This window comes from Wyeomyia smithii, chromosome 3, assembly GCF_029784165.1.
Source record: "Wyeomyia smithii strain HCP4-BCI-WySm-NY-G18 chromosome 3, ASM2978416v1, whole genome shotgun sequence".
In the NCBI taxonomy this organism is placed as follows: domain Eukaryota; kingdom Metazoa; phylum Arthropoda; class Insecta; order Diptera; family Culicidae; genus Wyeomyia; species Wyeomyia smithii.
This window is the reverse complement of record NC_073696.1, coordinates 171,220,595-171,364,773: the sequence shown is the minus strand read 5'-3', so window position 1 is coordinate 171,364,773 and position 144,179 is coordinate 171,220,595. Positions and strand designations below refer to the sequence as shown.

At 39.3% G+C, this 144,179-nt stretch overlaps 5 protein-coding genes and 1 long non-coding RNA gene across 14 annotated transcripts in view; 5 read left to right on the top strand and 1 right to left on the bottom strand.

Annotated features, from left to right (window-relative positions):
• LOC129732968 (ATP-binding cassette sub-family F member 2) overlaps positions 1 to 4,907 on the top strand; it is a 5,332-nt gene extending 425 nt beyond the window's left edge. Inside the window, exons 1-4 of one of the 2 annotated variants that reach the window (XM_055694458.1) lie at positions 1 to 23; positions 499 to 634; positions 690 to 2,269; positions 2,325 to 4,907. The exon at positions 1 to 23 is cut by the window's left edge and continues 197 nt beyond it. In XM_055694458.1, coding sequence (XP_055550433.1) covers positions 511 to 634; positions 690 to 2,269; positions 2,325 to 2,447 — 1,827 coding nt within the window. In that variant the 5' untranslated portion in view covers positions 1 to 23; positions 499 to 510 and the 3' untranslated portion in view covers positions 2,448 to 4,907. The remainder of the gene's footprint in view (positions 24 to 498; positions 635 to 689; positions 2,270 to 2,324) is intronic. The other variant, XM_055694459.1, reaches the window with a different exon arrangement.
• Positions 4,908 to 5,542: 635 nt separating this feature from the next.
• On the top strand, positions 5,543 to 7,039 carry LOC129728844 (uncharacterized protein K02A2.6-like). The gene has a single exon (XM_055687310.1). The coding sequence runs from the start codon at positions 5,543 to 5,545 to the stop codon at positions 7,037 to 7,039; it is 1,497 nt and encodes a 498-aa protein (XP_055543285.1).
• A 92-nt stretch (positions 7,040 to 7,131) lies between these two features.
• On the top strand, positions 7,132 to 8,865 carry LOC129728843 (uncharacterized protein K02A2.6-like). Its single transcript, XM_055687309.1, has one exon. It carries the CDS (start codon positions 7,132 to 7,134, stop codon positions 8,863 to 8,865), a length of 1,734 nt encoding a protein of 577 aa, XP_055543284.1.
• A 17,163-nt stretch (positions 8,866 to 26,028) lies between these two features.
• Positions 26,029 to 109,423, bottom strand: LOC129732965 (protein ELYS). 5 transcript variants are annotated; one of them, XR_008729398.1, is made up of 12 exons: positions 109,152 to 109,423; positions 108,979 to 109,099; positions 108,623 to 108,921; positions 106,112 to 106,918; positions 105,532 to 106,059; positions 105,014 to 105,479; positions 101,660 to 101,771; positions 99,649 to 101,600; positions 75,670 to 77,720; positions 28,609 to 28,715; positions 28,473 to 28,555; positions 26,029 to 28,414 (listed from the first exon to the last, which is right to left on the bottom strand). XR_008729398.1 is itself a non-coding variant. In XM_055694456.1 (10 exons), the coding sequence occupies exons 1-10, from the start codon at positions 109,258 to 109,260 to the stop codon at positions 28,666 to 28,668; spliced, it is 6,495 nt and encodes a 2,164-aa protein (XP_055550431.1). In that variant the 5' UTR covers positions 109,261 to 109,423; the 3' UTR covers positions 26,029 to 28,665. The 5 variants fall into 5 exon arrangements, 2 of the variants coding, with proteins under 2 accessions (XP_055550431.1, XP_055550432.1); XR_008729396.1 differs by having other exon boundaries at positions 28,473 to 28,715; XR_008729397.1 differs by having other exon boundaries at positions 26,029 to 28,555.
• On the top strand, positions 31,969 to 78,863 carry LOC129732966 (uncharacterized). Its single transcript, XR_008729399.1, has 3 exons — positions 31,969 to 32,167; positions 32,382 to 32,444; positions 78,763 to 78,863. It is a non-coding gene; the product is annotated as an uncharacterized LOC129732966 (long non-coding RNA).
• Positions 109,424 to 135,447: 26,024 nt separating the features above from the next.
• Positions 135,448 to 144,179, top strand: part of LOC129732184 (arrestin domain-containing protein 4) — an 81,006-nt gene continuing 72,274 nt past the window's right edge. Inside the window, exons 1-2 of one of the 4 annotated variants that reach the window (XM_055692773.1) lie at positions 135,687 to 135,800; positions 135,865 to 136,065. In XM_055692773.1, coding sequence (XP_055548748.1) covers positions 135,945 to 136,065 — 121 coding nt within the window. In that variant the 5' untranslated portion in view covers positions 135,687 to 135,800; positions 135,865 to 135,944. The other 3 variants (XM_055692776.1, XM_055692777.1, XM_055692772.1) reach the window with 3 other exon arrangements.

Sequence of the window (144,179 nt, the reverse complement as noted above, 5' to 3'; positions counted from 1 at the left end):
AACAGCTGCTTGAACATCCATTGGTATGGGTTTTATTTTTCCTAAGAGCATTTGTTAGCTGTCAGATTTTAAAGAACATTTGAGAAGACTTCCGGTAACTTTTTTATAAACATGCTTTTCAACATATTCGGTTAAATTCACCATGAGAAATTATCGCTCTTTATGATAAAACCTTGAATTCCCATATTTATGATTGCGGAGCGTGAATACAGTACGCTATCAAGGTCAATTAGCACAGAAATATGACAATACCCAAATTTTTAAATAATATGCAAAAATACCGTTTGTTTATTCAGTTTCACATTAGTTCAGTGTATCACATCAATAAAAAAATATATCAATACATTTGAATACATTCGGTCGTTAAATAAAGAATATTTCTTTGATATTAATAAAGTGCATATTTGAACATTGCATCTTGAATAAATTTGCTATTTGGTCCAGAACAAAAATTACATATTACGTCCAGCAAACATGTAATTTGTTGATTATTTTCAGCATCCATCAACTATGGCACCCGATAAAAAACAAAAAGGACGCAACAAGAAAATTACCTTGATTCAAAGTTCCAAGAAAGATGAAAAATTTTCGGCAAATGGAACCACCAATGGATCGGCAGAAATGACCGAAGAAGGTATATTAAAAATTGTTTGAAATTTCGTGTTTTAATTTATCATGGGTGCTTTTAGAGGCACTTTGTGCCAAACTAGATGAAGAGGCAAGAATCAACGCAGAAGCAAGAGCTTGCACCGGATCACTTGCTGTGCATCCACGCTCAAGAGATATCAAATTTGCAAACTTTTCTATTACGTTCTTTGGTTCGGAGATGCTTCAGGATACAATGTTGGAGCTGAACTGTGGCCGTCGCTACGGTTTATTAGGCTCAAATGGATGCGGTAAATCATCTCTTCTAGCAGTGCTAGGCAACCGTGAAGTTCCCATTCCAGAGCACATCGATATTTTCCATCTTACCCGTGAGATTCCAGCCAGTTCTAAAAGTGCCCTTCAGTGCGTTATGGAAGTGGATGAAGAACGTATCAAGTTGGAGAAAATGGCAGACGAACTTGTAGAACTAGAAGACGATGAGTCCCAGGAGAGATTAATGGATATTTATGACCGTCTAGACGAGATATCAGCGGATGTAGCCGAAGCTAAAGCTTCACGTATCCTCCACGGTCTGGGTTTTACAAAAGAAATGCAGCAAAAAGCTGCCAAAGATTTTTCTGGAGGATGGCGTATGCGAATTGCTCTTGCTAGAGCTTTATTTGTGAAACCTCATCTGCTTTTACTAGATGAACCAACAAATCATCTCGACCTGGACGCATGTGTATGGCTAGAAGAAGAGTTGAAAACATACAAACGCATTCTTGTTATCATTTCACATTCGCAGGATTTTTTGAACGGTGTTTGCACGAATATCATCCATATGACCCAAAAACGCCTAAAATATTACACTGGAAATTATGAACAGTTTGTTAAAACTCGAATGGAACTGTTGGAAAATCAAATGAAGCAATATAATTGGGAACAGGATCAGATCGCACATATGAAAAATTATATTGCGCGATTTGGTCACGGTTCTGCAAAATTAGCTCGTCAAGCGCAGTCAAAAGAAAAAACTCTTGCTAAAATGGTAGCCCAAGGTCTAACCGAAAAAGCTATTGATGAAAAACAATTGAACTTCTATTTTCCTTCATGCGGTACAATTCCTCCTCCGGTGATTATGGTACAAAACGTTAGCTTCCGATATAACGATAAAACACCATACATTTACAAAAATCTGGAGTTTGGAATCGATCTAGATACTAGACTTGCATTAGTTGGGCCAAACGGTGCAGGAAAAAGTACATTATTGAAGCTATTATATGGAGACCTAGTGCCTACTTCAGGAATGATTCGTAAAAATTCTCATCTCCGCATTGCTCGCTATCACCAGCACTTACACGAATTACTTGATATGGATATGAGCCCTTTGGATTACATGTTAAAATCGTTTCCAGAAGTTGTTGAACGAGAGGAAATGCGCAAAATTATAGGTCGGTATGGTTTAACCGGAAGACAGCAAGTTTGTCCAATTCGACAGCTTTCCGACGGTCAAAGGTGTCGTGTTGTTTTTGCTTATCTAGCCTGGAAAAAACCTCATTTGTTGCTTCTGGATGAACCTACAAATCATTTGGATATGGAAACAATCGATGCTCTAGCTGACGCTATTAACGACTTTGAAGGAGGATTAGTACTTGTCAGTCACGATTTCCGACTGATAAATCAGGTTCGTCATATAGGTAGTAAATTGTTTCATTCTTTTCATAACTTGCTTTCCTCAGGTGGCGAATGAAATTTGGATCTGTGAAAATGGAACTGTCACTAAATGGAATGGCAACATCCTAGATTACAAGGAGCATCTGAAGAATAATATAGCAAGAGAGGCGAAGAACTCAGAAAAATAGGAAAAATTTACAATAATCGAATACCAACCAAATTAATTCAATTAAACAGTATAACAAAGTCCCATATAACATAGCGCCTTTCTACAAACAGAAATTATATAGACAAAATAATAACAACACATAAGCATCATGCTACAACATGAACTTTCAACGCCGTTTCAATTCTTAGTTCAGAAGGATTTGAATTGTTTTTTTCTTCTGATTCGCTGGCAAATGTTCAGTTTTCTAATAATAGAATATATTTTTGATAAGACAGACAAATTTTAGAGTGGTAAAGAAGAAAATACAGCTGAAACAACAGGATGCGCTTGAAAAGGAAAATTCACGTACACTAGCTCGAATCTAATCTCGGCCACGTGCAACAGTAGATTAGCACAAGCACGCGCAGCAAGTTCTACGAACTTCAACTTTTGTCGGGAATATATCAGAATAAAATTATACATAAAATATTCTTGTTCTTGAATACAAAAAAAATATCGCCTTTCGATTTAGTAAAGTTAGTATTTCAACATATGGCAACCGAATCAAAAAAACGAGAATATCGTATCGAACTGCAGCAGGAAGTATTTATTTAGATACGCCCAATCGCAGTCACCCACATTATAGTTATGATTAATTTGAAGGCAAACAACTTAAACGGTTGAAAGTAATTCGATATGAATAAAATTGCATTAAACATGAGTGCATACAAGCTTTGAATTTTATTGAAAGTTCGATGCCAAATTTTTACAAGCGGTAAAATTAATTTGATATTGAATTCTCCTAATGGCATCATTGACAAATTTTTGTAGATCTGTTCTGTTGTATATAATTCACCACAACGATCAGTATTTTAATTTTTTGCTACACTCCCACTCAGAATCCATTAAAATAAAACCAGTTACACAAATTGAAAATCTCAGAATTATTGGAAGAAAAATATTCAATGTTTTAATAGCTTATATGTTCTGTTCAGGAAATCAAGTTTCGTCTACTACAATAAAAATAATTACTAGAATAATCTTCGTTATATGGAAAATTTTAAACTTTGTTAGGGATTACGAAGCTGCTATTTGTTTAGTTTTTTTGCATGAGAGAACAAAGGAAAGAAATATTTTTGCTTTTGTCAACACGCATATTCTGATATTCTTCGTGAGTGTGAGCATAAAACGTGCCTAACAACTAGTTTAGGATATAGTCTCGACTAGATGGGTTACCGTTAAACCATATGGATTAACATCAGTTTATGGTTATTGATTATGCGGGAAGCCTTTACCGCAGGTTTAAATTTCTATTGGAAGACATGTCTTCTAATCTGGCAGCGATGCTCTCTGCTTACACACCTAAATATCTCTTCATGGTTCAGTAAAATACTTTGCTGAAAGCATATCAGCAAACCGCTCGTTTGCTGGTTAACAGCATTCTTTCCAAAATGTTGCTGTAATTCAGTTCCAAAATTTGCTGAATTACAAACAGCAATTTTATTTCTACTGTAAACCAGTATTAAATTGATTGATTTACTGAAAACCAGTAACCAATTTAATGATTCACGAAAATACAGCAAAACTATTTGCTGAACACAAAGCAATAAATGAATGTCTGCTGGAAATCAGCGAGGAAATCGACGCGTCAAAAATTTTTACGTCACGCTGTCATTAGTAAAATCCGCCAAACTGCTGCGAAACTCATACGAGATTACTGCTAAGTTACTGATGGCCGGTACGGGACCATAGCTAAATTACTGTTGAGCCAGTTTAAACGTGAAAGTAAATATGAAAAATACACATGTATAGTTCAACAGTAATTTGGTTATGATGCTGTGGCTGTGGGTGGGTAAAAGGTGGCGGTTGAGGCTGAGGGAAACATGGTTCCTTTACTCTAACTGGTTCACCAGCGGAATATACTTTGCTTTGCTGAATATACAGCAAAATTACCTTGCTGATTATTCAGTAAATTGAATTCAAGTTTGCTGAAGTTACAGTTAAGTGTTGTTAGTTGAATGAAATTCTGTATTAAAAAAAAATCTGTATTAAAAATCTGCATCGAACATGGAAAAATTCATTTCATTAATCTTTAAAATTGAGATTATTAGCTAAGGGGCATGCAATTTCTGGTTTCTACTATGTATTAAAAGTATGCGTTCTAAACAAGCAGGAGAGTGTGGATTTATTTGAAAAATGATCGAATGATCTGTAATGGAAAATTGAAATTACCATCTCGCCTTATGGTGTTCAACAGCTCAGACCAAGTTAAGTCATTTGTTTCTGTTGGAGACGACTGTAGCTGTCGGAGTGCCCCCCATTTGTGAGTGCACTCCCCACGACGCTGAGCTCTCGAAAGACAGTTTCTGTCACTACGACGATGCTGGTAGGCGCGTATATGAGGAGAAGAACAATGGTCATTGTTAGTTGTTGGCTTCCGTTTTAAGCAGTCGTCGAGTCACGATATTTTAGTAATAAATGTTGATTTTAATTTGTTTAATCCGCGTTTGACATACCGTATTGTGAAGGCCCCAACGGAGGACTCCAAAGTGGCGACGATCGTGTCGGTTTTGTTAACGGTTTTCGCGAGATAACTTGGTTTCTTGAAAGATAACCAACAATTCCGTCACCCACGCGTGAAAGACGGAGAGTATGGAAGACGACCAACCGCATTACCACGATGCGGACCACCAACGGACCCAGCAGCAGCAGAGCGGTCCTGCGGGACATTTTGATCAGTCGGCTTCCCATCAACAGCAAGCACCACTTTCGTCAGATAACCTCCTCGCACAGATGATGCACATGATGCAGCAGCAACAGTTGCAGTACCAGCAGCAGTTGAATCAGCTTCTTCTCCGACAATAGCAGAATGAACAGCGGTCAGAAGAACGATTCCTTCAGAGCGAAGAACGACAACAAGCATTATTCCATAATATAGCGTCATCAATCAACGTGCCAGTTCCACCTAACCCCGAACAAATTTTGGATTCTCTTGCGGGAATTATTAAAGAGTTCCACTATGAGGCAGAAAGTAATTTAACATTCGCAGGTTGGTATTCGCGGTATGACGACCTATTTGAAAAGGATGCTTCTCGTTTAGATGACGAGGCCAAGGTACGTCTACTTTTACGGAAAATGGGTGCCATTGAACACGAGAGGTATGTCAGCTTCATACTTCCGAAGCTACCAAAAGATTTTAGTTTCGGCCAAACGGTAGAAAAACTAAAGGGACTTTTTGGCGCCAAAGAATCTGTTATCAGCCGACGGTATAGATGTCTCCAAGTTTCCAAAAACCCAACGGAGGACCACATTGCCTTCGCTTGCCGGGTGAATAAATCCTGTGTCCAATTCGAACTAGGAAAGCTCACCGAAGAAGAGTTTAAGTGCCTGATATATGTGTGTGGGCTTAAATCTGAAAGTGATGCCGAATTACGAACCAGACTTCTTTCCAAAATCGAAGAACGAGACAACGTTACTCTCGAGCAGTTATCGGAGGAAAGTCAAAGATTGGTCAACTTGCGACATGATAATGCAATGATTGAGTGTACTTCTAATTTCGGTCATGTGAATGCAGTGAAGCAATTCAATGGGCGACGTTTTAGGAAATCAGGATATGTAGCAGCCAAAACCGATGCAAGTGAAAACAAAAACAAGCCAAAATCGCCGTGTTGGTTTTGTGGTTCGTTACATTATGCTCGAGATTGTACCTTCAGAAGCCATAAGTGTTCCGATTGTGGTCAAATGGGACACCGAGAGTATTGTTCTAGTGCCAAGAAGTCGCGAGGAGCAGCAAGAAAGCGAGGGAAATATTCGGTGACCAGCAAAGTGGTTACAGTAAATTTATGCAGTGTGGAAAGTCGAAGAAGATTTGTTTCTGTTTCATTCCCTGGAGGTGAAATACAATTGCAGCTTGATACAGCGTCCGACATAACAGTGATCAGCCAGAAGATTTGGCAGAAGATTGGAAGTCCAGTGTTGGTTCCAGCTACAGTGAAAGCAAAGACAGCTTCGGGAAGTGTTTTGACACTCATAGGTGAATTTTGTTGTGACATTAGCATTCCGAAGAAAACAAAACAAGCAGTGATTCGAGTAACTGATAAACAATTACAACTCCTCGGATCTGATTTAGTAGACAGTTTTGATTTATGGTCCATACCGATGGACACATTTTGCAGTCAGGTATCTCGTGTGTCTGTGTCTACTGACTCCCTCAAGAAAACATTCCCGAAGGTGTTCAGTGATGAACTTGGCTTGTGTAATAAAACTAAAATAAAATTGGAACTAAAAGACCAGTGCAAACCAGTTTTCTGCCCAAAACGCCCAGTGGCGTATGCGATACAAGATGCCGTAAATCAGGAACTCGATCGTTTAGAGCGACTGAAAATTATTACGCCGGTGGATTATTCAGAATGGGCCGCACCGATAGTTGTAGTACGTAAAGCGAACGGATCGATTAGAATTTTCGGAGATTATTCGACGGGTTTAAATTGCTCCTTGCAGCCTCATCAGTACCCGCTTCCTCTCCCGGAGGATATTTTTGCCAAACTTGCTAACTGTACAGTATTCAGTCAGATTGATCTCTCCGATGCGTTTCTGCAAGTGGAGGTTGATGAGCAAGCCGTGGGTTATTAACTGTGAATACCTACCGTGGATTGTACCACTACAATCGTCTTCCGCCGGAGGTAAAAATCGCTCCAGGAGCTTTCCAGCAACTCATCGACACAATGCTCGGCGGACTCAAGGGAACATCCTGTTACATGGACGATGTCGTAGTTGGTGGTGCAACCGAACAAGAGTACGACCGTAACCTGGAAGCGGTTTTACGGCGCATCGAAGATTTTGGTTTTACATTAAGAGCGGAAAAATGTTCATTGCGCCAACGTCAGATTTCGTATTTGGGCCATGTCATCGACCATCAAGGGTTGCGCCCAGATCCAGCGAAGATCGAAGCGATCACAAAGCTTTCGCCTCCCACTGACGTCACAGAAGTTCGCGCTTTCCTTGGCGCCATCAATTATTATGGCAAGTTTGTACCGAGAATGCGCATGTTGCGCTTTCCGCTTGATAATCTGCTCAAGTCAGAATCAAAGTTTGAGTGGAACAAGAAGTGTCAGCAAGCATTTGACAGTTTTAAGTGTATACTCTCATCAGACTTGCTGCTTACCCACTACAATCCGAAGTTAGACATCATTGTAGCAGCTGACGCTTCATCAATTGGTCTCGGAGCAACCATCAGTCATCGATTTCCGGATGGCTCAATAAAAGTGGTCCAGCATGCATCAAGAGCACTCACCAAAGCTGAACAAAACTACAGTCAGCCGGATCGTGAGGGTCTGGCCATAATCTTTGCTGTCACCAAATTTCACAAAATGCTGTTCGGTCGGCGCTTTCGTCTACAAACTGACCACGCTCCACTGCTTCGAATCTTTGGCTCTAAAAAAGGAATTCCCGTTTACACCGCTAACCGACTGCAACGATTCGCTCTGACCCTACTACTGTATGAGTTCGACATTGAGTACGTGGCGACCGAAAAGTTCGGCAATGCTGATATCTTGTCGCGTCTCATCAATCACCATGTAAAACCAGAGGAAGATTATGTGATAGCCAGCATCTGTCTCGAGGACGATATTAGGTCTGTAGCTTCATGTTCAGTTAACGTTCTTCCTCTCAGTTTCAGAGTCGTCGCGCAGGGTACGCAATCCGATCCACTTCTTCGCAAGGTTTTTCGGTATGTTAGAGATGGTTGGCCACAAACGCAATCCATCGAGCCGGAACTCAAGCGATTCCAAGCTAGACAAGACTCGCTCACTTTAGTGGATGGTTGTATCCTGTTCGGAGAACGACTCGTAATCCCAATGCAATACCGGAAACGATGTTTGAAACAGTTACATTATGGTCACCCTGGAATTCAAAGGATGAAAGCACTCTCCAGAAGCTATGTGTACTGGCCTTCGCTCGACGAAGAAGTAAGCGCCTTCGTCAAGACTTGTCAGCATTGTGCGTCAGTCGCACGGTCTCCTCCTCGCGCAGAACCGGTTCCTTGGCCTAAAGCAACTGGACCATGGCGACGTGTGCATGTTGATTTTGCTGGTCCAGTCGATGGTGAATACTATCTTATCGCCGTCGACAGTTTCTCTAAATGGCCTGAGGTGGTACAAACTCGGCGTATCACTTCTCACGCAACAATTAGTATTCTGCGAGGAATATTTGCTCGCTTGGGAATGCCCGAAATCTTAGTGTCAGATAACGGAACTCAGTTCTCCAGCGCTGAATTTGCTAACTTTTGCATGGCAAACGGAATCAAACACATAACAACAGCCCCATTTCATCCACAGTCAAATGGGCAAGCTGAGTTTTGTGGATACGTTCAAACGCACCGTCAAAAAAATTCAAGAGGGAAGAGGAACCATCGAAGAAGCCTTGGACATTTTCTTGCTTACGTACCGAAGTACGCCTAGCCGCTCCTTGCCAGAAAATAAATCCCCGTCTGAGGTTATGTTTGGTCGGCAAATCAGAACGTGTCTCGAGTTACTCCGTCCGCCAGCTATTCATGAGCCAGATTCTGTGCAGAGCCAGGCAAACAAACAAGGTTTTTTAGCAAAGACGATCTAGTTTATGCCAAAGTATACACACGAAACAGTTGGAAATGGGCTCCTGGTATTGTATTACAACGCCTGGGTGATGTTATGTACAATGTGTGGGTGGAAGACCGTCGAATGCTGCGTTCACACATTAATCAGTTGCGAAGTCGAACCGCAGCTGATTTAGTCTCAAATCAGTCGGCTAATATTTTGAACAAGAAACTACCGTTGGAGATACTGCTTGAAGCCTAGACTTTGCCTAAACCTAGTCCAACTCCCCAAGGTTCGCTTCCAACTCCGGCAATGCCATCACCATCTGAAACATTGCCATCGTCATCTGAAATATTGCAAGCCTCTACACCAAAACAGTCATCATCCACTCCACGGCGTGAAGAGCCGCACAGTCATGTATTAACACCATTGTCACCTGTTCAGTCCCCAACAATGTCAACGTCTACATCATCCGCTTCAACCGAATTCGAATCAGCAGTTGAGGCAGATCCAGTGGTACCAATTCCTCGGCGATCTTCTAGGGATCGAAGGCCGCCGAAATGGTTTGATCCGTACCACCTTTATTAAGAGGAGAGATGTTGGAGACGACTGTAGTTGTCGGAGTGCCCCCCATTTGTGAGTGCACTCCCCACGACGCTGAGCTCTCGAAAGACAGTTTCTGTCACTACGACGATGCTGGTAGGCGCGTATATGAGGAGAAGAACAATGGTCATTGTTAGTTGTTGGCTTCCGTTTTAAGCAGTCGTCGAGTCACGATATTTTAGTAATAAATGTTGATTTTAATTTGTTAAATCCGCGTTTGACATACCGTATTGTGAAGGCCCCAACGGAGGACTCCAAAGTTTCAATGAATCTTCCGGTCAAAAAGTTTTTTTTCAAGCGTGCGAAACTCGTTTGACAGCCCTTGTCAGTCAGTTACTGTTACGAATTTGGGAAATTGTCGCATCAAATCGTTTAAATTTTCGAATTTCGCAATTTGTTTAACGAATTTTGAAAAACCAAATGAACTTATACTGGGTTCCTGGTCATTGTGGAATCGCAGGAAACGAGAAGGCCGACTTACTAGCCAGACAAGGGTCATCTACTAACTTTGTTGGCCCAGAACCTTTCTGTGGAGTCTCCCCGAGCGCTCTAAAAGCTGAACTCGATGAATGGGAGAAAGCGACCATCAAAGCAAACTGCTGCTAATGCTGCTTGGAAATGAATAAGTGGGTTGGATGCCACCTCCGCTGCTGTTCCAGAGACCCGCTGTTTGAAACAGATTTGCTTGAGAAATGAATGGGTGGGTTGGGATGCCACAGCCGCTGCTGTTCCAGAGAGACCCGTCTGCTTTGCCGTTCGAAACACGAATGAGCAAATTTCGTCTGTGTTCGCTTTTCTAAGCGAATAAGACTTGCTACTGCTGCCGCTTGAGAAGTGAATGGGTGGGTTGGATGCCTAGCGCCGCTGCTGTTCCAGAGAGACCCGTCTGCTTTGCCGTTCGAAACACGAATGAGCAAATTGCGTCTGTGTTCGCTTTTATGAGCGAATAAGACTTGCACTTGCTGCCGCTTGAGAAGTGAATGGGTGGGTTGGATGCCACCGCCGCTGCTGTTCCAGAGAGACCCGTCTGCTTTGCCGTTCGAAACACGAATGAGCAAATTGCGTCTGTGTTCGCTTTTATAAGCGAATAAGACTTGCTACTGCTGCCGCTTGAGAAGTGAATGGGTGGGTTGGATGCCACCGCCGCTGCTGTTCCAGAGAGACCCGTCTGCTTTGCCGTTCGAAATAGCAATGGGCGATATTGTATCAGTATCGGAAGTATCGATACTTTCAGCACGATTTCTCGATTTTTTGGATCGATACACAAGCGTCCGATACTCGACCGTATCGATACAGAAAACCGCGATATTCTTTTATGCATACGGACCAGCTAGCTGACATCGCGCCATGTTACAAGGGCTAACATCTCAATGTGTACACGAGATCACCGCCACTTTTCATACGCTATGTTATGCTGTCTGTCAGTGTCAGTGGAGCCCACACATTGTAGAACCGCTGCGATGTTAGCTGCGATAAACAAAGCAAATCGGATAGAGATGCCAGCTAGTTGATACGAAGCTGGAACCACTAAAAAGCTGCCACTGTCAGTATAAATATCGCACAAGTCTATTTGCACTAGCAAAACTTAGATGGAGAAATAGATAGAGAGAATGTTGTGAGCCGAACGAACTGTCAAAATCTGAGCCAAACGCAGCATAGGGCCAAATTCGAAATTTGTTTTACTTAAGCCACATATTTAAAACCAAAAAGGAGTGCTCAATAATAACGTGTTCTCAAATACTTTCAAAAATAGGCATAGCTCTACGTTGCATTATTAAGCCACAAAACTTATATTGTTTCTCTGACAATTGATTAAAATATTGTTTGTTTACATTTATACTCAGCTTCATTTGTTTTTATTTGAATTAATTCTACTTTCTGCGTTAAAATACATCCACAAACCCCTCAAACGAAATTCAACGTTATCAGAAATGATGTTTGGCTTCGATTTAGTTGGGTTATAACCCAACGAGCGGGAGCCCAACTAAAACGTAGCCCAACTAAACATAGCCCAACGAGCGAAATTTGACTGTATTTTAAAAACAAATATAAGTTTTCTGGTTACACTGTTCAGATCGAATATTGGCAAGCGGAAACTAACTCATGCTTTCCGTCGACACAAGTTAGAGTAAGTGAAAAATAAAATGGCAATATTTATTAGTTAGAAAAATTCAGCGGTAGACTTCACTATCTTATTTTCGCTGACATATCTAACTTTTTTATGTCATCAACTTCCTCATCAATTAATATGGAAGTGTGTCAATAATTTATACAAATAAGACAGGAGCTTCACAGCCCATTGGGCCAGTGAATACAAATCTTGAAGATATAAGTTGTTTAATTCATTTGTTTGCCAAAGCTCAGAATTTCTGCATTACCTGTTTGTATTTGTTTGTGAAGTCATTTGATTCATGCTGCTCTAGAGAATGCGGATAGATACCAGAAAAACAACAAAAAGTCGGCACATCAAATTTTCATTGCAGGAAACCACCAAAATTTTGCTGATTTTTGGTGTGCTGTGCTTCCAGCAATCTGTTTAGCAAAATGATATTCGCTAATTATTCATTAATGCTCGATTGCATAAAAGTGACAGGTCATTTGCTGCATGTTCAGTAAAACAAAATACAACTTGCTGGTTGTCAGCTATGACAATTTGCTGTTCATTCAGCAAAGCATAAATCAATTTGCTGGTTAACCAGTTAGTTCAAGGGAACCATGTTTCCGTCAGTCACCAGATTCCATCCGCCCATCGGATCATAGGCAAATTACTGTTGAACTAGAGATGTATGATTATCATTTCAACTTTTAAGTTCATCTAGCCCAACAAGGACTTAGCTATGGTCCCATGTTCGCTATCAGGAGCTTAGCGATGATCCCGTACCAGCTGTACAGTGATTTGGCGCGTTTTACTAATGACAGCTTGACGTAAATTTTTTGACATATCAATTCTTTTGCTGGATTCCAGCAAACATTCATTCACTGTTTTCTGTTCAGCAAATAGTTTTGCTGTATTTTCGCGAATCACTGAATCGATTACTGGTTTTCAGTAAATGTATTATTGTTTCAGTTGAAAACCGAAATAATGACTCCTTTTAACCTTATACACAATGCCCAACAAAAGCGCTGTATAGCGCATCTTACGCGCAATACAGCGCACTAGATGCACATCCCTGTCACGAACGTCATCCCCATACATTTTCCTTGAAACCGTTTTTCTCTGGCTCTCTGGCTCGATTATCCGTCAAAAGGCTGTCAGTGCTTGCGAAACAGCCGAATAAGCTCCGTCCATGCGAGATCAACTGTTGCTGCAAGCGGTGTGTAGGAATGCAAAAAGCGAAGAACGACTGTTTTGTTTTGAACGTTCTATGCATTTTGTGCGGGACACAAATGGTCATGTTCAAACATGTTTCAACACGTTCTGAATAGCCCTAAATTCAATATAGTTAGAAGCACGAAAAAAATCCGTACAGTAACACATGCGGCACAGTGAACGGAGTTTATGATCATATTTTCAACACTAGCGTCATCATCATCGGCGGCAGCTTCAGGAAACAGTTGCCATGACATCGGTCTGACTAGATGCGACACTATGCGCATTGTGCATAAGGTAAAAAAATCGAAAGTCGCGAGTCGATATTTCGATTTTCAACTGGAACAATATCAAAAATTCAAAAAAATGAGGCGAACTGACTGAAAACCTTAAAAATACAGACAAAAAAAAATTCAAAAAATGATCTCAGCTATGGTATCGATACTTCTGGTATCGATACTTTTTGACCGATATTTTGGACATCTCGATACTTTTGGTTTTTTGGGTATCGATACTGTAGTATCGATACTCTCCGTCGTATCGCCCAATGCTAGTTCGAAACACGAATGAGCAAATTGCATCTGTGTTCGCTTTTATAAGCGAATAAGACTTGCTACTGCTGCCGCTCGAGAAGTGAATGGGTGGGTTGGATGCCACCGCCGCTGCTGTTCCAGATAGACCCGTCTGCTTTGCCGTTCGAATACAGAATGAGTGAATTGAAATGACGAACGTACTTATATAGCTACTGCAAACACAGCGTCAATGCTGCTGTTCGAAAGAGGGGATGGATTATTGTTAGGAATATTTCTTTCTCATGGATAATCAACCTATATTTTTTAATTGAATTTATTTATCATACATTTCTCGCTCCCAGTGTTTTTCTCTACACTGCTCAGATTAAATAAGAAAGACTTGAGGACATTCACAGGTCTTATTACAGGGCACTGTCCGAGTAAGTATCATCTCAAGAAGATAGGCAAACTTGATGATGATAAATGTTGCCTGTGTGGCATCGAAAGCGAAACTTCAGAACATCTACTCTGCGAATGCCGAGTATTAATACAACGCAGATTGCGTATCTTCGGTAAGGGACACGTAGAACCTACCGAAATTTGGAGGGAAAGTCCTGGTGGGGTAATAAACTTCATACGAAGTGCGTTTCCCAACTGGGATAAATGTGCAATGTAGCAAGGACATTAACTCGCCAAATAGTGATGTACATGCTCATACGCACTTAGAGTAAGGTGAAGCATACCACAATAGATCAAACAATGGTCGCAGTGGTTTAGTCTTCTACAAGGGAAATGAAAAAGAAAAAACGAATTTTGAATAGAAATTCTGACAAATATTTCGAAACGTTCATTTTCGCGCTTCGTTCAAGTCACATTTCACTTCTTCTCCATCGATACCTACATCATCTTGATGTTGTTTTTTTACAAAACGTTGAAAATCGTATAATCGAATTCTACCTTTGTAATTAATTGCAGTTCGTCGGTATAACAAAAAAATTCTGTAAAATCTGTATTGTTGGCAATATTCTGTAATTCTTTAATACAGATTCTGTATTGCTTTTTCTGTTCAAAAATCTGTAAAATACAGAAAAATCTGTATATGTGGCATCTCTCAACGGTGCGCTTCTATACTTCATTTGGAAGCGCTCTATCATTACTTCATAGCGTACCGGTCGCTACTAAGGGGCCGTTCAATAATTATGTAAGCATATTTTCCACTTTTTCAAATCGTTCAATACATCGTATTTTTTTTTCGGGTCCTTTATTCGAGTAATTTCGTAATTTCCTTTTCATGAATTTTACCGTCCACGCTGTCATGAACATGGTTATTTGAACAGCTGCATTAACAATGTTTTTCTTACGTAAGAAAATCAATTCACCCCCCTCCCTCCCTTGTAAGATAGCATAAGAAAATTGCACACCACCCCTCCCCCCCTATTTGCTTACGTAATTATTGAACGGCCCCTAAAACGCGCTACAAAAATAGTAGCCATATTTGGCAATCCAACAACAGCGCTGCACAAAAGGTTTTCGCTCGATGAAACGCCAAATCATGACGTTAGCAACAACCGGTATGAGAACGGGTAGGTGAGCAAAATAGCCGCGCTGTGCGAAGTCATCAAAACAACTTAAATAGTAGTGCATCGTTGAGGATGCCTGGAGGGTGCTGTTGTTGGGTTGCCAAATTTGGGAGCGGGATACTTACTGAAAGCCATACATGAACATGAATAAAATGAATGCATATAATATATAAAAATAAATAAGAAATGATTTTACATGTTGAATCTTTTGATATGTGACTTGCTTTGGATATGTAGGTATATGGTTTTGTTGTATCACAGACAAACAGACGTACCAAGAGATTTATTTCCGTGGATCAAAATAACGGTCATTTTAAATGAGTTTCAGTAATGCGGAATATTCCCGCCGCAGCGGTGGTGGCGCTGATTTGCCTTTTCCTTTGAATCTAGTTGACAGTATTCGAGCACCGTGCTGCCAAAATCAGCACAAGTTAGTCGGAACCACAATTTCCTTAGAATTTTGTCTGCAGTGGTACGTCTTTTTGTCTGTGGTTGTATCATGAACTATGTTTTTCGAGTCGAATCAAAACCAATGGGACACCGCCATCTATCAAAAAATTGTTGAAACTATCGTTTTTTCCAATCCACGCCAATGGCATCGCGCCATGTTTCGAGGGCGAACATCTCAACGTATGTGTAAACGAGATAGCATATCATCGCCACTTTTCATGCACCTTTATCTAATAGCTGACAGTGGGCACAAATGAGTTCATTGTCATTCACTGTTACTCGGTATAGGGATGCCAATGGCTCGATCCAATCACATCTGAACTAGATGTCGTTGCTTGGCTATGAGTATTAGAGTGGTTTATTGTCATATGGAAATGTTAAAACTTGATAGTAAAGAGCCAAAACAAAATTTTATTGATTCCATTTGAGTTCTCTAAAACCCTTGTAATTTTCTGAGCAAAACGTGATTTAAAAAAAAAGGTATATCGTTGTCCTTCAATTTACCGTACATGGGCGAATTGGGTTGTTTAGCTATATCAGTTTTTTATATCATCTGAAAGATCTGCATTTTCTGAGTAAAACGTGATTTAAAAAAAATTCTATCGTTGCCCTTCGCTTTTTAAATCAAGATTTAAAACTGCTCGAAATCGCTACAATGACAGTTTGCCCATATACCAACTGTCATTGTAGCGATTTGGAGCGAATTTTAATTCTTCATTTAAAAATCGAAGGATAATGATATAAAGTTTTAAAAAATCACGTTTTGCTCAGAAAACTACACTCTTTCAGATGATATATAGAAATCGGAAATCCGTGAATAGCTTAACAACCCAATTGTCATTTAACCCCTTTCGAGCAGTTCTTTATTCTTCATTTCAAAATCGAAGAACAGCGCCAAACGTTTTTTAAAAATCACGTTTTGTTAAGGAACGCAGAAATGATGTATAAAAACTGCTTCAGCTCTCTTCCATCGTCTTGCTCGATGGTGTGAATTTGTTGTGTTTGATTGTTGGCTGTCAACATGTTAGGTGTCATTAATTATGTGAGCACTTTTTTCGAAATTTTCGACCCCCCCTCCACCCATAAGGCTCAGTAAGATTTCCCCCCCCCCCCCCCACGAATCTTGCGTAAGATTGTCTTTTTAGGGAAAAAAATTATTTCCAAAGGTAAAACATTTATTTTACACATAGCATATTCGTAGAGGATTAAACAAAACAAGTTAATACAGTCACAGATAACAGACATCCAAGCTAGTTTCGCTTCATGTGTTAAAAGATTCAACGGTTTTTTAGCATGTCGCAATACGCAGTATGGTGACGCTAAGAACACTTAGTAGTCAACGATTTAATAAAATCCTAAGACAAGACGTGACAGCTGGTCACCGTTACATTCAACCAATTTGAACCGGCTGCTGATTGGCTGAATTCGATAACGCAATCGTCACGTAGAAGAGACAACGAGGTTACTTTTCACTGTAAAGCAGTGATGCTGGAGAGTCATAATTTAGCTATTATAATTGTTCATAAATAATGATGCAAAAGTATGCAAGGTACATGATATTACGAGTAATGTATTTCACTGTTATAACTTTAAAAATGCATTGATTAATCGTTTATTACTATTTCGGTTGAAGTCCAAGAAACATAGAAAGAAAAATTTGGGTACCAAGAAACTTAGGAAGAAAAAATTTTATAATAGAAGTATGCTTTATTGAACATAAAATAATAAATAAGAATTGAGTATTATTCGCCTATGTATTGCAATTTTAATTTGTTTCATTTTCATTGACCTGCAGAAGTTGTTAAAAATAATCATTCTGGCATCAACGGTATGGAACGTTCAAAAAAATTCCGACGGGGATGACGGCCGTTACGAAAAGAAAAATAAAAAGCCAGCTGTCACGTCTTGTCTTAGATAAAATCGATAGTTTTACAGCTTTTATCGATATTATCGCAATAAGAAGGGTTGCGGTTTTTAATGTAGAAATTTCGAGCAGTCGTAATTTGTACACAATCGACAATTTTATTCCTTCCCAGCTTATATTTACGATAAATATGTTTGTTTTAATGTTGATTTGAAAAAAAAAACACCCACCTTAAAAAATCAGTGTTATATCATTGCAAAAACAGCGACTCTATAACCTGTGTTAATGTTCCTGCGTCTGGCAGCTTTGACTGTAATCCAGCGCTGCCATCACTAAAGTGGTTAGAGTCGCAAGTTGCAGAAAGATGTCGTTAGCATTCCAAACGAGTAAAAGTTTGAAATCTTACACACGATTTCTGGAGTTTTTTTGTTCTAGCTTGGATGTCTGTTATCTGTGATACAGTTGATACTATGTTAAAGTAAACAAAATTCAAAATTAAGTAGAAATGAAGTAAAGCACGCAATCACCCAGCGACGGCGAATTCACTGCTTTCCCAAGGTTCAACTGTTAAGGGGTTATATCTACCAAAAAAAATTTTTTTTCGCCATTTATTTTTATTGGCCTAAATCATGCTAAAACTATCCAAGCATCAAAATCTACATCGTCCAAATAAGAGTTAATATCGTAGTACACTTCGCGAAATCAGTACATTCCGAAATCAAGATCAATGGGGTTATTTTAAGTTGGTCTGACAAGGTTAAGTACCTGGGACTAATTTACAATAAAAAACTTTTAATTTTTAAAGAGCACATTGAAAGTATACAAGCAAAGTGTATCAAATACACGAGATGTTTATATCCTCTCATTATTAGAAATTCCAAACTTTGTTTAAAGAATACCGATCTGGTCAAGTTGTTGTTTAACAAGGGGTTGTTGTTTAACAAGGAAGAAAACGCTTAAAAAAATTCTGAAAATGATTTTGAAGCGTCCTCCTTGGTTTGGCACACTCGAATTACATAGACTTACTGGTGTTGAAACATTAGAAGCTAGCATATTCGTCAAATAAAATTATTAACAATTTTCGACAAAAAACGTTGCAATCCTCAATTGCAACGATAAGCTCTCTTTATTGCCAAGAAATTAACAATTAAGTTGGTTGCAAGCTGGGCTGGAATTCACCTTAGTGCAGACAGAACCACACAAATTTGTACACAACACATTTGCCATCAAACCGTGCGTGCCACTCCCGATGTTTTCTTTGTGTTCTCTTCTCCCCATTCGCTCTTTTGTATTTCTTTCGCACCAAAAAATGCGACTGAGTACACTTTGTGTATTTACCAAAATGTGCGACACCACACATTGTGTCTTACTTTGTGTGTTGCTTGGGGCAATGACTATCGGATTTGACAAAAGAACGATTATAGTATTAATTTTTTTTTGGTTTTTGCACTTCATTTGACTCCTACTGAAATAATTTAGGAGCTAATTTTCAGTGCTGCTTAATGGGTTTTGTTTCAAAACAAATAATGGTTTCTACCCGGATATAGCCGCAATATGTCTCGTGCATGAACAGTAGGGTGGCAATAGAAATCAACTTTTTGGAATTCGTTTAGAAGTAGGGCTAGTTTCGTCTTCGAAAAAAGTTCCCATACTAAACTTCAGCTTAATCTGACTTCGGGAACACGAAAGCATCATTTTGTGACCAATGTAAAAAATGCACAGGTAGTTCATAAATTTCCGAATATCAAAAAATTCTGAAGCCAAATGTCTTAAAAATGCATGAAACATCGAGATCTGATGTTATCCAAAAACAAAAAATTAAAAAATCGATCGGTTAAAGTTTCACTTTTCGACTGAACGAACTTCTAAATGCGACGTTTTTCCATACAAGTCATTACCACCCTAATGAACGGTATCAGTAGTGAATGCATGTAGCGATTGTATATGAAGACCGGGACAGAAACATGTCTGGACGTGCGTAATATTAGGGATACCATCCGTCCTGATTTAGCAGGACATGTCCTGATTTTGAGATATGTTTGGAGCGTCCCACAGTGGGGCAAATTGGTCCGTTGGCGCGACAAAAGCTCATAACTCCTTAACCGTTGTTTCCACAGTGTTCATATCTTCGGCAATGTTGTTCACCATAAAAACATCTTATTGAAAAATGTATTCAGGTAGCTTAAATTTTTTTCTACAGATGGCGCTGACATCTATCTTCTGAATAAATGGTGCTAGCCATTTTGTTTCTTCGGGAAAGTTGTTTATATCTTCAATTGACATAAAGTTGTCGAACATATTACAACTGTAGGACTGACCGTTAACGAGATAAAATTATTTTCATTATTCATATACCCAAAAAGTCAGTAACGAATTTTAACTGGGACTTAAGTACATATGTTACTATTTCAGATATATTCGAACTTTCGAGTCATCATGAAATGAATTAGCGACAGTTTGTAGTTGACTTTGTACAGTTTTAGTCAACCTATGATGTGTCATCATGTTTGAGAATAAATATAAAATTTAATTTCAATGTTGTCGTCTGTGACAAAATATTTTAAATAGGAACATTGTTCAATTGAAAATTAGTTGGCCATGTTCCCTTTCTAAGAGCTCCTCTTGTTTAATTTTATATCATTTAACATGAATACTAAACGCTTACTTTTGTTTAAAACACTGTTCACCCAATAACAAACTGTTTCCTAGTACTAATAGTTATTACCGAGGGGTCTTAATACTACTGGACGTCAGTTTCGAAAGACCCCCGAACACAATCACGGTTGTGTTGCATACACCGGCATTCAGCAAATCCTCTTGTAGGAAAAACATCGATACGGACACTGCTGATTGACGATTTTTTACATGAATTGACATGAAAACAATCGTTGCGAAAACTTGAATTACTCAGTAAGTCGCAACTAGTAGCAGCTGATTTTTGGTTTAGTACTAGCCAATACCATGTATTTTAGTACAATAATAGTGTCATAGCAGAACAACGTAGAACTTTATGTTTTTCATATTGCCGAAAATGAGGAAAAATTACAAAAAAAACTTGTTCTACACACTATGCCTGCTACGAACCTATTTTCAACAAAACTGTCATAATATCACATTACCTATTAGTTTATACTCTGTTTTATGAGGATCATATGAGTTATCTAATTAATTTCTATGTATTTGTATGCCCTATTGGAAAATATCTGTGAAAATTTTTTCTTCCATTTCACAAGCCTTGTAAATCCTCACTTTCACGATATTATAGCACATTTTCTAAATTATTTTTCAAAGTGAAATATCATGATTTCCAGTCGATAACATGTCTACTGCAAGCAGAAAATAAAATGAGGCATGAAAAGTGAATTTAATTTTTTTTAGTTTTGTCGCGACTTTTCTGGGTTCTGCCCCACAGTGCATCCTGATTTATTTTTCATATTTTAGCATTTGTCCTGATTTTTCTGGATGATGCCGGATGTTCAGAAATGTTGAAGATTGTTCAGTACTGTTACTTCGACTCCGGAACGGAACGGACTCATTTTGAACCTTTTTTTTTGGTTGAATTTTGTCGAGAGAAATTGTCTAGTTCATGCAACCCTCAACTATCTGACTTTTGGGTCCTAAAGTTATCCAGCTTTTTTCGCACCGTGATGGCGGTCGCTATGATGCGTGTTCGTAATATGCGAACCTCTCTGCTTACGTAAGTTTTGGGGATTTCTGAGGAATTGGCAACACAAATGTTGCCAGATTTATTTCTATTTTGATAAAATACGTGAAGACTTCAAATTGACATGAGCAGAGTTGTCGAAAGGGCGGATGATTGAATTTCGAACTTTGCATTTTAGCCTCCGCCATTATGGCGCGTAAAAAGCTGGATATCAGTTTTTAAATATCATTTGAAAAAGCCGCGTTTTCTGAGCAAACCATGATTTTTAAAAAAATGTTTATCGTTTTTTTCGATTTTAAAATGAAAAATAAAAAACTGCTTGAAATGTCTTAAATGACATTTCGCAAACGTACGGTATATGGGGTAATTGGCATTTAAGGTATTTCGAGAAGTTTGTTATTCCTCATTTAAAAATCGAAGGACAACGATAAACATTTTTTAAAAATCACGTTTTGTTCAGAAAATTGCGCTCTTTCAACTGATATAGAAAAATCAAAAAACCGTGTGAATCTTTAGAACCCAATTTTGAACAGTTTACGTTACTGCATTTTTTAGGTATCTACTAACGCCTAATGAATCAAAGTTGCAAAATTGTATCGTCCGAGAAATACTTTGAATAAATAAATGAGTGGCGTATTTTGAAGTGTAAATCTCAAGTTATGTGTTTTATTTAATGATACCTCAAAAAAAGAAAACACCTCATATCAAATTTGTACCGGAAAAAGTTGTTCTGGTTTTTAACCCCGACCAAATGGTAACCCTACGTAATATGTCCTAAGAAACACGTCCACGCCATTGAGAATCGTGTTTAAATGAATTCTCGAAAATGTATATGGTCCTTTCTTGGTTCTTTTTCTCTGTTATTTTTTCTACCCGCAACGCAAACTGCTCAAACTGAAGTTCTTTGTTCTCACGCAATGTGTCACAAAAAGCAGCACAAAGTGTTGTCCGTTCTCCCTCTCTTGAAATATTTCTCACTTGGTGATATCTTTCATATAATGAATTTCCTTATTCCACCAGCTCACCTCGTTTTGACCTGGGAACGCACTAACTGCTGTAAAACCCTTCTTTATTCGCTCGATTTTGACCCAGTTTTGACCTGGCGTGCTACCCGAAGCGCACTGTAAAATTTGTCAGCTTCAACCCACCACCGCACGTGCTTAGATCGTGCCATTTTTTATTGCTCGGCAGATTTGCCCTGACGCAGTTGAATAAAGAAATTCGCTAATAGTCATTTCGTTTTCGCTCTTCCTCTTTGTGCCTGTTGGTTGTCAAAATGTGTAGGTACCGTTCTCGTTTTTTTTTTTTTTTGTTTTTCGCTTGTTTGGCGCAGACCAAGAGGTCCATATCAACCATACCGTTCTCGTTGCGCCTTGATGTAAAATTAACACACTGAGCGCAATGAGTGTGCGAATGACAGCCCTGGTTGTAAGTTCACTTCCCTTTCTTGACAAGTAGGTTTAAATCCCTACGAATGACTTATTGACTGATTCCTAATTGCGAAAGCAAACAAATCCTAACAATTAAAATTACATTTTTTTAACTGTGTTGAGAAGTCACCATTTGTGATTGGACACACATACTCATTATTTACTAATATTTATCATAAATACTTAAACTACTAACCACCCCCCCTCCCCTTATTAAAATAAAAACTACATTCCGAAAACTCTCAGATAAGCAAAACCAGCAAAACTTACGCACGATCGCTTTATTTCCTTCTACCGACAAAACGTAGGGACACAGCGTTTTGCACCGGTTCTCGCTTACTTGTCGACTGAATAAACTAAGACACCCATTGAATATAAAACTGGCAAAGTTCCATGCATTCATAGCTTAAAAACTATTTGTCATGAACTATTGTCATACCGACCATCAAGATTTAAACATTATTGAATAAAAATTGTTTATTGAATAAAAATTGTTTAATTGTTGGAAATCATAAAATAAGACCATACACCGGAAAAAATTAACATGCTTCTATGACGTGTTCTACACATGATTCCTCACTTGTTGTCAAACATGTAAGGGTATGTGAGTTACACGTTACTTCAACATAAGCCTCCAATTAGGGATACCATCCGTCCTGATTTTGAAGTCCTATTTGGGCGTCCTGATTTATTTTTTATATTTTAGCATTTGTCCTGATTTCCTTGAGATATCTAACTTTGTTGTGTGGCAATAAGCAGAATTGCTCAATAAGTGTTTTCGATTCCAGGTCGCAACGCTCACTGCGATCGAAATTTTTCATTGGTTGAATCTCACTAGAGTAATAAGACGAATCTCTCACGCGTTGACCGTTACCATTAAACATCTGGCATTTGTTAGGTTAAAGTTGAAACAGTTTACGTGTGTTGAATTTTTAAGTATCTACTAATGCGTAATAATTCAAAGTGGTTTGATGAAAGCGGATCGTACTTTTGTTTAAAACACTGTTCACCCAATAACAAACTGTTTCCTAGTACTAATAGTTATTACCGAGGGGTCTTAATACTACTGGACGTCAGTTTCGAAAGACCCCCGAACACAATCACGGTTGTGTTGCATACACCGGCATTCAGCAAAGCCTATTGTAGGAAAAACATCGATACGGACACTGCTGATTGACGATTTTTTACATGAATTGACATGAAAACAATCGTTGTGAAAACTTGAATTACTCAGTAAGTCGCAACTAGTAGCAGCTGATTTTTGGTTTAGTACTAGCCAATACCATGTATTTTAGTACAATAATAGTGGCATAGCAGAACAACGTAGAACTTTATGTTTTTCATATTGCCGAAAATGAGGAAAAATTACAAAAAAAAACTTGTTCTACACACTATGCCTGCTACGAACCTATTTTCAACAAAACTGTCATAATATCACATTACCTATTAGTTTATACTCTGTTTTATGAGGATCATATGAGTTAGCTAATTAATTTCTATGTATTTGTATGCCCTATTGGAAAATATCTGTGAAAATTTTTTCTTCCATTTCACAAGCCTTGTAAATCCTCACTTTCACGATATTATAGCACATTTTCTAAATTATTTTTCAAAGTGAATTATCATGATTTCCAGTCGATAACATGTCTACTGCAAGCAGAAAATAAAATGAGGCATGAAAATTGAATTTATTTTTTTTTTAGTTTTGTCGCGACTTTTCTGGGTTCTGCCCCACAGTGCATCCTGATTTATTTTTCATATTTTAGCATTTGTCCTGATTTTTCTGGGTGATGCCGGATGTTCAGAAATGTTGAAGATTGTTCAGTACTTTTACTTCGACTCCGAAACGGAACGGACTCATTTTGAACCTTTTTTTTTTTTGGTTGAATTTTGTCGAGAGAAATTGTCTAGTTCATGCAACCCTCAACTATCTGACTTTTGGGTCCTAAAGTTATCCAGCTTTTTTCGCACCATAATGGCGGTCGCTATGATGCGTGTTCGTAATATGCGAACCTCTCTGCTTACGTCAGTTTTGGGGATTTCTGATGTTGCCAGATTTATTTCTATTTTGATAAAATACGTGAAGACTTCAAATTGACATGAGCAGAGTTGTCAAAAGGGCGGATGATTGAATACGAACTTTGCATTTTAGCCTCCGCCATTATGGCGCGTAAAAAGCTGGATATCAGTTTCTAAATATCATTTGAAAAAGCCGCGTTTTCTGAGCAAACCATGATTTTTAAAAAAATGTTTATCGTTTTTTTCGATTTTAAAATGAAAAATAAAAAACTGCTTGAAATGTCTTAAATGACATTTCGCAAACGTACGGTATATGGGAGAGTTGGCATTTAAGGTATTTCGAGAAGTTTGTTATTCCTCATTTAAAAATCGAAGGACAACGATAAACATTTTTTTAAAAATCACGTTTTGTTCAGAAAATTGCGCTCTTTCAACTGATATAGAAAAATCAAAAAACCGTGTGAATCTTGAGAACCCAATTTTGAACAGTTTACGTTACTGCATTTTTTAGGTATCTACTAACGCCTAATGAATCAAAGTTGCAAAATTGTATCGTCCGAGAAATACTTTGAATAAATAAATGAGTAGCGTATTTTGAAGTGTAAATCTCAAGTTATGTGTATTTTTTAATGATACCTCAAAAAAAGAAAACACCTCATATCAAATTTGTACCGGAAAAAGTTGTTCTGGTTTTTAACCCCGACCAAATGGTAACCCTACGTAATATGTCCTAAGAAACACGTCCACGCCATTGAGAATCGTGTTTAAATGAATTCTCGAAAATGTATATGGTCCGTTCTTGGTTCCTTTTCTCTGTTATTTTTTCCACCCGCAACGCAAACTGCTCAAACTGAAGCTCTTTGTTCTCACTCAATGTGTCACAAAAAGCAGCACAAAGTGTTGTCCGTTCTCCCTCTCTTGAAATATTTCTCACTTGGTGGTATCTTTCATATAGCGAATTTCTTTATTCCACCAGCTCACCTCGTTTTGACCTGGGAGCGCACTAACTGCTGTCAAAACCCTTCTTTATTCGCTCGATTTTGACCCAGTTTTGACCTGGCGTGCTACCCGAAGCGCACTGTAAAATTTGTCAGCTTCAACCCACCACCGCACGTGCTTAGTTCGTGCCGTTTTTTTATTGCTCGGCAGATTTGCCCTGACGCAGTTGAATAAAGAAATTCGCTAATAGTCATTTCGTTTTCGCTCTTCCTCTTTGTGCCTGTTGGTTGTCAAAATGTGTAGGTACCGTTCTCGTTTTTTTTGTTTTTCGCTTGTTTGGCGCAGACCAAGGGATCCATATCAGCCATACCGTTCTCGTTGTGCCTTGATGTAAAATTAACACACTGAGCGCAATGAGTGTGCGAATGACAGCCCTGGTTGTAAGTTTACTTCCCTTTCTTGACAAGTAGTTTTAAATCCCTACGAATGACTTATTGACTGATTCCTAATTGCGAAAGCAAACAAATCCTAACAATTAAAATTACATTTTTTTAACTATGTTCAGAAGTCACCATTTGTGATTGGACACACATACTCATTATTTACTAATATTTATCATAAATACTTAAACTACTAACCAACCCCCCCCCCCCCCCTCCCCTTATTAAAATAAAAACTACATTCCGAAAACTCTCAGATAAGCAAAACCAGCAAAACTTACGCACGATCGCTCTATTTCCTTCTACCGACAAAACGTAGGGACACAGCGTTTCGCACTGGTTCTCGCTTACTTGTCGACTGAATAAACTAAGACACCCATTGAATATAAAACTGGCAAAGTTCCATGCATTCATAGCTTAAAAACTATTTGTCATGAACTATTGTCATACTGACCATCAAGATTTAAACATTATTGAATAAAAATTGTTTATTGAATAAAAATTGTTTGATTGTTGGAAAATCATAAAATAAGACCATACACCGGAAAAAAATAACATGCTTCTATGACATGTTCTACACATGATTCCTCACTTATTGTCAAACATGCAAGTGTATGTGAGTTACACGTTACTTCAACATAAGCCTCCAATTAGGGATACCATCCGTCCTGATTTAGAAGGACATGTCCTGATTTTGAAGTCCTATTTGGGCGTCCTGATTTATTTTTTATATTTTAGCATTTGTCCTGATTTCCTTGAGATATTTAACTTTGTTGTGTGGCAATAAGCAGAATTTTTCAGAATTGCTCAATAAGTGTTTTCGATTCCAGGTCGCAACGCTCACTGCGATCGAAATTTTTCATTGGTTGAAAATAAGACGAATCTCTCACGCGTTGACCGTTACCATTAAACATCTGGCATTTGTTAGGTTAAAGTTGAAACAGTTTACGTGTGTTGAATTTTAAAAGTATCTACTAATGCGTAATAATTCAAAGTGGTTTGATGAAAGCGGATCGTCAGAGATACACTCAGATTTTTTTACTAGGTATTTTTCTACACGGATTTTCGAATTAACGTTTTTTTCACGCGGATTTTTAAATCGAAGGATTTTCCAACTACGCGTTTTTATACGCGGATTTTTTTTATTAACTCGTTTTTTTCCGCGAGATGCGTATCCCCACGTAAAAAAGAACTGAGTAAATCATATATTACGTGTTATATTTGCTCATACTTCGAAGAATAGAATAACTTAGTCAAATTTGTGCCCAGAAAAGGTGTCCTGATTTCTAACTTCGACCAGATGGTATCCCTACCTCCAATGCTATTTTCGTGTGTGGTTTACTATAACATCATGTGTATTATACATTAGTTTCACTGAAACTTCGATGAATTTTATTCTTTTCGTTACACTACACTACCGAGAGAAAAACTACAAGGCGGAGAGATCCCACTCGATTGTAAGAATAGTGTCGCGTACCAAACCGAACGACAAAGATTTTGGGTATGACAAGCGGCAAAACGATGTGATCGAATTTAATTGCTTTATTAGACTGATTGACTTCTATGATTTGAGCGAGAGTAAGAGTGTGCCGTCGAGCCTGAGTGCCGCCGGGATCAAGGTAATGTTATGTGTAAGATAGACTTAATTTAAGTTGATTGTATTTGAATATATTCAATTAAGGGTTGAATTTATCATGAACAGTAACTGTGTTCCTAAAAACCCTCTTATTACACTCTTTAGTCCTACGTGACCATTTGATACAACCTGTTGGGCTGTTTACCTTGTAGTAAATTTTTCATGTCCTTTTCTATCGTATTGTTTTTTTTTTATTTGGGCTTGCAGATTTGGTTTTGTCGTCCAACATTTTCCTGATTGCGGAAATGGAATGCACCCAGAAATATCGACTCGACTGAACCTGGGTTGTATTTTTTTTTTGTTTTAATGGTTTTCAGCCATAACCGAGATCACAAATTTACGCCCGAATAAGCCGCCTGTTGAAAAATCGGGTAAAAAATCTGATAATATCTTAATAGCTGATATTTCGTGTCTCAAGAATAAGCATATCAACATAGATATACATTTGTTGTGTTCAAAATAAAATAATTCGCTACTGATTTTATTATGCTCTGCATTCATACACATGTTTTATAAGATTTTCATTTCGCTTTGGAATGATTGCATCGGTCTTATTTTGAACCATCTTAAAAACAATTCACAATCAATGCCAAATCTCGCCAACAAGCGAGACAAGCCACAATTTCACGTTTTTTCAATGAATACAAGCTTAACCTACCTGTACAAATAAGATTGTTTGAATAAAAGTAAATTCTTTCATCAACAAATCTTCTTGGTAAGGCAGATTTCGCTTGTGTTAATCAAAAAACGAGAAAATTTGGCTTGTTTACATATGGCCCTTTTCACATGTTTGGCGAAAAATCACTTAAATTCGATGTGTGGCCAGATAGACTGCAAGTCGAGTACAAAAACCTTTGACATAGAAATTACAATTTATACCAACAAATTTTCAACAAAAATACCAAAAACAAATTTACAAATTAATTCGACTCCTTTACAATACAATCAGTTGATACTTTAGATTCTCTGATCATGTTATATGAAGACTCTGAAAAAAAACAATTGTTGATGAATAAGCCTGGCTGCACCAAACTTAGCCATGTCACCTTTGAATAGAAGTGCAAAATGTACCCAACCAAAATTCAAAATTTAAGACATAACAAAATGACCGTTTTCTCATCTATCTCATCTAGAACACTATTGATATTATGAGAACTATACACATAGATATGGAGAACAAACCAGTTTATTATCAGCAAAATAAGACGAACGAGCTGTTGAAGTCGTGCACTGTCCAATCTAGTTCTTTCTTGGTCTGCCGCGACGTCGACTTTTCAAGATTGTTTTATCTGAAAAGAGGCATAGAATCACAAAACTATCACACATTTACTGTTTGAATGACGCATTTAATATACATTATATATTTTGAATTTATTCCTCTATAAGGAATGAATCATTTCAAATCTGTGAGTAATATACAGTGGCGGTGATCGATTTTGAAGAAGTTATCAATATATAAATAAATATGGCGAAAAATAAAAAAACGAACTAGCGACTGAACAAATTCCCAATTATATTATCTGTCTCTTTTAAAACAAAACGCGCCGAATTTGTTGCAGCAATCGTCGCCATACACAGTTTGTTTTACGACGAATTCGGCGCGTTTTGTTCTTAAAAGAAACAGGTAATACCTATAATATCCATTAAATGAGCTTTCGATTTCATATGAGCAAAATCATACCAATCGTCTAATATCGACCATTTTTGATATAAATGAAATTTTACACTCGTACTTTGTTCAGCAAAGTGAGTATGTATCTTCTGCGGGTGGGGGAATTTTCAGTCCCAAAAGTAGTTTTCTAAGGGTTGTATGCATTTTGGTATAGGCTTTATTCACTGCACTGTAGCTCAAAAACCTTCAGTTGTATAGAAGAACTATCTGGAACTTATGAAATTGGGAGCTATAACAAAACTTTTGTTGAAATTCAGGATGGAGAAAAAAAGACAAGTTGTTGCAATATATTTTGCAAGTTATTTTGAATTGAAGTTTAGAAAATCAGAAAATAAATACGAAATTTTACAGTATACATAAAAGGAGTTCAATTTGCCATGAAAAAAATTTTGTTCTGTTTTGTTTCTCGAGTCTGGCCAAATTGATTTACTAATTGGAGATTAAGTGTGCCATAAATTATTTAGTCAAGGAAAGATAGAATGTCCATCAATCTACTTTTTCTACAAGAAACAGCCTTGCAGAACTTGTCGACAGATAGCAAAAGCTTCATTCAAAATGGAATACAAAAACTTAGTTGGTCCTTAACTGGCGATTTTGTAGAGCGCACTGGATTTTTCTTGTGGCTCCATTATGTATTGAAACTAGCATGCATGCCAGCAGTATATGACAAAATAGCGAGTTGTATTTGAGATGTTTTCAAATTGAATTTACTCAAATTTGAAAAACAACATATTTTAAAAAATTTCTCGATTTATAGAGTCAAATGTGCCCTTTAAATTGAGATTAAGAGATATTTTGTATGTTTGCCCCAAACAGAATGACAAACAAATGTAAAACGCATTTTTTGTGATAAAAAACGTTAGTAACTTTAAGTAGAATAGAGATATTCACGATGTCAGCATTGCAAATTGCTTCTCTTAAAAAGCCCTGAATGTCGTTCAAAGACAATTTTAAAGTAAAAATTAAAATAAAAAAGTTAGAGCGCAAATTGTGTTTTTTTTTTAATATAAATCCGTTGTTTTCAAAGATAGAGAAAAACTTTTTTACAAAGTTACTTAAAATTAATGGAGCTACAACATTGTAGAACAACTTTTTCTTCTATCTACAAAGATAAAAAAGTTAGATACTTGATTTCATAGAAAATTTGGGTCAACCTAATTTTTGATAATTTTTCAATAAGCGCTCTATCATATGTAACAACTTTGTAGAAGAAAGTTTTTTTTCTAAAATATTTCTATAGAGATCCCTACCCAAATTTCCCCCTAAATATGGTTTCTGGGCCATTGTGCAGTGGTTGTCAAAAGCTGAAAACAAACTGAAATCAGCTGATCGAAACTGTCTCATGGATTGCCTTACTGAACTGCCCGCAAATTCGCTTTTGCGGTGTAGCTACACCAGAAGTACACTTTTGCCATGTAACTATTCTGACGTAGGACTACGTCTTACCGCAGTATATCAATAATCAAGAATCAAGATACATTCTGCGGAAAACTAAAACCAAGCTGTGACGTTGATATGAAAAATTTCAAACGGTAATACTGATGTAGCCACATGACGGATCACAATAACCAATATATCGTTGGAATGATTAAATGATGGACAATTTTGTGATTCTTCATGTATCATACTACTTCATTGACAAACACATACGAGCACGTCTGATACTTCATGAGGAGCCACCAACTGCCCGCTATAACAACCTCTATATCAGCGACAAAAAAAAAATAGAAAGAATCTCCCCGTCCTAATAGATCAACTAATATTTGCTTCTATGAGCCTCGACTATTTTGATGTCTTGAAAGTGAAGCTTTCTCGGAAAGTTCGTAACAACCTCCTCTATCAGACAATTAAAAGATCAGCTGTTTGAATGTTATTGAAACTGTTGTCTTGTAGGAAAACATTGCGAAACATTGTAATGTAATAATTAAAATATCTTTTCAACAAAAGTTGTGTTAAAAATCGTGCACATTCATGTCGGTTCGGTTTTCATGTCGTTGTTTATTTTTGAATTCTACACTCTGTTTTTCTCAGATTTATTTAAATTATCAAATACAGGCTATCTAACAGACAATCGCAAACCAAAATGCTCCGTACAGATCTTTGAACAGTTATACTTTTCCAGCTAAATATTTTTCCAGTTAAATGTTCTCAATTCAATATGACAACCCTACCTAAGTAACAAAACTGGTTTTATGAAAGTTTTATAGCGCTGTTTTGGCTGTATTAGGCGCTATAAAACTTTGATACAATCAATATTGTTACTAGGGTAGTTTCATCCCGCAGTTGTGGTATAGAGAAAACCAAATTTATTGCATCTTGACGTTAGGGTTTTAACATTTATATTCGTATTTTTCAATTAAAAAAATACATCAGCAATCTGCAAGACAATATTTAGATATCCCCTCACAATTATGAATCACTTAAGAATATGTTTAAATTTCATTTTTTATAAGTAATCTGTAAATGTTTTTAGTCAGAGAAATATGTAAACTTTCACTTTCATGAGTTTTTATTTCCATGTTTTGTGGATATTGTAGTAGAGAAAATGAATAAACCGAATGAACATATAAATTCTATATCAATCATATTTGACTACCCGCATAATCAATAACCATAACAACATGCTTAGCAGCCTATTCGGGGTTTAGTCCGAACTGTCTGGGTTATCGTTAAACCATATAGATTATTGTCCGTTTATGGTTCCTATTTATTAGGGTTTTCAAACAGCTCAGTTTTACTATATATCACATCGTCGCTAGAATAGGAGGGGAAAATTTTCCCTGACAGTATTTGCCATACGTTCTTCCTTTGTTGTGGCGCGTAGCTATAAAACAGTGCGACGCTTGGCAGCTTCTCATTCTGTTGGCGACTATTGGATCGAGCGGAACGGAACAGCTAAAAGAGCGAGAGGTCTCTTAACCTGCTGCAACTAGGAAGCTCATACTACTTTGGACTTGCGTGCCTGCGAAGGAGGATTAATCGAGTTGAGTGTCGTTCGACAGACCGTTTGCGGTGATCATACGGATCGCTCATGTCGGATTACTTCATTGGGTACCATGGCAATGTCAGGTTACGACAAATATTTCTCAAAAATCATATTCATTTTATAACTCATCAAATACAAAATTGTGGATCATATTTGGGAGCGGTCCCAATTATGAACCGATATACATCACATTATGGATCATCATAATAAAAACAGTTTTTGGCAACGAATTTATTCGATGAACCTTATTAAAATTATGTAATATGAAGAAATAACATGTTTCAAATCGTATTACAGATCTCGCATGCTCTGACCACATTTTATGGGGCTTTTGAGGTTGCAGTAACATCGAGAGTCCAGGTATGTCGCTCCCGTAGGTAACCAGCGATGAACCGTTGTATACGGTACATCGTAATGTTTTGCAGCTTTACGTAGCTTTCCTGTCCCGCATGCTTTGAAATCAGTATTTTTCAAAGACTCAGCACTGTTTAGCTTCCGTTTAAAGCTTAATAGAAGGTAAGAGTAATATTTTAATTGGTGAAAATCACATTTGAATCGAAGTGATTCATAATTGTGAAAAACTACGTTGTCTCGCTCCCTATTTTGGAACACTTAGAAAATTACTTATTTTCACAGAAAAATCGTTATCAAACATCAAAAGAATTGTGAAGAATTTACCTTGATCTTTATGTACGAGCTATTTTTTGCACGAGAATTAGCGATTATATAAACCTTATGAATGAGGAGCGTGCTACTAACGCTGAATGAGAAAAACGACAAATGTTTTGATAGATTCCCGATGACGATTTTTTACGCTTATAAAAAACGCATCAATCTAGAGATAAAAACGATGTTCACTGTGTTCAAAGCTAGCAAACATGGCATATTTTACTGCAAAAATGTTACATTCCTTCAAACAGTTTTTGTAACTGAGTTAAATACCATGAAATACAAAAGTGATCCGTAATTGTGGGAGATCCTTTTCTGTGGGGGAGTGTACTAAACACAGTGCCGGATTTTGGGGCTCCCACAAATCGAGAGAATGTTTTTTTTCTATCAAAAATGAGATTCAATCAAAAGTTTGATTTACAGCAAGAAGATTTGAACAGACCATTCCAGTCTGAAACTTTCCTCCAGTTTCATTTTTTCGCGAGCGCCAATATCACAACTACATCCATAAGAGTTCACCATTGGTTCTCTTGGAATGACACACATTAACACACCATTTGAATCGAACCAGCGTTGTCTGAATCAGTCTTTCTCAAATTGTGTGCAAATTTTTGCCTGTGGATCGCATTTTTTCAGATATCAAGAAAAATGTCCGGTTTTCGAGTAGCTGCATACATCTTTCAAAAAAATCTGGCTCGCTAAATTTGAGTTGCGGATTTATTTGAGTCTAATGATTTTAAATGCAACTGAGGAAAGGTCTTTTCCGAAGATGAAACTGATTAAAAATAGGTTGCGTACCACTATGAAGAATGAAAGGCTGTTAAACTTAGCATTGTTAAGTTGCGAATACGATATACTGAAGGAGTTGAATGTTGAATAATTAATTCTTAAGTTTTTTTTCTCGTAAGAAAAAATCTAACAAATTTTTGGTAAATTTTCAATAACAAATAAATGTTTTTAACTCGTACGATAAAAAAACGGTTTTGTTTTATTTCGGGCCTTCCACTTAAAACTAGGCCCCGGGCTCCCACAATCGTAAATCCGGCTCTGACTAAACATACGAACACAACCTTCCATTGCCATACTTGTAATTGAACAACATTATGCAAACATCAGTTGGTGAGGTTGTTTATCAATCTGGACTAGATTTATGTTGTTGTTTTTTGGTATCTTGAACTAATTATTTATTTCTGGTTCTGCTTACTGAATAAATGTTTAAATTGGCCTAAATTTAAAGAATTGAATGTTAACATGTTCATAAATTTCAATGTAAATTTCAAAATTTTTGTATATCTAGATTTTCCACTAAAAACTGCAACTCTTTATCGTTGCTTTTCCCACGAACTTGTAAATACAGGATTTTTTTATGTGATATCTTTGCAAAACAGTTGTAAGAAACTGACAATGATGCTGCTTTGAAATCGGGGAGTGAACTATCTTTCACAAGCGCAATTGAATATAAAAGGAAGTTTACTTTCTACTAAATCGTTCTCTATTTAGAAAATTACCTTTCCGCTTGTTGAACAAAATTGTGGAACTATAAAATATAATTAAACATCGTCGCTCGTTTTTGGCTCATGTGTGCCTGAATCGAACCGTGCCAAAATTGAACCGTGCCGAGAGTGAAACGTGGTCAAATCGAACAGAGTCTGTAGTCTCAAAATGATATATAAAACTATCGTGGTCCTACGTCAACCATGCCGTCGTGTCTTGGATACCACCCTCTCTCTTTTTTCCACTTTCCAGACTACAAAACTAAACTTTTTCTTTTCCGTACTACGTCCGCAAGAATCAAGAATCTTAGTACAACATCTTTTAAACTATTCTAAAACAAAATTGTTTCTAAAGGCCAGCAAAAGTGTTTTATGAATGAATTCAGTAAAACCAAACAAACGCTTTCTCATTAAGAGCTTGAAACTTTGGTGGCTGCTCAAATAATGGTGGTAAATGCTTTCCTCCATTCGAAACTTTTATAATCGTTTTCGTGGTTTGGTGCATTGCCGGCGAATTGAAATTTTTGGTGGTTTTTTGATCTGATAGGGCCTTAGAAGAGATGCTCCTTCAAAATTGTCTAATTGGAGAATAATTTTTATAATTGTCAGGAATAAATAATTTTTTTTCTACTTCATATAAGCCATTACGACTCACTGAATTCTGGCAAACAAGTGTAGAAGTTCACCATTCCTTAAATCGAAACCCTGTTTTACAAGAAGAAAGAAGAAAACTGCAATTTTGTTCAGCTGAAAAATATTATTTAAACATGGCGATAAAATTGCAGCTATATTTCTTAACATAGTCAAATAAAGCATGTTACACTTTTCTAATACTGCAACAAAACTGATTTTTCTTACTGTGGCATCTTGAAATTAATATCTAAATAAAACGGCTTTATACGAAACCAAACAATTTTATTCATTACCTATCGGTTTTACAACGGTTTATATAATGGCAATGCGGTTTTAAACGTTTGACAGTTCCGAACAATGTGCGTGAATCATATCAAAACAAAGTTTCATCGCGTTGGTATCCGTCGCTACTTAGATCTTTTTTCTGTGTTTTATTGCTAGTTTTATCTTGCCATTAGTTCGAAATGCCATTCAAGGTAGTTCAGATAAACGAAAAAGGTGAAACCTGTTTAATTGTTGTACCCGTTCAATGTGTCAGAGTTGAGAACTTTTAGAAAATTCTGCTTCACTTTCCGCTTGAAATAACTACTACTTTTGATTGTCCTCCATTTTTTGTTATTCATTTTGAAACTAGATATGAATGTACTTTAAATATATATTATTGAGTGATTTAACAAAGAAATCTATTTAGTTGTATTTTGAAAGTTCTAGCACAGACAAACAGACATGCCTCTTCGAACGAAAACCCTGAAAAAACGTCGACTTTATTCGTAACGTTACACTCATGCGCCACCATGTGAGCTTATTGCCTACTAACTTATTTTCGTAAAACGTTTTTTGTCTTTGCTAATAGGTGGGCACGCTTGTTTAAATCAACACAAGCGGCATTACTGATGGTTTTTGTCTTTGATAATGAATGTGCACGCTTGCTTATAGCGACACTAGTGGCATTATTGCCCACTTAGCAAAATTTCTGTTTGTCTGTGGTTATAGTTATACTGCAACTATATAGCAAATAAGTAGCTATATCATGCTCTTTTTTAAAACCACAATAAAAAAATTGATGGTTTCATAAAAGCTTTATTTCGTAGCCGTATTGAGAGATATATAGTCATTACAAAACATATGTTCAAAGCAAACGGAATTGAAAAAAAAGTGAAGTTTTTTTATTGCTTTGAAAACGATGTGGAAGATGCTATAAGCACAGCAGTGACATAAAACCAACAGTATTATGATAAAACATCATAAAACTGAAATGAATAATCGTAGCTTTCATAAAACAATAATAAAACACAGATAAAGCAGTAAGGCAATAAAAATGTTACTTGGGAAGTGTAGTCCGAAACGGTGTAGCACCGTCGCAAAAACGAAATCAACATGAAGGAAAAACGGGGAAAACTATCAAAATGGTTACTATTCGCGTTTACGGTGTTGTTGTTGAAGTTTCTTGTTTTTGGCTTGAAGTCTATGTTTCATATTCGCCAATTGACGGTGTTACTGATATTTGTTTGGTTTTTGCATGCGAAAAGGATGAAATGAAATATTTTTGCTTATGTCATCACGCACGTTTTGACTAGTAATACTCAGAGGAAGAGATATGAGGAGATAATGTTGTGAGCCAAACGAACATGTCAAAATCTAAGCCAAACGAACAAGCAAGATAACACTTTAAGAAGTATTGCAATCAGGTACAATAAAAGATGTATTCATTTTCACACGTTTCTCAGGTTCTATTGCTAAACAATGATATGAGAATGCTGCAAAATTGCTTTATCACAGTGATTTTTAACTGCTGTTTCACAAACCTTTTGTATGGGCAACAAAATAATAATCAATTATGGTGAAAGTATGTAAAATTAAACATTAACCTCAAATTTACTACCTTCACGGTTTTTGTGATGCACTTTAGTATTCCCCAGGACTTCCACCGTCACCATCAGTTATACGAGTCGAATGAAAAAGTTAGTCAACATTGCGCTTTGAGAAGAGATCTGACATGTGAAACCTAGTTTTATCTAGAGATCCTCAGAGGGAGAGATAAGCGATGAAAAAAACCGCTGATTTGGCAACTAGGTTTCACATATCAGAGGTGCCAGATCTCTTCTCAGAGCGCAATGTTCACTAACTTTTTTATTCGGCTCGTATAACTGATGGTGACGGTGGAAGTCCTGGGGAATAATAAAGTGCATCACAAAAACCGTGAAGGTGTTAAATTTTATATTTATGTTTATTTTATATACTTTCATCATTATTCGGTAGACATGAAAAACCTGAAAACGTGTAAAAATAAATATATTCTTTATCGACCCCTATTGCAATACCTTTCAATGTGTTACCTTTCTTGTTCGTTTGGCTCGAATTTTGACATGTGCGTTTGGCTCACAACACTCTCTTCGCATATCTCTCCCTCTGAGTATTGCTAGTTTTATCGCTTATCTCTCTCTCTCTCTCTCTCTCTCTCTCTCTCTCTCTCTCTCTCTCTCTCTCTGAGTATCTCTATTTTGACATATAAGAATCGCGTAGGTGTGAACCAATGAGGTATACACAGGTGAGAAAGAAGAAGACATTTGTCTATATTAGCAAAGCAAAGCAAAGCCTTGGTGCTACATTCCGATTCGGAACTCGACCTTCTGTTTATTATACACAAACTTCGCAGCCAACTGTTAGATGTACAGGACAATTCCTACTACTACTTCCTAGATCCTACTGACACTGACAGTCTCTTCCGAGCCGAGACTCGAGCCTACGACGACTGGCTTGTTAGGCCAGCATCGTACCTCGAGACCAGCTGGGAGAACTCTGTATTAGTAGCGAAAAAAGGTAAACAGAAGCAGGTGTTTGGATTGTGACGTAGATTTTGATCAACGAGGCATTTCGAGCGTGAATCTTTCAAAATAGGGTTTGCAATATTCCCGGAAATCGATTTCCCGGGAAACGGGAATGAAAAACCGCATTTCCCGGGAACCGGGAACGGACAAATTTTTTAGCAAAATTAGATTTTAAATGAAGTTTATCAATAAAAGGTAGCAAAAAATTGTTCAAAATTTCATTCTCAATTCGCATGAAAAACAAATATAAAACAAAAGAAATACAAAACATATTCAAGTTATCATCTGAAAATCGTGATCGATTTTTGTAGCATATATTTGCAGAAGAGGAAAACTAGGGGTCTTCATGTCGTCAAACAATCGCTTCAGATCCGCTGACATTTTTTCGTTAAGCTCAAAAATGTTATTTCTCTCTGTAAAACTTTGCTCAAGTCTGCTGAATCACCGCTGTTCTATTTCTAGAATACTTTCAAATCACCGATTACAGCTTTTGCTACACCTAATTGAAAACTAGTGTCCAATTCTTTCAGTTTGTTGAAGAGTTAGGCAGGCAAAATATTTTTTACACTACAGTAAATATTTACTGTTTACTTGAGCGGTAGCAAACCTATTCTTTTTTTTTTTCACTTAAATATGATTTTGTTTAAAATAAACTGCGTCTCAAATCTAGTTTTTGATAGAACAACATTTCAAACCCTTTTGGAGTTTATATCATTATTGATTAGAACGTAAGATTCCGAGGAAAAATTTTGGTTAATCAACTACGTTATTTCGTTATTTCGCCGTTCGGTGGTTTTCTCTGACCGAGACAAACCGGAAGAGAAAGGATAGAATACTAAATAATCAGTTCAATACGACTCAAAATAAGTCAGTCTTAGAACATTTGAATGCTTACTAATTAACATGCAAAGATGATTTTTACGTTGAAATACCATACTGACTTTGAGTTTTATTAAATGATTTATTTCAGGTCGCACCAGATTGACGTATTCAATTTATTGCAATATTGCATAAGAAACTATAGTGAATCTTACAAAACTTTTCGCGAAACTCGGGATTCCCGGGAATCAATAATTCTGTTCCCGGAATCCGGGAATCCCTGGAAATGCCACTTCCCGGGAAATCGTTCCCGGGACTGCAAACCCTATTTCAAAACTTGTGAAAAAATCTACCAAACATTGTTTTTTTCACAATGTTTTTGGAGTTCTACGTCATCACTGTTAATAAAAGAGAAGCCTATTGAACCAGAGACTCAAACCATCTCCGTATCATTCTATATTTCATTGGGTGTGAACAGCCTTTCTCTTTTAACATAATCTTCTATAACACCGTCAAAGCGAATCACATTCACTGTTGAAGAAATTCCTGTCCTTTGCACACACAGAATCAGGGCTGCCACGTATACAGATTTTTCTGTATCACACAGATTTTTTGACCACGATACAGAAATCATACAGAATACAGAATTCATACAGAATTTTGATTTTTTATACAGATTTGTACAAAATTTCGGCAATCGAATTTTTCTAAGTTTCGATGTAAAACTGTGATAATTCAAAATTGTTCGTACTAAAGCACTGGTAGCTCTGCCTCAGAAATATTTTATCCGAACATCAGTTTTCAGCTTTTCGAATGCGTTTCCCGCATAACCAGCGTTGCCACTAAGTTTTAAACAAAATCTGGCAAAACGAAAATAAAAAGTCAGCAGATCCGAATGGGAATTTGTATAGGTGCGAGTAGGCTTGAAAATCTGTTTCTTCGTCCAACGTTGAATATTTGCGCCTGATTGTAATTATATTGTATTTGCGTTGACGACAACCAACGGTCTTCTTTTACTCTTTTATTACTTCTGTTCGATTTCTGCTGGGCGTCCGGCATTTAACTAAGCGGGAACATGCTTTTCTTTGATTTCTTCTGGACATCCGACATTTGGCTAAGCGGGAAAAATATCTGATTCGAGAGTACATAGGAAAAAAACACCTGAGTTTTCTTTCAGAAATTTTTCCCAACCTTTTAACGGTTTTAGGTGAGATTTAAGGTCGGATTCCAAGTCTAACTACCACAACCCCAAGCACTTGTAGGCACACGAATAAAATACAGAAAAATACAGATTTTTTACGAATGCATACAGAGCATTTAAAATAAAATCTGGCAGCTCTGAACAGAATAAACAAATTGAAGGTGACAACATCGTCCGTCAGAGCGAATAGCGCAAAATGACATCTTTAGCCCAGATGAACATATGTGCCAATGAGCATAGAAGAGAGGTGAGGAGGAGTGCATTTTTCTAGTATGAGTAAATGCTTCAAATGTAAACAACTAGACGAACTCAATGGTAAACCGAAATAGCTACGTCACTATTTGGCATCAACTCTCGGCAGAGGGGGGTGAGCAAAGGGGTGTGTGCAAGTGTTATATTTTTTCATTGCAAAGCGGTAAAAATCAATAAAAAGTGTCAAGGACAAATTTACACGAACAATGAACTAACCACATGCGAGCATTCCTAGCACAGATGACATAAATAGACACCAACCATTCCGTGATATTCTCTGTATCAATATCCGAAAAAAAAATTGACTAAGCGTGCGATATTTAATTTTAAGATCTATTCAGAATCTTTTTTTTTCACATTTCAACATTTTTAGATGATATTTTTTGCCTTTCTCCTAGACAGGTATAGCAATCACTTGCAAAACCGAAAGTATAAAAGTGCTCCAAAGGGCCGAATGGCATATATCACTCGACTCAGCTCGACGAGCTGAGCATTTTCTGTATGTGTGTGTGTGTGTGTGTGTGTGTGTGTGTATGTGCAGATTTTTATTCTCACTCACTTTTCTCAGAGATGGCTGGACCGATTTTCATGAAATTAATCGCTACTGAAAGGTCCTGTTGCCCCATAAGACCCTATTGAATTTTATTGTAATCGGATTTTTAGTTCAGAGGTTATGTTTAAAAATGTGAAAATCATGAAACATCAATATCTCAGAAACTACGCAACCGATTTGAACAAAATTGGTCTCAAAAGAACGGGCTACTTAGAAAACCCTTAAGTTTTGAGTTTCATAAAGATTGAACTCGTGGTTCAAAAGTTATGAAATGAAACGTGTTCTGAAGACTGTTTAATCTCACTCATGTTTCTCAGAGATGGCTGTACCGATTTTCATAAAATCAGTGTCAAATGGAAGGTCTAATTGCCCCATAAGACCCTATTGATTTGTTTTGCAATCGGACTATTACTTTGCCTGTTATGTTTAAAAATGTGAAATCCAGCTATGCAAAGGAACATATTCCGAAGACTACTTGGACTCACTCACTTTTCTCAGAGATGGCCGACTCGGTTTCCACAAAATTAGTGTCAAATGAATGGTCTAGCTGCCTCAGAAGACCCTATTGAATTTTACTGTGATCGAACTGTAACTTCATTTGTAATGTGCCGACTTGTGAAAATCACGAAACTTCATTATCTCAGAAACTACACAACCGATTTGATTATTATTATCAGATGAGCGGGCTAGTTAAGGGTTACCTGATGAATTATGATTGAACACGTGGTTTCAAAGTTTGGCTGCCCTACACGTTCCCATTTCATTTGATTATAATCGAACTTAAGCAACCGTTATGTATTAAATTGTTAATAAAACAACGAAAGTCTATTATCTCAAAGATTACATGACTTATTTGAACATAACTAGTGTCATACGAACGAGTCATCCCTCAAACTTACAAATAACAAACTTCATAACAATTTGATATGTGGCTCAAAAGTTATGGAAAGAAGAAAAATTCAAAGACTATTTAAAACTATACCTGCTTTGATCGATATATGTGGCCTCAACATAATTAAAATGTGGTGTCGTACATTTTGAACGTTCCAAGTTCATTGATTCCTTGCGGTTTGTTTGTAGTCTGCAAATGCACGACGAATCGGCCATAGGATATGATCAAAGTCAAATAACAAATCGTTTGAAATGATTGGTTTTATCGAAATGACAACATCCTCGTCTTTTGGCTTCTGTACATCGCCCTAATTCTGTATATATTCATATTGGGTGGTATTCTGTCATTATCAGCAGACTTTCTGGCATCAATCTGACACCGGAAATACCCATATTGAGGGGTATTTTTGGTTGTTTTCCAGAAACTAAAAGTGGTCGTCTTCAAATTTTAAATAGTGTCCAGGGTCAATGTTTGGTTTCTATGCATCATCACGTTTACGGAAATATCCATATTGAGTATTATTCGGTCATTTCCGATTGTTGCCTATAAGTTGCCATTTAGCAATTCAAAATGGTGCCTGAGATCAATTGTTAGCTCCTTGCATCATTCTGGTTCCAGAGATACTCATATTGGATAGTATTTGTTTATTTTAGGCTGTTTTCACAAACCGGTAGTCGCCATCTTGGATTTCAAAATGGTATTTGGGATACTGGTTAAAGAAAAACTCATATTGAGTGATATTTGGTCACTTTGGACTGTTTTTCAGAAGCCGAAAGTCGTCACTTTGGACTTTAAAATTGCCTGTGAAATCAATTTCTGTCATCTGGGCGTAATTCTGGTTCCGAAAACATTCATATTGAATGGTATTTGGTCATTTCCGGCTGTTTGCCAGACACCGGAAGTCACCATCTTAAAATTCAAGATTGTGTCTGTGATCAATTTTTAGCTTCTGTGCATCTTTCTGGTTCCAGAAATACTAATATTTAATGGTAATCGAGCATTTTCTGTATGTGTGTGTGTGTGTGTGTGTGTGTGTGTGTGTGTGTGTGTGTGTGTGTGTGTGTATGTGCAGATTTTTATTCTCACTCACTTTTCTCAGAGATGGCTGGACCGATTTTCATGAAATTAATCGCTACTGAAAGGTCCTGTTGCCCCATAAGACCCTATTGAATTTTATTGTAATCGGATTTTTAGTTCAGAGGTTATGTTTAAAAATGTGAAAATCATGAAACATCAATATCTCAGAAACTACGCAACCGATTTGAACAAAATTGGTCTCAAAAGAACGGGCTACTTGGAAAACCCTTAAGTTTTGAATTTCATAAAGATTGAACTCGTGGTTCAAAAGTTATGAAATGAAACGTGTTCTGAAGACTGTTTAATCTCACTCATGTTTCTCAGAGATGGCTGTACCGATTTTCATAAAATCGGTGTCAAATGGAAGGTCTAATTGCCCCATAAGACCCTATTGATTTGTTTTGCAATCGGACTATTACTTTGCCTGTTATGTTTAAAAATGTGAAATCCAGCTATGCAAAGGAACATATTCCGAAGACTACTTGGACTCACTCACTTTTCTCAGAGATGGCCGACTCGATTTCCACAAAATTAGTGTCAAATGAATGGTCTAGCTGCCTCAGAAGACCCTATTGAATTTTACTGTGATCGAACTGTAACTTCATTTGTAATGTGCCGACTTGTGAAAATCACGAAACTTCATTATCTCAGAAACTACACAACCGATTTGATTATTATTATCAGATGAGCGGGCTAGTTAAGGGTTACCTGATGAATTATGATTGAACACGTGGTTTCAAAGTTTGGCTGCCCTACACGTTCCCATTTCATTTGATTATAATCGAACTTAAGCAACCGTTATGTATTAAATTGTTAATAAAACAACGAAAGTCTATTATCTCAAAGATTACATGACTTATTTGAACATAACTAGTGTCATACGAACGAGTCATCCCTCAAACTTACAAATAACAAACTTCATAACAATTTGGTATGTGGCTCAAAAGTTATGGAAAGAAGAAAAATTCAAAGACTATTTAAAACTATACCTGCTTTGATCGATATATGTGGCCTCAACATAATTAAAATGTGGTGTCGTACATTTTGAACGTTCCAAGTTCATTGATTCCTTGCGGTTTGTTTGTAGTCTGCAAATGCCCGACGAATCGGCCATAGGATATGATCAAAGTCAAATAACAAATCGTTTGAAATGATTGGTTTTATCGAAATGACAACATCCTCGTCTTTTGGCTTCTGTACATCGCCTTAATTCTGAATATATTCATATTGGGTGGTATTCTGTCATTATCAGCAGACTTTCTGGCATCAATCTGACACCGGAAATACCCATATTGAGAGGTATTTTTGGTTGTTTTCCAGAAACTAAAAGTGGTCGTCTTCAAATTTAAAATAGTGTCCAGGGTCAATGTTTGGTTTCTATGCATCATCACGTTTACGGAAATATCCATATTGAGTATTATTCGGTCATTTCCGATTGTTGCCTATAAGTTGCCATTTAGCAAGTCAAAATGGTGCCTGAGGTCAATTGTTAGCTCCTTGCATCATTCTGGTTCCAGAGATACTCATATTGGATAGTATTTGTTTATTTTAGGCTGTTTTCACAAACCGGTAGTCGCCATCTTGGATTTCAAAATGGTATTTGGGATACTGGTTAAAGAAAAACTCATATTGAGTGATATTTGGTCACTTTGGACTGTTTTTCAGAAGCCGAAAGTCGTCACTTTGGACTTTAAAATTGCCTGTGAAATCAATTTCTGTCATCTGGGCGTAATTCTGGTTCCGAAAACATTCATATTGAATGGTATTTGGTCATTTCCGGCTGTTTGCCAGACACCGGAAGTCACCATCTTAAAATTCAAGATTGTGTCTGTGATCAATTTTTAGCTTCTGTGCATCTTTCTGGTTCCAGAAATACTAATATTTAATGGTAATCGTCCATTTCAGGCTGTTTTCCAGAAACCGGAAGTTGCCATCTTACAATTCAAAATGTTGTCTGAAGTCGATTTGTGGCTCCAGTGCATCATTACGGTTCCGGAAATACTCATATTGGGTGGTATATGGTCATTTGCCGCTGTTTTTCCCACACCGGAAGTCGCCATTTTGGATTTCATAATGGCATTTGGAGACAATTTCTGGATTTTGAACGGCATACTGGTTAAAGAAAAACTCATATTGGGTGGTATTTGGTCCTTTTCTGCTGTTTTCAGAAACCGGAAGTCGCCATCTTAGAATTTAAAATGCTATCTGTGGTCGATTTTAGCTCCTGTGTATTATTCTAGATCCGGATATTATTATATTGGGTGGAAATCGGCCATTTTCGGCTGTTTTCCAGAAACCGGAAGTTGCCATCTTACAATCCAAAATGTTGTCTGAGGTCGATTATGGAACAAATTCGTTACCACTAAAAACATTCACCTGCCAATATGGTTCCATTTAGTTGATTAGTTCGCGAGATGTGCAGAAATTTGTGAAGAAACATGTACTTCCAGAAGAGGGAGGGGCGTCAAACCATTATGGACAGATTCGTTACCTCTAAAAACATTCACATACCAAATTTGGTTGTATTTTCTTGATTGGTTCTTGAGCTGTGCGAAATTTGTGTTTCATTTTCATGGGATTCCTCCCTTATAGAAGAGGAAGTCGGGTTTCAAACCATTATGTACATATTTGTTACCACTAAAAACATTTACCTGCCAAATTTTGTTCCATTTGGTTGATTAGTTCTCGAGATGTGCACAAATTTGTGTTTCATCCAACTATTATGGACATATTAGTTACCCCTTAAAACATCCACACGCCAAATTCGGTTTCATTTGCTTGGTTTGTTCTTGAGTTGTGCAGAAATTTATGTTTCATTTGTATGGGACCCCTCTCTTCCAGAAGAGGGAGGGGTCTCAAACTATCATAGGAACCTTTATCGGCACCAAAAACCACTACATACAAATTTTCACGTCGATCGGTTCGGTAGTTTTCGGGCCTATATGGATCAGACAGACAGACAGACTTGACTGCATTTTTATATGTAAAGATTATAACATCAATATTTTAGAACCTTAAGAGTGAATATACATTTATTGGATTGAAGCGTTCATGTAAATCTATTTTTACAAATAAAGAATTGAATGAGAAAGGCTGGGTCTGACCGCTAGGTGGATTAATTTAGGTTTTTATCGTATAATTTTTAGTCCAACCGTTATGTATTAAATTATAAAAACAACGAAAGTCTATTATCTCAAAGATCACACGACTTATTTGAACATATCTAGTGTCATTTGAACGGGTTGTCTCTCAAACTCACAAGTAAGAAATTCCATAACGATTTGATATGTGGTTCAAAAGTTATGAAAAGAAACGAAATTCAAAGACTATTTATAACTGTAACTGGTTTGATCAAAACATATGGCCTCAACAAAATTTAAATTTGGTATTGTGCTATTCGTACGTTCCCGGTATTGCTCGTGATTGAAGTGTACGAAATTCAAAGTCATTTCTTTTATTTCGCTATTTCTTCAGCACGAATATTTTACTCCTAATTAATAATTTTTTAACTTTTTGCCTTTCTCCTAGAAAGGTATAGCAATCACTTGCAAAACCGAAGATATGAAAGCGCTCCAAAGGCCCGAATGGCATATATCACTCGACTCAGTTCGACGAGCTGAGCATTTTCTGTATGTATATGTGTGTGTGTGCAGATTTTTATTTTCATTCACTTTTTCCAGAGATGGCTGGATCGATTTTAATGAAATTATATGCAAATAAAAGTTCTAGTTGCCCCATAAGACCCTATTAAATTTCATTGTAATTGGATTTTTATTTTAGAGTTTATGTTTAAAAATGTAAAAATCACGAAACATCAATATCTCAGAAACCACAAAACCGATTTCAATAAAATTGGTATCAAATGAACGGGCTATCTTAAAAACCCTTAACTTTTGAATTTTATATGGATTGAATATGTGGTTCAAAAGTTATGAAAAGAAACGTCTTCTGAAGACTGTTTAATTTCACTCATGTTTCTCAGAGATGGCTGAACCAATTTCCACAAAATCAGTGTTATATGAAAGAACTAGTTACCCCATAAGACCCTATTGATTTTTTGCAATCGGACTATTACTTTGCCTGTTATGTTTAGAAATGTGAAATCTAGCTATGAAAAGAAACATATTCCGAAGAATACATAAACTCACTCAATTTTCTCAGAGATGGCTGAACCGATTTTCACAAAATTAGTGTCAAATGAAAGGTGTAACTGACTCATAACACCCTATTTAATTTTACTGTAATCGAACTGTAACTTCGTCTGTAATGTACCGAATTGTGAAAATCACGAAACTTCACTATCTCAGAAAGTACACAACCGATTTGATCAATAGTATTATCAGATGAACGGGTTAGTTAAGGGTTAACTGATGAATTATGATTGAACACGTGGTTTCAAAGTTTGGCTGCCCTACACGTTCCCATTTCATTTGATTATAATCGAACTTAAGCAACCGTTATGTATTAAATTGTTAATAAAACAACGAAAGTCTATTATCTCAAAGATTACATGACTCATTTGAACATAACTAGTGTCATACGAACGAGTCATCCCTCAAACTTACAAATAACAAACTTCATAACAATTTGATATGTGGCTCAAAAGTTATGGAAAGAAGAAAAATTCAAAGACTATTTAAAACTATACCTGCTTTGATCGATATATGTGGCCTCAACATAATTTAAATGTGGTGTCGTACTATTTGAACGTTCCAAGTTCATTGATTCCTTGCGGTTTGTTTGTAGTCTGCAAATGCACGACGAATCGGCCATAGGATATGATCAAAGTCAAATAACAAATCGTTTGAAATGATTGGTTTTATCGAAATGACAACATCCTCGTCTTTTGGCTTCTGTACATCGCCTTAATTCTGAATATATTCATATTGGGTGGTATTCTGTCATTATCAGCAGACTTTCTGGCATCAATCTGACACCGGAAAAACCCATATTGAGAGGTATTTTTGGTTGTTTTCCAGAAACTAAAAGTGGTCGTCTTCAAATTTAAAATAGTGTCCAGGGTCAATGTTTGGTTTCTATGCATCATCACGTTTACGGAAATATCCATATTGAGTATTATTCGGTCATTTCCAATTGTTGCCTATAAGTTGCCATTTAGCAATTCAAAATGGTGCCTGAGGTCAATTGTTAGCTCCTTGCATCATTCTGGTTCCAGAGATACTCATATTGGATAGTATTTGTTTATTTTAGGCTGTTTTCACAAACCGGTAGTCGCCATCTTGGATTTCAAAATGGTATTTGGGATACTGGTTAAAGAAAAACTCATATTGGGTGATATTTGGTCACTTTGGACTGTTTTTCAGAAGCCGAAAGTCGTCACTTTGGACTTTAAAATTGCCTGTGAAATCAATTTCTGTCATCTGGGCGTAATTCTTGTTCCGAAAACATTCATATTGAATGGTATTTGGTCATTTCCGGCTGTTTGCCAAACACCGGAAGTCACCATCTTAAAATTCAAGATTGTGTCTGGAATCAATTTTTAGCTTCTGTGCATCTTTCTGGTTCCAGAAATACTAATATTTAATGGTAATCGTCCATTTCAGGCTGTTTTCCAGAAACCGGAAGTTGCCATCTTACAATTCAAAATGTTGTCTGAAGTCGATTTGTGGCTCCAGTGCATCATTACGGTTCCGGAAATACCCATATTGGGTGGTATATGGTCATTTGCCGCTGTTTTTCCCACACCGGAAGTCGCCATTTTGGATTTCATAATGGCATTTGGAGACAATTTCTTGATTTTGAACGGCATACTGGTTAAAGAAAAACTCAAATTGGGTGGTATTTGGTCCTTTTCTGCTGTTTTCAGAAACCGGAAGTCGCCATCTTAGAATTTAAAATGCTATCTGTGGTCGATTTTAGCTCCTGTGTATTATTCTAGATCCGGATATTATTATATTGGGTGGAAATCGGCCATTTTCGGCTGTTTTCCAGAAACCGGAAGTTGCCATCTTACAATCCAAAATGTTGTCTGAAGTCGATTATGGAACAAATTTTTTACCACTAAAAACATTCACCTGCCAATATGGTTCCATTTAGTTGATTAGTTCGCGAGATGTGCAGAAATTTGTGAAGAAACATGTACTTCCAGAAGAGGGAGGGGCGTCAAACCATTATGGACAGATTCGTTACCTCTAAAAACATTCACATACCAAATTTGGTTGTATTTTCTTGATTGGTTCTTGAGCTGTGCGAAATTTGTGTTTCATTTTCATGGGATTCCTCCCTTATAGAAGAGGAAGTCGGGTTTCAAACCATTATGTACATATTTGTTACCACTAAAAACATTTACCTGCCAAATTTTGTTCCATTTGGTTGATTAGTTCTCGAGATGTGCACAAATTTGTGTTTCATCCAACTATTATGGACATATTATTTTTTTTTTCTTCACATAACATTTATTTGACACGGCACAAATACAATTTAATGTTTAACGGCGCCAATTATATCTGTTGACTTAAAAACTAAAGCAAATTTTTTATCCTCGCTGCCGACTACGAGCTGAAATTAAGTCTAACTTAAAACTAGCATGGGATTTCCAATCAGTGTTTTGTTGTTCAATGGTCGTCTGATAATCGTCGAATGGCATGTATGGATTCGTTCTGCTGAGCCACGATGTCGTGAGTTGGGACAGAGGCTCGTAGTCCTTGGGTCCTGGTTCTGTTGTGCGGGGTCTGGTTGCTGGTTTTGTGCTTAAGGTTCAAACGTGTTCTTGTCGTTTTGTTGGGTGTAGACGGAGGGGAACGGGACTAGACTGGGGCGTGGATGGATTTCAGGAAAACGTATATAAGGGACATGTAGGATAGGTCACGGCTCGCCAAGACATCACGAACAGGAACAGCCGGCTGTCTACCCTCGGCCTGCAGGGAAGCTATTAATTTAGACCTGGCGTCACGGTGTACAGGGCATGACCAAACCACATGCTCTATGTCGTGATAACCTTCACCACAGGCACAGATACCACTTTCCCCGAGCCCAACACGACGGAGGAGCGCGTCAAATCTATAGTGATTGGACATAAGCCGGGACATCACGCAAATGAAATCCCGACCTACATCCAACCCCTTGAACCACGGGTTCGTCGATACTTTGGGGATTATGGAATGTAACCACCTTCCCAATTCCCCTCTGGTCCAAGCATTTTGCCAACTGATGATCGTATTCTGACGTACAAGTGCGAAAAATTCATTAAAGGCAATTGGTCTTTCATAAATATCACCGTTTGTTGCGCCCACTTTAGCCAAAGAGTCCGCTTTCTCATTACCCGGTATCGAGCAGTGAGAAGGGACCCACGCTAAGGTAATCTGAGTAGATTTTTCGGATAAAGCACTCAGATGTTCCCGTATTTTCCCCAGGAAATACGGAGAGTGCTTAACATCTTTCATCGATCGGAGAGCCTCAATGGAACTGAGACTGTCCGTAAAGATGAAATAATGGTCCGTGGGCATTTTTTCGATAATCCCTAGGGTGTACTGAATTGCAGCTAATTCTGCAACGTAAACAGAAGCAGGATTATCGAGCTTATGGGAGACGGTTAAATTGTTATTGAAGATACCGAAGCCAGTGGACCCATCAAGAAGTGATCCGTCAGTGTAGTACATATTGTCGCAGTTGATGTTTCGATATTTATTGGAAAAAATTTTAGGGATCTGCTGCACGCGTAAATGATCCGGGATTCCACGAGTTTCTTCTATCATGGATGTATCGAAAAACACAGTAGAATCAGAAGTATTTGATAAGTCGACACGATTTGGAATATTCGAAGAAGGGTTAATATTTTGGGACATGTGATTGAAATACAATGTCATAAAACGGGTTTGAGAATTAAGTTCGATGAACCTTTCAAAATTTTCAATCACGGGACGGTTCAAGACCTCACATTTGATTAGAATACGAGAAGACAGGCTCCAGAAGCGGTTTTTCAATGGTAGTACTCCAGCTAAAACCTCCAAACTCATCGTATGGGTCGACTGCATGCAACCTAAGGCGATACGCAAACAACGATATTGTATTCGCTCCAGTTTGATCAAATGTGTGTTTGCTGCGGAGCGGAAGCAGAAACACCCGTATTCAATAACAGACAATATCGTTGTTTGGTAAAGCCTTATAAGGTCTCCTGGATGGGCTCCCCACCATTGTCCGGTTATTGTACGAAGAAAATTCACTCTTTGTTGACATTTTTTCATCAGATACCTCACGTGACAACCCCAGGTGCCTTTAGAGTCGAACCAGACACCAAGATATTTGTGTACCAAAACCTGAGAAATCGTTTTACCCATTAATTGTGTTTGAAGCTGAGCAGGTTCATGCTTCCTAGAAAAAACTACTATCTCAGTCTTCTCCGGAGAGAATTCGATACCTAGCTGTAAAGCCCAAGCAGACAAATTGTCCAAGGTATCTTGCAATGGTCCTTGCAAATCGGCAGCTTTGGCTCCTGTAACAGAGATTACACTGTCGTCTGCAAGTTGTCTTATCGTGCATGAATTTGCCAGACATTCGTCGATGTCATTTACATAAAAGTTGTAAAGAAGGGGGCTTAAACATGAGCCCTGGGGAAGACCCATGTAGCTAATGCGAAAAGTTGCCAAATCGCCATGCGTAAAATGCATGTGCTTTTCGGACAACAAATTGTGCAAAAAATTGTTCAAAATTGGAGAAAATCCTTGTCGGTGAAGTTTACCCGAAAGAATGTCAATAGAAACGGAATCAAAAGCCCCCTTAATGTCCAAGAACGCAGACGCCATTTGTTCTTTACGAGCATACGCCAGCTGAATATCTGTTGAAAGCAACGCAAGACAATCATTCGTCCCTTTGGCACGGCGGAAGCCAAATTGAGTTTCTGATAGTAGACCATTTGATTCGACCCAGTGGTCTAAACGGCGGAGTATCATTTTTTCCATCAATTTCCGGATACAGGATAGCATTGCAATCGGCCTATAAGAGTTGTGATTAGAAGCTGGTTTCCCTGGTTTTTGGATGGCGATCACCTTCACTTGCCTCCAATCCTGCGGTACAATGTTTTGCTCCAGGAACTTATTGAACAAGTTCAACAAGCGCCTCTTGGCATTGCCGGGTAGATTCTTCAACAAGTTGAATTTGATTCTATCTAATCCAGGCGCGTTATTGTTACAGGACAGGAGGGCAACTGAAAGTTCTGCCATCGTAAAAGGTGATTCTATCGCGTCGTGGCCCGGAGACGCATCGCGAACAATATTTTGCTCAGGAACAGAGTCCGGACATACTTTCCTGGCAAAATCAAATATCCACCTACTTGAAGACTCCTCGCTTTCGTTGACCGTTACGCGATTCCGCATTCTTCGGGCTGTGTTTCAAAGAGTGCTCATCGATGTCTCCCTCGACGTCTCGTTCACGAACCGACGCCAATATCCACGTTTCTTTGCTTTAGCCAAGCTTTTAAGCTTGGTATCAAGCTCCGAATACCGTAAATAGTCGCCAGGTATACCTCCCGTCTGGTAGGCCTTACACGCGTCGGATCTTTGCGTGTAGACATCGGAGCACTCTTGGTCCCACCACGGAGTGGGAGGCCGTTCTTTGATCGTTACGCCGGGATATTTCTTCGTTTGGGCTTGCAACGCGGCGTCGAGAATCAAGCCCGCGAGGAGGTTGTATTCTTCAAGTGGTGAATGATGTTGAATCGACTCGACCGCTTTTGAAATCATTTCCTCGTATAACTTCCAATCGACATTTCGTGTGAGGTCATACGGAATGTCAATTGGTCGCATGCGAGTTGACCCGTTAGTAATTGAAATAAGAATAGGCAGATGGTCGCTACCGTGAGGATCGAGGATTACCTTCCATGTGCAATCCAACCGTAGCGACGTCGAACATAAGGATAGATCCAAAGCGCTTGGGCGCGCTGGAGGTTTCGGGATACGTGTCATTTCACCGTTGTTTAAAATAGTCATGTCGAAGTCATCGCAAAGGTTATAGATTAAAGAGGAGCGGTTATCATTGTATGGGGAACCCCAAGCCACGCCATGAGAGTTGAAGTCTCCCAAAATCAAACGTGGCGAGGGAAGAAGTTCTATTAAATCAAAGAGCAGCCGTTGCCCAACCTGTGCTCTGGGAGGAATATATATTGAGGCAATACAAAGCTCTTTACCTTGTATTGTCATTTGACATGCGACAACTTCGATGCCTGGAATCGAGGGGAGGTTAATACGATAGAAAGAATAGCACTTTTTAATCCCTAAAAGTACTCCTCCATATGGGGTGTCTCGATCAAGGCGAATAATATTAAAATCATGGAAGTTGAGATCAATATTTGAAGTAAGCCAAGTTTCACAAAGGGAAAATGCATCGCATTTGTTTTTATTTATCAAAACTTTAAACGAATCAATTTTTGGTAAAATACTTCTACAATTCCACTGTAAGACAGAGATAGAATCCTTCATATACGCAGTTGAATTAGGCATCGAAGGATACAATCGCTGCAAGTATGGACATATTAGTTACCCCTTAAAACATCCACACGCCAAATTCGGTTACATTTGCTTGGTTTGTTCTTGAGTTGTGCAGAAATTTATGTTTCATTTGTATGGGACCCCTCCCTTCCAGAAGAGGGGGGGGTCTCAAACTATCATAGGAACCTTTATCGGCACCAAAAACCACTACATACAAATTTTCACGTCGATCGGTTCGGTAGTTTTCGGGCCCATATGGATCAGACAGACAGACAGACTTGACTGCATTTTTATATGTAAAGATTATAACATCAATATTTTAGAACCTTAAGAGTGAATATACATTTATTGGATTGAAGCGTTCATGTAAATCTATTTTCACAAATAAAAAATTGAATGAGAAAGGCTGGGTCTGACCGCTAGGTGGATTAATTTAGGTTTTTATCGTATAATTTTTAGTCCAACCGTTATGTATTAAATTATAAAAACAACGAAAGTCTATTATCTCAAAGATCACACGACTTATTTGAACATATCTAGTGTCATTTGAACGGGTTGTCTCTCAAACTCACAAGTAAGAAATTCCATAACAATTTGATATTTGGTTCAAAAGTTATGAAAAGAAACGAAATTCAAAGACTATTTATAACTGTAACTGGTTTGATCAAAACATATGGCCTCAACAAAATTTAAATTTGGTATTGTGCTATTCGTACGTTCCCGGTATTGCTCGTGATTGAAGTGTACGAAATTCAAAGTCATTTCTTCTATTTCGCTATTTCTTCAGCACGAATATTTTACTCCTAATTAATAATTTTTTTAACTTTTTGCCTTTCTCCTAAAAAGGTATAGCAATCACTTGCAAAACCGAAGATATGGAAGCGCTCCAAAGGTCCGAATGGCATATATCACTCGACTCAGTTCGACGAGCTGAGCATTTTCTGTATGTATATGTATGTGTGTGTGTATGTGCAGATTTTTATTTTCACTCACTTTTTCCAGAGATGGCTGGATCGATTTTAATGAAATTATATGCAAATGAAAGTTCTAGTTGCCCCATAAGACCCTATTAAATTTCATTGTAATTGGATTTTTATTTTAGAGTTTATGTTTAAAAATGTAAAAATCACGAAACATCAATATCTCAGAAACCACAAAACCGATTTCTATTTTAAAAACCCTTAACTTTTGAATTTTATATGGATTGAATATGTGGTTCAAAAGTTATGAAAAGAAACGTCTTCTGAAGACTGTTTAATTTCACTCATGTTTCTCAGAGATGGCTGAACCAATTTCCACAAAATCAGTGTTATATGAAAGGTCTAGTTACCCCATAAGACCCTATTGATTTTTTGCAATCGGACTATTACTTTGCCTGTTATGTTTAGAAATGTGAAATCTAGCTATGAAAAGAAACATATTCCGAAGAATACATAAACTCACTCAATTTTCTCAGAGATAGCTTAACCGATTTTCACGAAATTAGTGTCAAATGAAAGGTCTAGCTGACTCATAACACCCTATTGAATTTTACTGTAATCGAACTGTAACTTCGTCTGTAATGTACCGAATTGTGAAAATCACGAAACTTCACTATCTCAGAAAGTACACAACCGATTTGATCAATAGTATTATCTGATGAACGGGTTAGTTAAGGGTTAACTGATGAATTATGATTGAACACGTGGTTTCAAAGTTTGGTTGCTCTATACGTTCATTTCATTTCATCAAAGTTCATTTCATTTGATTATAATCGAACTAAGCAACCGTTATGTATTAAATTGTTAATAAAACAACGAAATTCTATTATCTCAAAGATTACACGACTTATTTGAACATAAATAGTGTCATACGAACGAGTCATCTCTCAAGCTTACAAACAACAAACTTAATAACAATTTGATATAAGTTTGAATGAGAAAGGCTGGGTCTGACCACTAGGTGGATTAATTTAGGTTTTTATTTTTAACTTTACAAATAATATACTATATTAGCTGCCTTCGTAATACAGTGAATGTAATTGTTGGCAAATGAAACAAAACTTTAACTTCGTTGTAATTGTTAAATGTTGTTTGTACACAAAATAAACATTACAGGCACAATATCACCAAGCAGTGTTGGAATTGTCAGCTCGTTTCACACGCTGATAAATCCCGATTGAACTTCGAGGTGCGAGAAAACGAACTTGCATGAACTTGATTTGGCGCAACTCACCGATGCGAGGATACGGAAACAATCAGATCGTTTTTTCTCTCTATCTGTTTACATCACATTCGCTCATGATATATCCAGAGCAAATATCATAGATGAAATATCATGAAATGATTCGTGATATTGTTCGACGAAATATCGATCTTTACCCGCTCTTCAGCCAGATGACTGATTTTATACATTTCATTTACGACAAGTGCACTGAAGGTGCTGATGGGTGGTTCTAATGTAGGGCTTCATAGTAGTTGTATATGACAGCCCAAGCAGATAGCGAATTTCTTTTTTCCACTGCATTAGGGCAAACTGTCGAGGAATAAAGAAACGACATCGCGATTTACGACGCAAATAAGAAAAAGATTCCAAATAATTGTTTACGAATTAAGCACGTGCGGGGCTGGCTTGAAGCAGACAAATTTCACAATGCATTTCGGGCAGCACGCCAGGTCGATACTGGATCAAAATCGAGCGAATAAGGAAGGGTTTTGACAGCAGTTAGGTTACTTTCAGGTCAAAACAAGGTGAGCTGGTAGAATAAGAACGACTCATTTTTAAGAAGCTATTTTAAAAATGCTATTTTGGGAATTACCCAACCAATGGTGTCAAATGTGCATAAATTTTACGAGTAATAAGAGTTCGAAAGTCATTTTTGTCCGCTGGAATAGGGTTAATTATCTATCAAACAGATGAAAAGAATAAGTGTGTTTTCTAGCAATCATTCATATGCTATAACAACAGCAGCAAACAAAGGTTAATGAAAAAGGGACCATATTTGAGTCGAATTCAAATGGTAAGTCAGTGTCAGTTTGTTACTTTATGCATAATCACAATGGCATGAGTTATCATTCTTTTTTACAGCTTTTTCGATTTACAGCGTTTACATTGACATTATCCATTCCTCAAAAACTCGCATCCAATTGCTGTCACAGCCGTAAATGTACGTCGAATCTGTAAGCAGAGATGCCACATGTACAGATTAATCTGTATTTTACAGATTTTTGGCCGGAATAACGGTACAGAATCTGTATATACAGATATACAGATTTTCGTAGAAAAGTACAGATTTACAGATTTTTCGAAATTGACATTAATTTTTATAAACACTCCGAATTTTATTTCATTAAATATTAAGCAAATTGAACATATTTTCAACTCCTCACACGTTTTAAGCTAATGATTTTGTTTTTGTACCATAAAAACTTAAAAAATACAAAGTTCTTTATGTTTAAACAATACAGATTTTTTTTACAGATATTTTTGTTCCAGATGCTCAGATTTTTTCAAGGGAAAACACAGTTTTAAATGTGGCAACCCTGTCTGTAAGACTTCCAAACAACCACTAACAAAATTCTCACCCGAACCGCTCGGGCCGGGCGTTTGAATAAAACGAAAAATATCAAAACCGAATATCAATATGAATTCGCGCGTTCGTTGATATAGGCTACCTATTCTCAACGCAGAAAAAGCAAGGCGACACGATGTTTGAATGATTCGAATCCCGAATACGTTTCGCTCGCATGTGAGATGGGGACAAAAATATCCCCTACGATGACAGCTGAAACTGATTCTCGTATGGTGTTTTCATGAACTTTTGGATCAAATATTGTTGATGATCTTATTGTGCGAAGTTCTCCGGCGATTTTTCTTTGCATTGAGCGGTGAGTGAACTTTTTTTTATCATGATTATTCCAACACTGTCACCAAGTGTGAATAATGTTCTTTCGAGCGTTATTATTTCAAAAAAGTGAAGGGGAGGCTAAGAATTAAAATACGTAAATCACTGAACAAACGAAATTATTTTATCTGTAATTACAGTAATTACAGTGTTCAGTCACACGTTACGATTTCATACAACCCTAGGGCTGTATACCTTGAAGTAATTTATACTCATTGCATCTGTGCAATGTTTCGAATATTAAAAAATCTAAATTAATCCACCTGGCGGTCAGACCCAGCCATTCTCATTCAAACTTATTACAGTGCTTTTTCGCTTATATCAACAGTCGTTTTTATCACTACTCGCCAAATTCACGCTCGATTTTCTCACGGTTTTTTCGTTTTTATCTCGCTTTTAAAAAAAAACTTTAAATCAAGAATAATACACTTCCAGTTGTAGAAAATGTATTCGAAACATCATTTTCACTTGTGCCTTGTGTCCTTGCATGTGTATAGTTTCATGAACTCAATTTATTTGATTATTTTCTGAGGCAACCTAGTGTCATATCTGTTACAAATAATTCATGTCATAATTTTGAAAAAAAAAATGAACCGTGAAAGACGTATTTCATTGACTTTGAAGCAAAAATTACGTATTATTCGGGCAGTTGAGAAAAAAGATCTGTTAACAACTCAAATAGCCCTACAGTTTGGTCTCCATAGAGCGTGGATTTAAAAATTATAAAATCTAGCGGTTCCACAATTTCACATAAACAAGCATTAGACTCTGCTAGCTATGCTAAAGAATGGGCAGTACAAATCATATTGATATTGCATGTAAAATACAATGGAGAAAAATATCAGAAGCTAACCTTTTCTTGTTTATTCATTTGTATCTTGAACTTATATTCCATTCAACTATGAAAGTGCGTCATTTTACTCAAAATATCATAAATTTCAATTGAATCCAACACAAAAAATTAAATTTTTATCATTTCGCTAAATTCACGGTTTCACCAAATTCACGGTAAATTTTGACTGTGATAAAATCGAAAAAGCACTGTATTTGTAAAAATAGATTTACATGAATGCTTAAATCCAATAAAGGTATATTCACTCTTTGGATTCTAAAATATTGATGTTGTAATTGAAGTACAAAATATGAAATTTGACGTAATGTTAGTGCTTAAGAAATAGCGAAATAAAAGAAATGACTCTTAATTTCGAACACTTTAATCACGAGCGATACCGGGAACGTTCAAATAGTACGATATCACATTTAAATCATGTTGAGGCCATATATATATATATATATATATATATATATATATATATATATATATATATATATATATATATATATATATATATATATATATATATATATATATATATATATATATATATATATATATATATATATTTCAAAGCAGGTATAGTTTTAAATAGTGTTTGAATTTTTCTTCTTTCCAAAACTTTTGAACCACATATCAAATTGTTATGAAGTTTGTTATTCGTAAGTTTGAGAGATGACTCCTTCGTATGACACTAGTTGTGTTCAGATAAGTCGTGTAATACTTGAGATAATAGACTGTCGTTGTTTTAACACTTTAATACATAACGGTTGCTTAAGTTCGATTATAATCAAATGAAAAGGGAACGTATAGGGCAGCTAAACTTTGAAACCCCGTGTCCAATCATAATTCATCAGTTAACCTTTAACTAGCCCGTTCATCCGATATCAATATTGATCAAATCGGTTGTGTAGTTTCTAAGAGCAAGCGCACCGGTGAGTTGCCATTTGAGTTGCTATTTTCACAACGCTGGCCGTTGCTATTTTGGATAGCAACCGATTTTCGCACCGGTCGTTGCTAATGGGGATTACCAATTCCACTATTTCTTTTTCACACCGGCAGTTGCCAATTTCTGGAGACCGTCACTAGCCAGCGTTGGCAAAATGTTTGTTTGTGATGTTTTTCGCATATTTTTTTCGAATTCAGTAATAACCAACTTATCCGTCAGTCAATCGTTTCCGGAATGAGCTACGTTCTTTCTACTTCATAAAATGTTCCCTCCATTTCACGAAACTTTGTTATAACTTTGTTTCCGTTTTCCCAAGTTATCGATAACATAAATCTTTTGCAGGTTTTGTTTACTTGTGCGTACATGGATTTTTTCATCCTTATATGTTTATTTAAAGTAATTCCGTAAAACTGGTCACGTCACGCAACGTTGGTTTAAATGACTATTCTACTGAAAGCTGGCGAACTGTCATTAGTTGTATTCTGTATTTCATGCTGTCTCGGTTCCCACAGTTTGCTATTAATATTTAAAAATTTGCCGCCAAAAAAAAACTTAAATATAGAACGCGTGAATTGTTTTCGAGTATTTGGTTGATTCTAGTGATGGAGAAAATGATTTCACAGAACAAATTTCCTTATACGCGATTAAGAAAATGGTTTTTGGAAAGATTCGGGGCGGCTCTCAGCCTAGTAAATAGCCAAATATTGACCGCCATGCGGAGGAAGGTGCCATCCAGCGTTTTAACAATGTTTTTATCGGAAACACCGGTCTATACCGATGACCATTTCCAACGCCGCTTTCGAACGCATCTTAGGTTATTTTTGATGATTGAAACAGCGGAGAAAATGGTTTTTTATAAAACGACCGAACGAAACGAGAAAATAGTTGGTAATACTCCCGAGCAGATTTACTCAAACCTTCCAGGTTTATTGAATAATATTGGCCAATCTTGTGAGAATTTGAGCTTTCCGCATGTAGGTTGCAGACCAAAATGCCAACCAAAATGGTCATCTCAATAAAAAACCTATACAAAATGTTTACCTGCCCGAAAAAACACCCTGTCCAAAATTTCAGGTCAATCGAAAACGAAAAATCGCAAACATATCGAGCACAAAAAAACAACAGTTTGACATTTCATCAAATACGACGATTCGGCTCGTTGCTATCGCGTTGCCAAATTTAATAACTCGCTACTACCTAGGGAACCTGTATATTAGAGAAATGACAAGACACTCACCGTTAAGGCAACTGTCAACATCAAAACGGATAACGGCAATGCAAAATTATACAGATCGCCCGTTTTGATGTTGACAGTTGCCTTAACGGTGAGTGTCTTGTCATTTCTCTAATATACAGGTTCCCTACTACTACCCGAGGTGAGGATTGTTATTTCCCAAACCAACATAGCAACACCCGGTGCGGTTGCCGCGTTCTGGTGGGAGTTGCCAAACTAGCTTTAGAAACTTCAATTTAGTCACTGGTGGGCTTACTCTAAGATAATGAAGTTTCGTGATTTTCACATTTCGATACATTACAGACGAAGTTACAGTCCGATCACAGCAAAATTCAATAGGGTGTTATGAGGCTGCTAAACCTTTCATTTGACACTGATTTCGTAGAAATCGGTTCAACCATCTCTAAGAAAAGTGAGTGAGTTTATGTAGTCTTCGGAATATGTTTCTTTTCATAGCTGGATTTCACATTTCTAAACATAACAGGAAAAGTAATGATCCGATTGCAAAAATAATCAATAGGGTCTTATGAGGCAACAAGATCTTCCATATGACACTGGTTTTATGAAAATCGGTCCAGCCATCTTTGAGAAACATGAGTTAAATTAGTCTCCAGAACACGTTTCTTTTCATAACTTCTGAACCACAAATTAAATCTTCATAAAATTCAAAAGTCAAGGGTTTTTTAGGTAGCCCGTTCATTTGAAATTGATTTTGTTCAAATCGGTTGTATAGTTTCTGAGATATTGATGTTTCGTGATTTTTACATTTTGATACATAACCTCTAAACTAGAAATCCGATTACAATAAAATTCAATAGGGTCATATGGGGCAACTAGACCTTTCATTTGCAATTAATTTTATTGGAATCGGTCCAGCCATCTCTGAGAAGAATCGAGTGAAATTGGGAGAGCGTTACACACACATACAGAAAATGCTCAGCTCGAACTGAGTCGAGTGATTTACGACATTCGGCCCTTTTGAGCACTTTTATACCTTTAGTTTTTGCAGTGACTGCTATACCTTTCTAGGAGAAAGGCAAAAAGAAGAAAATAGAAAAAGATGTAAAGAATGAAAAGTATCAAAAATCATTATTAATAAATACAAAAGTTAAATAAAATAATGAATTAGGAGTAAAACATTTATGCTGAAGAAATAGCGAAATAAAAGAAATGACTCTGAATGTCGTACACTTCAATCACGAGCAATACGGGGAACGTACAAATAGCACAATACCAAATTCAAATTTTGTTGAGGCCACATGTTTTGATCAAAGCAGCTACAGTTTTTAATTTTGTTTCTTTTCATAACTTTTGAACCACATATCAAATTGCTATGAAATTTGTTACTTGTGAGTTTGACCCGTTCGTATGACACTAGTTATGTTCAAATAAGTCGTGTAATTTTTGAGATAATAGACTTTCGTTGTTTTTATAATTTAATACATGACAGTTGGAATAAAAATCCGATCATAATCAAATTAAATGGGAACCTATAGGGAAGCCAAACTTTTCATTTGACACTAAGATTGTTGAATTTAGTCCAGCCATCTTTGGGAAAACGAGTGAACTTGAAAAGTCACCGGAACACGTTTCTTTTCACAACTTTTGAATCACGTGCCATTATAAAATTATAACCATTATAAAATTCAATTAACCTTTAACCAGCCCGTTCATTTGATACCAATATTGTTCAAATCGGTTAAGTAGTTTCTGAGATAATGAAGTTTCGTGATTTTCACATTTTGATACATTACAGACAAAGTTACAGTCCGATTAAAGTGAAATCCAATAGGGTGTTATGAGTCTGCTAGACCTTTCATACAGGGGCGGACGAAGGCTGATTTGAGCTGCAGGCGAAGACTGATTTTGCCGCCCCCCCCCCCCCCCCCCCTCAAGTTTTTATTTTATATGTAACGCATTTTCTATAGACTCGAAAATTTGATTAGACAGCATGTGTTGTGTTAACAATTCAAAAATTAACTTTTCATGCTTTCAATGTTGAAAATTTTTTTATCGTTTCCGACATATCAATTTCTTGAAGCACCTGTCTTTCTATCGATATTATCGCCAAGCCACACAAACGTTCTTGCGACATGGTCGATCGTAGTTACGTCTTTATAAGTTTTAATTTTGAGAAACTTCTCTCGCCACTTGTTACTTACTTACTTTACTTTACTTTACTTTTAAGGCGACAGACCGATTATCAATCCAGTGCCGAATCCAGAATACGTCGCCATGTCACTCGGTCTTGGGCTGCTATCCTCCAATCGCCCCTAACACCTATTTCGCGTGCATCCTCGTCGACAGGACACATCCAACGAGTGCGGGGTCTACCCCGAAGTCGACGACCTCTATCGGGATTCCTGCTAAATATAGCCTTCGCTTGACGCTCATCCGGCATTCTCGCTACATGTCCAGCCCACTGAAGCCTGCCGTGTTTTATCCGCTTGACTATATCTGCCGATTTGTATGCCTGGTACACTTCATGGTTCATGCGTCTGCGCCAAACACCATTTTCTAGTTTGCCGCCAAGGATTGAACGCAAAATCCTACGCTCAAAAACACCAAGAGCTCGCCGATCAGCCTCTTTCAGCGTCCATGATTCATTGCCGTATAGAGCCACCGGAAGAATCAGTGTTTTATAGAGTGCAAGTTTTGTACGGATTTGCAGACTGCGTACCTTAGCTGGTTACGTAATCCGTAAAAGGCCCAGTTTGCGGCTGCTATCCGCCTCTTTATCTCACGGCTAACCTCGTTGTCACATGTCACTAATGTTCCCAGGTAAATAAATTCGTCGACTACTTCAAATGTTTCCCCATCTAGCACCACCGCAGCACCAACCTCCGACGGACTACCACGCACTCTGCCAGCCACCATGTATTTCGATTAGGCAGAGTTTATGATAAGCCCTAATCTCGCAGCTTCTCGCCTGAGAGGTCCGAAGGCCTCTTCCACTGCTCTACGATTAATACCAATAATGTCGATATCATCCGCAAAACCTAGAAGCATGTGCGATTTCGTAATGATGGTGTCACTTCTCTGCACACCAGCTCTCCGTATAGCACCTTCCAATGCGATGTTGAACAATAAGTTCGACAGCCCATCACCCTGCTTCAAACCATCTAACGTCACGAAAGGGTCCGATATCTCACCGGCTATCCTGACGCTTGATGTAGAACCTTCAAGGGTGGCACGTATGAACCTAATCAGCTTTGTTGGGAAGCCATGTTCGAGCATGATCCGCCATAACTCATTTCTCTTAACTGAATCGTACGCTGCCCTGAAGTCTATTAACAGATTGTGCGTCTGTAAGTTGATTTCCCCCGCGTCCCCCTCGAAAACCGCATTGGTACTCGGCAACAAAGGTCTCCTGCAACGGCCTCAGTCTGTGGAACAGGATGCGGGAGAGAATTTTGTACACGGTATTGAGAAGAGTTATGCCCCGATAATTGCTACAGTCCAGGCGATGACCTTTTTTGTAGATCGGGCATATGAGACCCTCCAACCAGTCCGAGGGCAATTCTTCATCAGACCACACTCTCAGCATGATCCGATGGATGGCACGATACAGCTGTTCGCTCCCGACTTTGAAGAGTTCGGCGGGAATGCCGTCCTTCCCAGCTGCCTTGCAGTTTCTCAGCTCTTTCACCGCTTTCTTCACCTCGTCCATGGATGGTGGATCCACAGCTTGACCATCATCCTTAATAGTCGTCCTGCTCCTTTCGACTCCACTGTTTTCCTCACCATTCAACAGCACACTGAAGTGTTCCTTCCAACGCCTGGCCACCTCTGTTTTAACGGTTATCAGGTTCCCCTCCCTATCGTTGCACATGACAGGAGCTGACACGTTTCGATTCCTAATTCCGTTGACCTTCTTGTAGAAGCTCCTCGCATCGTGCCTGGAGAAGCAACCTTCCGCCTCCGCAAGAAAACGCTCCCAATGCTGTCGTTTCTTCCGGCGATGAAGTCTCTTTCCAGCGGCTCTAGCATCTCGATATCTACCCACGCTCTGAAGAGTCACAGCCGTGGCCAACATGTGACCCCTGGCGCGGTTTTTCTCCTCCGTCACTCGCTGGCACTCAGCGTCAAACCACTCATTGGACGCAGCTGCCGCAGTTGTACCCAACACTTCTCGCGCTGTAGTGCTCATCGAACTGTGGATGTGTCTCCTGCACTTTCATTGTATGTCTTTTCCAGGAGCTCAAAGAACACCACTTGTTACACTAATGGGTAAAGTGAGTAAAATTCTCAAAGATACAAAAACATTTGAAAAAGTATCAATCAGTTGATTTTTTGTGATGTAGTTTAACGCATTCATTGGAGTCGTCTCAGCTGGCAACGTAGGTGATAAAATAACAAGTTCTTGGTGCATTTCATGTCCATCGATGTCACACTCTTTCTTGTGTGTGAGGATTTTCTGTAAATGTAGACAACTTTTCTCTAACTGATCTGTACTACAACCCATTAAACTGTGAATATCATACAAGAAGCTGAAATTGTCACTGTGATTTTTCATTAACTGGAATCGACCATCGAACGATGCAATAGCTACATCCAATACAGAATAGAAGAAATTCACTTTGAAAGAGAGTTTTTTCGATGTAATTGGTTCGTCTGACTGTTCGTATGCAAACTGTTTCTTTATCATTCTCGGCCGAATTCGTGTTTCTGTTTGAAACTCCAGATTTACTTCTAAAATGTCGGCACGTTCTTTAGCATCAGTAATGACGCTATTCAAACCTTCATTTCTCATATTTTTCAAAAAGTTTTAAACGCTGCCTATCAAGTCTATAGTGTTTTCGAGACTGCTATTTATTTTTTGAAGGTACTTACTCACTAAATTGATTTTGAACAAAATTGAATGCCAAGCTACTAAAATGCATAAGAATTTGATTTTTTAAATTTTTTTTTGCTAGGCTTTTTGCAGTTTTTTAATAGGGGGGGGGGGGATGTTTGTAATGATTTATTTATGTACTAATATCTATTCAGAATTAATATTGTGTGTTCTGCCACAAATGGTGACATTTCAACACTATTATATATATATATATATATATATATATATATATATATATATATATATATATATATATATATATATATATATATATATATATATATATATATATATATGTATGTATATATATATATATATATATATATATATATATATATATATATATATATATATATATATATATATATATATATTTATATATATATATATTTTTTTTTTTTGTTTTTTTTTTTTTTGTTTCAGGTGGAGGGGAAATTTGCATCCAAACCCCTGAGGTGACCAACCTCAGGGAGTGTGGGGTTGGTTTGAATCAGTGACCGGACCCACTAAAACCCCTCCAGTCTCCAGCCCATAATACTCCCCGGGACCACCGCTAGGTATTGCTTCGGGGAGCGGCTTTTGTGCTCTGTGCACCCTCTTGGTTCTATAGATCTCTTTGCTAACTTAGCTAACTAACCTGGAGACTGGCCGTTAGCTAACACTGGCGTGTCGGTGGTCAACCTGTCGCCTGTTTTGCAATTCTGAAACTATTTGAGAGGCGGCTGTACAAACCGCCCTCCAAATGTTTGGGTCTTTACACATCCTCCGAACTAGGTTGTCCGGAGTGGTGTCTGGCCCGCTCACTACCATCATGTCGCTCCGCGCATGCACAAAACGAGGGCACACGAAGAAGACATGCTCAGCAGTTTCTTCCGCATCCGCGCACTCGGGACACATGGGGGACCCCGCATGCCCGAATCTGTGTAGATACTGCCTGAAGCAACCATGACCTGACAGAATCTGTGTCAAGTGGAAGTTAACTTCTCCATGGCGCCTCCCGACCCATCCGGATACGTCCGGAATAAGTCGATGCGTCCATCTACCCTTTGCGGAATTGGACCATTCCTGCTGCCATCTGATCATCGAGAATGACCTTCTGGTGCCTCGTATACCCCTTGTGTCACGTTGATCGAAGCATTCTACGTCCTCCTTAATGGCTATGCTGATAGGCATCATGCCGGACAGAACGCAGATTGCGTCGTATGACACTGTACGGTACGCGCTCACAACCCTCAGGCACATGAGCCTGTAGGTACTTTCCAGTTTTCGACGATGACTGTTGGTACCTAACGCTTTGGACCACGCTGGCCCACCATACCTAAGTATGGACGAAACCACGCTGGCAAGAAGTTTACGCTTGCTGCCATATACCGCTGAGCTATAGGACATCATTCGAGATAGTCCTGCAGCGGCCGTTGAAGCCCTCTTACAGACATAGTCGACGTGACTCTTAAATGTGAGCTTATCGTCAACCATAACCCCCAAGAGCTTCAAGGAACGCCTTGAGGTAATGGTGCAGTCACCGACTCTGACCACCGCCTGTTGCTCTAATTTGCGGTTGTTCACAACCGTAACCTCCGTTTTATGGTGCGCTAACTCCAGTTTCCTAGAGTGCATCCAGTCTTCGACCTTGCGTATGCAGTGCGCGGCCGTCAACTCGACCTCTTCGATCGACTCGCCGTAGACCTCTAGCGTGATGTCGTCTGCGAAACCGACGATCACAACCCCTACAGGGAACTTTAGTTTCAACACCCCGTCATACATGACATTCCACAACACCGGGCCCAGGATGGAACCTTGCGGTACCCCTGCGGTGATTGGGACGCACTTCTGACCCTCCTCCGTGTTGTAAACTAGTACCCGATTCTGGAAATAATTTTCCAAAATCTTGTACAACGACACCGGTACGTGGATGCTCCTAAGCGCGAGCGCTATGGAGTCCCAACTGGCGCTATTGAATGCATTCTTCACGTCAAGCGTGACGATTGCGCAATAGCGAATGCCCCAACTCTTACGCTGGAGTGCTACCTCTGCCGTCTTGGTGACAGAGAGAATAGCATCCAGCGTGGATCTACCTTTCCGGAAGCCGAACTGGTTACTTGCCAGACCGTTTACACCCTCTGTGTACTTCACCAGTCTGTTGAGGATAATCCTCTCAAGCACCTTGCCCGTAGTGTCTAGCAGACAGATAGGTCTGTATGCCGATGGGTCCCCTGGCGGTTTCCCAGCCTTCGGCAACAGCACCAATCTCTGTCGCTTCCACCTGTCCGGAAAGAGGCAGTCATCCAGGCACTTCTGCATGACTGCTCGAAATAGATCGGGGGCCACTTTCATGGCCGTCCTGATGGCCAAGTTCGGGATTCCATCCGGTCCCGGTGCCTTGCTCACCTTTAGGGAGTTGGCGATCACGATGAGTTCCTCATTCGTAACCCTTACCTCCTCCACAACCTCTGCACGGCTGCCGTCTCTCACGGATTGGATGCCCGGCAGGTTGGCCGACCATCCCTGGTCTGTGTCTGAGATACTGGAACGTCGGACGTGAGACTCAGCAACCGGAGGCCAAGGATTTGGCTCGTGTCGTGGAAAGAGTCCCTCGATGATACGCTCCAGCATCGCTGGTGATCGCTCTGCAGGCGCCAACACGCCTTTGGTCTTCGCCATTACGACTCTGTAGGCGTTGCCCCACGGATTCGTATTGGCACTCGCGCATAGCCTATCGAAGCAGGCCCTTTTGCTCGCCTTTATCGCACTTTTAAGCGCCGATCTTGCAGATCCGAATACTACACGGCGCTCTACCCTCTGTGCATCGGTACGTGCACGTTGCAACATCCGTCTTGCACGGAGGCACGCGCTACGGAGGTCCGCTATCGCGTCGGTCCACCAGTATACCGGTGACTTACCATTCCTAGGTTGGCGGGTCCTAGGCATGGTGGCGTCGCACGCCCGCGATAATGTGGCAACTAATTGGTCAGCACTCGGGCGGAGCCAACTGCCCCCCTCGCGCTCTCTTCTCATTGCTTCTGCAAATACCTCGGCATCGAAATGCGATGTCTTCCACCCGCGGACGGTCGGAGTATTGGCTCTACCCGTCGCCTGCCGCCTCACGTTCTGGACTACGCTAAAGCAGACCGACTGGTGGTCACTATAGGTGTAGCCATCGTCTACCCTCCAGTTCACGATCAGTCCTGGGCTGGAGAACGTCACGTCGATGATCGACTCCGCACCATTTTGCTGAATGTACACTTGGTTCCAACGTTGGCCAGATCTAGGTTGAGCTTTGCCAAAGCTTCCAACAAGATCTGACCCCTCCGGTTCGTGCGGCGGCTTCCCCACTCAACAGCCCAAGCGTTGAAGTCGCCCGCCACTACTAAGGGTGTTAGTCCCGTCAGCTCCATAGATAACAAATCGACCATCTGGGTGAACCTTTCGATAGACCAACGCGGCGGAGCATAACAACTGCAGTAGAACACTCCGTCCACCTTGGCAACCGCGTATCCTTCATTTGAGGTTGACACAACCTCCTGAACCGGGAACTTGCTGGTCGTGCATATGGCCGCCGTACTGGACTTATCTGCAACCCAATTACCGTTTCCGGGAGGAATGCAGTAGGGGTCCGATACGATTGCGATGTCCGACCGCGACTCAGACGCTGCTTGGTATAGCAGCTGCTGTGCCGCATAGCAATGGTTCAGGTTCAATTGTGTCACCCTCACGCCCGTGGTTTCGTGGCCGCCTTACCGACTGGGCACCGTGGGCCTCCCATAAAGTGCTTGGCGTCCCGTTTTCCAATACATACCAAGCACTTGGGAGGCTCCCCGCAGTCTTTAGCTTTATGGCCAGCACCACCACAACGCCTACATAACTGGCTCCTATCGGGCCCCTTGCAGGTCCAGGACTTGTGCCCTCCCTCGAAACACCTGAAGCAAACGTCCGGCAGCTGGAGTATGCTCAGGGGACATACTGACCAGCCAACCTTAAGTTTGGCTGTCTTCAGGGCCAGAGCTGCATCGGCCGATGCAAGCCGGAAAGTGGCCACCTGGGTCCCCGCTGGACCCTTTCGGAGGCGAATTACCTCAGTGGCTACTTCCACTCCGCACTTCTCCTTGAGGGCCTGTGCAATATCGCACCTCTCGGTGATTTCATCCAGGTTTTTGAGCTGGAGAGTCACCTCTGAGGTGAGTGCCCGAATTTGCACATCTTTCCCGAGGACCTGCTCGGCTACCGTCTTGTAGGCAGCGCCCTTGTTTTTAGCATCCTTACGGAGCTCAAGGATCATCTCGCCGGTGCGAGAACGACGGATGGTCCGCACATCCGCTCCCAGATCCTTGAGCTGGGTTTCGCCTCTCATTTTCTTCAAGACTTCGGAGTACTTGGACCCCTCCGTCTTGAGTATGAGGGCGTCGCCCCTGCTTCGCGCCTTCTTTCCCATTTTTGGACGATTTGTCGTCTTCTATATATATATATATATATATATATATATATATATATATATATATATATATATATATATATATATATATATATATATATGTACGCTTTTTTATATTGAATGTTATTAGCTTTTGCAGTTAAGTTAATGTAATTGTAGGAAAATTATTAAACCCACTTGCCAAGAAAAAAAAAGGAATAAAACAAAACTTAAAATAAACCTAAAACTATCTTACTGACTATAAAGTGAGCTAATCGTTGCAATTGAGGATTGCAACGATTTTTGTCGGAATTTGTTGATAATTTGGCTTGACATATTTTCTAATGTTTCTACATTAGTGAGCCTATGTAGCCCGTTCGTGCTAAACCAGGGAGGACGCTACAAAATCATTTTCAAAAGTTTATTCTGAATCCTTTGAAGTGTCTTCTTCCTGGTTGTACAACAACTTATTGCACTTTGACTGGATATTTTCAATGTGCTCCTTGAAAGTAAGATTCTTATCATATATTAGCCCTAAGTATTTAACTTGCTCAGACCAATTTAAGACCACACCGTTCATCTTAATAACGTGGTTATGGGTGGGTTTGAGAAATGAAACTTTTGGCTTATGAGGAAAAATAATTAACTGTGTTTTAGAAGCATTAGGGGAAATCTTCCATTTCTGCAAGTATGAAGAAAATATATCTAAACTTGTTTGTAGCCGACTGTATATGACACGAAGGCTTTTACCTTTTGCGGAAATGCTTGTATCGTCACAAAACAGAGATTTCTCACAACCTGGTGGTAAATCAGGAAGATCAGAAGTAAAAATGTTATATAAGATTGGGCCCAAGATACTCCCCTGAGGCACACCAGCTCTAACAGGCAATCTATTAAATTTACCATTTAGATAGTTAACCTGAAGAGTGCGGTCAGTTAAATAACTTTGTATCATTTTTGTAAGGTAAAGCGGAAAACTGAAATTTGACATTTTAGCTATTAAACCTTTATGCCAAACACTGTCGAATGCCTTTTCTATATCTAGAAGCGCAGCTCCAGTCGAATAGCCTTCAGATTTATTAGTTCGAATCATATTTGTTACTCTAAGTAACTGATGAGTAGTGGAATGCCCATGGCGAAAACCAAACTGCTCATTTGCAAAAATTTAGTTCTCATTAATATGTGTTATCATTCTATTAAGAATTATTCTTTCAAAAAGTTTGCTAATAGAGGAAAGTAAACTAATTGGTCGATAACTTGATGCCTCAGCTGGATTCTTTTCGGGTTTTAAAATTGGAGTGACTTTGGCATTTTTCCATTTCGTAGGAAAATGTGCTAGCGCAAAGCATCTGTTAAAAATTTTTACCAAGAAATTTAAAGAGTTTTCGGGAAGTCTTTTGATGAGGATATAGAAAATCCCATCATCTCCTGGTGCTTTCATGTTTTTGAATTTTTTGAGAATAGTTCGCACCTCATTCAAGTTTGTTTCCAATACCTCTTCAGAAAGAAATTCTTGGGTGGTGATCTGATCATACTTTTGGTTTACTTCATTTTCAATAGGACTTACTACGTTCAAATTGGAGTTGTGAACACTCTCAAACTGCTGAGCAAGTTTTTGAGATTTTTGTTCATTCGTTAGAAAAATGCAATCACCATCTTTAAGGACTGGAATGGGCTTCGAAGGTTTCTTAAGAGCCTTCGAAAGTTTCCAGAAAGGTTTTGAAAAAGGTTTTAGTTGTTCAACTTCTCTCATGAAATTCTCATTTCGCAAGAGAGTGAATCTATGTTTAATTTCCTTTTGTAATTCTTGAAAAATAATTTTCAAAGCAGGATCACGAGATCTTTGGTATTGACGTCTCCGTATGTTCTTCAAACGTATAAGAAGTTGAAGTTCACTGTCAATAATTGGTGCATTAAATTTCACTCGAGCTTTAGGAACTGATAAATTCCGGGCATTGAGTATTAAGCTGCTAAAATTATCTAATGCCAGCACTATTTTGTAAAATAATATCATCATTCAAATTTTCTTCGATCGTAGAACGATATCTATCCCAATTAGTCTTGTGATAATTTAACACAGATCTAGTGGGATTTAAAATAGTTTCATGGGAAATAGAAAATGTTATGGGAAGATGATCAGAATCAAAGTCAGCATGAGTTAATAAATCACTGCATGAATGACTTTGATTAGTTAGTACCAAATCAATTGTAGATGGATTTTTGATAGAAGAATAACATGTAGGACCATTTGGAAATAAAACTTAATAAAATCCAGCCGAGCAATCATTAAACAATATTTTAGCAATATTAGCAATATTAGCATTATTCCAAGATCGATGTTTCGCATTAAAATCACCGATGATTAAAAATTTCGATTTATTTCTTGTGAGTTTTTGCAAATCTCCCTTGAAATAATTTTTTCGCTCACCAGTGCATTAAAAAGGCAAATACACTGCGGCTCTAAATAAAATGCCAATACTTGTTTCAATTTCAATTCCCAAACTCTCGATAACTTTGGTTTAAAGATGGGGTAAAACACGATGTTTTATTCGACGGTGGATAACTATTGCAACTCCACCACCGGCAACATCAGTTCTATCAAACCTATGAACCATGTAATTTGGGCTCTTTTTTAGTTTAATATTTGGCTTTAAAAGCGTTTCAGTCACAACTGCAATATGCACATCGTGGACTGTTAAAAAATTGAAAAATTCATCCTCTTTCGCTTTTAAAGAGCGAGCATTCCAATTTAAAAAATTTACAGCATTATTTAAAATCATTGCTGAATTTCAATTTCATAACAATATTAGTTGGAAATTTTATACCCTCTTGAACAGCCTCGTACATCGAGTTACAGTTCAACAAAACGGACATTAGCTGCAGCATGGATTGTTGTAGGTATTCAATCTTTTCAGGAGTTGGACTACCTAAATCAATACTGGCTGACTTTTCAGCACCAAACACGAATGGTTTGTTGCTGTTTGAATTTGAAATATTACCTGTAAGGACACTGGCATATGAACAGCCTGGTGTTGCCTGAACAGGATTTTTCGTCTGAAATTTGTTAGCTGAATTCAAATTATTACCTACAGACACACCTGCTAATGAAAGTGCTGGTGATGCCTGAACAGTATTGAAAGTCTCTTGTATACCCACATTGACAACAGGTTGCTTAGAATTCCTACGTTGTCTGGAAGATATCTTTCGTGTGACCAGTGTCACCACAAATCATACATTTTGCTGCCATATGGCAGTTTCGAGTTCCATGACCATAGGCTTGACAATTCCGACATTGAGTAAGATTATGGATTTCTCCATGTCTCTTGAAATTGTCCCACTTTATTCGCACGTTAAATAAAACACGTGCCTTTTCCAAACATTTCAAATTATTTACTTTGGTACGATCAAAATGTACTAAGTAATTTTTCCTGGTGTATTCCAGTTTGGTTAATTTTGGCATTTGCCTTTCGCTTCATCAAAATTACTTGGTTAGGGGCAAAACCAAGTGATTCTGACAAACAATCTTTAATTTCCTCAATAGTTTGGTCATTTGAAAGACCTTTCAAAACAGCCTTAAACGGTCTCTCGTTTTTGGCATCAAAAGAATAAAATTTATACATCTTTTCAGTCAAATACTGTAAAAGATGTTTATGGCCATCAAGAGATTCGGCCAAAATACGAATTTCGCCTTGGCGGCCAATTTGAAAATTAACTTTCACATCCGACAGAAATGATAAAAGTTCTGATCGAAATGCTTTTAAATTTGCTACTAATACCACAATAGGTGGAACTTTTACCTTCTTCATAACGGCTTTATGCCCAGTATGAGAAGTTTGGATTTCTTGATCCCCAACGGAAGAAAGAATATCATACCTGTTAGTCGAAATTTCAGTGTCACTTGGAGGAGATGCCTCACGTTTCCTTGAAGCCGCATCAAAGCGAGCTTTTTTATTTTTTCCAGGCATAACTGGAAAACTTCACTACACTTTCACTTCACTATAGAATTAAAGTAGAAATATCTCAAACCAAATTTACTCACTAAACATTCGTTAACGTTAAAAAAAACAAATTTATTACTTTGCGTTTCAACAGGTAGTCTTTTAAAAAGATTGCCCGTTGAAAGCGAAAAGCAAAATTTCAATATCTCTCGCTAGTCTAAGACTAAGCCTCGAGCTATTGGTAAAATGCGACCGTACTGTAGGACAGTTCAAGTCGATCTGAGGCTTTTTGCAGTATTTCTTGCAACCGCATCTTGCTTCAGATCCTCGATTGCTTCATATAGGACATAATAAATTTCTCCTATATTAAACCTCAAGGGAGTGACAGCATCAATTCGACTTTCCCAACGCGTTCCACTCAGAGGCTTTACCGTTAGAGAAGTAATGTGTTTTTTGAACGATGAGTTCAAGCAGAAAAGAAGTTGAAAATTTCTTGCACGACACTGAAAAAGTCTACTGCATCAAAACATGACTTGGCACCATCGCTAACAACAAGATTGAGAGAACGGTTGCTGCATGGAACGGATTGATTTTTACAAAAATTGATTTTTACAAAAAAAGTTTAAGATAATTAGTTTAAGAGATTATGACAGATCTCGACGTTTCATGCATTTCTAAGACCATTTTTTTCAATATCGAACATTTTACGAACCACCAGTGCACTTTCTATCGGCCGAAAAAGTGAAACTTTGACCGCTTCGAGGCACCACTTTTCGAAGTCCGACTGAGCTGAAATTTTGCAAGAAGACTGTGGTATGTGGAGTGGGGTTTACTACGAAAGGCTGAAACTCAAAAGGCTGAAACACGAAAGGCTGAAATCACGAAAGGCTGAAAACTACATAAGGCTGAAAACACGAAAGGCTGAATCAAGAAAAGCTGAAAATCATAAGGCTGAAATTCACAAAGTTCATTTCTAAAAAAACACTCGCGGCCTACGGCCGACTCGATTGTCTGAGATGTATGCTGTCCTTACTCGCTATCGCTCGTTCGGACTAAACTAGGGGATCACCCCTACGAGTCAGTAGACCTAGGAAAACGAACGAACCTATACAGAGGTGATTTCTGCGGAGGGGCTGCCCCCCGCAGTGGCCGGCGCTTCCGACGGCGGGTCGCCGGCGCACACTCGCGGCCTTCGGCCGTCTCGCCCTGAATCATCTAGGAAACGTGTACAAGAGTCAAGTGTGTATAGATTCAAATGTTGCCGAAAATTAATTTTCCATTGCACAAACCAATTAATACTCAAACATTGAACTCTGTCACTTTATAAAGGTTTGTTATCCATGTCTCCGAATTTTTCAACGATTATGATTCAAGTTACAAAAGTTTCAGCCTTTCATGTTTCAGCCTTTCGTCCATTCAGCCTTTTGTGGTTTCAGCCTTTTGTGCATTCAGCCTTTCGTTATGAAACATACTTTTCAGCCTTTCGAGTTTCAGCCTTTCGGGTTTCAGCCTTTTGAGTTTCAGCCTTTCGTTACTAACCCTGTGGAGTGTTAGTACATGAAAATGTGGATAGTCGCGTCGCACGTGAATGGAAATCCTGCTAGAGAGAGAAAAAATTTCCTCGTCGCTTAAAAAATAAGCACACGCATTAGCTGTCTGTTTGCCGCCCCTCGATGATTGACGAGCAGGCGACCGCCTGCTTCGCCTACGCGTTAATCCGCCCCTGCTTTCATATGACACTAATTTTGTGAAAATCAGTTTAGCTATCTCTGAGAAAAGTTAGTAAGTTTAAGTAGTCTTCCGAATATGTTTCTTTATAAAGCTGGATTTCACATTTTTAAACATAACAGGAAAAGTGAAAGTCAGATTGCAAAAAAAAATCAATAGGGTCTTATGGGGCAACTAGACCATCCATACGACACTGATTTTGTGGAAATCGGTCCAGCCATCTCTGAGAAACATGAGTGGGATAAAACGCTTTCCAGAACACGTTTCTGTAAATAACTTTCGAACCACACCTCTAATCTCTATGAAATTCAAAAGGTAAGGGTTTTTTAGGTAGCCCGTTCATTTAAAATCAATTTTGTTAAAATCAGTTGAGTAGTTTCTGAGATAATTATGTTTCGTGATTTTCACATTTTTAAACATAACCTCTAAACTAAAAATCCGATTACAATAAAATTCGATAGGGTCTTATGGGGCAACTAGACCTTTCATTTGCAAATAATTTCATGAAAATCGGTCCAGCCATCTCTGAAAATCGAGTGAGTTTGTAAAAGCGTTACACACACATACAGAAAATGCTCAGCTCGTCGAACTGAGTCGAGTGATATACGGCATTCGGCCCTTTTGAGCACTTTTATACCTTTAGTTTTTGCAGTGATTGCTATACCTTTCCAGGAGAAAGGCAAAAATATTATTATTGGTACATTTTTTGTGGAATTATAATCATGTTATAAAAACTTTACGGCCCAACATCTTATTTTTGATGGAGAGAACCGAAAGTGATTTTTTGATAAAAAAACCGAAAGAGGTTTTTTGCTGTACTCGTTCGTTTCGATCTGATGATTCCTATAGCTTTTACGGAACTTGTTGACCTAAATTTTATATTTACTTTATTATTTACAAAGGAAATAACTTACCACCTTCTTCGGAAATGGTTTCCAATATCGATTTTTTAGAAGGACTCGCACTTTGATCAGTATCGTAACTTTCTGCGTCGCTACTATCTCGTTTGGATACCGATGATCTAGAGGAATACACCGCTTTTGGCCGATTATTACTACCAGTCTGTGATTTTGATCGAGACTGCTGACTTAATTTGGACCGCGTAGAACGCTTCGAAGTATTACTGATGTTCGACACAGCTGATTCGGCTTCACTTTCATGATCTTCATGGAATATCGCATCGTTTATAACTTCAGGTATTGCGGACATTTTACGTGCCATATGTAATGATTTTTCGATAATTGCTGATTGATGCCGCGTTAGGCGGCGATTTGTAGAATACTCGACAAATGATTCCTCATCAACTGTATTTGAGGAAACAGACGGTTTCGATGGAGATGGTTCAGTAACTGGTAGAGAGATTGTTGATTCCGTTGTTTGTTTACCAATCATGGCAGAATATCTTCGACCTCTGCGCCGACTAATAGAGCTGGTGAAAGACTTTTCTGATCCAAGCTCATCTATCGAACTACTATCTGTTTTTTTCAACGAATTGATGTTTTCTTTTGCTATCGTTTCAGTTTTAGTTTCAGATGAACACCGCTTTTTTGCTATGGGAGTTGTAGTAGTTAAAAATTCTTTTGCAAGTGATGTAGCTCTTAGTGATCTCCTAGGAGTTAGAATTTCGTTTTCAGGAGTTGCAATATTTGTCATTGAAGAATGTTTCCTGTCGCAGCCTAGAGGAGTATTCGGTGACATGATTTCTGCCGCAATTGAAGAAGCTCGGGTTCTTCGTTTCGATGGTGTAGTTTCATATTTCTCTATTTCCTCAATCGCAGACATTCTTCGGGTTCTAATATTTCTTCTCGGGGTGGAAGAAGATGCTGGCACACTGTCAGTTGAAATTCTTCTTGATCTTGAAGTCTTTGTTTTATGATTAGTATCATTCCATAACATGGAAGTATCCTTCGAAATATCAGTAGAACTAGCTTCTGCACCTTGATTTTCATTACGTTCAATTCCAGATTGCTCTCTGTTAGTATTTTTTGATGTTGAAACATTTTTGTAATTATCGATGGCTGTGGAATTATCTGTTTCAGATTTTTGTTCGTCACTTGGCATTACTCCAACTATCGGCCCGGTAGAAAGATTTAGTACCGCAGCATCATCGCTTTCATCACTTTTGCTATTCTTACGATTTGCTTCATGTGCTTCATCTGGTTTTACGGAAAGGTTCATAACAGGAATTTCAACCTCATGTGCTTTTTTCGGCTGTCCCAAAAATTTATCATCCTTTTTAAGACTAAATGATTCGTCTCTAGACGGTGTAACAATGTTACCTTCGGCATTTCCTGCATCTGTTCGTTCATTCAAAGACACAGTCATGTGCCGAGCCCTGCTTGTCGACGGCTCTGGAGTCTGTGCTCTATTTTCTATTTGCAAAGCCACTTCTTGTTGAACAGTCAAGTCTTCGGCTTCATGATGTCTAATAATTTCACTTGAAATGTTATGAATATTTTCTATTTGAAGAACTACATTTGCCGGTTCATCTGGGTTATCCACATTGGAATTTGCAGAGGTTGTCGTAGAAACTTGAGCTTCATTCGATCCACCTGTATGGATTTCTTGTTTAGTCTCCGGGTCTAAGATAATATCCGGAACAGTATCTGAATAGAAATCAGAGGTATTTCTATTCGATTCTATTTTTGGACCAGCACTTCCCATGTCCGCATAGTTCATCATTTCTTCTGCATCAAGGTTCTTGCATTCATCTTCTAATGGCTTTTTAGCAGGATTCGTATCATCAAAACAATCGTCCTTATCATCGCTGTTATTATCTGCATCTTGTTGGTTCTCGTCGTTATCATCATTATCATTAGAGCTACTAGAGCTGCTAGAGATGTTGATGACGTCGACATGCATTGATGTTTCAATATTCTCATCTTCGCTGACCTTTTCGGTGGAAAATACTACTTCAACTTGTTCTTGCATATATTTGTCGTTGTCATTATTCTCTGATGAGACTCTGTAACAAAAAAAAAAACCTTTTAAGTTCTGTGTTGGATGTGACTATGTGTATGCAAATATTTTTTAGTCGACCATAACTCTGTCTAGAAAGTCTCTACAGTGAAAACGAAGCAAGTTAGTAAATTTAGAGTTAGTTGTGGATTTTTAAGCGAGGTGTTGGCAATTTTTCAATGATAGAGTGCCACAAGTGGAAAAAAAACTTTTATGTGCATATGTCCTAACTCAGTTAATTTACTCAGAAATTTTCTACTTTTAAGTTCCTTGAATATTTTTATCTTAACGTGGACCAAACACTAAATGTATACCACTTAGAGCAATTCTATTGCTTCTATTGGAAAACTGACAATTTTACTACTAGGTACAGCCTTTACATGTTCAAAGCTAGATGTGAAAAGTTACATTTTGGAAGCAAAAATGTTTAAAAGTTGAGCTGATCTAATCGTATTTTGACGAAAAAAGCTTATTGTTTTTGTAGCTCAAATTAAACATTCAAAACCGCTCTACTGTTCATTTTTTGAAAATCTGTCTGTTCACTCTAGCGTCAACAACTACAGAACCGATTAAGTTCAAAATTTACACGTACGAGTGCTTAAGTACGAAGAATTTGTTAAGTCACATTAGTTTAAATATTTCAAAAGCGCGGACTTGCGAGACTGCTGATTTGGGGTTTCAATAGCTGAACAATTTCTAAATAGTCAAATACAAATTTGCATACAGATGCTCTATAGAAAAGCAGATCCTACTGAATTTAGGGCATCAAACTCAAAATCAATTTTCGATTTCCCGCTTTTTTCCGATGATATTATTTCAATTTCCAAAAATTATGATAAAAGTATCAATTTTCTACATGTTTATTCAATCTGTCCATGAAATTTCATTTCGGATTTAATTTCGGCGAACATCATTTTTCACGTCAATATTCCAATCGGCCACTTATCTAAAGAAGTGCAAGAGTCACTTAACAAGTGACACGCGAAAAAATTCATAAATAGTTTCTAACAATGATCTAATACGTCGTCTATTGTTTTTTTTTTTTTCAGACCCAGTTACTGCCGACTTGCGGATTAGGCCGCAAAAGAAGCACCAGGAATTTCCTAAAAATGCTAAATTTATGATAGATTCACAGAAAGCGAAAACGAGATAGATGTGTTCATTGTCTTCACGTCGAATGAATGATGATGATATCTCAATAAACAGACGTCATTGAAATTAAACTTTTTCTGCAAAGTTTTATAATTTTTAAAGCCCTACAACTTAACCGAAAAAACCTTTTTATATTTCTTCGCTATATTAGAAGTTATGTTTTCTATTTTTATGACAGTATGAAAAGTCGTTCTACCGTGACCATTTACAAACCTGTTCTGAACACTGCTCATAAGACGGTCTCCATATAAAGCAGTGACCAAAACTACCAAAATAACGTCGCGGTGAATCGTGTCGAAACGTGTTGAATCAAGTTCATTGGTAAAAGGATTTCCTCATTGAAAATGGATTCAATTTAAGATGTTCTTGGAACATCAGTCCAATATATTTACCCAGTTGATGCAGAGCATGGCCGCACTGAATCAGCAACAGCGACCGCAACCTATGGTATATCCCAGATTATGAATTTTTTGAATTTTATGAATTTCCCACAACTTCAAGATAACTTTCCCAAGACCATAAATTAATAACGAAATCCACCTTTTTCCCATATGTTCCCAAGAAACCATTTTCCCTTATGCTTTCAAGAAAAGCCAAAGCAAAGTATTGCTTTATTTCCCACTCACAAACCATAATTTCCAAACCACTCATGATTCCCACAAGTCCCAAAACGATTAACAAATCCTTTAATTTTCTCACCAGTCTAAAGTACATGTCCAGCAGTTATTCTGGGTCACGTTCCTTCCCAGCCAATAAATTATTTCCAACCTCACAAGTTGCATAACTAAGCTAATGCACTTGAGTTGCATAATGCCTTACTGCCACAGTGAGAGTATCCAATGTCACAATCCCATGTCTTGTCCAGACCTATCCCAAGCCCAATGCGATGTGCGCATATGGCTGCAAAATAAACAAACAAACTCACAGGCTATCTGCGCCTGCCGCGCACGCCTGTATGTTTGTATGTTATGTATTCAAATTACCAATCGTAGCGGCGTCATCAAGCTAGCCCACGATTGGATGACAAGTAAATGAGGTAGCTATGTTTTTCTCCCACTAGTTCGTAGTACTAGAATTAAGCAGCGTAAACTTAGCTGTAAGAACCAACCCGTAAACCTAAAAAATAAAGATTATTCAATGTTTCAACGTCAAAGTGATTTAACTTATAATATGGCGCCGACAGAGTGATCTGCAAATTGTCGGATTGCAGAAGTTCGTGGCCGTGAGGTGAAAAGTGAAGCAAATACGGAAAGTGTTAAGTCCTCGAAAATTGAAAAAAAAGAGACTTAGTGACCTGCTCAGAAATGCAGAGTGAAGAGTGTTGGGACGACGCAGACGCCCCTGCGTATACCCCAAACGTAGAACAGAAGAAAATTATAAAAAAAACGCCACCCCGTATGACGAAGGCACAGAAAAAAGCCTTCTACGCGGGTGAGCGTAAAAGGTGGGAGTTGTTGCGGCAACAATCTGAGTGAAAGTGCATTAATAAGCATTAATAAGCGCGCGCTGAAAATCGCGAAAAGTCTCCACGACATCAGCCACGTGTAGTGAACTTTCAAAAGACTTTATGCCACCGAAAGATGGCTGTTAAAAGTGTTTTAATAAACAATAATTAAAAACAGTCATGGGCAACTACCTCGCCTGAAGAAGGTAAACAGTGTTAAAAAAAAATTGAATCATTTTTGATAAAAAACTTAACGGTAGCTACCTCGCCCGAAGCAGGTAAACAGTGTTTAAAAAATATATATAAAAATAAACCAAACAAACCGTCACCATCAATGGATTCACTAGTGTACAGTTATCGAAATGTTCGCATCAGCAGCAGAGGTCAAGCTTCATCACCGATTGTCAACCAGCCTGTACGACACGACAGCAGCAGTATTGCCAGATAAGTGATACTTGTGTTTGTATAATAAATATAATAATTTAAAATTTAAAAAAAAAAACTGCTAGAATTTTGTGTTTGCATAATCAATATAATAATTTAAAATTAAAAATCTGTTTATGCTAAAATTTAAGCAAATGATTTTGCATCATATCGAATTTAGTTAGTAGTAGATGGAACGGTTGAAAGAGATTGAAGCTTTCATAAACAGAGAATATCTTAATTTATATAAAAATAAAACTAGAGGAAGAACATTATCGGGCATACAAACCAAAACAATTCAACTTCAGGAATTGTTTACAGAATATAAAATCTTATTACAATCCCTACGGTATAGAATCAGAACTGAAAACTGGAATGAGGAAGTAGAAGTCTATACTAAATTAAAGGAAACATATAACAAATGCATAAATATTCTGGACAACACCCCAGTGACTCAAAGAGGGTATGATAGTGAGCCTGAAGTTACTAATAAAAAACTTCTTCTGAAACCCGACATTAATGATTCGCTTTCAAGAGCAAACAGCGATAATAAATTAGCAACACCGAGTACCACTAACTCGTTCTCGAGAACGAACAGTGATATTCACTTAATAAAAAGAAAATTTAAATTAAAAATTTTAGCCAAATTAATCATTTGGTGTAAACGTGCTCATACCGCAGTATCAATGGCACTTAATATAAAAACAGCAGCCGAACTGGCTACCTTAATTCCTGCGTATGATGGAAACTCCGGAGGAGTTAAATCCTTCGTGGACGCAGTAAATGTAGTTAAGACAATAGTACCCGCTGAAAACAAAGCAGCGGCTATTCAAGTTATTTTAACTAAACTAAGTGGGAAAGCGAGAAATCTATTCGCTATAATTCCGGATGATTATGACGGAATTACTCAAGCTTTGATCAGCAATTGCAGTGAGAAAAGTACGTCAGATTCAGCTAAAAGTAATCTGAATAACTTGAAGTTAAAATCTCCAAGCGATTTGCAAAATTTTACTAAGCAAGTAGATTCACTTGCTGAAAAATTGACTGAAACCTATATTACCGAAAAAATTCCGAGCGAAGTCGCAAAGAAAATGTCTCAAAAAGCTGCTATCCAAACATTGGTAGCGAATGCTTCAAACTCAGAGACAAAAATAATGTTAAAAGTAGGTAAATTCACCAATCTCCAGAAAGCCATTAATATAATGGTGGAGAATGAAAATGTTACTACGTCAACATCGAACGCAGTGGTACTAAACGCCACGAGTAACAGAAATAGATATCAAAACAATAACGTGAACAGGATACCGCAGAGGAATAATAATCAAAGAACTAATTTCAACAATCGATATCAACCACGATTCCCACTTAATAACTATAGAAATCATAGCAATCATAACAACCAATACAATCAACAGCAGAACAATAGGAACTTTAATCGGTTTAATAGAGGTTTTAATCAAAATTACAACCAAAACCGTCAGTTTAACCCGAATAGAAATTTTGAAGCTGCAAGAATGTTTTTCGCAAGACAGCAAAACATTCCGCAACTACCGAGCAATATTCCGACTCAACATCATGAACGCTTAGTTAATCCCTGCTACGCTCAAGTAGCAACGGGATCCAATCAACCAAACAGTCAGCAAAACGCTAATAACCAACAGTTAGCAATACCACAAAACGGATTTTCCAATCCAAATTATTTTTTTGGCCAACAGTAACAATTGATCCTAGACGTCGACTAACTAGTCAGTTGTTACCAACCGCCACACCGATATTGACAATTAATTTAAATGCATCAAACTTTATCCAGGTCAAAGTGCACATGACCGGGAATACAATTTGTAATTTAATCATTGATACTGGAGCTGATATATCGTTATTTAAAGCGCGTAATATCAACCCAGATCAATCTGTAAATATTAATAATAAAATAAAATTAGTTGGTATTACAGAAAATAGCGTAGAGACTTTAGGCTTAGTTAACACCGCACTATACATTAACAATAGCCTAGTTTTGAACCATAATTTTCATTTAGTTACGCCCGATTTACCTATTCAAGCAGATGGTATTTTAGGACGTGACTTTTTAGTTAATTATAAATGTGTTTTAGATTACGAATATTGGTTGCTTACATTTAATATAGGAAATGTACAGATGGCAATACCAATCGAAGATAACTTAAATGAAGGCTTCATAATACCGAGTCGTAGTGAAGTCGTTAGAAGAGTCCCGCATTTACGAATCTCAGAAGATATGGTAGTTCATTCTGAAGAGATTTATCCAGGAGTATTTTGTGGAAACTCCATTATTTCAGCAATAAAACCTTACGTTAAGTTTATAAATACTAATAATGAACCATTGTATATATCTTATTCTCAATTTAAACCTACGTTAAGTCGTTTAACTGACTATGTTATTCTTAACGTGAATAAAAACAAACGTCAGCATGAAAGTAGATGTGAACAAATTTTAAATAACATTAACATGGAAAAAATTCCGCAATATGCTAAAGAAAAATTTATGAATTTAATTAAGAACTACCAAGATATTTTCTGTTTACCAGAGGAAGTGGTTACGCAGAATAATTTTTATTCACAGAACATTGTTCTTAATGACAATGTTCCAGTATACATTCCTAATTATAAGACAATTCATGCACAGCATGACGAGATTGACAAACAGGTGAACAAAATGTTAGAGAGCAACATAATTGAGCCCTCAGTATCTTCATATAACTCTCCAATTTTACTGGTGCCAAAGAAGTCTAATGACAATGAAAAAAAATGGCGCTTGGTGGTCGATTTTAGACAACTCAACAAAAAGATTTTAGCGGATAAATTCCCGCTACCGAGAATTGATGACATCTTAGATCAACTCGGTAGAGCAAAGTATTTTTCAACTCTAGATCTCATGTCAGGTTTTCATCAAATACCGGTAGACAATGAATCTAGAAAATTCACCGCCTTTTCAACAAAAAATGGTCATTATCAGTTCACAAGATTGCCTTTCGGACTAAATATAAGCCCGAATAGTTTTCAACGAATGATGACAATAGCCATGGCAGGTTTGACGCCAGAGTTAGCATTCATTTATATTGATGATATTGTAATAATTGGTTGTTCAGTTAATCATCATCTTTCAAACCTAACTCAAGTTTTTGAACGTTTGAGATACTATAATCTGAAACTTAATGTACAAAAATGTAATTTTTTCAGTACAGAAGTGACATATTTAGGTCATAAGATTACTGATCAAGGTATGTTACCTGATGATTCCAAATTTAAAGCTGTGTTGAATTACCCAGTACCAACAAATGCGGACGAAGTTAGAAGATTCGTTGCATTCTGTAATTATTACAGGAAATTTGTGCCAAATTTCGCAACGTTGGCATATCCTTTAAATCAGTTGTTAAAGAAAAACACGACGTTCGTTTGGACTGAGAAATGTTAAATTGCATTTGACAGTTTGAGAAATATTTTAATATCACCAACATTGTTGCAATATCCCGATTTTTCAAAGGAATTTATACTGACGACAGATGCTTCAGACGTTGGATGTGGAGCAGTTCTGTCTCAACAAACACAAAATGGAAATTTACCAATCGCTTTTGCAAGTAAAGCATTTATTCAAGCAGAGAAAAATAAACCTGTTATTCTGAAAGAATAAACGGCTATTCATTGGGCCATTAATTATTTCAAGCCTTACTTGTATGGGAGAAAATTCACAGTTCGGACAGATCATAGACCTTTGGTTTATCTGTTTGGAATGAATCCTACTTCTAAATTGACCAGAATGCGTCTCGATTTGGAAGAATATGACTTCACAATAGAATACATTCCAGGAAAAGGAAATGTAGGAGCAGACGCGTTGTCAAGAATAATTACAACCTCAGAAGAGTTGAAGGACATAAATATATTAAAAATAAATACGAGATCTATGACTAGACAGACTCAAAATAGTAAAATTTATAATACTATCATGAATGAACGGGAGTCGACGCCAGAAGAGATTGATCACCTCTCTGCGTACTCGACTAATAACCCCTCTGAAACAAATAAATTACTTAAGTTAGAAACAATTTTAGTCGCAAATGAATTAAAGTTTATAATCAAGAAAAATAGTAAAACTGTTGCACAAGTGCATCAACAGTTAAATAACGGAAGTCAAATTTTAGAATCTGCTCTTCTGAAATTAGAGGATATCATGGTAAAAATGAATCAAGGAAAAATAGCGCTGTCGACTAACGACGAAATATTCAAAATGATTACTGTAGAAAATTTCAAAAATATAGCCAATACACTAGTGTATTCTATACAAATTATAATTTATAAACCACCAATGATGGTTACAAAAAAGGAAGTATTACAGAAAATATTACACGATTATCATTACACACCTACAGGAGGACACGTAGGACAACATAGACTATATCTTCAAATAAGGGAAGTTTACAAATGGAATAATATGAAAAGATCGATTGCAGAATTCATCAAGGCCTGTGAATTATGCAAACGAAACAAACTCATAAAGCATACAAAAGAAAAACAAAAAGTAACTACAACTCCATCATTCCCATTTGAAATTATATCAATAGATACAGTTGGTCCGTTACCTAAAAGTAATAATAACAATAGATACGCAGTGACTATTCAATGCGATCTAACAAAATACGTTATATTAATACCAGTACCAACCAAAGAAGCAAATGTTATCGCTAAAGCGTTGGTTAATGATTTCATACTAACATATGGAACATTTTTAACTTTAAGATCCGATCAAGGAACAGAATATAATAATGAAGTCTTTGATCAGATCTGCAAAATATAACATATCAAACAAAAATTTAGTACAGCTTATCATCCTCAGACAATCGGAGCGCTCGAGAGAAATCACAGATGTTTAAATGAATACCTGAGATCTTTCGTTAACGAGCATCAATCTGATTGGGATGAATGGTTGAAATTTTACGCTTTTAACTACAATACTACTCCACACACAGATCATGGATTTTCTCCACATGAACTTTTTTTTGGAGTTAAAGCTAAATTACCACAAGAAATTTTCAAACAAGGAATAGAACCAGTTTACAACTTTGAACAATATAGTAAAGAATTAAAATATAAAATTCAAAAATCGAACGAAATCGCAAAAAATAAATTGATTGAACAGAAAGTAAAACGAACAATTTCAACAGAAATAGGTACAAACCCGATCCAATTAAAAATAAATGATACGGTTTATCTGAAAATTAAAAACAGAAGAAAACTGGATCCATTTTATGAAGATCCATATATAGTAGAAGAACTTTTAGATCCAAATTGCAAAATAAAAAACATTAATTCAAACCATTCAATACTAGTTCACAAAAACCGTTTAATAAAAACTTAAATTCCATATTACATTTCAAATCACATGTATTCAAATATTTCCAAGATATTATATACTCAGATAGCATATATAAATCAAAATCATTTTCATGTATTTTAATTCAAATAAGTAATCAAACGATGTCAAAAGCACAGTATTAATGATCATTCAATGTAATAAAATTCAAATACCGTTTATAAGAGAAAACATAGCACATCCTATTTTTTCAATTTACTCCAAAGTGTTGACAACAATAAATGGTTTCATTTCAATTTCACCATTTATGTTCCTCTTGGAGGGATGGTATGGTATATCCCAGATTATGAATTTTTTGAATTTTATGAATTTCCCACAACTTCAAGATAACTTTCCCAAGACCATAAATTAATAACGAAATCCACCTTTTTCCCATATGTTCCCAAGAAACCTTTTTCCCTTATGCTTTCAAGAAAAGCCAAAGCAAAGTATTGCTTTATTTCCCACTCACAAACCATAATTTCCAAACCACTCATGATTCCCACAAGTCCCAAAACGATTAACAAATCCTTTAATTTTCTCACCAGTCTAAAGTACATGTCCAGCAGTTATTCTGGGTCACGTTCCTTCCCAGCCAATAAATTATTTCCAACCTCACAAGTTGCATAACTAAGCTAATGCACTTGAGTTGCATAATGCCTTACTGCCACAGTGAGAGTATCCAATGTCACAATCCCATGTCTTGTCCAGACCTATCCCAAGCCCAATGCGATGTGCGCATATGGCTGCAAAATAAACAAACAAACTCACAGGCTCTCTGCGCCTGCCGCGCACGCCTGTATGTTTGTATGTTATGTATTCAAATTACCAATCGTAGCGGCGTCATCAAGCTAGCCCACGATTGGATGACAAGTAAATGAGGTAGCTATGTTTTTCTCCCACTAGTTCGTAGTACTAGAATTAAGCAGCGTAAACTTAGCTGTAAGAACCAACCTGTGAACCTAAAAAAGAAAATAAAGATTATTCAATGTTTTAACGTCAAAGTGATTTAACTTATTATAAACCACAACAGCAAGTGAAATCGACTACTGTTCCGGTTCCTCAGCCGTCACCATTATCGTTGGAAGGAGACATGACAGCAAACTTCGATTTTTTTAAGAGAAATTGGCGAAATTATGCAAGTGCTATGGAAATGGACAAATGGCCTCCAGCAGATAATCTAAGAAAAGTTAGTGTGTTGCTTTCGGTCATTGGCGAGGAAGCCAGAAAACGGTTTTTCAATTTCGAACTAACCCCAGCGCAGCAGACGACCCAGAAGCTGCATTAGTAGCTATCAAAAGTCGTCACAAGAAGAAATATAATTGTTGACCGACTTGATTTTTTCTCAGCTGTTCATTCATCTAACGAAACTGTTGATGATTTCACAACCCGACTAAAAACCCTAGCCAAGGTTGCTAAGCTAGGAGAACTGGAAACGGAATTTATCGCGTTCAAGGTAGTAACAGCAAATAAGTGGCCACATCTTTGTACTAAAATGTTACCTATGGCAGATATAACTCTGGATAAGGCTGTTGATTTATGTCGTGCAGAAGAAATAGCGTCGCAGCGGTCTTATGAGCTGGGAGCTTCATCTTTGCAAACAGAGGTAAACAAGGTCCTCAAATCGAATAAAAGAGCAGCTAGGTGCAATTTTTTTTTTTTTTTTGGTTGGCAAATGGCTGGACACGTGTAACTTGAGACCCTTATGTGGCCATCCACCTCTGTCCAGCAACTCCTATCCCAACCTCCACGTGGTGCCGACCGGAATACGAGTAACCTTAGCGGAGATCGGGTAACCAACCCCGGTGGAAACTATGGTCGTATGCTGACTGGGAAGGGGGTCGTACGCGGCTGTATCCCCAAAGGGGCGGCGTAAAACAGCGTCTGACCCGGAGCGGGCGGCTGAATTATGGAACGCTGTATCCCGCCAGCTACACCTAAGATGGCAGCCCCATCAGCAAGATGTAGGTATCGCGACCCTGGTAAGGTAGCATACCGAAACCTTTCATCAACCACGAACAACGAATTTAGAAATACGGAACGGATCAATCGGCAAAGACCTAGGCTACGAACACGGAAAAAGATTAAGGTAAACGATTGGAAATTGGGTACTTGGAACGTCCGATCTCTCAATGAACCGGCGCGGGCTGGCTTGCTTGCTCGAGAACTACAGCGGCAGGGAGTCGAAATCGCAGCGATTTAGGAGGTTCGGTGGCCGAATTCCGGAGAAAGGGAATTCCGTGCAGTAGACCCTATTGCACGCACTTCTTTCAAGTACCACATCTACTACAGTGGCGGCAAAGCAGCGGAACGGGGCGTCGGTTTCGTAGTGCTGGGAAATTAGAAAACAAGAGTCATCCGGTGGAGGCCCGTAGATGACCGTATATGCGTGTTGAGGATTAAGGGCAAATTCTTCAACTACAGTTTAATCAACACCTACGCACCGACAAACGACAAATCCGATGAAGTCAAAGATGAGTTCTATGACAAGCTTGAGCGAATCTATGACGAGTGCCCAAAAACGACGTAAAAGTCGTCATCGGAGACGCAAACGCACAGGTTGGGAGAGAGGAATTCTTCCGTCCGGTCATTGGAAGACATAGCCTCCACTCGTCAACCAATGAAAACGGCCTGAGGCTGATAAACTTTGCCGCGGCCAGAGAAATGGCCATATGTAGCTCCTATTTTCCACGTTTGAATATTCGGAAACACACCTGGAGGCATCCAAATGGGAAAGCCTGCTCCCAGATCGATCACGTACTGATTGACGGTCGGCACTTTTCGGATGTTACTGATGTTAGGTCTTTTCGGGGACCAAACATTGACTCTGACCATTATCTCGTCGTTTGTAAGATCCGCGCACGGTTGTCGAACGTGCTGAAATTTCGCACAGAGAGGACGACGCGTTTCAACATTCAGCGGTTGAAAGCTGATGGCGGAATACGCCAGAGAGCTGGATCAACGGATCGCAGAACAGCAGGAGGAAGGAGTAGAAGACATAAATGGGCTGTGGAGCAGTATTCACGGCGCCATCGAAACGACTGCGAGAGAGGTGGTAGGTACGACGCGTGGAAGACAGCCTAATAGCTGGTTCGATGCCGAGTGCCAGAGAGCGACAGATGAGAAGAACCGTGCCAGGAGCCGCATGCTCACTGCGGCTACGCGTCAGAACAGAGAGAGGTACAGGGTGGCAAGAGCTGCTGAAAATAGAACCCACCGTCGGAAGAAGCGCGAGTACGAGGAGCAGATGCTCGCCAGCGCAGAGGACAGCTATGCTCAAAACGACGTGCGGGGATTCTATAGAACTGTCAACAGAGTCAGAAGCAGGAATTTCCCGGTGCCGGTCATGTGTAATGACAAGGACGGCAACCTGCTTACTGATAAACCGACGGTTGCAGCCAGGTGGAAGAAGCATTTTCAGGCGCTATTGAACGGTGAGGAGCCGGATGCGCAGAGCAGGAACAGGATGACGATTATGAGTGACGAACAAGCTGTGGAGCCACCAACACAGGAGAAGGTGAAAAAGGCGATTAGTGAGCTGAAAAACGTCAAGGCCGCTGGGAAGGACGGTATCCCGGCCGAACTTCTAAAAGCGGGAAGCGAGCGGCTGTACTATGCGATCCACCAGATAATACTAAGGATCTGGGTGGATGAACAAATGCCGAACGAGTGGTTGGAAGGCCTCATATGCCCTATCTATAAGAAGGGCCATCGATTGGATTGTGGCAACTATCGAGGGATAACGTTGCTCAACTCCGCATATAAAGTGCTCTCCCGTATCCTGTTCTTCAGATTGAGACCGTTAACGGAATCCTTTGTTGGCGAATACCAAGCTGGTTTTCGACAAGGGCGTTCCACGACGGATCAAATCTTCACCCTGCGACAGATCCTCGATAAGTTCCGGGAGTACAACTTATCGACTCACTATCTGTTTGTGGACTTCAGGGCGGCATACGACTCAGTGAAAAGAAACGAGCTGTGGCAGATCATGCTGGAACACGGTTTCCCTACGAAACTAATAAAGCTGAGTCGTATGACACTGGAGGGATCAAAATCGTGCGTGCGGATAGCTGGCGAGACATCAGCCGCGTTCGTAACGTTGGATGGACTGAAGCAGGGGGATGCGCTCTCCAACCTACTTTTTAACATCGCTCTTGAGGGTGCAGTACGAAGAGCAAACGTCGAAAGAAACAACACGATCATCACGAAATCTCACATGCTTCTTGGCTTTGCGGACGACATCGATATCATCGGTATCAACCGTAAGGCAGTGGAGGAGGCCTTCGTACCTTTTAAGAGAGAAGCAGCGAGATTGGGACTTGTCATTAACTCTGCCAAACCGAAGTACATGGTAGCTGGCAGAGAGCGTGGGAGTCCCCGTGGTGTTGGTGCTGAGGTGGAGATAGATGGGGAACGATTTGAAGTGGTTGACGAATTCGTTTATCTTGGTACGCTTGTGACATGTGACAACGATATGAGCCGTGAAGTGAAACGACGAGTTGCAGCTGCGAACAGGGCTTTCAACGGTCTGCGTAACCAGCTAAGGTCCCGTAGTTTGCAAACTCGCACAAAACTAGCGCTGTATAAGACGCTGATACTCCCGGTGGCCCTTTACGGACATGAAGCATGGACGCTGAAGGAAGCTGATCGACGAGTGCTCGGAGTTTTTGAGCGTAAAGTTCTGCGATCGTTACTTGGCGGTAACCTGGAAGATGGAGTGTGGCGCAGACGAATGAATCACGAGTTGTACCAGGTATACAAACATGCTGATATAGTGAAGGTAATACAGCGGGGCAGGCTTCAGTGGGCTGGACATGTAGCCAGGATGCCTGACGAGAGAGCCGCCAAAACTATCTTCAGTAGAGAACCAGGGAGAGGCCGTCGACTCCGTGGTAGGCCTCGCACGCGGTGGATGTGCGCGGTGGAAGAAGATGCACGATCTGCTGGTGTACGGGGAGACTGGAGAACGACTGCCCAAGACAGAAGAAGCTGGACATCTCTAATTCGTTCGGCCCTAGACCGGTGAACGGTCCGTTAGCCAAAAAAGTAAAGTGAAGTAAGGTGCAAATTTTGTGGAGACTACCATGAATTTACAAAAGGTACCTGTCCGGCGTTAGGTAAACGCTGCCACCGGTGCAAAAAGAAAAACCATTTTGAAAAGATGTGCAAGGTATCAGGTAATAAACCGAAAGTACGAAAATCCAGACGCGTTAAAGAGGTGAAAGACGGCAACTCAGATTCAGAATCGACCATGACAGGTAGCGAGTCATCAAACGAGGAAACGGACGATGAATATGAAATAAGAAAAGTCTACGACAACTCGAATACAGGTGGAAGTGTCTTGGCCGAGCTGAGTTCAAAGTTCAATAAAAAATGGAGATCGGTCCTTTGTGAAGTTGATACGAGTGCCAACACTAGTTTGGTTGGACACTCTTGCCTAGTTGAATTGTACCGCACGCGCAATATTCCCGTTCTCCCTACGAAGTTCCGTCTGCAGAGCTTTGGAGGCAACTCAATCAAGGTATTGGGCCAGATCAAAGTTCCATGTCGTCGGTTGGGAAAAAAATTCATCCTCGTTTTGCAAGTTGTGGACGTGGAGCACCGTCCTTTACTCTCGGCGAATGCATCAAGAGAACTCGGTCTTGTCAAGTTCTGTAATACAGTTGCTTTTGGTGAACCAAGCTCAAATTGTCACTCAGACGACCAGCAGCAAAAATTACTCAACATTCACCGAGTAAAGGCACAACAGATCATCAACGAGCATCAACAATTGTTCAATGGCTACGGAAAACTTCCAGGATGTGTTTCACTTGAGATAGACAACAGCGTTATCCCATCGATACAACCTCCTCGTCGTGTACCAATCGCGATGCGAAATAAGCTTAAAGCCGAACTGGAAAGCCTTGAGAAGGACGGAATCATCGTCAAGGAAACATCACATACAGATTGGGTGAGTAATGTAGTGATTGTCCAGCGCGGGGACCCAAGTTCTGGTGTTCGAATTTGTCTAGATCCGGTAGTCCTTAATAAAGCGTTGAAAAGGCCAAATTTACAGTTTTTGACCTTGAACGAAATATTACCGGAATTGGGAAAGGCCAAAATTTTCTCGACGGTAGATGCCAAAAAAGGCTTTTGGCAAGTAGTACTCGATGAGCCAAGTAGCAAATTGACTACCTTTTGTACTCCATTTGGTCGCTATCGATGGACCCGTTTGGAATAGCACCGGCACCCGAAATATTCCAACTTAAGTTGCAAGAAGTAATTCAAGGCCTAAAGGGAGTGGAATGTATTGCTGATGACCTTCTGGTGTACGGTGTAGGGGAAACATTTGAAGAAGCTCTTATAAACCACAATGAAAATTTGGATAAATTGCTTCACCGGCTAGAACAAAATAACGTCAAGTTAAATAAGGCCAAGTTAAAATTATGCCAACGATCTGTGAAGTTCTACGGTCATATTCTTACCGATCGTGGTCTGCAGCCAGACGAGTCAAAAGTGTTAGCGATCAAAAATTTTCCAAGGCCAATGAATCGCAAGGAAGTCCACAGATTTGTGGGTACGGTTACTTACCTTGGACGTTTCATCAGAAACCTTAGCGAAAATTTAGCAAATCTTCGTCGATTAATCCCAGAATCAGAACCCTGGAAATGGACTTCAACGGAAGAAAAAGAATTTAATAAAGTGAAGTCACTGGTTGCCGATATGAAAACATTACGTTATTACGATGTGCATGAGCCGCTGATAATAGAATGGATGCTAGCAGTATTGGTCTCGGGGCCGCTGTGTTTGAGAAGGACGGAGTTATTGGCTATGCGTAGAGAACACTCACTGCTACCGAGAAAAATTACGCACAGATCGAAAAAGAGCTCCTCGCTATACTATTTGCCTGTGTCAGATTCGATCAGCTGGTAGTTGGCAATCCCAAAATAACAATCGACACTGATTACAAACCACTTTTGACGGTGTTCAAAAAACCGTTGTTGTCAGCGCCACGCCGATTGCAGCATAGCGACAAATATGAAAAGCAGAGCATCCTAAAAGTGTTTAAAGAAATTCAAGACGTCTCTCTTAGTAATTTCCTAAAGGTAACTATCTTTTCAATACGGGTTGATCTTTAGAAGTGACTGTATTGTAGTTCCTTACACGCTGCGAACGAAGTTAATTTCTAGCTGCCATGCCAGTCATAACGGCATAGAAACCACACTTAAACTGGCTCGTGCTAATCTTTTCTGGCCTGGAATGTCTTCTCAAATTAAAGACCTTGTGAAAACATGCAATATCTGTGCAAAATATGCAGTGTCTCAACGTAATCCTGTTATGAAAACTCACGAAATACCGATTCATCCATTTCAGTTGATTTCAATGAATGTCTTCTTTTGCGAACTTCAGGGTGTCAAACGAAAATTTTTGGTTACAGTGGACCATTATTCAGATTTCTTTGAAATCAATCAACTCAAAGATCTGAGTCCAGAATCTGTTATCGACGCGTGCAAACAAAATTTCTCACGTTTCGGTGTCCCACAACGTGTCGTAACGGATAATGGAACGAACTTTAGTAATCAGAAAATGGCAAAATTTGCTTCTGACTGGGATTTTAAAATAACCACTTCTGCACCACACCATTAACAATCAAACGGTAAAGCAGAGTAAGCAGGATAGCAAAGCAGCTGATGAAAAAATCAGATGAATGTGGCATTGATTTTTAGTATGCCTTACTCCATTGGAGAAACATTCCGAACAAAATTGGATCTAGTCCAGCTGCCCGCTTACTATCGCGTACCATCCGCTGTGGTGTACCAACTGCAGCAGCCAAACTTTTCCCAAAGATCGAGAAAGATGTATCACTTAAAATTGAAGCGAACCGCAAATGATCCAAAATGCAGTACGATCGTAAATCACAATATTTACCTGAGCTTCAAGTCGGACCACCCGTTTACGTACAATTACATCCTGAAACAACTAAACTCTGGACCAAAGGAACAATTTCGGAACGACTAAATGATCGTTCTTATCTGGTGGACGTAGGAGGAACTGAATATCGTCGATCTTTAGTACACTTGTAGCCGCGAAAGGAACCTATTGCGCTGCCAGACCGCTATCCGTCGTCCTGTGGAAGAAATCCTGAAAATCTTTATCTGCTTTCAGCTGAAAACTGTTCAACCCCAGCCATTGTAAACAAACACTCGGATACCGAACGAGAGCTGTCACCTACAGCAGAAGCAGATCAGTTCCCGTGGCTCCCGTCGCAGGCGCCTACTGCGATGGCAGAATCGCAAATAAATCCTGCAGCAGTGTCACCAGAATCGTCGAAAACAAAATCGAAGAGCGTTCGGCCCGTTACACCGTTACAATTAAACTGTCCCAAAAGAGAAATGCATATTCCTGTAAAGTTTAAAGATTACACGATGTATTGATTTTTTTTGAAGAACAGGGAGGATGTTGTAATACGTATTATACACCTGCCCCTTTTGCTTTAGCTTTCACACCATTGATATAAATATTTTATAGAGTATAGCCAACGCTAACAGGAAGTGCTAGACACGTGATCATTCGCGTTCATACGTTCAGGCAGGGATGCCACATATACAGATTTTTCTGTATTTTACAGATTTTTGAACTGAAAAAGCAATACAGAATCTGTATTACAGAATATTGCCAAAAATACAGATTTTACAGATTTTTTTGTTATACCAACGAACTGAAATCAATTTCAAAGGTAGAATTCGATTCTTTTTGTAGAGTTTTGTAAAAAAAAAAACCACATGAGGATTATGCAGTGTTGTTAGTCTCGCTCGTAAGCAGCATACAACACCTCATGTAAGGTTCTCGGTGTCGCCGCTTTCACACAGTAGAGAATTCTCCATTCAAGCTATTTCTCGTTCTTTCCTGCTTTCTTTCTTACTCCCGAGATCATATGCACACACTCCCGTCTATTCTTCTCGTGTGTACTCGTGTATACCTACTCCCCAACTCGTGAGAACGACAAGCCGAAGACAATTGATTCAAGATGCTTTGCGATGGTTGCAGAGGGAAAAAAATGATAGGGTATCGGATTACTTCGGCAGCGGTTCGCTTCGGCTGGTTTTGCATTAGACTGCTGTAAAAAACTTACCGAAGCAGTCCGATACCCTACACGTTGCCCCACTGTCGGCTGTCGTCGGTGCATGTTGGGAAGAAAGCATTTTCGTTTTCGAGCACAGTTTTTTAAGTACTCCTCCTACTCAAGCAATTTTAGTCGAGTACTCCTACTCACTAGCGACGAAGAAAAAAAATCACCTCTAGCGATTATTGAATACATATAAAACAAGCCTAGGATGCGTTGACATCGTCGTCAGTATGCGAAAAACAAAGTATCGGTTCAAGTTTAGTCACGGCCTGTACACTTCGTGAAATGTACATGTGATGAATAAACGACGATTGCATCATATTCGTTTCGTTTCCATCACTGCTCAGCACTGGGGCACTCACTAGCAGGAACTCGCGTACTCTTTTACGGTAGCTGAGAAGCAATACGAAAGAGTTTGTTCGTGTCGGTTCGTGCTTGCTACCACTCAGGGGAATGCATGAAGAAGAGTAGAGTGCCGTCATCCGGGGTGAGATTGTGCCAAAAAATGATGCTTTTTTGATCTCAAGCTTCTAACGCACACATTTAAGCAAAGAATTCAATCCAAAATACACCAATGCATTCTAGAATGTTTTGTTATCAACTACAACAAATATGGTTGAGTTACAATAAACTATAATTTTGCTAAAAATAATGAACTTTGGCTCAATCTCACCCCTTCTATGGGGTGAGATTGTGCCAAAAACAAAAAGTTGAATTTAATACCTGTTAAATGAACAGTAGTGTGTCTACGAATAATCCACATGACTAATGATAAAACAGTAAGTATAGGGACGACCATAAACAACGTGGACTATTAAGGGGTTTCAGGGGGTTGATCAGAAACTATGCATCATATGAATTACATAAAAATGTATGGCTAGATCAAATTGATGCATAGAGTAATTAGTTATGAGAACGTGGCTTATAGACAGTCTCTATACACATAGTGGCGTTTCCAGGTAGCCTAAAAAGGGGAAACGTTAGGACATGAAGTTTGAGAAGGCTTTTCGTTTTAATTATTATGTGTCATTGACGACTGTATATTCCATTGGAGATCTCAAAACCTCTGGAAACGTACCCACAACCCTCCTTCTTTTCTTAAAAGTCATCAGTTTATATAGAATTGGTGTACAAAATTTTGTTACATTCCATAAGTAATATCAATAATTGAAAATTTCTATATAACAATTGAGAACAGTAAGCTTCTCAAGCTTTTAGTCATTATTTCAAAGAATACCATAGCTAGACAACATACCTTTTGCTGTGGGGACAAAAAACATACCCTATGTAAACAATGCAAGTGTTTTGATGTATGCTGATATAGATTTGTCGTGAATGTGAATTCCGCACACTGTGCCGTTCAATATAGCTTGGCACAATCTCACCCCAAAAGGGCTCGAGAAGTGTACAGTTTGGAAAAACATTATTTTCTGAGCCGGCACAGGGTCAATGCATAATATTTCCTCAACACATTGGAGACGACATCCTAACGTACCAACTGAGCAGTAAGTTCTTGTGATTTCTTGATCGGGTTGGTTTTCCTGGGACATTTTTGGATAACGTTATTTGCGCATGTTTTTCACCCTGTACTTTGAAACATTCTTTAAGCGAAACAGTTCACTGATATTATCTATATTCCTGAAAGCTACGTTTCAGACCAAGGAGGAGATTCTTATATTAAATTAACGAAAACTTTAAAAAATAAATTTAACAAAAACCTGTATGAACATCACGTAGAGAAGAATGAATTAGTTTAAATATGTTCTGCAAGTGAATTTTTTCCATCCAAGATTCTGAGTTTGCTCGATACAGATTTTTAATACAGATTTTTTGGCCCGAGATACAGATATACAGATATTTCCAAAGAAAAATACAGATATAAATGTGGCAACCCTGCGTTCAGGTAGTTAAGACCTATTTTGAATAAAGAAATTGTTAACCCGAACAACACGTGTAATTACTTAAAATTATAACACATTATTTTGTAGTTTTTGATCTATATTTTCATAATTTATCAATGAAATTTTGATACATGAAACGGATCATGTTAAAAAACGCCTCCAAAGTTACCTCTTCCAAAAATGAAGGGAAACAGTTTTTCTGAACATTTTGGAATTTATAAAATCCTAGTAAAACTGTTATGGTATATTTGCATACAATTGAGAGCTGATTATATTAGCTTCCTAAAACCGGAAGAGTATTTGATTTAAACCCTGCAGAGCCTGCCGCAGGCCACGTAGAAAATATTGTTAATTTTCCTAATTTTGACCTTCAAAAACATCAAAGCACAGCTCCTGATAGTGTGCCTGAGAGCCCTGTTTGTGCTCCTCAAGAACCAATGTTAAAAGTTTGCGGAAAATTTGCGCTTTTGTAGCAAAAGATGCTTGAAAGTTTTTTTTATTTTTTTCTGTATATTTTAAATTTTTGGGTGATTTATCAACGAAATTTTTCATATATCACTCCAATTTGGTCCAGGACACAATGAGAATGCGTAAAATTAGTATAATTATTCGTTTGTATACACTGACGAGGGTTTTTATTGTCTCGAAGAAAACTGAGTTATGAATCAATTCACGTGGTTTATGGACAGTCCCTTGTCACTACAATACTTTCTCATATGACGAAATCATCTACAGTAGAAAACTGACAATTTACCAACAAAAAACTAATTTTGGCCGTAAAAATTTTCCGACCATTGAGCACTGTTTTTGGATCATATTTTCAACAGTTCAAGCATAAATGGATTAGACTTGTCGAATTGCCTTTTCCTACTGCTGTGCAGCGGTGCCCCGAAACATTTAACCCTCTCTCTACCATGGTTACTCTAGAGCACCACAGGTTTTGAGCTTGAGCTTGAGCTTGATTGATCACCACCGGTTGCCACTTCGTTACTGATCAGGATCGATTGGAGTTGTAAATCGAATTTAGTGATTCCTGCTTGGGATTTAGCTTTTCGATGTGCATCTCCAATAACCCCTGCATGCTGATCAGTACCGACGCCTGCCGGTCCAGAACGTAGATCAAAGGAAGGAAGGAAAGGGGTGTTAGTTCGATACTTGTTGTTACTAGAGGCCGGATATACTCCTGCACACTCCACAAGCACCACGGGTATAGGAATTTTGTGTTAGTTGTTTGTCGCGTTTCTTCTCTACATACGATAAAACTCTTGGCGGTATTTATGGGCCCTCGTCCACTAAGATATTTTTCGCGAACCTATCTTCTATGTATCTAAGACGTTTTGTTTCATTGATTTTAGGAGTACGACGGGAATAACGAGCTTTGTACTAATAGAGGAACTGACCGACCCTTCCAATTTTGAACCCGACGTGCACGCACTTTCCCGAGGTTAGTGGTGCGATCTTCGATATATGAACTCACGAAAGCGCGCCAGGTGCCAACATGTTTGAAACCTCATCATATTTGCAGTGACGGGATACAAGCGAATCGTGGAGGTTAAATAATTTCGGTTACCTTACGTATCGTACGACTTTACGCGTTTCTGCTCATGAACACCTTAATTTTTTCATTCACGAATCAATGAGTAACTCACTAATCCTACCTAAAATGCATAAAATTATTTTTGGACAATATACTGATGATTCAAGAATAAACTTATGCATTATGAGTATTGGTGAATATTTCGAATAGTTTTTTGCATCAAAACCTGTGGTGCTCTAGAGTAACCATGGTAAGGAGAAGGTTAAGAGTCTTTTCGGAACTTGTATGGTATTCAGCAGAGTCCCAAAACGATATCAGACGCCATTTTGAATTTCAAGATGGCGACATCCGATTTCTGGAAAACAACGCGAAATGGCCGAATACCACCACCAATATACCACCGAATGGCCAAATATCACCATCAATATGGGTACTTTCGGAATCGGGATGACGCGCAGAACCTTTTAAACTCACTTTTTTCTCCTTACGCGATTTTTACACAAATTTGCAACGTACACCCCCCCCCCCCCTTACCACCCGTAAAAAAAGCTAAGTGCGATTTTTATATGCTTTCAGATGTTTTCTAATGTTAATAACACATGGTTAACGCTCGCTACCTGTTGTCAAGTTGCTGTGTATCAACTTCGAACAGGCGATATTAAATTATATTAATCCACTTTCGTCAAACATAATGTAATTTAAAAATACAAATGGAATCATACCCAATGATCATCATACCGAATGTCAAATGATCATTATTTATTGCACTATTTTTAATGTTACACCTTGCAATAACAGTTTTAGTTTAATTTTTTTAATGGGGCTTATTATGGGAGTCACTTCACGGTGAGATGACAACCGTAATAGGTACGGTGAAAGTGATTCCCATTTGATTTGCATGCGTCTTTTTTCACCGTGAGATTTTTTCACTTCGTTCTCACCGTGAGGTGACACCCGTAAAAAGCCCCAATATTTATTGTTGTACTTACTCAGAGCTTGTTTGTAGTTTTAACTCCATGGTATCTGTGGTTTGTTCTTCATCGTCTATAATCACAATAGACGTTTCACGTGAAACAGCTTCAGCTCTAATATATTTCGAGAAAACACTATTAGCCGATTTAAAGTTTCTGTTCTCTTCAAACTTTCCACAGGGAAAATAATCATTTGCCTTTTCTATAGCATCCGAATTACCAGCCCTTTCAAGAAATGTAGATTCAACATCGTCTTCCAATACATCAAATAGAGAAACCTCAGTTGGTTTACTCGATTCAGGCGCTGGCCGATCAGGAAAAGATAGACCACTAGGTACATTATTTGCTGGAACAGATAAATCAATATTTGACACTATTGTTTTGGTTACAAGGGGTTCTTTTTTCTCCACAATGTTATCAATGTCACTGATGAGTTTGGCCTCTTGCTGTTTACTCGACGAATCATCCTCAACATCCTCTATGATAATTGCTATGTTATTTTCCTCAGGAGTATTCGAACGCGAGTGATTATGAATTGATTGCAGTGATTTCGAGCGACTAAACATCACATCCTTGATATCTAAAACGTGTGCCTCATTTTCCATTGACACGATAGATCCCTCAGGCGAAAAGAAAACGTCGCTTGATAATATAGATTCATCTTGAGTAGGAGTTTTAAGAACTAAATCTTGCGTATTGTTCATAATTTGCGTTGGTTCCGGTATATCAAATCGTAGAATTTTTTCCTCAGCTTCATTTCCAAGTGGCGATGAAGCCCCAGCGACAGATGCAAGTGAAACACTCTTTTGGTTAAGAAAACTGTTCACGGAGGCAGTGGATTTTAAAATACCATGCGGCGTATAGGAACTTACGCTTTCTGGTGAGGGCGGATTACATATGAACATTTTCTTAACTATTGGGGTTGATAGCTGAGTTGAAGGGGACCGACTAAAAGACTTTTCCGTTATACTTTCCTTGGAATACCTGCGGCTAAAATTGAAATTTGATTTTATTGGTTTAAATTCCGTAAGCACAGTTTTTGGGAAAAGATGTGGTTCCGAATGAGGTATATCCATGTCGATTTTCCTTCGCTTTGTAGGGTTTTCAAAGTGCAAAAACATCTTGCTATTAAGTTTTTCCGTCGTGTTCGGAAGGTTATCTTCATCATGTTTTCGTTTTGTAACCTTTATCTCTAGATTGACCGGGTAGCATACGTTATTACTCTTAGTCTGTGTGCAGTATTGAAAAATACCTAAACCAGGCTTCTCCAGGAATGGTTGAGCATGATCTAAAGGCTCTGCAGCCTCTTTAATAGCAGCAATACACTTATGGTAAATACGATCACGAAAATCTACTCTACCCCTAATTAAACGTGAACTCAATGGTTGAGCGAAAACAGCTTTTGAAGGTTTGAAATGTTTTTGCGCTGCGAACGTTAAGTAGGATAAATGTTGCGTCGTGGGCTCTAAAGCTGAATGATACAAAGCCAATGCTTCCTTGGGTGCTTCCAAATTGTATCCATTGGAACGTTTTTTTCCTAGTTTGTCAACCATACGGACAGCGTCAACAAAATCTAGCTTTTGTAGTAAATGAATGAAGTGAACATTTTCGGCCATTGGCTGATTGGTTTTAGGTAAATATTCTCTTAGGATACGAGTTTCCTTTTCCGAGAGAGCTAAATCTAGCAATACTTCATACTTTGCCGATTTCAATGTGCCTTCAAAAAAACTACAGAGTAAATTTATATCATTTTTGGAGCGCTGCAGTTTAAATGCTTCATAAATAAGGTTATTTTCCAGCAATGTTTTAAGCTCGAGAAACGGTGATATCGGTGTACTCGGTGATCTAATTGCACGCAGTGCCAAATGAGGAGCATCGTGCCGCAGTAAAGCAGTTACAAGAAATTCTTGTTGCCAATGTGGGAAACGCTCAGTTTGTGCCATAGGAGATAACAGTTCTTCAATAGCTCCCTGAAAAAGTATTATTAATTCATATAGCAGGAGGAAGAGGAACAGGAAGTAATACTCACGTTAATATTCCCATGATCCAAAAACCAAAATGCTTGCGTACGTTTAATAATGGCTGAGCTTAATTTAAAAACGGCGGGGAATTTGATTAAATTTTGAACGATATCACCGTACCTGAAATACAAACAAGTTAAGAATGCAAATTTATCAAAAAATAAGTTGAAGGCACATCATTTTAAAAACATGATTTAGAAACGAAATAGAATCTTAGATTTATGATGGCAGATATGGTTCTCTGTTTTGGAACCCATACAAATTGAGAGTTGTTAGAGTATTATTTTTTATTATTTTTTTCCAAAAAGCATAGATATTTTCTCAAGGATGCATCTTTCAAAGCTGGTGGCGGAGATGTCAGTGCCTCGACGCTTAATACATTCTTCGTGTCTCAGTTCAATCCTTCTTTTCTGCACGACTACACGCTGGACGTTACTAATGACAGTTTTTCGTTTAGGGGCCTATCTCAAGATGAAGTACTGGCTGAATTTATTTCAGCTAGTTGCGATTCCACCGGTCCCACTTTCCTTTGCATATCCTCAAAAAATCGCTTAGTGTTATACTACCTTTTGTTACCGATTTGTTTAATTGTATTATAACATCGTCTTCTTTTCCTTGTGCTTGGAAAATAGCTCGCGTTGTTCCAATCGCTAAAACCGACAATCCTTCCGTTGAGTCTGATTACCGTCCAATCAGTATTCTGCCTGCTCTATCAAAGATTTTTGAAAGTTCAGTTGCGAAACAACTGAATACCTATTTGATGGACAACCAACTGTTATGTACTCTTCAGTCTGGATATCGCAAACACTGCAGTACTACCACTGCACTCATCAAAATAGAAAACGACATTCGTTGTGCATTGGATCGAAAACTTGTCACGGTTTTAGTACTGTTGAATTTCAGCAAAGCATTTGACTCTATAAGCCATAATCTGCTTTGTACAAAATTGAAAAATTTGTTCTCACTTGGAAATAGCGCTATCAAACTAATCTATTTATATCTTTCGGGCCGTTCACAATATGTAGAGTTTGATAACGCTGAATCTGATTTGTCTGCTGTAACGAATGGTGTCCCACAAGGATCAATTCTGGGACCGCTCTTATTCTCGATGTTGATAAATGATCTTCCAGAGCAGTTGTCGTACTGTCAATTTCATTTATACGCAGATGATTTTCAATTGTATATCTCCGGAAGCTTAAATGAAATTGATGATCTTGTCGATAAAGTGAATTCAGATATTGAAAAGATTACTAGTTGGAGTAACTTCAATAGCATTAATTTAAATGCTAAAAAAACTCAAGCAATTGTATTTTAAACGATACGAATGGTTCTCAATGTAGACTCTCGTATTGAAGTTGGAGAAGATATCATCGCTTTTTCCCCAATCGTCAAAAATTTGGGTATACTCATGGACAATCACATGAAGTGGGATGCGCAAGTATCGGCGCCATGTAAAAAGTATATGGGTCAATGCAATCTTTAGTTGCATTGCGGCATTTCATTCCTCAGGCTATCCGGTTACAACTCGCGAGATCTCTTATTGTTCCCCTGTTCGATTATGGCAATGTAGTTTACGCAAATGTTTCTCACGAAAACTTCGAAAAATTAAAATTGGCTTTCAATTCTGTCACCCGCTATGTACATAACATTCGCCGGTTTGATCATATTTCTAGTTACCAGAAATCATTAGTTGGGTGTACTTTCAAAAACTACTTAGATTTTAAACTATGCACCCAGACCTACAAAATATTATTCGACGGACCTCCGCATTTCTCGAGATTTTACACGTTTTCTCAATTGCCCCGATCAAGAAATCTTCTTTTAATCAGATGTGCTACTGATATTGGTAAAAAAGCTTTACGCCATCGTAGTGTCTGGTTATGGAACCGCCTGCCAGACGTGTGCAAACGAGCTATAAGTTACTCAACATTTAAAAGATCGTGCAAATTGTATTTTGTTCAGTTGGATTAAATTAAATAAAAAAAATTAAACTGATCTGCAGAGGTTACTCACAATATTGTGTGCACAAGCTTTGAAAACCATTATTAGGTTATTTGTGTGGCAAATGATTAGATAAATAAATAAATTTATCTGTGCGTTTCAATCATCCAGAGTTTTGATGTTTTGTTAAACCGAAAAATCGGATCGAATAATAATTACCTATTAGTACTTTTAGTTTTAGTAGAACTATTAGTACCGTCTCTGCAAACAACGTTAGATGGTTAAAACAAGCACCGAATACTTTGTGATACGTATTATTCATTGTGAAAATTACAGGCAAAATACTGCAAGCTATACAATAGGGTTGCAATGAAAATTGACTTTTCGAATTTCGCATAGAAGTAGTGCTAAAAAGGGTTAGTAACGGAAAGCTGAAACTCAAAAGGCTGAAACACGAAAGGCTGAAACTCGAAAGGCTGAAAAGTATGTTTCATATACGAGAGGCTGAATGCACAAAAGGCTGAATTCACAAAAGGCTGAATCATAAAAGGCTGAAAGTTTTGTAATTTGAATCAGAATTGAAAATTTTGGACTCTATTGAATTCATAATTTTCCTAAGGTGACAAGGTATAATTTTTTTGGTCCCACCTTGATAAACCAAAAAATAATTTGTTCTAGTAACATGCTTTTGAGGTAAATAAAGAATTAATGGCAATGGAATAGATTAAGGGAGAAGTGGAAACCTGCCACAAATGTGTAAAAAAACTAGTTTTTTTCGTTGAACATACTGATTGAAAACCATACCAATGCGCTTCTGCGTTTAATCGACGGGCTAGTCTCCAAACCTCACCACCCCTAGACAATCTACCACTTCGTATACCATACCCATAGGTATTCGTATTTTACCTGATGCGGCTCTGCCGCATAATCGAGGGCAAGGGACTGTGGCGGCCACCAAGGCCGGCACTGCTCCCGCAACCCAAGCCGGCCGCCGACCCGCCGTCGGAAGCGGCGGATACGTGCACTCAAACAACTGATCTGTTGGATTTCCTGGCTCTATTCCAAACATAGGGGTGATCCCCTAATTTACGTCCGAACGAGCGGTAGCGAGTAAGGACAGCTTTCACCCCGGACAATCGAGTTGGCCAAAGGCCACGCGTGTGTTGCATTATATGTAGTTTTTAATATAAACTTATATTTAAATGCAGAAATTGTTAAAAAAATGTAAATTTCATAGACCGGAAAATTTTCGGCGATAAACATCGCATGAAAATATACAGACGTTGGCGACAGTCTGATAGTCAACACAAATAATTCACACAAACGATGAAATCGAAAATAAGAAGCTTTTTGAATTTTCAGCCTTATGATTTTCAGCCTTTGTGTGTGTGTGTGCGCTTTTGTGTGTGTGTGCGACTTACCTCCCATCACCAAATACTGCTGTCAGATCCATGAAAGTATAGCATAGTAAAATATATTTTATTTCAATGTCAACGTTCGGTATTAGCAAAGCTCTCAACATGTTTTGCATTGAGTTTGGAGGATACACGCCGGACGCACTGTTTTCAATCCATACTTTTTGCAACGATTCACCTGGAAATTCCCGCTCCACAAAGTTATCAATAAAAAGGAATTTACAGTTTCTTTCTCCAATGCTTGTTGGGTCATCTTTATCAGGGCAATATTCATTAAGCATTATACGTTGAGATGAATAATATGATCGGATGGCTTGATATGGGAATGGAACTAGAAGAAATTCATCGGATAAATTGATTCCGTCAATATTGCCTTCCGGTAACAATCCAACATTCAACAACCACTGAACCACTTCTTGATATTCCGTTGCAAGTTGAACAGATTTTTTTTGCGATTCCAGACATTTTAAAACTAAAAAAAACAGCTGTGGGGAAAATCATTAAAATTTTACGGAGATTTTTACCTTTATCCGGAATGTAACTACTACATTGATCGAGGATCAATTCGTACAACTTCGTCAAGTGCGACATCTGCCTAGAGCAATGAAGTAATGTTTTTTGTGTTCCACAATCTATTCGACGCCCTGATAGATCAAACAACGGAATATACATTGTGTTACTTAGGTCTTTTAACACTTTAGCCCGATTCCACATCCAATCAGTAAGAGTAGATAGTGAGGTACCCTCTTCAGGATGTTTTCCCAAATGGCTTCCATCGGCCCAACTTAATGCACATTTATTCAGCATAGTGCAACAATTGTATTCCAAAGCCACAGAAAGAAGATATTCTCGTTGAATAGCCAGGGGAGCATCGAACGTATAATTATATTCAATAAACTGGGGAATCAACGCAGATCGCAGCATTATGTTATAAATTCTGTTTGGTTCCATCAAACAAACTGTTCCGTTTCGTTCTAAATAATCCAATAAATTATTCTGTAGTCCGATCCAATAGTATCTGGGGCAACTATCACAGTGCAGGGTAATGATGTCTTAAAAGTAAATTAAACTAAATAATTAACCAATAAAAAATGTTTTCCTTACCAAAACTTAGAGAATTCGGATAGAAATGTTCTTCCGGCCTTTGAATAGAATTAAAAGGTATCAGAGAATCGGTAACAAGATGAATACTAGTAGCAATCTCTTTAATGTTAAACACTACAGTGTGGTTCAGTTCATGCCTCCAATCACATGTTATTGGCATCTCTGCTTTATACCACTGATTTAAATCAAACACCAATACATTAGTAGATTTGTCCGACGCTATCCAGCTTAAAACGCTCAATGTTAGAACTTCCTCTTCCTGGCTTACTGTTTTCATGATAGATTGTATTCCGAGAGGATAGCTATCCTTATCATAACAAGTAATATTTAGTCGCGGGCTACATGACAAAAAATGTTCGTACACATGACCGTTATGTTCCACGTATTTCTCTTCGAACATAAGTGTATGCATAACAGCAAAAGCTCCGTCTTTGCTCGCATGAAATGCCCAAATATAAACACATGCTTTTGGATCGTCTGTTGGTTCAATCATGTTCATAGTAACTATTGGGGATTCCTTGTGGAAAGGTTGAACAATGTGCAAAATACTCAAATCAAAAAGATCATACAAAACAATACGCCCATCAGCATAACCTGCGGCAAATGCCATTAACGATGGTAAATCGAGTAGTGTAGTGATAGGATAAGACTCCTCCTCAATAGATGCTAACTGCAAACCAAAGTAAATACCTCGCTGGCGAACTATTATATGATTAGAGGAGATTTGCGGATGATCCTCAGTATCTAGTTCTACATGACATTGGCTTTTATACGGACTATTCATCACAAGTCGCTGACCAAATACCACTAAAAAGTCGGTTAATATTTTCGTTATTTGCTGAAAAGTGTATTGCGTACATACCGCCGCCACCTACATATAAAGTTCTTTTTTTTGTCAAATATAAGTGTTATATTGGTAATCGCTCACCAATATTTTTGATATAATAGGTACCGTAAAACGGGGCGAATAGAAACAGTCTGCGATATATCTTGTATTGTACAAAAAATACTATTATGTATAGAATGAATATAAAAGTTTTAAAACATGGGTCTTGCCTCTCTTATTAAGGGTGTAACGTCCATTTTGATAAAAAAAGTAATTCATTGTTTTATTGAAAAAAAATGTTGCATGTGTCTATTCACCCCGCAATGGGGCGAATAGAAACACTCGCCAATAAAATACGTTTTCCTTGTTCTGATAGAAAATTCTAGTTTTAATTTGAAGAAAACAGAACAATTGCATCATATTTATTGATATGAGAGGCAAGAAAACGATATAAAATATCAAAATAATGGAAATGATCGGTTTATTACTTCATGTTTGTTATCTTATGAATGAATATGTTCTATTAGAGTCCTGATTAGGAACAGAAGGACTTGGGGTTGGGTCAAGCATTTCCACCGGTCTGGCATCTTCCGGTGTTTCATCTAGGACACGACATCCGGGAACATTTTGTGTTATTGGATCTGAAACCTTGATCCATATCTCTCGGGTCAGTCCATGTCGAGCATCATGCAGCAGATAAATCAGACTTTCATCACGTTTTTGGAAACTAGCGTGGTTGTTTACTGGATTGAAGTCTAAAGGTAACATCTGATTTATCACAGAGTAGTTGATTCTTTATTTCGTAACCGCTTGACAAGGAAACAGTTTTTTTGCGTAAAATCTCAACAGCTTACTTACTTTTTTGTTAGTAAGTCCTGACCATGATGGGCTGAAAATCCACAAAACATGTTCCAGACATCATTTTACATATAAAACATTATAGCATTTCTAAAATCCACATGTTTTGGTACAAAAAATAGCCGCTACGGCGTTGTTTCTATTCGCCCCGTTAATCTGAGAACCGCGAGTTTTCCATGAAACATAGGTAACATGGTGATGAACACCTTACGGCAATCCTTTAATTCACCGTAAAAACTTGAAATGCTTAACTACCGACCCAATATATCACACGAACAAGTTCTAAGTGAAGCAGAATGGCTTCCACAGACAAAATTTTTTGGTACTCGGAAACGTTCAGAATTTGGGCCCCCATTTTGCATTTTTTTAAGCAAACCGACAGTAGTGATACTAACCCAAAAATGGGTTTGCAGGACTTGTTTACTATTGAACTATCGAAGAAAATATTTTTTGCATGGTTTTTAAATGTAATCGGAGACTTAAAATCGCATTTTTCAAGTTCGGAAGTTTTGTTTCTATTCGCCCCGTTTTACGGTACCGGATAAATATAGTATGGGTATTCATGTCGAGCTCGTATACAAATACCCAGCCGTAAAAATATTCACCGCAATTGACGAGTAATGGAAGATACAGAGCTTGAGGCTGGATATTTGTACACAAACTCGATGTGAAGACCTCTAGTGATTTGCTTTGAAACTATTTTTAAATTGAAGGTACTGTTACATACGAAGTAGTTACATAGCCCAAGATCTATAAGCGATTTTCAGAGCTTACTGATATAGAAATCATATGCAGACAGCAGCAGTATATATTGTCTATATACTTACTATCGACTTCATGTTTCAAGCAAGTATCAACGAGTATAATTTTTCCTGATACAGTTCCAATTGCAACACATCCATCGTATTTTGATATACGACCCTTATGATATGATGCTTTACTAATCGGTTGCAGACAAGACAGTTTATCGTCGATGTTGATGTGTCCTAGCACACGCGATCCTTGAAGCGTTATAACGACTACCAAACTGTGTTTGTTTTGAAACTGCATTCCAACTACGATCACACTAGAAGTAATGCCGTCTACAGCCATTTCTTGGGCAGTAATAATAGTACAGTTATGAGTTCTACAACAAAAGTTAATAGGCATTATTATAATATTATCTCGCAACTATTGCTTCTACTTTTCATCATTCTCAAAATTATAAGACATCTTCCTATCTCCAGTCAGAGTGCAGATAACATCCAGAACAGATCCTTTGGCTCTCCAAGTGAGTGAACCATCTCTCCAAAAACCACCGATTACTGAAATAACAACATATCATCCACAGAAATATAAGAGATAAGAAATTTATACTAGCTTCCTGCCTTGAATCTGCTACACCTTCATTATTGCATTCTCCGTGTACTTCGGTAGAAATCCTCACGGCGCTTTTCAATTTCAAATTTAATTCATTTGCAAACATCACGAATTTTGATATGCTCAATTAAAAAATTACAAACAATTTTTATTTTCCTGATAAACACCACAAAACATAAAGTGTGATCATCAGACTTTAGCAAGTGCTTACAAGTGTTTTCAGCAAAATCGTGAAAACTCGTTTCTCCCTTTTTTCTAGCGAACCTATACATTAGAGAAATGACAAGACACTCACCGTTAAGGCAACTGTCAACATCAAAACGGATAACGGCAATGCAAAATGATACAACTCGCCCGTTTTGATGTTGACAGTTGCCTTAACGGTGAGTGTCTCGGCGTCTCTCTGGTGCATATAGCGAACCTATACATTAGAGAAATGACAAGACACTCACCGTTAAGGCAACTGTCAACATCAAAACGGATAACGGCAATGCAAAATGATACAACTCGCCCGTTTTGATGTTGACAGTTGCCTTAACGGTGAGTGTCTCGGCGTCTCTCTGGTGTATAGGCTGACTAGGTGCATAGGCTGACTACTTTTTTCTTTCTGTGTGTCACAATCAGAACTCACAAATGAACATGGCGAGAGCTCATTCAATCCAGGGTTTCAATTCAATCTTACGCATCTGAGGGTACATTCGTATATGACGTAACGCGGAATTTGCCAATTTTCATACACAGATATATAAAACTACCTAAATATGCGTTTTTTGACGCAATTCAGCCCTTTTGTGCGGGAAGGTACTTTTAGGTAAAAGTTACTTTCAAGTACCTGCACGGAAGTCATCATTTAGGTAAAATTTAATTCTTTGAAACAATAATACAGTAACTGTTCGCTAACTGGGTGCTGTTTAACTGGGCTGCTTTTTAACTGGGCTTTCGCTAACTGGGCTATAGCCCAGTTAAAAAGCAGATGAACGTCAAAAATCAGCGTTTGGCATGTTGCTGTCAAAACGAGATAGGGGCACATGAATAGTAAATTGAGATTGATTTTTTCAGTTCAATGGATTCTGGTTGTCATCACACATGCGATCCACTAGATATTCATCTATTTGTTTCCAGGTCAAATAAATGATTTATGAAAAGAACATGTTTCCAGGCAACGGGTAGTGCAAGTAAAGCAAACGCAAGGAAAGCAATTTATTTTTTCTCATTATCTGTTCATCAATCAGGATTTTTAGTGTATTTGTTTAAAACATTTTCCAATTTTCGCTGAGAGTTTTGCCTAGCGCCATTACATCGAAATCCCCCTCGCTATTTGACGATATTTGAAATATCAGCCCAGTTAGCGAGCGACATTCATTAACTGGGCTGGGCCCTCAGCCCAGTTAGCGAACGAACAGTGTATCAATATTAAAAACTCCATACAATTTTTTGCCCAAAATTAGGCATTCGCATTTTATTAAGCTGTTGCATTGTTTTCACCAATTTTTATACGTATTATTTACCTAAACCTGTGAAAACATTCAGGTTTACGTAAATTTACGTTGTTTTCACGTGTTCGATTGGTAATAATTTCTTTGTGTGTACTAGCGTTGCACCGAATAATAGGGCAGGGAAAAAGTTTTTTTTTTGTTGAAAGTACCGAATTTTCAGTTCACAGAACAATGGTTTTAACTTGAGCTTGTCTAGGGTAAGTCACATTAAGTCAAGAATAATTTGGATTTTTAATTTTTCCCATCTTATCATCATGTTTTATTGAATATTCGGCCGTCTGTTCAGCCGAATATTCGGCCAAACGGACGGCCGAATATTCAACAGAACATGATGATTAAATGAGAAAAAATAAAAACCAAATTACTCATGAATTAAAGTGGATTACCCTAGACAAAGTCTAGTGATTTATCATTATGATAATCCGAATATTCGGTAATTTTCAAAAATAACTTTTTCCCAGCCCTATTATTCGGTGCATCTCTAGTGTGTACTCCGTCATCAAGGAACCACAAATATTACATAACGCGGAATTTGGCAATTCTCGCCAAACATGTGAAAAGGGCCCATGTGCCATATGTAAACAAGCCAAATTTTCTCGTTTTTTGATTATTACAAGCTAAATCTGCGCTTACCAATAAGCTTTATTGATAAAAGAATTTACTCTTAATCAAACAATCTTATTTGTATGGGTAGATTTAACTTGTATTTATTGAAAAACGTGAAATTGTGGCTTGTTTACATATGGCACATGGGCCCTTTTCACATGTTTGGCGAGAATTTTCAACACCCACCCACCCCCACGTTACGCAATTTTACATGTTTGCCACACGCAATGTAATGCTTCGCTGCACGCTCACTCTGAATAACCCAAAACTGAGTCAAAACCTAATCAGTTTCGCTAAAACCGTATGTACTCAAAATTGAGTAGAAGTTGTTTTACTCATTTTTGAGTACCACCGAATATTATAAAAATTGAGTAAATATTACCCATATTAAACCTGATGCGCGATGCGTAAAAGTTACTCATCTTCGACTCGAAAATGAGTACTTTAAGCTTCAATGAGGGAATTTTGGAAAAATTGTCATTATTGACTCGATATTATTATATTTTGCATTTTTAATGAATTTTAGGTTGGCAAATGGCTGGACACGTGTAACTTGAGACCCTAATGTGGCCATTCACCTCTGTCCAGCAACTCCTATCCCAACCTCCACGTGATGCCGACCGGAATACGAGTAACCTTAGCGGAGATCGGGTAACCAACCCCGGTGGAAACTATGGTCGTATGCTGACTGGGAAGGGGGTCGTACGCGGCTGTATCCCCATAGGGGCGGCGTACAACAGCGTCTGACCCGGAGCGGGCGGCTGAATTATGGGATGCTGTATCCCGCCAGTTACACCTAAGATGGCAGCCCCATCAACAGGATGTAGGTATCGCGACCCTGGTAAGGTAGCATACCGAAACCTTTCATCAACCACGAACAACGAATTTAGAAATACGGAACGGATCAATCGGCAAAGACCTAGGCTACGAACACGGAAAAAGATTAAGGTAAACGATTGGAAATTGGGTACTTGGAACGTCCGATCTCTCAATGAACCGGCGCGGGCTGGCTTGCTTGCTCGAGAACTACAGCGGCAGGGAGTCGAAATCGCAGCGATTCAGGAGGTTCGGTGGCCAAATTCCGGAGAAAGGGAATTCCGTGCAGTAGACTAGAGATGGTCGGGTATGGAAAAATTGTTACCCGTACCCGACCCGTACCCGTCTAACCGAAAATTTTCAAACCCGTACCCGACCCGAACCCGATGTCTGGTTTGTTAAAAATACCCGTACCCGACCCGAACCCGAAAAATATCTATTACAACAACTCGTACCCGAATGAAAAAAACGCCGAAATTGCTTGAACCCGACCCGTACCCGACCCGTACTGGAAAAATACCTGGGTACCTCGCACGTTATACGCACTGATTGTCATATGTGGTTTCTCGAGGTGATGGCCGAAGTTAGACAAGAACCGAGTGTGAATGTGAACGAATGTTACTGAACCCAGAGTTCCAGGCGGATGGTCCACTATACGGAAGGGGTCCACTATTAAAAGTGCATGTCTGGTAGAGTTAAAAAAAAAACGACGAGTTTTATGTGAACATCTCAGCAAACTGAAATCTAAATATTATAATAAGGTCAAAGTTAATATTGTTTATAACTTGAGAAATTTGCATTTGCATTTGCCGAAAACCTTTAATTTTTGAGTACAGATTCGATGTCATCGATTCAATCTAAAAATCGGTATAACACAAATATTTCTGTACATGCGGCATCCCTGTTCACAGTGCAAACCAAGACTATGCTATCGCTGTCATATCTCGTATACATATTTGCTTCGTACCAAACATCACAATGCACAGTGGGGAATCGGTGGCCACCCGCCTGCATATTTTTTTACGTCAGCTGTTTCATAATATTTTTCCATTGTTGCTATAACATTCAAGGGGTTTAATCCAAAATTTGGGTGCAATATCATGAGATCTGATTTTTATATGACTTTTCGAAGTTTGGCATACTGACGTTTTTTGACATATGTTTAAAAAAAAAATCATTACTTGAATCGCTCCGCAGCTTCAATGACAGCTTGGATTTTTTTGGCGTCAAAGAAAAAGTTGATTTGTAGTTAGTGTGTATTACCTATTTTGTTTTAATTTAAAAAAAAAACCTTTTTTTCGCAAAATTTGGTTGATTTGAGGGGTTGTGCGAAAGCTATGTAATTTGTTTCTGTGAGGAGGACGCCTTGTGGCGTTGCTTGTGGTTGAAGATTAAATTCTATTTAGTAAAAGAGTAAGGGAAAAAGTGCCAAAATCAATAAAAATTAGGTAACGTCGGCTTTAAATAAAAAATGGAATGGAGATTGGTGTTCAGCACCCCAAAATTAAGTAAATACCATATTTTTATCGCATTTATCCACACTTTTTTTGCTTAGCCAGCCTTTGTATTAATTTGCCTTACTGTACACCCAAGTAACAATTTAAGTCGTATTGCATTCTTTTAGCGGTTTTCATGACCAATTTCGCAAAATTGCTGTTAAAACTAAAAATACTATCAGAACCTCCTGATAACCGCTATAGGTTTGCTTTATAGCCAGGTGGCCCACCCTTGCCAAGCTTATTGAATCAATTATAAGAATGGCAATAAAACTACTTTGAAACCACATGGAAAGAGTACCGCATACTATAAGCAGCTGGCATTACCTCTTTAAGAGCGCAATAAGTTTGGTTGCATTATTGCGCTCTGCTACTTGCCACAATAAGTCCAAATCAACTTTTCATTGCTTGACAGCAACCGTAATAAGTTGATTTGTTGTGCCGTTCCTGCACACACACCAGAACATCACGCCACTTTTTTTAATAAGGAAATCTCTCGTCGCGGGAGAAATGTTTTACCTGTGTTGGTTATCATCGTGCAATCGATTTTATTTGATGGTGATATTGTAGAAAGATAAGAAATAAGGAGGGGTTTTTGGTAGGTTTTGTAGCTCTCAAGCATATGCGCATGAAATTTTGTCGTGCATTTTGAGATCATAGGCGCTTTAAATTTATGCGCCATCAAAATAGAACGGGCTTACAAAAAAGATCTCATTGTTAGCAAAAATGAATTGGATTGTTTCAGCTCAGTTTTTCAGAAAAAAAATCTAGCCGTGTTCTTCAATACAGAGATAGATCAAAATCAACTTAGGATATTCAATTTATTTGTTAGTCAGACGACGATTCGATTTTCGTTTCAAGATTATAAAATGTTTCAAAAATATCAATATGGCGTGGTTGGTAATTAGTTGGCATTCATCGTAGCCGCAATAAGCCTAGTTCAATAATATATATGTTGTAAGGTGCGGCAAAGGTTGGATGCCTGTATTATTAGAGAAAAATATGGTAAATCCCTGGGGCCTAGACAACTTTATTTTTATGAAAAATCTGACATCACACCGACGATAATGAGGAATCAACAAACTTTGATATAAATAGAGAGGTGCACGAAAAATGCACCGATACATACTTAGTTTAATTGAATATTGAATATATTTCGAAATATATCAATAGTGTCTTGCCCCTACCTTATTTTTAAGGACGCATAATTTAACGACATAGGAAATTACTTTCAACCAAAACAAGCCAAACTGGCGATAAAATTTAAAAAAAAAACTACCGAAAAGTACTAAGTTTGCTGTGTTACTTTATTAGATTTTTGGAGTTCTACGTCATCAATGTTTACAAATGCGCTGCAAGATGCTCTAAAGCATTTTACACACATCTTACGGAGACTGCGACAGAATTCTGCATCACACTAAACCAACTCAGCCGCTTTTGTCTCACCTTTATGTATATCATTGCCTGCATATATTTGTTTACAAGTTTGACAGGTTAAAACTGGGCATTTGAATGACCGCAATAAAACTGGTTTCTATGTTATATGACAGCAAGCTGGAGTGGTTTTATGGGGCAATAGATAGTAATAATAAAACTAATAATAAAGCAAAATCGCATTGACTCTTGCCGGTTTTATTGGAAGTTTTATTAGAGTTTTATTGACAGCTATCAGTGTTCATTACGACTTGCTATTTTTGGCAACGGGTTTAACCGCCATAAAATCGTTGGTGATATTCATTGCTGTGATAAAACCGTTAGAAAACCAAGTAGCTATAGAATTGTTACTTGGGCAATGCTCCGCGGTTTCGCTGACAGATATGAAAAAAGCCCGGCAAAAATTCCAATTAACTCAAAACGGTTGCAGGAAGAACTATTCACTTTCACATTAGAAAAAGATAACACGATGTCATTCCCTTGGTGCAAAGACTGCCGACAACTGTCAGAATAGGTATTGGCCGATCTCTCGTTGAGTGAGAATGGGCAATTTTTTCTCCGATCTTTCCGATTATCGACACTAAGAAACACCTAGGTTTGAAATGTTAAAAATTAAATTCTTATAATGCACGGAAATCGAATTACCCGTACCCGACCCGTACCCGACCAATTGAGAATTTTTCAAACCCGTACCCGACCCGAACCCGAAGCCTTGGTTTTGAAATTACCCGTACCCGACCCGAACCCGTAAAATATTTTTTGGCGTTACCCGAAACCCGACCCGAACCCGTCGGGTACGGGTTTCGGGTAAAAATACCCGTACCCGACCATCTCTACAGTAGACCGCACTTCTTTCAAGTACCACATCTACTACAGTGGCGGCAAAGCAGCGGAACGGGGCGTCGGTTTCGTAGTGCTGGGAAATCAGAAAACAAGAGTCATCCGGTGGAGGCCCGTAGATGACCGTATATGCGTGTTGAGGATTAAGGGCAAATTCTTCAACTACAGTTTAATCAACACCTATGCACCGACAAACGACAAATCCGATGAAGTCAAAGATGAGTTCTATGACAAGCTTGAGCGAATCTATGACGAGTGCCCAAAACACGACGTAAAAGTCGTCATCGGAGACGCAAACGCACAGGTTGGGAGGGAGAAATTCTTCTGTCCGGTCATTGGAAGACATAGCCTCCACTCGTCAACCATTGAAAACGGCCTGAGGCTGATAAACTTTGCCGCGGCCAGAGGAATGGCCATATGTAGCTCCTATTTTCCACGTTTGAATATTCGGAAACACACCTGGAGGCATCGAAATGGAGAAGCCTGCTCCCAGATCGATCACGTACTGATTGACGGTCGGCACTTTTCGGATGTTACTGATGTTAGGTCTTTTCGGGGACCAAACATTGACTCTGACCATTATCTCATCGTTTGTAAGATCCGCGCACGATTGTCGAACATACACAGAGAGGACGACGCGTTTCAACATTCAGCGGTTGAAAGCTGATGGCGTGGCAGCAGAATACGCCAGAGAGCTGGATCAACGGATCGCAGAACAGCAGGAGGAAGGAGTAGAAGACATAAATGGGCTGTGGAGCAGTATTCACGGCGCCATCGAAACGACTGCGAGAGAGGTGGTAGGTACGACGCGTGGAAGACAGCCTAACGGCTGGTTCGATGCTGAGTGCCAGAAAGCGACAGATGAGAAGAACCGTGCCAGGAGCCGCATGCTCACTGCAGCTACGCGTCAGAACAGAGAGAGGTACAGGGTGGCAAGAGCTGCCGAAAATAGAACTCACCGTCGGAAGAAGCGCGAGTACGAGGAGCAGGTGCTCGCCAGCGCAGAGGACAGCTATGCTCAAAACGATGTGCGGAGATTCTATAGAACTGTCAACAGAGTCAGAAGCAGGAATTTCCCTGTGCCGGTCATGTGTAATGACAAGGACGGCAACCTGCTTACTGCAAAACCGACGGTTGCAGCCAGGTGGAAGGAGCATTTTCAGGCGCTATTGAACAGTGAGGAGCCGGATGAGCAGAGCAGGAACAGGATGACGATTATGAGTGACGAACAAGCTGTGGAGCCACCGACACAGGAGAAGGTGAAAAAGGCGATTATTGAGCTGAAAAACGGCAAGGCCGCTGGGAAGGACGGTATCCCGGCCGAACTTCTAAAAGCGGGAAGCGAGCGGCTGTACTATGCGATCCACCAGATAATACAAAAAATCTGGGCGGACGAACAAATGCCGAACGACTGGTTGGAAGGCCTCATATACCCTACCTATAAGAAGGGCCATCGATTGGATTGTGGCAACTATCGAGGGATAACGTTGCTCAACTCCGCATATAAAGTGCTCTCCCGTATCCTGTTCTTCAGATTGAGACCGCTAACGGAATCCTTTGTTGGCGAATACCAAGCTGGTTTTCGACAAGGGCGTTCCACGACGGATAAAATTTTCACCCTGCGACAGATCCTCGATAAGTTCCGGGAGTACAACTTATCGACTCACCATCTGTTTGTGGACTTCAGGGCGGCATACGACTCAGTGAAAAGAAATGAGCTGTGGCAGATCATGCTGGAACACGGTTTCCCTACGAAACTAATAAAGCTGAGTCGTATGACACTGGAGGGATCAAAATCGTGCGTGCGGATAGCTGGCGAGACATCAGCCGCGTTCGTAACGTTGGATGGGCTGAAGCAGGGGGATGCGCTCTCCAACCTACTGTTTAACATCGCTCTTGAGGGTGCAGTACGAAGAGCAAACGTCGGAAGAAACGGTACGATCATCACGAAATCTCACATGCTTCTTGGTTTTGCGGACGACGTCGATATCATCGGTATCAACCGTAAGGCCGTGGAGGAGGCTTTCGTACCTTTTAAGAGGGAAGCAGCGAGATTGGGACTAGTCATTAACTCTGCCAAAACAAAGTACATGGTAGCTGGCAGAGAGCATGGGAGTCCCCGTGGTGTTGGTGCTGAGGTGGAGATAGATGGGGAACGATTTGAAGTGGTTGACGAATTCGTTTATCTTGGTACGCTTGTGACATGTGACAACGATATGAGCCGTGAAGTGAAACGACGAGTTGCAGCTGCGAACAGGGCTTTCTACGGACTGCGTAACCAGCTAAGGTCCCGTAGTTTGCGAACTCGCACAAAACTAGCGCTGTATAGGACGCTGATACTCCCGGTGGCCCTTTACGGACATGAAGCATGGACGCTGAAGAAAGCTGATCGACGAGTGCTCTGAGTTTTCGAGCGTAAAGTTCTGCGATCGATACTTGGCGGTAAATTGGAAGGTGGAGTGTGGCGCAGACGCATGAATCACGAGTTGTACCAGGTATACAAACATGCTGATATAGTGAAGGTAATACAGCGGGGCAGGCTTCAGTGGGCTGGACACGTAGCCAGGATGCCTGACGAGAGAGCCGCCAAAACTATCTTCAGTAGAGAACCAGGAAGAGGCCGTCGACTCCGTGGTAGGCCTCGCACGCGGTGGATGTGCGCGGTGGAAGAAGATGCACGATCTGCTGGTGTACGGGGAGACTGGAGAACGGCTGCCCAAGACAGAAGAAGCTGGACATCTCTAATTCGTTCGGCCCTAGACCGGTGAACGGTCCGTTAGCCAAAAAAGTAAGTAAAGTAAAGTAATGAATTTTATTTCAAAAAAGGCTCATTTCAAGAAATTTACCTTTGTTCGCCGGGACACGGGAGATCTTTGAATTTACACGCCGTATATCCAACCAACGAGTCCTGGTGAAAAAGGAAAATTGGTATTGGTTGCAGTCAATTATTTCAAATTATGAATTACCTACCGATAACAACTAATTTCAAACCTTTCTGTTTCCTCCTTTTTTTAGACGGTTTTCTTGGTTAGCTGTTTGCTTTTAATTGCAGAAAAAAAATATAACAAAAACAACACGCAAGCACCAGTTACCCAATTTTAAGTAATTTTGCCGTCATGATAAATTTAATTCTACTCATTTTTTGACGTCTTCGAACAACTGAAAAAAATGATTAAAATTCAACTCAGCCGCTGAGTATCCCAGAGTAAGCGTGTCAATAAACCACCCACCCCCCCCCCCCCCGCATGGTGGCCTCACGCAGTGTAATGCCTTGTTTAGACTACGCCGGATATCACCTGATATCGCCAGATGATATCGGATATCAACTCGAGCGTTCACATTAGAGTGAGCTGATATGTATTGACATTTGCTTTGGAAATTGGAAAGAGAAAAAAACAAAAACAGGTCAAAGCTAAAACAAGACAACAAGAGCAATGAAATTAGGATAGAAATGTCAGCGAGTTGGCTCGCACCAACGCGAACTCTCATATGCAATTGTCAACATGTGCGTGATGAAAATAGTAAAAATATTTCCTTCCTTTTTTCTCGCATGCAACGCGAAGTTCGAAATTTGTAGGGTTGTGTCAAATGTCTGTTGGCCGTTTTGCCAACTGCTTGAAATGTGGTTATTATTGGTTTTCGAACATGATATCCGCGATAGCATGTAGCCGAGGTGATATCCGTTGACAGCTCGATTGTATGGGATATCAGGTAATATGGATGGTGATATATATGGCCTCGATAGCACGAATCGCCTGATATCAGGTGATATGCGGTGTAGTGTGAACGGGGTATAAAGCCTGTAGTACACTCTTTGACCGAGCGTCAAATATTTGTCACTTTTTGACAGATAAAAATTTGGTCAAAGATAATTATTTGTCACTCTCCAATTTTAACATGGCATTTAACATAAATTTGAGCATTATGTCAGAAGGTCAAATATTTGACCATTAGACAAAGAGTGTACTACAGGCTTAACACTACATACATAAAGCCTGTAGTACATATTTGACCATTAGACAAAGAGTGTACTACAGGCTCAAGACCTAAGGGAAGACATCTGGCTTCTTACTCTTTTTCCTCACCCACCTCGATGATCCCTGTTTTTTTTTTCATAAGTGATGCCATTCACTCGGAAAATACTTGAATGTTTTAAATGCTTTTTATTAGAGTACCTATATATAACTGGCAAATGGCTGGACACGTGTAACTTGAGACCCTAATGTGGCCATTCACCTCTGTCCAGCAACTCCTATCCCAACCTCCATGTGGTGCCGGCCGGAATACGAGTAACCTTAGCGGAGATCGGGTAACCAACCCCGGTGGAAACTATGGTCGTATGGTAACTGGGAAGGGCGTACGCGGCTGTATCCCCATAGGGGCGGCGTACAACAGCGTCTGACCCGGAGCGGGCGGCTGAATTATGGAATGCTGTATTCCGCCAGCTACACCTAAGATGGCAGCCCCATCAGCACGATGTAGGTATCGCGACCCTGGTAAGGTAGCATACCGAAACCTTTCATCAACCACGAACAACGAATTTAAAAATACGGAACGGATCAATCGGCAAAGACCTAGGCTACGAACACGGAAAAAGATTAAGGTAAACGATTGGAAATTGGGTACTTGGAACGTCCGATCTCTCAATGAACCGGCGCGGGCTGGCTTGCTTGCTCGAGAACTACAGCGGCAGGGAGTCGAAATCGCAGCGATTCAGGAGGTTCGGTGGCCGAATTCCGGAGAAAGGGAATTCCGTGCAGTAGACCCTATTGCACGCACTTCTTTCAAGTACCACATCTACTACAGTGGCGGCAAAGCAGCGGAACGGGAAATCAGAAAACAAGAGTCATCCGGGGGAGGCCCGTAGATGACCGTATATGCGTGTTGAGGATTAAGGGCAAATTCTTCAACTACAGTTTAATCAACACCTACGCACCGACAAACGACAAATCCGATGAAGCCAAAGATGCGTTCTATGACAAGCTTGAGCGAATCTATTGTAACATATGTGTAACCTTCATATGTGTAACATATGTGTAACCTTCATCTACAACCTTTGATTTGTTATTACTTTGTACTACCTTAACATACAGATACTTTGGAAATACATCATTAGATTCACTCACGAATAGCTTACATGGTGACAGAAGAACCACGTCTCTAATATTTAATAGAAATCTACCGTATAAACCGATCGTGACCAGTCGAAACTTAATTCAAGTGAAAGAATGATGGCCTTTTGGCCGGTGCAAGGAGAATTTTCGGTGAAAATACTACTGATTCCGTAAAATATAAATCGGTTTCACAAGTAATCCGATAAAATGGCGTCGTCAGCAGGATTGAAGCCGCCAAAGCCGATTGTGTTGGGAGACAACATGGCAGCGCAATGGAAAAGCTGGATTCGGCAATATTCGTGGTTTGCAACGGCAACGCAGCTGTCGGATAACCGGCAGAAGTGCAGGCAGCTACTTTCATGAGCGCCATAGGAGAAGATTGTGTGCGAATTTACGATACGTTCGGGTTGCGCCCCGAAGAGGAGACAAATATTGAAATTATCAGAAGAAAATTCGAAGAGTATTTCACTCCAAGGTCGTGTATTACGTTTGAACGGTATAACTTCAACCAAATTGTTCAGCAGGAAGATGAACAGTTCGACAGTTTTGGTACTCGGGTAAAAGAGCAAGCAAAAAATTGCTCATTCAGTGTTCTCCACGGTTCTCTCGTGAAAGACCGAATCATTATTGGAACCAAATATAAAAATTTAATACCGCAGTTATTGAATGATGAGCTGACATTCGGAAAACTATCGAGTTGTGTCGCAGTTTTGAGTTGACGACAATGCAAACCAAAGCATTATCTGGTGAAATAAAAGTAGACATCGTGAAAACGGTGAAGAAAAAAACAGCCATTGACCGATCCGAAGAAAAAAATGATATTTTTCAATGCAATAAATGCGGGAGAAGGCATACTAAGCGATCGTGTCCGGCTTTTGGCAAAGTATGCCAGAAGTGTCATTTGACCAATCATTTTGCTCCAGTATGTAGGTCAAAGAGTGTACATACGGTGGCTGCAACAATAAAAAGTGATTCTGACCAAGATGACGCGGAAGAACTGTTCATCGGTTCAGTGGAGAGTTCAAACAAAGGAAACGGACTGGTTTGAAATCATCGAAGTAAACAACAAAAAGTTTTCTGTCAAATTAGACTCAGGCGCGCACTTTAACGTAGTTCCTTTGTGACTAGTTAACCAGCTAGCGATTAACCTACGACCTTCCAAAACTAAATGGCTGATTTCGTTCTCAAACCATAAACTGAAAGTGCTCGGTGAAATTAACCCAGTGTGCAAAATCAAGCACAAATCAAGCAGTGTAACGTTCAAAGTGGTTGAAGAATCAGTAGTGCCACTGCTTGGAAGAGAAACTTGTATTGCTCAACGGCTGATAGCGCGAGTGGATACTGTTCAAATATCGGACAATATATTATATGATGGACTTGGCTGTGTGCAGAATTATGTGTACGACATAGACTTGATCCCGAATCCTCAGTGGGAAACAAGACCAGCGCGCCACGTTCCACACAGCATCAGAACAGTAGTAAAAAAGGAGTTGGATTCTATGGAGCGGCTTGGAGTTATAGAGAAGATTCACGTACCGACACCGGTAGTTAGCGCAATGGTGTTGGTTAAACGAAAGGAAAAGTTGCGCATCTGCATCGACCCATCACAGGTAAATCAAAATTTGTTAAGATGACATCATCCGCTCACAACAATTGAAGAAATAGCAGCCCGTTTAAAAAACTCAAGGTTTTTCACGATTCTCGATTGCAAGAAGGGGTTTTGGCAAATAAGGGTCACAGAAAGAACGTCAAAATTTTTAACTTTTGGCACTCCTTGGGGAAGATACGCTTGCAAGCGGTTACCTTTCGGACTCGCCTCAGCCCCAGAGGTATTTCAAAAATTTATGTGTGATACACTAGAAGGCATTGAAAGCGTGGAATTTTCAATGGATGATATTCTAATTCATGCTGAAAGCTTAGAAAAACTGTCCAAAATTACGGAACTCGTGGTCAAACGATTGCGGGTTGAAACTGAACAAGTAGAAATGTTTGTTCAACCAAACTAGTGTGAAATTTCTGGGCCATCTAGTAACGACCGGTGGTCTAGAAGCAGATCCTGAAAAACTTACAGCTATTATTAAACTCAAAACACCTACGAATAAGGCTCAACTGCAAAGGGCATTGGGCATGATAACATATCTAAGTAAATTCGTTCCAAATTTATCAACAGTCACCGTTCCGTTAAGAAGGCTTCTCGCCAAGGATGCAGAATGGGAATGGGGTTATGAGCAAGAAGAGTCATTTCAGAAGATCAAATCCCTTATGCAATCACCTCCAGTACTTAAGTACTACGATGTGAATGACCCAGTAACACTTTCAGTGGATGCAAGTTCACATGCTCTGGGTGCCGTTTTACTACAAGATGGTCATCCGATAGCATATGCATCCAAGGCGTTAACACCTTCCGAGAAGAATTATCCGCAAATTGAGAAGGAGGCAACCGCCATACGGTTTGCTTGCAAAAATTCCACCAATAGATCTACGGTAAAAAATTGACGGTCGAAACGGACCATAAGCCGTTGGAATCAATATTTCGAAAACCGCTTGATCGAGCTCCCCCCAGGTTGCGTAGAATCAGATTAGAAGTGTCTCAGTATAACCCCTAAGTTATTTACGTTAAGGGAACAAACATTCCGATACCTGACATATTGAGCCGTGATGTCGATAACATTCCAAACGATAATAAAGAAGAGCACTTAGAAGTACACGTCGTATTGCAGATGACCAAAACCGCTAGCAAGGAGCTAAGGCAACACTCCGAAGCAGATTTAGAGATACGATCCTTGAAGGCAACTGTGATGCAAGGCTGGCCGGAAACGAGAGATGAATTGCTACCGGAATTGAGGAAGTATTGGTGCTTTCGCGACGAGATGGCGGTCTACGATGGGCTGGTATTCAAATCGAATCAAGTGCTCATCCCACAATCTTTGAGAAAGGACATGCTAGCAAAAGTTCACAGTGGACACTCAGAGATCCAGAGCTGTATTCGTAGAGCGAAACAAATCTTATTTTGGATAGGTATGGCAAAAGACATCCAAGAAATGGTAGAAGCTTGTGCAATTTGTCAACGGCATCAGCGAAACAATACTAAGCACACACAATACTTCTTCTAAAGGACATCCCTGGGCTACCATTTGAGAGAGTCGCGTCAGACCTTTTTCATTTTAGAGGAAAGGAGTACCTACTACTGGTTGACAGCCATTCGGGTTATTTCGACATAAAACAGCTACCCGAAACCACATCAAGGTACGTTATCGAGCAGCTGAAAGAGTGGTTCTCGGTACATGGTGTTCCTCAAGTTTTAGAGACTGATAATGGCCCTCAGTACGCTTGCAAGGAATTTCGTGCATTTTGTCGTAACTGGGAATTCGACCACCAAACATCGAGTCCTCATTTTCCTAGAGCAAATGGATTAGCAGAGCGATACGTCTAAGTGGCCAAAGCAATGTTGAAAAAATGTAACAAGGATCAATCTGACGTACGTTTGGCTCTACTCCATATGCGCAACACACCTCGTAGTAGCTGCATACCATCTCCCAACGAAAGATTAATGGGACGGTTGGTACGATCGAATATGCCCATGACGTTGGAAGCTTTGAAGCCTAGAGTAGCGATAAATGTTCAACAACTCCTAGAGCGAGAACGTGAAACTCAAAAGAACTACGCTGATAGAGGAGCAAAGGAGCCGCCTCTGTTTGTCGAACAGGAGCAAATACTCATACAAGATCGTGATTCTCAAAAATGGACGCCAGGAACCGTTACGAAGCAGCTGTGCGAAGACCGTTCATACCTAGTGTCGGACGGTCATAGAATAGTACGAAGAAATGCATATCATTTGCGCAAGCTACATGGAAAACAACAAGAAGAAACTACACTAGTGGCTGAAGTACCAGATGGTAACCGGAACGAAGCGGCACCAACTGAGGAAACTAGCATCAACCCACTGGAAACAGCGGCAACGATAACCGACAACGTCGGTGGTACGGTAACCCGTTTTGGACCCACAGTAAAGGCAAAGAAATTCAGTGATTTTGAATATTATTAAAAAACGGAAGATGTAACATATGTGTAACCTTCATCTACAACCTTTGATTTGTTATTACTTTGTACTACCTTAACATACAGATACTTTGGAAATACATCATTAGATTTACTCACGAATAGCTTACATCTATGACGAGTGCCCAAAACACGACGTAAAAGTCGTCATCGGAGACGCAAACGCACAGGTTGGGAGGGAGGAATTCTCCCGGTCATTGGAAGGCATAGCCTCCACGCGTCAACCAATGAAAACGGCCTGAGGCTGATAAACTTTGCCGCGGCCAGAAGAATGGCCATATGTAGCTCCTATTTTCCACGTTTGAATATTCGGAAACACACCTGGAGGCATCCAAATGAAGAAGCCTGCTCCCAGATCGATCACGTACTGATTGACGGTCGGCACTTTTCGGATGTTACTGATGTTAGGTCTTTTCGGGGACCAAACATTGACTCTGACCATTATCTCGTCGTTTGTAAGATCCGCGCACGGTTGTCGAACGTGCACAGAGAGGACGACGCGTTTCTATATTCAGCGGTTGAAAGCTGATGGCGTGGCAGCAGAGTACGCCAGAGAGCTGGATCAACGGATCACAGAGCAGCAGGAGGAAGGAGTGGAAAACATAAATGGACTGTGGAGCAGTATCCACGGCGCCATCGAAACGACTGCGAGAAAGGTGGTAGGTTCGACGCGTGGAAGACAGCCTAATAGCTGGTTCGATGCCGAGTGCCAGAGAGCGACAGATGAGAAGAACCGTGGCAGGAGCCGCATGCTTACTGCGGCTACGCGTCAGAACAGAGAGAGGTACAGGGTGGCAAGAGCTGCCGAAAATAGAACCCACCGTCGGAAGAAGCGCGAGTACGAGGAGCAGGTGCTCGCCAGCGCAGAGGACAGCTATGCTCAGAACGACGTGCGGAGATTCTATAGAACCAAATATCTTAAAATAACAATATAGTTAACTCTCGAATTTCCCATATATTCCCGTGAAGACAAACAGGGAACACCCCCTCTTGTGGTGAAAAAGGTAACTAAACTCATTGCACTGTGGTACAGTAAGGCAATTTAGGCGGACATAGGCTTTTCGTTGCGATTTTGGTTTGCGGTTTAAAGCCATAGTTTTTGTAAAAAGTTTTTTCTTATACATAGTCCTCTATTCATGTGCGAATGAAAATTAGGGTGGTCCTAAAATCAACGAAATAAAACAGTCTTTGGCGAACTTGTAGACCAACTAATTCTAAGTAACTTTGTAAAAAAACTTTTTTGTAGACATGCAATTTGGTTTCCAAAAACAGTCTTTTCGCTCTATTTTTTCAATTCAAATTTAAAAACAAAGTTTTCTTCGGTAACTTTAATCAAAAATACGCCAATTTTGACGAAAAAACATTGTCGATATATTATACAGATGAAGAGTTCACTATTTCTATTTAAAAAATAGGCCCTTTTGATATATTGATGTCTCCGTTTAGGGCCAACATAAATAATATTTTTTTGGATCATTTGATAGAACAAATATTGTATAAATATTGTGAAGAAATACCGAAAGTTGCTTAAAATAAGTTGATCTACAACTGTGCCGATGAATGTATACATTTATTTATGCAAATAAAAAGTTAGTTTTTTCATTTAGTTGATTTCAGGATCACCCCAATTTTCGTTTGCATACAAAAAATAGACTAAATATAAGAAACAAGTTCTTAGAAAAAAATTTTACTCTAAAACCACAAAATCGCATCGAAAAACTCGTGTCCGCCTACATTGCCTCACTGTACCACTGTGCATTGTTGTTGAATTTCTGTGAGCGTGTGACATTCTCACACACGAAACTGAATTTACTCAATTTTAGATTTAGTTGACTCAATTTCATACTTTCACAGAAAAAAATATGTTGCAGATTTCGTGCGTATATTGCTTGTATGTGAAACTAACGCCATTCCGGGAGTTAAATATTGATAATATAATAGATGTAGCTTATCGAGGCACGAAGAAGAAATATACAAATAATCAGGCCACGACGTGTAAATGGTAAACTAATCCCAAGTTGCTATATACGTGGTTCCCTGTGTAACTTCACTAGCTCAGATCCATCACGGGAAGCAACTACGAAATGTGCGGCCGTCAAGCTCAAGCTCAATAATCAGGCCACGAAGTGTACAATTAAATGAATATTTCAATTACCTCGTGAAAAAGATAAAAGGAGAAACCGCACAATGGTTGTCAATAGTCGTATAAGGTTGTTGTGCAACTTTTAGCTTAGATAACACTTAAATGTTCTATCAATTTAACAATTTAAGTATGGATACATATCATGTTGTAATTGGTTTAAAAGCTTTATTATATTATATATAAAAGATATTTAACAAAACAAACATAATTAGTGATAACAACTGTTACGCAAAAACTATTATTTAATGTTTAGTTTTCTTCGTGTTGAAAGTATTTTTTGTTTTTTTTTATCCCTCCGAATTTTTTGCTCTCGAGTTCTAATCTTCGTATTCATCACTTGCAGCTTTGCTTTAACCAGCATATTTATGTATTTACTAGCTGACCCGTCAAACTTCGTCCCGCCTATTTTTGTGTTTAATTCAATAATTTTCAACATTCCAAATTAATTGATTTCTTGCGGTTTGTTTATATCGTTTGAAATTATTGGTTTTATCGGAATGACAACATCCTTGACTTTTGCCTTTAGTACATCACCTCTATTCCGAAAACACTTATATTGGGTGGTATTCAGTTATTTTCGTTGTTTTCCAGAAACTGAAAGTGGTCATCTTCGAATTCAATATGGTGTCCAGGGTCAATGCTTGGCTTCTATACATTATTTCGATTACGGAAATATTCATATGCAGTAGTATTCGGCTGTTTCCCAGAAGTTGCCATCTTACAATTCAAAATGGTGTTTGAGGTCAATTTTTAGCTCCATGCATCATTCTGGTTAAAGAAACACTCATATTGGGTGGTATTTGGTCCCTTTAGGCTATTTTTTTTGGAGACAATTTCTGGCCCCTGAGCGTCATTCTGGTTTAAGAAACACCAATAATAGGTGTTATTTAGTCATTTTCGGCTGTTCTACAGAAACCGGAAGTCACCATCTTAGAATTCAAAATGTTGTGTTATTTGGTTATTTTCGGCAGTTTCCCATTCACCGGAAGTCGTCATTTTACAATTCATAATGTTATCTGAGGTCGATTTGTAGCTTCAGTGCATCATAACAATCCCGGAAATACCCATAATGAGTGTTATTTGGTCTTTGCCACTGTTGTTTAGGAACCGGAAGTCGCCATATTGGATTTCAAAATTGCATTTGGAGACAATTTCTGGCCTCTGAGCATCATTCTGGTTAAAGAAACACCCATATTTGGTTGTTTTTGGGTCATTTTCGGCAGTTTTCCAGTCACCAAAAGTCGCCATTTTACTACTCAAAATGTTGTCTGAGGTCGATTTGTGGTTTCAGTGCATCATCACGATTTCGGAAATACCCATATTGGATGGTATTCGGTCATATCTCGCTGTTTCTCAGAAACCGGAAGTCGCCATCTTGGATTTCAAAATGGTATTCAGAGACAATTTCAGGCCTCTGAGCGTCATTCTAGTTAAAGAAACATCCATATTGGTGGTATTTGGTCATTTCCTCTTTTTTCCAATCACTGGAAGTCACCATCTTACAATTCAAAATTTTGTCTGATTTTTCAAAAACCGGAAGTCGCCATCTTGGATTTCAAACTGGCATTTCGAGACAATTTCTGGCCTCTGAGCGTCATTCTGGTTAAAAAAAAATACCCATATTAGGTGGTATTTGGTCATTTTCGGCAGTTTCCCAGTCACCGGAAGTCGCCATTTTACAACTCAAAATATTGTCGGAGGTCGACAAACGTACAAACCGTGGAACACCACCCATGGATTGCCTTATGCATAGGCGAACTTTATTACTATAAAATATTCGGCCGAGTCCACTCCACAATAAAATGTGAATTTTTTTCAGTGTACCCATTAAGGTAATATTATTGTCAAAAGTTACTCTATTTCGCATGTCGTGTAGAACAAAATCAGAAGTGGCGCACCTAGCGGTCGAAAAGGTGACTAACGCTTCTGTCATTTTCAATTTGTCTTCATAATTTCACGTAAGTGAACTATATTGGTATTCAATATATTTGATAGAACTGTCAACAGAGTCAGAAGCAGGAATTTCCCTGTGTCGGTCATGTGTAATGACAATGACGGCAACCTGCTTACTGATAAACCGATGGTTGCAGCCAGGTGGAAGGAGCATTTTCAGGCGCTATTGAACGGTGAGGAGCCGGATGAGCAGAGCAGGAACAGGATGACGATTATGAGTGACGAACAAGCTGTGAAGCCACCAACACAGGAGGAGGTGAAAAAGGCGATTATTGAGCTGAAAAACGGCAAGGCCGCTGGGAACGACGGTATCCCGGCCGAACTTCTAAAAGCGGGAAGCGAGCGGCTGTACTATGCGATCCACCAGATAATACTAAGGATCTGGGTGGGTGAACAAGTGCCGAACGACTGGTTGGAAGGCCTCATATGCCCTATCTATAAGAAGGGCCATCGATTGGATTGTGGCAACTATCGAGGGATAACGTTGCTCAACTCCGCATATAAAGTGCTCTCCCGTATCCTGTTCTTCAGATTGAGACCGTTAACGGAATCCTTTGTTGGCGAATACCAGGCTGGTTTTCGACAGGGTCGTTCCACAACGGATCAAATCTTCACCCAGCGACAGATCCTCGATAAGTTCCGGGAGTACAACTTATCGACTCACCATCTGTTTGTGGACTTCAGGGCGGCACACGACTCAGTGAAAAGAAACGAGCTGTGGCAGATCATGCTGGAACACGGTTTCCCTACGAAACTAATAAAGCTGAGTCGTATGACACTGGAGGGATCAAAATCGTGCGTGCGGATAGCTGGCGAGACATCAGCCGCGTTCGTAACGTTGGATGGACTGAAGCAGGGGGATGTGCTCTGCAACCTACTGTTTAACATCGCTCTTGAGGGTGCAGTACGTAGAGCAAACGTCGAAAGAAACGGTACGATCATCACGAAATCTCACATGCTTCCTGGTTTTGCGGACGACATCGATAACATCGGTGTCAACCGTAAGGCCGTGGAGGAGGCCTTCGTACCTTTTAAGAGGGAAGCAGCGAGTTTGGGGCTTGTCATTAACACTGCCAAAACGAAGTACATGGTAGCTGGCAGAGACCGTGGGAGTCCCCGTGGTGTTGGTGCTGAAGTGGAGATAGATGGGGAACGATTTGAAATGGTTGACGAATTCGTTTATCTTGGTACGCTTGTGACATGTGACAACGATATGAGCCGTGAAGTGAAACGACGAGTTGCAGCTGCGAACAGGGCTTTCTACGGACTGCGTAACCAGCTAAGGTCCCGTAGTTTGCGAACTCGCACAAAACTAGCGCTGTATAGGACGCTGATACTCCCGGTGGCCCTTTACGGACATGAAGCATGGACGCTGAAGGAAGTTGATCGACGAGTGCTCGGAGTTTTTGAGCGTAAAGTTCTGCGATCGATACTTGGCGGTAAACTGGAAGATGGAGTGTGGCGCAGACGCATGAATCACGAGTTGTACCAGGTATACAAACATGCTGATATAGTGAAGGTAATACAGCGGGGCAGGCCTAGTGGACTGGACATGATGCCTGACGAGAGAGCCGCCAAAACTATCTTCAGTAGAGAACCAGGAAGAGGCCGTCGACTCCGTGGTAAGCCTCGCACGCGGTGGATGTGCGCGGTGGAAGAAGATGCACGATCTGCTGGTGTACGGGGAGACTGGAGAACGGCTGCCCAAGACAGAAGAAGCTGGACATCTCTAATTCGTTCGGCCCTAGACCGGTGAACGGTCCGTTAGCCAACAAAGTAAAGTAAAGTAAGTATATATAACTAGAGTGGCGCCGTGTCATCCAAAGTAACGCTGGTAACACTGGTAACACTGAACATCCTTTCGCTTTTCCCCACGCGTGTTTAATAGGTTGTTTGCTCAATTGGAATGACACTGACAGATAATTTTTATTCCAATTTTGACAGTGTCGCCACTCTATATATTTACAGGCACTCTACTTTTTATCAGCATTATGCACAATCCCCCCTGCAGGCGATAGTTTTGACGTCTGGGGGTTACCGGAAAATCTGCATGTTTAATATCCTTAAAATGAAACGTGTCATTCATCAATGATGAATTATGATTCATTCATTGACCCATCTGAATTGTACTCTTCGCACAAGCAATATGCCTGGTATGTTCCTAACATGATCCAGAACGGACTCAAAAGTAGAAATAAACTTACACTACACTATTTACTTCCGACAAAACCGTATTAACTCCTTGCGCACTTTTAGATTGTTTGGTAATTGATATCAGTGATGATCCAAGTCGGATCTCATACTTTATTCTTAATTGCTAACTTGAAAAAATTTTAGATTATAACAAATGACATCATAAAAAATACAAATCAAAACTACGAAACATGTTGTTCAGCAACACTGCCAGCACGCCTGATGATAAATTTTAACGCACTCGGGGTTTTCAATTTCAACCAATCAGCGAGTGGTTCCCAAAGTGGATGCAAATCTGTACCCAGTTGTCTTCCCTTAGAAGAAATCTTCTGAAAAAGTTAATACAAAATGAAGTTTTCGAAATGTATCACCCTCTGAAAAAATCGCTCTTTGAGTTGTTTACGGATGCGGTGTACTTCTGCATTTGTATCGTTCCCACCGTTCCAACTCCAAGAATTCTGCATTGATTTTGTAAAGAGCTTGTTGACAGTTCCTTATAAATTTTTCGTTGAGGATCGATAAAGCCGAAAAAAAGAAACTTCATTTCGTTTATTATTTATCGAGCAGTTGGACAGAACGGGGCACGGGATATTAGAGTTCCTGTATATTTATACAGAGTGGCGACACTGTCAAAGTAGGAATAAAAATTATCTGTCAGTGCCATTCCAATTGAGCAAACAACCTCCCAACAAACAATTTTGTTGGATAACGACTTGTTAAACTATAGTTCAACCGAAATCCACTGGATAATAGCTTATTAAGCTGTAAATCAACAAAATTGCTTGTTGGGCTATTATACCCCGTTCACACTACAACGCGTATCACCTGATATCAGGCGATTTGTGCTATCGAGGCCATATCACCATCAATATTGCCTGATATCCCATACAATCGAGCTGTCAACGGATATCACCTCAGTTACATGCTATCGCGGATATTAGAGGTGGGCAATCAGCTCACGAACTGATCTGAAGAGCTGGTTCGTCAAAGTGAGTGAGTGATCTTTCGCTCTTTTTTAAAGAGCGGTAACTCACCCCTTACTTCAAGCAAAAAGCTGAAACTGATTTTGTTGATCAGACACCGCAAGCGAGAGCCATATGAATGTTTTACACCCCAAGCGCAAAGCGGCGTGCGACATGGCAATAGAACTCCCAGAAAATAGCTGCCGCCGGCTGCCTACTCTCCTATGCATAATCATCCACCAGCCGCGGGAATAAAAAATAAAATCTACTTGCCACAGTTCACACACAGCACACGGGCTGGCTAACGCCGGGACGCACACGAAAAGTGGAACGAAAAGAGCGAAAGAACTGGTTCACTGATCTTTTGAATCTATGCAGACAATCCGCTCGCGAGCTGATCAGAAAATCAGTTCTTCACACTTAAATTTTTTTGCCGGGTCTCGGTAATTTATTGCCGAGAACGGCACCACTGAGTGCTCGGTTAAAAAAATAATGACAGCTGTCACAGTTTTTCGTGAATCTCGGTTCACCTAACTGATATTTCGGCTCGTTAATATTTTGTGCCGAAACTTCAGTTAGGTTGAACCGAGATTTTCGAAAAAATGTGACAGCTGTCATTTTTTTTCTAAACGAGCACTCAGTGGTGCCGTTCTCGGCAAAAATTACCGAGACCCAGCAAAAAAATTTAAGGGTGTTTAAAAGATCGAAATCTTCTGATCGCGAACGGATTGCCTGCGAGCTGAACAAAAGAGCCATCGGAAGAACCAGTTCTTCTGCGAGCGAAAGATTTCGCTCTTTCAAAGAACTGACGAGTCTTTTGATCAGCCTGCGAGCGGGTTGCCAGAAGATCAGTGAATCAGTTTTTTCGTTCTTTTCGTTCCACATCCATTCGTGTGCGTACTTGGCGTTAGCCAACCCATGTACCTGTGTATGGACTGTTGCAAGTTGTTTTTTTTTGTATGCTCTTGCGGCTGGCTGGTGGCTGGGTGATGAGAAATGCAGGTTATGCATATCAGGGCAGACGTTTGGTGGCAGCTTGTTTCTGGGAGTTCTATTGTAGTTTTGCGGGCGACCTTGCGCTTGGCAAATCGGGTGTAAAACTTTCACATGGCTCTCGCTTGCGGTGTCTGATAATTTGCTACACTGATAAAAACCAAAAATTATGTAGGAACGAAAAGAGCGAGTGAGCAGTTAAAAAGAACTAGTTCATCTTATGCCTTGTTCAGACTACGCCGGATATCACCTGATATCGCCAGATAATATCGGATATCACCTCGAGCGTTCACATTAGAGTGAGCTGATATGATTTGACATTTGCTTTGGTAATTGAAAAGAGAAGAAAACAAAAACAGGTCAAAGCTAAAACAAGACAACATGAGCAATGGGATTAGAATAGAGATGTCCGCGGGTTGGCTCGCACCAACGCGAAAATATTTCCTTCCTTTTTTCTCGCATGCAACGCGAAGTGCGAAATTTGTACACACTTAAAATTTTTTGCCGGGTCTCGGTAATTTATTGCCGAGAACGGCACCACTGAATGCTCGGTTAAAAAAATAATGACAGCTGTCTAATTTTTTCGTGAATCTCGGTTCACCTAACTGATATTTCGGCTCGTTATTATTTTGTGCCGAAACTTCAGTGAGGTTGAACCGAGATTTTCGAAAAAATGTGACAGCTGTCATTTTTTTACTAACCGAGCACTCAGTGGTGCCGTTCTCGGCAAAAATTACCGAGATCCGGCAAAAAAAATTAAGTGTGTCTGTTGGCCGTGTTGAAAAAACTGCGCACGCTCCATCCAAGTGTTTCATCAATTGGATATGAAAGTGACTCCGCATTGTTCTTTGAAGATTTTTTTTATCGAATTCAATCATTTTTCACTTTCGTTTCAAGTTGTCGCGCACATCAACTTATATCCATGAGCCGCACTTCATTTACGTGTGATTCCAACATCCCTTTCAAGTGAATTGCACTTGAATCTGCCCCACTGTTTCATCACAGTGATTATCATGTGCGAAACACTTTCGGTTGATTTGTTTTGTTTTTATGTGTCAAATGAAGTGCCGTTTGTGCTGAAAAGTAGAAAAATGGCGACAGATGAAAAGTCAGCGAGTGTCATACGGCTTGGAAGCTCGACGATTTTCCGGGCTAAATTTGTAAATGTTTGCAAGGTAAGTTATTTATGTCACGTAAAATAATCCAATTCTTTCACCGCGAGCACAAGATCACAGAGATTCTGATGAAAGCATCTTTTCGCTAGAGGCAAGTATTTGTTTACTTAAACATTGATTAACACAATTAAATTAATTAAATTTTTTGTTTGCTTTACAGGCTTCTTCAACAGAGAAGTAAAGTTTATATTTGATAATGAATTATTATAGATAAAATTAAATTTTGAATTTTATAAATAAAACAAAGGTTGCATTATATGCAATAATTTCCATGTAAAACTGTTTTCATTTTGAAATCGAATATAAATCATTCGAAGCTCGGTAAACATTCATATGAGATTCAAAATCCAAACACTTTATGTCTATATGTCATAACACGAGAATTGAAAGTGTTTTCCTTTTGGAAATGAGGTGTTGCACGATAAATAATTCTAAAGTGTTTCGCATATGAATTCTATATGTTTTGACCAGTAGGGCAAAATCAAGTGCAAAACACTTTATAATGTCGTGTCGATTTCTTTGAGTGTGCACCATGAAGAGAAATTTTGGTGTGTAGTTCATACACGTGTTCATTTTGAATTCGTATGGATTTATGGGTCAAGATTTACATCGGTGTATAAATAACAAATTCAAGATTTTCCTATCTGCAGTAAACACGAGCAAGAAAACAGAAAAAAGCAAAAACATTGCATTTGACGTTTCTATGTTGTACTCGATGTTATACCTCTTATATTTGCGCAGATTTTCTTAAAATAAGTGTAGATTTTTATAGACCTTTGCCTGCGCGAACGAATATTTTCGGATTACGGATAGATTTTTTTTCAGATTTCGAGCACATTTTTCCGGTTTTTCGAGCAGTTGCAGACATTTTTCAAAAACATCTGGCATCTCTGAATCCATTTGTGCCTGCTGTCAGTATAGAGGTGTATGAATAGTGGCGGTGATATACTATCTCGTTTACACATACGTTGAGATGTTAGCTTTTGAAACATGACGTGATGCCATAAGGTTGGCTCAATATTACCAATACACTAAAGTCGATTTTTACGTGGATTTCATTTTATTATCGTGGCTGTTATTTTCACGCACTCTGGGATATACACGATTTTTAGCGGATATCGGAGTTTACGAGGTAAATTCGTTCAGAGCATCTATGGAATTTTTTGCAAGGCAAGTGTTTTTACTTAGAATTCGAAATCATTGTTGTTTTTCGAGCAATGTCGAATTTGACGCAATTTCTTACGAGCCACATATCGCGCGTAAAAAGCTACTCTAGTGTACCGACTTGATCAATGATCATTCGTTATTGTGTGTACGATCATTGATGAGTTTTCGTTTTCGCAAGATTGCTTTAGAATTATAAAATGTTAGAGTCTTTCATAATAGCTGTATTACTAAAAAACAATAACGTGTTTGAAAATCGTTTGTAGGAACATTTCGGAGCAATGAAATGACACAACGAGTTATTGAACAATATAGTAGTGCGACAACTTGACTGTGACTGTTAATCATGCCAAGAAAGCTTTTAAAATTTTTGATTCTGTTTGATAACTCATCTCTACTGTATTTTCCGGGACAATTTCTCTCTGGAAGAGTGCTACTTGAACTGCAAGAAAACACACCTGTTCTAGGTAAATAACGTTTTTCTTTCAACCAGGATCAGCGCATACCTACCTGTGAAAAAAATGTCCATCAAATAAAAAGTCTCTGACCTTCAATTAATTTACCACGTATAGGTTATAGCTGAGAGGTTATAGTAATATATATCAAAACTACATTTTAGATTAAGGAAGTTCGAAAAAAAAAACTTCAATATTACAGCCAAGTTTTACACGTAGAACTCACAAATTCCAAAAAGATGTATATGTGTATAAAACGCATGCTAGACTTTGTCATTAACCCTTTATAAGGCCCTGGAAACTAAGATAAAAACTTCAGTAAAATGTATTCCTTACAGGAGGAACAACACATCTGAACCTTTGTTAAAAAATTCACTATTGAATCAATTGACAAAATTGGTGGCAATATAGTTGCCACTGCCCGTTAACAGCACAATGTTCTTGTTCCTTTGTAGAAGACAGAACCACTGCGACATTTTTTTTATCTATTGTGGTACCCGCATAATCAATAAGGGGCCATCCACATACCACGTGGACAGATTTTTAACGATTTTGACCCCTCCCCCTCCGTATTGAACCGTGGACATTAGCCAACCCCCCCCCCCCCTCCAATGCTGTCCACGTGGTATGTGGCTGGCCCCTAACCATAAACGAATGATAATCCATATGGTTTGATACCCCATACAGTCGGGACTATATCTCGAACTAGTTGTTAGGCACGTTTTATGGTTATTGATTATGCGGGTATGCTTCAACTTACTCTAAGTGCGTACGAGCAGGTACATCACTATTTGGCGAGTTGATGTCCTTGCTACATTGCACATTCATCCCAGTTGGGCAACGCACTTCGTATGAAATTCATTGCCTCACCGGGACTTGCCCTCCAAATTTCGGTAGGATCTATGCGTCCCTTACCGAAGATACGCAATCTGCGTTGTACTAATACTCGGCATTCGCAGATTTATCATCATCAAGTTTGCCTATCTTCTTGAGATGATACTTGGACAGTGCCCTGTAATAAGACCTGTGAATGTCCTCAGGTCGTTCTTGTTTAACCTGAGCAGCACGAGGCTCTTCTCGCGATTTGGCTCCAAGAATCTTTTCGATTGTCGTAATCCGCTTATGACATCCCAGTTTGCTTTGATGGTCGCTTTCTCCCATTCATCGAGCTCAGCTTTTAGAGCGCTCGGGGAGACTCCACAGAAAGGTTCTGGGCCAACAAAGTTAGTGGATGACCCTTGTCTGGCTAGTAAGTCGACCGTCTCGTTTCTTTCGATTCCACAATGACCAGGAACCCAGTATAAGTTTTTCATACATAACTAATAGCTAATAGGTTATTCATAGCTAATTTTCGGAGCGACAGGATGCATTTCCACACTAGTTCAGAGTGGCAGGAAGGAGAATTCAGGGCTGTTAGTGCTGCCGGACTATCACAGAAAATGCCGATAATTTCTTTTCATAATTTCTCGATAATTTCTTTTCAGACACATATTCTTTCGTTCTATAATCGCGTATATTTCCGTTTGGAATACTGTTGGCCAGTGTCCTATGGGAAAATAATCACAGGAAGGTTGTGTGCAAAGCCACGACCGCAGGGTTGAAGTAGAATACTTTAACAAGAAAGATAACCCGGCTGCTTGCGTGTCAGTCATTTTGAAATAGGATTTGTTTCGTATATAAATATCACACTGCTGTGCATTTGCAGCAGCATCAAACCTCAGTTGCAGTTTAATAATAACCATTCATTATGCTTTTCCAAATACATTTAGTAGCCTTGAAAAAGGCCGACTGCTGCAACTGCAATTTTAATTCAATTATTGCATTAATGCTTCATGGCCAGATATACCCGCTGCAACTGCTGCGCTAACCGTAACCATGTCACAGTTGTGGCCGCTATACGCTGCCATTGGTATCCGCTGTCCCTGCATCAGCTGGCCCAATCATATAACGACCAATCAGAGGTCGAATTTTTCGTTTTGACAAGGCTTGACTATTTTCAATAGTACAATAGTTTGAATAATAAAATTACAATTATCTTCATTTGGGAAGAATCTTAGAATCTTGCTGCAGGAACGAAGGAAATCCATCGAATACTAACCGATTTATTAGCATTTGAAATTGGGCATATTTTCACTTTTTTCGCTTTTAGATTTTCATTTCACATCCCTATGTAGCCGAACTTCCTGAGAGAAGTATTCTACTTCAAAAATTATTAATGCCTGGTTCTGTGAATCCCGCACCCGCGGAACCATTCATTTTAGAACCGTCTGTGTAGAAGCAAAGTGAACCGTCCCGAATTGTGGGTCCACCTTGTTGCCATCTTTCTCGTTCTATCTCTAATATTCTGTAGGGAGTTTCGAAATTTGGTTTCCTCTCCAGCCAATCCTCCTTACTTTTTATTAGATTATTTATTTGGAAACCTTTCCTTTACCTTTACCTTACCTTTTGTATTTTTTTTTCTTCATCTTTAATTTATTTGACACGGCACAAATACAATTTAATGTTTAACGGCGCCAAATATATCTGGTAGCTTACTTTCTAAAGTATCTTAATAACTAAAAGCAAATTTTTCATCCTCGCTGCCGACTACGAGCTGAAACTAAATCTAACTTAAAGCTAGAATGTTTTGCATTAAAAGCACTGATTTGTTGTTTGATGGTTTTCCATCGCCATAGGTAAGCAGCATATTGAATATGTTCCGCTGCTGGGCCAAGATATTACGGACTGGCATATTGGGTTGTCTCCCTCGGGACCTGAGAGTATCGTGCGGGTCTAGTTGCTGTTTCCGGATCCGGGGTCTTAACGTGTTCTTGTCGTTTGGTTGGATGTAGGCGGAAGGGAATAGGATTAAACTGGGGCGTGGATGGATTTCAGGAGAACGTATATAAGGGACATGTAGGATAGGTCACGGCTCGCCAAGACATCACGAACAGGAACAGCCGGCTGCCTACTTTCGGCCTGCAGGGAAGCTATTAATTTAGACCTGGCGTCACGGTGTACAGGGCATAACCAAACCGCATGCTCTATGTCGTGATAACCCTCACCACAGGCACAGATACCACTTTCCCCGAGCCCAACACGACGGAGATGCGCGTCAAATCTATAGTGATTGGACATAAGCCGGGACATCACGCAAATGAAATCCCGACCTTCATCCAACCCCTTGAACCACGGGTTCGTCGATACTTTGGGGATTATGGAATGTAACCACCTTCCCAGTTCCCCTCTGGTCCAAGAATTTTGCCAACTGATGATCGTATTCTGACGTACAAGTGCGAAAAATTCATTAAAGGCAATTGTTCTTTCATAAATATCACCGTTTGTTGCGCCCACCTTAGCCAAAGAATCCGCTTTCTCATTGCCCGGTATCGAGCAGTGAGAAGGGACCCACGCTAAGGTAATGTGAAACGATTTTTCGGAGAAAGCACTCAGATGTTCCCGTATTTTCCCCAGGAAATACGGAGAGTGCTTAACATCTTTCATCGATCGGAGAGCCTCAATGGAACTGAGACTGTCCGTAAAGATGAAATAATGGTCCGTGGGCATTTTTTCGATAATCCCTAGGGTGTACTGAATTGCAGCCAATTCTGCGACGTAAACAGAAGCAGGATTATCAAGCTTATGGGAGACGGTTAAATTGTTATTGAAAATACCGAAGCCAGTGGACCCATCAAGAAGTGATCCGTCAGTGTAGAACATATTGTCGCAGTTGATGTTTCGATATTTATTGGAAAAAATTTTGGGGATCTGCTGCACGCGTAAATGATCCGGGATTCCACGAGTTTCTTCTATCATGGATGTATCGAAAAACACAGTAGAATCAGAAGTATTTGATAAGTCGACACGATTTGGAATATTCGAAGAAGGGTTAATATTTTGGGACATGTGATGGAAATACAATGTCATAAAACGGGTTTGAGAATTAAGTTCGATTAACCTTTCAAAATTTTCAATCACGGGACGGTTCAAGACCTCACATTTGATAAGAATACGAGAAGACAGTACTCCAGCTAAGACCTCCAAACTCATCGTATGGGTCGATTGCATGCAACCCAAGGCGATACGCAAACAACGATATTGTATTCGCTCCAGTTTGATCAGATGTGTGTTTGCGCGGAGCGGAAGCAGAAACACCCGTATTCAATAACAGACAATATCGTTGTTTGGTAAAGCCTTATAAGGTCTCCTGGATGGGCTCCCCACCATTGTCCGGTTATTGTACGAAGACAATTCACTCTTTGTTGACATTTTTTCATCAAATACCTCACGTGACAACCCCAGGTGCCTTTAGAGTCGACCCAGATACCAAGATATTTGTGTACCAAAACCTGAGAAATCGTTTTACCCATTAATTGTGTTTGAAGCTGAGCAGGTTCATGCTTCCTAGAAAAAACTACTATCTCAGTCTTCTCCGGAGAGAATTCGATACCTAGCTGTAAAGCCCAAGCAGACAAATTGTCCAAGGTATCTTGCAATGGTCCTTGCAAATCGGCAGCTTTGGCTCCTGTAACAGAGATTACACTGTCGTCTGCAAGTTGTCTTATCGTGCATGAATTTGCCAGACATTCGTCGATGTCATTTACATAAAAGTTGTAAAGAAGGGGGCTTAAACATTAGCCCTGGGGAAGACCCATGTAGCTAATGCGAAAAGTTGCCAAATCGCCGTGCGTAAAATGCATGTGCTTTTCGGACAACAAATTGTGCAAAAAATTGTTTAAAATTGGAGAAAATCCTTGTCGGTGAAGTTTGCCCGAAAGAATGTCAATAGAAACGAAATCAAAAGCCCCCTTAATGTCCAAGAACGCAGACGCCATTTGTTCTTTGCGAGCATACGCCAGCTGAATATCTGTTGAAAGCAGCGCAAGACAATCATTCGTTCCTTTGGCACGGCGGAAGCCAAATTGAGTATCTGATAGTAGGCCATTTGATTCGACCCAATGGTCTAAACTACGGAGTATCATTTTTTCCATCAATTTCCGGATACAGGATAGCATTGCAATCGGCCTATAAGAGTTGTGATCAGAAGCTGGTTTCCCTGGTTTTTGGATGGCGATCACCTTCACTTGCCTCCAATCCTGCGGTACAATGTTTTGCTCCAGGAACTTATTGAACAAGTTCAACAAGCGCCTCTTGGCATTGCCGGGTAGATTCTTCAACAAGTTGAATTTGATTCTATCTAACCCAGGCGCGTTATTGTTACAGGACAGGAGGGCAACTGAAAATTCTGCCATCGTAAAAGGTGATTCTATCGCATCGTGGCCCGGAGACGCATCACGAACAATATTTTGCTCAGGAACAAAGTCCGGACATACTTTCCTGGCAAAATCAAATATCCACCTACTTGAAGACTCCTCGCTTTCATTGACCGTTACGCGATTCCGCATTTTTCGGGCTGTGTTCCAAAGAGTGCTCATCGATGTCTCCCTCGACGTCTCGTTCACGAACCGACGCCAATATCCGCGTTTCTTTGCTTTAGCCAAGCTTTTAAGCTTGGTATCAAGCTCCGAACACCGTAAATAGTCGCCAGGTATACCTCCCTTCTGGTAGGCCAAAAACGCGGCGTCGAGAATCAAGCCCGCCAGGAGGTTGTATTCTTCGTATTCTTCAAGTGGTGTATGATGTTGAATCGAATCGACCGCTTTTGAAATCATTTCCTCGTATAACTTCCAATCGACATTCCGTGTGAGGTCATACGGAATGTCAACTGGTCGCATGCGAGTTGACCCGTTATTAGTTGAAATAAGAATAGGCAAATGGTCGCTACCGTGAGGATCGAGGATTACCTTCCATGTGCAATCCAACCGTAGCGACGTCGAACATGAGGATAGATCCAAAGCGCTTGGGCGCGCTGGAGGTTTCGGGATACGTGTCATTTCACCGTTGTTTAAAATAGCCATGTCGAAGTCATCGCAAAGGTTATAGATTAAAGAGGAGCGGTTATCATTGTAAGGGGAACTCCAAGCCACACCATGAGAGTTGAAGTCTCCCAAAATCAAATGTGGCGAGGGAAGAAGTTCTATTAAATCAAAAAACAGCCGTTGCCCAACCTGTGCTCTGGGAGGAATATATATTGAGGCAATACAAAGCTCTTTACCTTGTATTGTCATTTGACATGCGACAACTTCGATGCCTGGAATCGAGGGGAGGTTAATACGATAGAAAGAATAGCACTTTTAATCCCTAAAAGTACTCCTCCATATGGGGTGTCTCGATCAAGGCGAATAATATTAAAATCATGGAAGTTGAGATCAATATTTGAAGTAAGCCAAGTTTCACAAAGGGAAAATGCACCGCATTTGTTTTTATTTATCAAAACTTTAAACGAATCAATTTTTGGTAAAATACTTCTACAATTCCACTGTAAGACAGAGATAGAATCCTTCATATACGCAGTTGAATTAGGCATCGAAGGATACAATCGCCGCAAGGAGGGGCCATTGGGCAGTCAACTGCTTCGAAAATGATCTAACTGTTGGGAGAAATGCTGTAAGAAAAATTTTAATTGGATCGGGTACATTGAAAGTTTCAAAAATCCAGTCCACAATGTCAGAAAATTTCACTAGTCCAGAGTTTGTTTCATCAACTGGATGTGCAAAATGAACAACTGGGGTTTTAGATGTTCCTGGCAGTGCTGGGAACTCCTTCTGGGACTTTAAATTTGCAAGCCCAGGAGGAGTTTGCTTCGGTTTTTCCGCAGCACTGTTTGGTTTGCTTGTAACTTTCATTTCACTTTGAGAAATCTTAGGACTTTTTCTGGGAAGTTTAGGAGAGGAAATATTTTTCCTCTTTCTAGACTCCCCAGGATTGGCGTAAGATGTTCCCGCTGGTGAATCGTCTGAATCGGTTTCATCAGAGGACAACAGATCATAAGGGTTTGATGTAATGGGAGAAGTGGTAACGGTCTTCTTCAGCATCTCAGCGTAAGAACGCTTCGAACGCTCTTTGAGAGACCTCTTTATTTTATCCCTGCGCTGCATGTACACCGCACATGTCGAGAGCTCATGCTGACTCTCCCCACAGTGAATGCATTTTTCAGCATTTTTACTGCAGGAATCATCCGCATGATTCTCCCCACACTTGCCACAACGTGCCTTATTGCAGCAGTAGGCGGCGGTGTGGCCTAACTGCTTACAATTCAGGCAGTTCATGACGCGAGGCACATATAATCGCACAGGGAGACGAACCCGGTGGATCGAGACGTGGCTTGGTAGCGCTGACCCGGCGAACGTAACTCGAAACAAGTCTGACGGGGTGTATACTGTTTTGCTACCGATGATCGATGCTGACCGCAATTGCTTGCAGTCGAGCACCTTTACATCGGGACAGGTTTTGTTTTTAAAGCACCCTTTGGCACTTGCCCCTATACACTCGACGGACAGACTCGAATCGGTTATGACACCGTCGATCTCCACGTCTCGTGCGGGTATGTAAACGCGATACTCGCGTGTGAAGAGCTCAGAGCGAGCTATATCGTTGGCCTCTTTCAGGTTACTGACCACGACACGGAGCTTGTTAGGCCGGACCTTGGAAATTTCGGTCACGCCCTTGTACTCCTTCGTCAGGTCTTTAGAAATCTGCAAGAGGTTCAACTGTTTCGATTTCGGTCCCGCCTTTGGCCGAAAATAGACAGTATAGCTGCCCTGGGCTCCGTCTGGGTAAAGCCTGGGGCGAGGGGGGACTGAAGAATGAACAGGGGAGGGGGTAACAGAAGGGTCAGGGTCAGAGGGGTTCGGGGATGGTGGCGCGGGAGGCGAGGGATCTACATCCATCCCGCTAAGTCTAGCGCACTAGCGCCGACAAGAGCACGTACCTTTTTACTTCTCTCTTCCAGTAAGGTTGGTTGTCCGATCGTTCGAAGTTGCAGCCGTTACAGCCAGCAGCACCAATACAGCAGCACCAAACAGCCACCAGCAGCGAGCCAGGTGTGAGATCACTCCACACAGCGATACAACTCACTGTCAACTGATGGCTTCTTCTTTTTCCTCTTTTGTGTCTCGTCCACTGCTGTAGCACAATTCAGCCAGCAGCCAAATCGGCTTACGCACCAGCTGGTAGTCACGATGCGAAACAGTTGCACAAAGGCGCGACCTTGAACCCGGATTTATTTCACTCGACCAGGCAAACAA

Coding starts and splice junctions, on each gene's coding strand:
- LOC129728844 (XM_055687310.1), top strand. CDS start 5,543: ATGGGTGCCATTGAACACGAGAGGTATGTCAGCTTCATACTTCCGAAG.
- LOC129728843 (XM_055687309.1), top strand. CDS start 7,132: ATGCTCGGCGGACTCAAGGGAACATCCTGTTACATGGACGATGTCGTA.
- LOC129732965 (XM_055694456.1), bottom strand. CDS start 109,260: ATGTTTGCAAATGAATTAAATTTGAAATTGAAAAGCGCCGTGAGGATT. Junction 77,721..99,648: donor AAACTACAAACAAGCTCTGA/GTAAGTACAACA, acceptor TTTTTGTTACAG/AGTCTCATCAGAGAATAATG. Junction 28,716..75,669: donor AACCATTTCCGAAGAAGGTG/GTAAGTTATTTC, acceptor GCCTCTTTTCAG/ATAAAACAATCTTGAAAAGT.